This window comes from Lucilia sericata, unplaced genomic scaffold, assembly GCF_015586225.1.
Source record: "Lucilia sericata isolate MDLA Ls3-8-SP2 unplaced genomic scaffold, ASM1558622v1 Contig000837F_arrow, whole genome shotgun sequence".
NCBI lineage: Eukaryota > Metazoa > Arthropoda > Insecta > Diptera > Calliphoridae > Lucilia > Lucilia sericata.
In genome coordinates, this window is record NW_023994829.1 from 54,336 (window position 1) to 198,514 (window position 144,179).

Sequence of the window (144,179 nt, forward strand, 5' to 3'; positions counted from 1 at the left end):
GAACGAGGGTTTGTTTACAAATCTTGGACCGTATTGAATCAAAAAGTCAGCTATAGATACAAATTCCAAATAAATTTTAATAAAAAAATGTTTTGTGAGCAAAAAAATAATAAAAGGAAATATATGCTAATTTTCATTTTGGATTTTAGGTAAAAAAGAAAATGTAATTTATTCGTCATAGTTGCAATAAGTTCATCCCTTTTTTTTCGTCAGATATACAATACCAAATTCTTGTTAATACATAAATAAGAGAAAAAGAAGCTAATTTTTGTTAGACCTTTAAAATAAAAAACATGTACCCTTAAATAATTTAAACATCAATTTGTTCTTTTTTTCTCCTTAACCACAAATGGTTTGAAGCTGGACACAAATTTAAGAGTACATTCATGTACGTGTCCAAAAAATTCGTTCGTTTCGTCACTGCTTATTGATATGGGTAACACAATATGTCTGCAGCTTTTTGTTTTCTCAATTTCTGTCTGCCTGTCTATATGACCATTTATTACAGCCTGACTACTTATATCTTAGTGTCTTTCTATTCATTCGTTTATCATTTATAAGAATTTGTCAATGCCATTGAATCCTTTTTTTCTCCGTACTTCTTTGTGGGTCATAGACATTGACAAAAAATTGCTAAAACTAAAACTTAAAAGCAAGAAAATATAAAGTTATTGTTTATAGCTGTAGGTTTATATTGTTTTTAATAAATAACCATAAGATTCTATTAACATTTTATATATATTTTTTTTTTCTTCCTTTTTTTTCTACTTGCTGGCACTCAGCTGGAAAGATCATTATTTACTGGTTGCTGTTGGCTGAATGTCGATTATATTCATTCACTCACTATCAAGTCACTCAATATTTCGTAAAGGGTTCACTGGGGAGGCATTGAATTTAAAACTTAAAACAATAATAACAACAAGCAATACACAATTGTAAATGATTTAGTTTTCTTTTCGGTTGACAACAGGGTGTTAGAGGGCGAGCTAAATTGTTTTTATTGAAACTCTTGTAATTGATATAAATTTATTTCGTTTCAGTTTTTCTACTTTGCTCTTTATCCTTAAGGCGGAAATGTTGGCACATTATAACAACCTAATAATCTTGTTTTTATTGTAGATTTTTTTTTATACCCTACACCACTTTATTGGGGAGGGTATATTGGGTTTGTGCTGATGTTTGTAACATACAAAAATATTCGTCCTACCACCTTAAAGTATACCAATCGGCTTAGAACCGTATGTCCGTCCGTCCGTCCGTCCGTCTGGCTGTCCATGTAAACCTTGTGCGCAAGGTACAGGTCGCAATTTTCAAGATAATTGGATGAAATTTGGCACACACTCCTTTTTCGGCCCAAGGACGAAGCCTATTGAAAATGGTTAAAATCGGTCCATTATTTCACCTAGCCCCCATATAACAGAACCCCCCGAAAAGGGCTTCTGAGCTCATAATTATGTTAAATATACCTGTATATGTATACAACTAAGTTTTATACAAGCCTTGATGACCTTACCAAATTTCATAGAGATCGGGCCTCATTTGACCCTAGTTCCCATACAAAGTCCCCTTCAGAAAATTACTTAAATGTCCAAAATTAACTTATAAACACAAATATAGCGATGAAATTAAGCACAATAAAATATTATGTAAATATAAATATATCCACAAAATTTTATCAGGCTTGGTCCATATTTGCCCCTAGCCCCCATATAAAGCTTCTTTCAGAAAATTAGTTTTTCATCCATAAATTGCTTAAATGTATCGGAACAAGGTAATTATTATGAAAAATAAATCACATTTAATATTCATAACTGGTGTAGGGTATCATATGGTCGGTCACGCCCGACTATACTTTCTTACTTGTTTTTTTTTTTTTTTTTGAATGAAATAGATGACAATGAATGATGAAGAGAATGTTTTTAAATCGAATTAAAATGAACATTGACAATAATATATTAAGATACAATTTTAAGAACAATATTATTTTTTTAGTTAAAGAAAAATCGTTTAAAAAATTTTAAATTCATATTTCAAAATAATGCTAGAACCTAGAGGAACCGAAAGTTTTTTCCGTAATTAAATTCCAAGCTATTTAAAACAAGTTTATAAATACATTTTAAGAACTTTCATAATAATGAAAACAAGAAAACTTTTGTAATTATTAGTTGTAATTAAAATGGGCGTGGTCATTAAGTGGGCGTTGCATCTCTTATTATGGAATATTTCGATAAATATTGAACTGACAGTATGAAAACATTACAAGAGTTTAATAACTAATTATTAAAAATATAAAAATGGGCGGAATCTTTAGAGAGGGCGTGGCATTTTCTATTAAATTTAAACATTTTAATTAATATCTAGAATAAATCATATACAATCCTTAAATTGTACAAGAGTAATTTTATTTTATGTAATTTATATAAAATATGGGCGGAATTAAAAAAGTGGGCATGGCACTTCCTACAAAAATAAATACTTATTATTGAAAATTTCTAAATGTTTAACTGTTTAATAGAGTTTTTTCAACATTTCAATGTTTTGTCTAAATCTTCAGTAACAGAAATTAAAATGGGCGGAACATAGAGTGGGTGTCGCGTTACACTTGAAAAGTAACTATTTTATTCTCAAAACTGATGAGTCATGTTAAAATAAAGCCCAACACAACAGAATTCATACGTTTTCACTACATCTTCAATAACAGAAATGAAAATGGGCGGAATATATAGTGGGTGTGGCGTTATATTTAAAAAGTAACTATTTTATTCTCAAAACTGACGATTCATGTTAAAAGAAAGCCCAACACAGCCTTACAGGACAGGCCAGTTCAGTGGTTTCGCAATAACAACAAATCCAGTTTGTGAATAAAAAAAATTGGACGATTCCGGTGGAAACGTAAAAGTTACATTCCACGAAACAATAATAAAGGGCTTTTCAAATGGTCTTCAATAGGGGGTACTACCTCTTTCGACTCCATTCGGATGATCCAGTCTGACTTCCGTAGTGTGAAATCGACTAAACCACCTTCTGCATCCAAAATTATGATGCTCCAACGTGATATGTGGATATCTGCGCAACTATGTACTTATATCAAGTTTCGGTCTGATAACTACACACGTGGCGTACAGTAGTTTCTCTACGATCAGACAATGTAATCATTAGTCTGAATCGATTTTGTCGACTCTGAACTCCTTAAATACATAAATTTTTGGGTTTATAACTCAAAATTGTTTTTCTTACGATTCCTAGTACGAAGCAATGCAATTTCGTATAACCAGCTTTAACGTGAGAGCGAAAAGAGAGCGTTCTGCATCGATCGCAAACAAATAATAGTCATACGCACCAGTTATGAGAATAAAATTATATAAATTATTATAAAATTTTCAATAGGCTTCATTCCCGGTACAATAGAATATTATGTAGCAAGTTTCATTGCATTATATTCAAAATTGCGACTTTCAGTTTGAATACAAGAACAGATGGGCGCAAAAATTTTTGGTCGTTTAAGATATTTCTTAAAGACTGTTTGGCTAGGGTCAAACGACGGCCGATCATAATAAAAATTGACATGGTCATTTATGCCTATATAAAACTTAGTTGTGCCAATTTTTGGTGAGATAGTATTATATTTGACGTAGTTATGAGTTAAAAACCCAAAATCGGAAGGTCAGTTTGTATGGGGGCTAGGTGAAATAATGGAGCGATTTCAACCATTTTTAATAGTCCTTATGCCGAAAAACTCGTATTATCCAAATTTTATCAAAATATCTTAAAAATTGTGACCTGTAGCTTGCGCACAAGGTTTACTTGAACAGCCAGCCGGACAGACGGACGGACATGTCTTAATCGACTCAGAAAGTGATTTTGAGTCGATCGGTATAGTTGTAAGGTGTATGAGCAATATTTTTATGCGTTACAAACATCAGCACAAATGTATAATACCCTCCCCACTATAGTGATGTAGGATATAAAAAGTGAAAACCCTGAGACCAAGTTATACTTTTCTAAAGGATTAAGCCGAAGTGAAGTTATCTCGAAGAGGAAAGACGATATGTCAGATGTTAAACATTTATTTTAAAGCTGTTAAAATGGACTTTCAGATGGCATACAACATTTTATAAATAAAGTTGTCTTGTCTTAGAGCATCTCAAAAATTGAGTTTCAAACTTACATTCTATCTCGAATCCCAGATGTGATGGAGAAATTGTGAGTTGTGATCCACCAACCCTCTTTAACCTGAAGAAGCCTAATCAGTGAGTAGCAGTACAGCTGGCAAACAGCAACATATCCGACATTGAGTGATTTTCTCATGTATTTTTCAGACTTTTCATTGAACATCGAATGTGGAAGAAACGATGTATTGTCCGCAAATTCCCAAATTGCCAATCTCTGACAAAGCAGAACCCTATTCCACAGATGCTATTTTTGAAGAGTACGCCCTACTCCCTAAAGCCCCCTTCACACGAGCACATAAGTAATATGATCTGTCAAAATTTTATGTAGAAGAGAACGGATGGGATCGTCTAAACGCAATATGTAATTAAAACATCACACATTGAGAGAAAATTCGGATGGTAAATTTGACAGTCGTAATGCTCTCTTCATTTTTTGAAATGATTAAAAAAACAAGCAAGTCGCATTAGATCAGGGATGTATTTTCATGTAAACACATACAAAAAAAGTGAAACAGCTGTTTTCATATTACTTTTCAAAGGACATCCCTGATGTCGATTAAATCTAAATCATACCTTTGCAAATTTTCAAAAATTCATTAATTTTTTCAGTAAACATTTTGAATATCTGATCGATTGCCTTCGTCTACAAGACGAAGCAATACAAAGCTGTATTGCGTATTTAATAATGAACTAAAGACAAAATCAGTGCATACATATCGGTAGCTTTAAGAAGCCAAAGCTTTTTTACTATATCAACAAATTTTGTTTGAATAATAAATTGAAAATAACAACGAAAATATTTGACGGTGGATATCTAAATAAATTCAGGTATCACTTAAATCACAGCAAAAAAAAAAACAAATCCAGCCAACATAGACAGTTATGACAATTATTTCACTCTAAGAAAATCTTAACAACTTCAATGTTCTTAAGGCTTTCAATCATAATCTAACATGCTGTCAATAATCCAACAATAGATATTCCAAATTCCATCCCCACCTCTTAAAAATCATAAAAAAGTTATATAACCACTCACCTGTTTAATAACAACTTGAGGTTTTGACAGACAACCACAACGAAAAAAGAGACAAACAAATGTCTATCAAATATAATCAAAGTCCAATTTAAGACTTCATCCATCCATCACTAACATGTGACATTTTCCTCAAAGGTTCATAAAAATTTTAGGGATGTTTTTAAGTCTATTAAATAAACAGAAATTTGAACACTTTAAATTTGTAATTTTCTAATTTTCCAGAATAAAAAACAAAAAGTAAAATTTGATAAATATAAATTACTGTTGATGGTTAAATGTCACATAAAATAAGGCTTGAAATAAGGGTATAAGTATAAACTGTAATATGAAATATAATGACACGCATACAGTTAAACACATAATTATTCACACACCCTTAAAAATGGCAAGTAGTCAGCGTGTGCGACAAACAGGGGAAATATGTATGTAAGTATGTGTATATTTTAACATTTTTGATAATAATTACGGAAATGTTTATTTTGTATACATTATATGGAGTTTTAATTGTTAAACGATTATACATTTATTCGTAATGTAGAATTTATTATAAGTTAAGCATGCAATCGTTTGTATGTTTAAGTTTTTTCTTGTGGTCAAACTAGGAACTGTAATAAGCTAATGGTAATTAATTCAAGGGAAATTAAAGAAATAAGTTGGAAAAGCTGAATGCAAACTGTAACCGACTCTAAGTCTGAGTAAGGTTTTTTAGAAAACTTTAAAAAACTTTGAAAATCTTAAATCAGACTGAAGTTTTCTTTGAAAAAGTTTAACTAGTATTAATTTCGACTGAACAGAAGTTTAGTTATGACAATTATTTAGTTAGTTAGTTAGTTAGTTAGTTAGTTAGTTAGTTAGTTAGTTAGTTAGTTAGTTAGTTAGTTAGTTAGTTAGTTAGTTAGTTAGTTAGTTTAGTTAGTTTAGTTAGTTAGTTAGTTAGTTAGTTAGTTATTTTCGTTCGTTCGTTCTTCGTTCTCGTTCTCGTTCGTTCGTTCTTCGTTCGTTCGTTCGTTTCGTTCGTTCGTTTCGTTCGTTCGTTCGTTCGTTCGTTCGTTCGTTTCGTTCGTTCGTTCGTTCGTTCGTTCGTTCTTTCGTTCGTTCGTTTTCGTTCGTTTCGTTCTTCGTTCGTTCGTTCGTTCGTTCGTTCGTTCGTTCGTTCGTTCTCGTTCGTTCGTTCGTTCGTTCGTTCGTTCGTTCTCGTTCTTTCGTTCGTTCGTTCGTTCGTTCGTTCGTTCGTTCGTTCGTTCGTTCGTTCGTTCGTTCGTTCGTTCGTTCGTTCGTTCGTTCGTTCGTTCGTTCTTCGTTTTTCGTTCGTTCGTTCGTTCGTTCGTTCGTTCGTTCGTTCGTTCGTTCGTTCTTCGTTCGTTCGTTCGTTTTCGTTCGTTTCGTTGTCGTTCGTTCGTTCGTTCGTTCGTTTTCGTTTCGTTCGTTCGTTCGTTCGTTCGTTCGTTCGTTCGTTCGTTCGTTCGTTCGTTCGTTCTTTCGTTCGTTCGTTCGTTCGTTCGTTCGTTCGTCGTTTTTCGTTCGTTCGTTCGTTCGTTCGTTCGTTCGTTCGTTCGTTCGTTCGTCGTTCGTTCGTTCGTTCGTTCTTCGTTCGTTCGTTCGTTCGTTCGTTCGTTCGTTCGTTCGTTCGTTTCGTTTCGTTCGTTCGTTCGTTTCGTTCGTTCGTTTTCGTTCGTTCGTTCGTTCGTTCGTTCGTTCGTTCGTTCGTTCGTTCGTTCGTTGTTCGTTCGTTCGTTCGTTCGTTTCGTTCGTTCGTTCGTTCGTTCGTTCGTTCGTTCGTTCGTTTCGTTCGTTCGTTCGTTCGTTCGTTCTTTCGTTCGTTCGTTCTTCGTTTTCGTTCGTCGTTTTCGTTCGTTCTTTCGTTCGTTTCGTTCGTTCGTTCGTTCGTTCGTTCGTTCGTTCGTTCGTTCGTTCGTTCTTTCGTTCGTTTCGTTCGTTCGTTTCGTTCGTTCGTTCGTTCGTTTCGTTTGTTTTTCGTCGTTCGTTCGTTTTCGTTCGTTCGTTCGTTCGTTCGTTCGTTCGTTCGTTCGTTCGTTCTTCGTTCGTTCGTTCGTTCGTTCTTCGTTCGTTCGTTCGTTCGTTGTTCGTTCGTTCGTTCGTTCGTTCGTTTCGTTCGTTCGTTCGTTCGTTCGTTCGTTTCGTTCTTCGTTCGTTCGTTCGTTCGTTTCGTTCGTTCGTTCGTTCGTTCGTTCGTTCGTTCGTTCGTTCGTTCGTTCGTTCGTCGTTCGTTCGTTCGTTCGTTCGTTCGTTAGTTCGTTCGTTCGTTCGTTCGTTCGTTCGTTCGTTCGTTTCGTTCGTTCGTTCGTTCGTTCGTTCGTTCGTTCGTTCGTTCGTTCGTTCGTTTCGTTCGTTCGTTCGTTCGTTTTCGTTCGTTCGTTCGTTCGTTCGTTCGTTCGTTCGTTCGTTCGTTCGTTCGTTCGTTCGTTTCGTTCGTTCGTTCGTTCGTTCGTTCGTTCGTTTCGTTCGTTCGTTCGTTCGTTCTTTTTCGTTCGTTCGTTCGTTTCGTTCGTTTTCGTTTCGTTCTTTTCGTTCGTTCTTTCGTTCGTTCGTTCGTTCGTTCGTTCGTTTTCGTTCGTTCGTTCGTTTTTTCGTTCGTTCGTCGTTTCGTTTTCGTCGTTCGTTCGTTCGTTCTTCGTTCGTTCGTTCGTTTTCGTTCGTTCGTTCGTTCGTTCGTTCGTTTCTTTCGTTGTTGTTCGTTGTTCGTTCGTTCTGTTCGTTCTTCGTTCGTTTCGTTCGTTCTTCGTTTTCGTTCGTTTTCGTTCTTCGTTCGTTCGTTCGTTCGTTCTTCGTTCGTTCGTTCGTTCGTTCGTTCGTTCGTTAGTAGTTAGTTAGTTAGTTAGTTAGTAGTTAGTTAGTTAGTTAGTTAGTTAGTTAGTTAGTTACATTCAACATTCTATTAGACATATCAGAAGAAATACACCTAAACCTCCATCGATCCTGTTCGCTTCCTTACTAGGGAATCGAACTCACGATCTCAGGTCTAACAGACATTTACCACTAACCTACCACAGGCCAGATAAGAAAAGAAAATCCTAATAATCATACTCAAATGTTTTCTTTAGACTCATACTGTGACAAAAGTTTTCTTTCAGATTCCTACTGAAGCTTTCTTCAGAAAACTTAAACAGACTTAAAGTCTTACTGAAAGCTTTTTTTATCTGACTGCAATTTTTGTCCCGCCGCCATAAGTCTTAAAAATGAATAAAACCGTTGGTATTTCAAGTTTAAGACACCATATCTAATGGAAGTTATGGTTCTGATTAAGATTCAGTAGTTTCTTTAGAAAACTTTTAATGATTACCTCAACAGTTTCAAAATCTGAAACTTGAACATATTTCAAGTCTAACTGAAGTTTACATTAAAAAATTTACCCTGAATCTAGATCTCAAAACTTGTTTTTAAAAGAGTTAAAATGTGTTTTTTTATGTTGTTTTTGAAAACATCAACAGACCCATAGTCTGACTAAATAAAGTTTTTTAGAAGTCTTTAACAAAATTTGACATACTCAAATTCTGACTGAAGTTTTCTTTAGAAAACTTTAACCGTTCAGTTTAGAATACATTACTAAATGGCAAAAGCTTTCATTGAAAAACATGACATAAGCTTTCTTTGGAATAAGCACATGACAAAAACTTTCTTTAGAATACATCTCAGAGTCTGATTGAAGTTTTCTCTAAACAAGCTGAAAGTCAGAATGTTATTTTATTTAGAAAACCTAAACAGAGTTCTTCAACATACTTAGAGACTTGCTGAGGATTCCTTTGCCAAACTTCACCAGACTTAGAGAGCATCTAATGTTTTTTTAAAGAAGTTACACTTAGTTAAAGAGTGGCCTAAATAAACTGCAGGGGTTTCGAGTCCTCTGGACTTCATAAAATCTTCTTATAAACGTTCCTACAAAGTTTTCTTTAAAAAAGTTAATGTTAGTTAAAGAACGGCATAAATAGACTGCAGGGTTTCCGAGCCCTCTTGATACCTCAAATTCTTCTTATAAGCCTTACTACACAAAACCTTTAATGTCACTCAATAGTTAGTCTTCACTGTACACAAACATTGCAGTGTCCTTTATTTCCAACATCATAGACCAAATAATTGACAACAAATCCACAACTAAATAGGAAAACATACATACATATCCAAACAAGCATTAAATCTAATGGAAAAGGTTTTAAATTTAATTCCATATAAATTTGAGAAAATACAAAATTCATTTGTCTCTCTTAGTGAGAGTTGTTGGCAAATAAACAATATGTGTATGGATTTTGCACTTGATGTTATTTATATGAATTTTATATTTCTAAGTGTTAGTATAGTAAATGTAGCCAAATATACCTATGTATATACCAGTGATGACACGTGATAATCACCTAAGTCAAAATAAAAACGAATTGAATTATTTGTTGGTATAAATATTGTAAAATTCCTCGTTTACTTGAAATCTTCATTTCTCAAACAAAGTTCTCTGGATACATAACGAGTTAGTCTATTATTGCTTATGACCATAGATATGTATGTAAGAATGTGTGTTTATTTTGTACATAAAATTTCGAAAACAACTTGATTGTTAAACAAAGTTGTAAACCTTTGTCAGCATCAAGTGTCAACCACATTAAAGTATCATTTTTATATACACTCGTACTCGCAACATTGATAATGACAACTACTACAGCAACAACAAACTATATAGAAAAAAATACTATATTTCAAGTGATGAAGGTATATAAAATTGCAACAAAAAAGAGAAATAACATCAATAGCAACGTGTTTTTTTTAGAAAGTACTATGTATTAAACCTTATAGGGTTGAAAGGCGGTATGTTTAAAATGGTACGGACCTCAATGTTAGTACTTTTTTTGGGATTTAAAGTCTACAGACTAGTCCATAGACTAGTCCATCGGCTAGTCCATAGACTAGTCCATAGACTAGTCCATAGACTAGTCCATAGACTAGTCCATAGACTAGTCCATAGACTAGTCCATAGACTAGTCCATAGACTAGTCCATAGGCTAGTCCATAGGCTAGTCCATAGACTAGTCCATAGACTAGTCCATAGGCTAGTCCATAGGCTAGTCCATAGGCTAGTCCATAAGGGAGTCCATAGACTAGTCAATAGAAAAATTGAGTACCATTTCAAAATTTACATTTTCCATGCCTGTTCCGCAGACTTTATGGCTGATAAGTTTTCCAACAAAGACTTCTATTAGACTCTGTTTCTAACTAAAGACGAGATCATTACTAGAGATAATTTAGTTTGACCATCAGTCGAAAGAAAATTATAGTTAACGAAAGCGATTGAAACAATATCATCCTGTGATAATACAAAAGGGTTTCATGGACACTATTCGACAGAATAGCCAATCAATGTTTGCGCCGATCAGTGGACAATGTGCTTTAAAGAGGCTGGATCCTATAATAGTTCAGAGAACATTGCAAACGTTTAATTTTAGAGGCCTATTTATGGACCCAAATTTTATTGGCGACGTAAAAACTAATCCAAAGTCGATAAGTTTATATCGACAGCAAGAACTTGTAGAGCGTGAACATTAGCATGATGTCTGAAACTTATTATCCCGATCCTGAATATGTACAGATTTTTGCATAGAATATAGATAAATAATGATTACCCCAGCCAATGTGGTGGGCAGGTACATCAGCCCTCAAGATATTTGGCATTCTATAGCAGTTTGCGAACTCAATCTGAACTGATTTTTCAAACGTCTGCACCACTGTAACTTTATCAATATAATTAAGAAGAATGAATGCTACTATACAAGATCTTATATTACCAGATCCATTTAGGAAGGTTAATCTGAATTAATCTCACTATTTACGGTTTTAAAATCTGACAAGGATAATAAGCAATAGGCATATGACAAAAGCAGATTATTTAATTCATTCCTAAAAAAAGTACTTTATTTCCCACAGTATTGTACCAGTATTTCTAATAATCACTTAACATCCCCTGATTTGTCCCACCAAACTGACAAACAATAAATAAACTAGAAAAACTGTATATGTATAAGTATCTGTGCTTACTAACTGTAAATCAAATATAAAATGGTGGTAGTGAAGTAATACATGTGTCTGTAATCGTTAGTTGCCATAGCACTACTAGTAATTGTAGTTGCAGTATGTTTATACGAATAAAGTATCTAAAAAGTACGATGATACAATTTTTCAGTTTTTTGTATATTTTCTTTTGTTATTTTTTTGCTGAGCAAAAAATGGGATATAAAACATGTTTTTTCCCCTTCTATAGATACAAGTTTATTGAATCCTGTTGTCATCGGCAATTTGGTTTTTATCAAATAAAATGTAAGAGAGATGTGTGCCCTTTTCTTCCCATTGTTAAAGTAGTTATTTTGTTCAACACTTTAGTTAAAGCTTCGACATTATTTACGGGCATTATACGATGTTTTTTGCACATTCTATTATATGATATGGGGTAATCAATACATTACTTATTACATTATTAAATTAATCTCTACATGACATTTTTACCATTTAGAGGAATCTCCGGAAATTTCTTTAATTCTTTTAATTAAAACCTTTTACTTAAAAATTTAATTATTAAATTTTGACAATATTTATGTAACAACCCATACGATCAACACTTTTCAGGACTCAACTGTGTATGTATATAACTAAACCTACTTATGTGAAAGAAATCTAAAAGTCTTAGAAGCTTTATGAAGAAAACATGCAGTTAGGCAAGCAAGCAAGCACAAACACTAACATTTATTCAATAGACAACAAACAATGAATGTAGTAACACACTTAACGAGAGTATAAACAACTTTAATGCCCGAACAAAACTTTAAGAGGAATGAGCATTTAACCGTAAATTCAAATTCAAAACTAAACACAAGACACTCTTAAGTTCTACATTTATTCACTTATACTTTTCCCATATATTTAATGTAATGCACTCTTTGGAGGCAAATAAAAAGCAATGACATCCTTGTCTTACAAACAAACAAACAATCAAGCATCTAATACAAATATTCATTCAAGCAACCACACAATCCAGCCAACCAACCAACGATGTGGATTAAATAGGGAAATGTCATTTGTTTAACAATGTATGTAAGTTTTTGCATACATGTATACGAATGTAAGTATACATGTATGCAAAAACTTACACAGATACATTTTAAAAGGATCAACATCTTTAAGATTATTTATGGTTGTAAATGTGCTAAAAGTAATATATATGAGAGCAGGATTAAAAGTTCTTAAGTAATATATAAAATAAATATCCTCCTTAAGTATTTCATCATAGTGGAATTTATCCTTTTAGAGGATTAAACTACTTATTGTTTTAATAAGGTATTTCAGAATCTCTTTTACATAGTATGCACCTAATCTGGTCTGGCCTCCGGTAGGTTAGTGGTTAGTGTTCTAGTCTGGTAGGCCGGAGTTAAGGAGCGCACAACAGGCCCGAAAGAGGCCTAGGTGTATTTCTTCGGTGTATTTCTTTTCTCCTTTCAAACTAACTAACTTAATCTGGTCTTGCCCATTGAAAAGTATTATAAACCAATTAATGTCTGTAAGAATCAGCTGAGTCTTGTAATTCCACGACGCAAGTTCCATAGAATTCATGAAGTGTTTCATCATCCTCTTTATAAAAAAACATTGAACATTGTAAAAACCCGATCATATGTAGCTCATATCACCCCCTCCGGGAGCATGCTCCCTTTATAATCTTCCCCATCAAGAAATAGAATAGCTACCAATACCTCTAGTCTTCCAAAACTGTAAATAGGTTGTGTCAAATTTATTATCGGTCTTTGGAATGATATGACCTCGAACCAGGGAGCCCTATAATTTGGTATCATGGGAAACGATAGCCCACAGAACAGAGATTCAGACTTTCTCTTGTCGCCGTTATTGGAGAGGTCCCTTCGGTGTGGTTTAAACACAAACTCGTGGGAAGAGAATGTTGGTTAAAAGTCTATAACTCGGGATAAGTTGAGTTCCGCAGATTATGGATCGCAGAGATGTGACTGTGGGACTAAGCACTGCAAATGAGTTTAGGTCAAGTGTCAATATGATGGATGTAGGCTATGCGGACCTTAATCATCCTTATAAATAGAGTAAGTATGTCGGATAAATGTGTAGAGTGCTAGGTTGAATGTTTATGGGTCTCATACATGTTATATACCATTGAGTTTACTTCCTTGTCCGGGTAAGATCAGGGTTTACTCTTTTAATACCAGATTTACCACAGTATCTTATCTGTAAGTAAAAACAAGCCCTCGGCTTATTTGGTAGATTCGTATATGTCTCTACGTGCTCTTGCCGTATTAACAGATGTCTATTCATCAGCATGGTTGTAAATGGAAGTGATTCCTTTGAAGGAATAATCCTTATTTCTTGAGTGTTTTGTATATGAAGCATTGAGCCAAAAAGCCTTATTGCGAGAGCTCACAAATGGTTTCGTTACATTGCTGATGGAACATATACTGATGCGCTGATGGAACATATACCGATTCGTACGAGCAGAATTGTAAACTTCTCTTGGAAAGTAGATCCACGTTCTAGTTCTCTCACACACAATATACCTTCAACTTTTTCGTTATTAGCTTTCTTCACCAATAGGTATAGGAGTCTGGCATAAAGATGCTTTAGGGAAAAATGAATTACATGAGCACTTTCGACATTTAGCCGGATGACATTTTCTCTTACCTAATTCGTGGCGTGGTAAATCTGAACAATTGCCAAAATCCTATAGTTCGATTAGTCTTTTTCCTGAAGAAGTTGTTAAAACTACTTGATATTTACAATAGGGAAACCTACATATATTTTAACGGGCCAGATTCACCGGTTTCAATTTACATATCAAGCTGGAAAAATATATAACTGAAAAAACTCTGGATTCCAGACAAAGCTTGCGTTACGCAGAAAATGTATTCAAATTATTATCAGATATTGGAGTCTGGAAATGCTACCATCAAGAGTCATAAAGTTTGACCTTTGTAGAATATCGAGAACCATATGGGCCACCTCAAGGAGTCATATTATCGCCAATACTCTGGACATTGGTCGTCGAAAAACTTAATGACTTTGGTTTCCGAACATTTGGTTATGCCGATAACCTTGTTATAGCTATTATAGGATTCGATAATGTAACGATATCGGAAAGGATGCAACAGTTAACATTACAACCAAGTGGCGTGAGAAAGGACAGCTGACAATTAAACCTTCAAAATCTATTATTATACCATTAACTAGGCAAAGATCTCTGAGACTTATTAAACCGACTCTAAACGTGTCTCTTATTAAGTTCTCTGAGGAATGAGGGATCATTATCGACAAATCACTAAATTGAAACTCACATGTATCAAAGGCTTTTTGGAAGTACATTTAGACCCTATGTAGTTCCAAAACGCCTTTGATAAGCCTGAAAATCGATTATAAGTCTGAAAATCGATTACATCTTTAGGTTAACCCTTCTTTGCGCATTTGTGGGGTTTTTAACATCTTAGTATACATAGCAATCAGCTTTACTAAATAAGAATTGAGCAAGAAATACGTGTCAAAATGTTTTTAGATTATGTAGGTTTACGTCGAAATAAGTGACCATAACCTAACCTAAAATAAGACTAAATAAGACTTTTTAAACTACTTTCGTTTTCTAAAAGTTACCACAAAAATACTACCCATTTGCCTATGTATTAAAAGGCAACATAGAAAATAATATATCTATACATTTAGATTGTTCTATTGTCTCTTAGACTTAATGTTAATCAGGCAAATTTGTAGAATAATATGGTGTTAATTTGATTACCCAAAAACTTTGTCTTTACCCACGACTTAAGCATTTTCAGATTTATTGTCTTCCATTACTCCTCCTACAGCAAGTCTTAAACAATTGTTATTGTTGGGCCTGGTCTTACAGCTACTTTTTCTTATCAATGTGTGACCATAATTTCGCAAGAAATAAAATTTAATAATACAGTTATTTGTATTTGTACTTTTTTTGAGGGGGAGCTTTGAATAGATATATTAAAAGTTTTCTCTATATATATGTATATTAATGTCCATCTATTAATGTCTACTTAGAAAATGATGAGGTTTCAAAAACTTTGCACTAACTTTCGTTCTTAGAGAAGTTAAAGAAAAATGAATTAAGTCACAAACATGAACGTAAACATTTAGGAACAGATGTTATAGGATACAGTGGTTTGAATGAGAGATTAATGTGTTAAATTGTTTAAACAAACAAGGCAGTTAGTTTATTTAAAAAATTTAACAATCACTTATATCCAAACTATGTAGAAAACTGCTCTTCAACTGATCAAGCAAAATCCAAATGCATTTGAAACTCCATGCTATAGTATTAGGAATATTTACGGATATTCCAAATTAAAAAATAAATTATTTCATTATAGTCTCCCTCACTATCTTGCCTTTAGCCCACTGTATGCCTGCTTAGTTAATAATTTGACATGTCTCTATAGTTTAAGTAGATATAAAAGGTCTTGAATATCAAAGTTCTTCACCTGTCTAACACTATAATGAAATTTATTTATTATTATAGTCGCATGATATTCAACTTTAACTAAAACTGATTATGTTAAAGTAATAAAAATGATGCTCGTCAAGAACAATATTCCTTAAGTTTTACGTTTATTTTTTTCACTTCAGCATTTTTTTCCTCTTCTTCATTTTTGTCAATGTAAATAAAACTGTGTATGTACGTGCCTAATCGGAAGGCTGAACGATACATTTATATTTGTATGTAACTTTTACGAGAAGACCCAAAAGCACATGGGTTGGTAAATCGTACATATTTACACGCATGAAGAAGATACATGGAGACATGTATAAATAAAATGTGTGTTCGAATTAATACTTGTGGGCTTTCATTGAGTAAAGACTTTTCAATACACATGGAGTATGTAAACAAATACTTTTGTAAATTGATGTACATATGTATGTTTGGAGAACAAGGATATGTTTTTCATATAATACAGTGCGGTTTATAAACGAAAGCTCTGGATACGAAGGAAGTCTGATTTCCACAAATTGAAATTTAAAACTCAATTTAATCTGAACAATTTGCCGTTCTTAGCTTCTTTCTGAGTCCACTTAAGAACCCTTGGGCTATCTATAGGAAGCAAAGAATGTAAAGGGAATATCGGTGGAAACCACATTGACTGAAACCCACTGCAGAGGTGAGTCCATCAATAGTAAACTCTGGCGTGCACACTGTTACTTTTATCCAATCCTCAGACCAGACAAAGACCTCTGATATAAGAAGAATGTAAAGGGAATATCGGTGGAAACCACATTGACTGAAAACCACTGCAGATGTTAGACCACCGATAGTAAACTCTGGCGTGCACACTTCTTACTCATATCCAATCCAATTGACCGTGCGTTTCGATACTGGATCGAACTAGTTATTAGGAACAGATGTGCTGCTGGAAAGATTTGTGATATAGCTATCAGGAAAAGGGTATTTAGCGGTACATCACAAAATGGAAATTTATTCTCTTTATTCTAAATAACCACGCTGAGTAGTCTGCTAAGGACCCTAACAGAGAAAGTACATAGACCTCTTAGCTATTCAGACGATGTCGCAAAACTTCCAAGGGGAAAAAATCCAAATCTCTTTTTTCGAAAAGTTGAAGAGTCATTGGCACGGTCTTTAACTATGTTGAAGGGATAGGGCTGAATATTAACCCATTGAAGAAAGACGAAGTTAATAAGAATCCCTAGCTACACGGAGGGCTCTAAACTGAGGGGCAAAACGGGACTGGGATTCTGCATTGAAACTCCAGAAACAGAAATATACTACCGTCTAACTAATCACAGCACTATCTTCCAAGCAGTAGTCAATGCAATATAGGAATATGAAAAGTGGTTTGGAATAAATATGGCGCCAACAGGAGTTAACATATTTACCGGCAGCCAGAAGGCAATTACGGTGATATCAGGTGAAAAGTTTAAATCTGAGTTCGTATTGTATTGTAAGGTAGCTTTGACCGAATACTCCCCCAGAGGTAAGCCATTCAGAAATAATCGGCAACGGCTAGTACCACAAAGATTATATCCAAAGATAGCAGGACTAGAAGCCTCCTCAGAATGAGAAAATCCGAAGTTATTATTATGGTAAGTAATGTAAGTGGACACACCTGATTACGAGCACAACTATACAAAATTGGAGGTGCAGATTCAGACGAATGTATGAATGTGGAGAGGACAGCAAAACTCTGGACCACTTACTTTGTCATTTCCAGGCTATGACACCGAATGCAAAAGTGCTTTACATGAACACCTGCTCTATTGGCCTTTTTTCACGATGGTACGTTTACAACAACGTGGAGAGCTTATTAGACGACTCATTACCGCCCCTTTGTGTTTCTAACACGCCGGTTAATTTCTGTAGATGGTTCTGAATGTCCATATACTAGCACTTTGCTCAAGTACTCGAGCAATCTAATCTGCCCATTGCTGTCCCGTTGCATAACTTCCGAGATGCAAAAACATGTTGTTTCGGTAACATCACCCATAGACGTAATATGCCGACCGAAATACGAATCCATCAAATAATTCGAGAACTTTTTCTTACTCACGGAGATCTGGCATGAACTAACTCATTTCCAACGCTTGGTCCCACAATAACTCCTCGGCGGGGTATCTGTTGTCTCGTCAACAGCACAGCCAAATTTATAGCCACCAGTTTATAGCCCCGTCAGACTAGCAAAACTTTCCCCCGGTTTACAATAACACCAAGATGGGGAAGATCAGTAAAGTAACATGCCCCGGGGGAGACTATGAGACAGAGATGAGTGTAGTTCTTAGAAGCTATTATATACATAACCTGCTGGTTACGATCAATATTAAACAGACTAGCAGAGTAACCTCACTAGCCTGGATTGCAGTTGCATTTACAGACTGAACGAGAATAGTTATCGCCGAAATCGAATGTATGTTATTAACATTTCAATCTGGAAAAAGACACAGATGGATTCGTATTGATGTTCCTACCCCCTAAAATTTAAGTTAATGCGTGCAACAGCTTCTCAGGGGGGAAGCAGATTCCATCATGCAGATAATGAAGCTACATCTACATCGGGTATATAAAGCTATATATACTTAGACCATTTTTCATAATAGTTTTCCACATCGAAGGAAAAACTGCCGCTATGAGACCAAAGGGGGACAAAGATACAGAACAAAAGATTAAAGTCGGGCCATAACCATATTGTTATCGACTTAAGAGTAAAGAGAATAAAATTGTTCCGCAATCAGTAAGCCTTTAACGAAAATTAAAATGGAAACTACACTTAGAGAATAGAACCAACAAATCATATCGATATTGGGTGCTATGCAGGAGAATTGCGCAATTGTGAAATATTAATTCCATATAAGAGATCATGGATTTCTATGAAAATGAGTGCACCACAATTCCGATAGCGGCATAGGAGTATTTTTTCGGATCAGATGTAATATCGAAACCTCCGTTGTACCTAACCTAACCTAAAAGTCTATAATTATCAGTAATAGTTTCTAATAGTATTAAATATTGCTCGTTTTCAAGAACTTTATGGGTTTCAAGCGAATTAACAAAACATCGTTGAGTAATTCACATTTCATTAATTTTTGCTTTTATGTGTAAATATATATTTAGTACTTGTCACTCACTGTATGATTGTTTAAAATAAGTTTGTGCGTGTGAGTTTCCATTTATTTTTCACTTTTTTGCGTATTTGAGCAAATTTACTCTGTAGAAAGTAAAAATGATGTGTTAAATGTATTTTATGTTTATTTCCAACATCAACATCAAAATAATATATACACTACCGCACCCTTTTCCGACTCCTCAAAAAAAAAAAAAAAACGTTGTGTCATAATTTATTACTGTTCTTGTCAAAATATTGAAATTTAAAGTTAAACAGTAATGAGATGTTTTTCTTCGCAATAAAATTGTTTAGAAAAGTTTTCATCATTTTGTTTCGGCTTTTTTTCATTTTCCTTATTTTCTTATCAATATGGTCTTCATCATACTCATCATCGTCATAATCAACATCAAGGTCATAGAGAATTGAGTTGAATTAAATTAAATTGAAACAAGCAACCAACCAGGATGATAACAAAATATGTTTATTAACAACAATATAAAAGTTTTCCATTTCAATAAATATTTAGACAAAAAATATTGTTGTTCATATGTTTCGTTGTACAATCTCTTCTACTCTTGAGAAAGTACAACATACATACATTGTACAAATATATTTTTCTTTAATATTTTTCTATAATTTAATTTATTTTGTTCATTTTTATTTATTAATTCTTATATGAATTATTATTAAGTAAAACATCAACAAGAAGTTTTATCAACAGAACATTAATTGAAGTATTCTTGTTTATACCCTTCACCTTCATGGGGAGGGTATAACAAGGTTGTCATTCCGTTTGTAATTTTTACAATAAAATTTACCGACCCCATGAGGTATACATATTTTGCATCCTTGTAGATAGTAACCTTAGGTAGGTGAATGTTGTAGTGTCTTAGACGGGAGGTCGTGGGTTTGATTCCCACCTAAGGCACTTGCAAGGAAAACATGACAGGTTTAGGCCTAGGTATATTACTCCGAAATTGACTTAACATACATACTCACCTAACTAACTAACTAACTAACTAACTAACTAACTAACTAACTAACTAACTAACTAACTAACTAACTAACTAACTAACTAACTAACTAACTAACTAACTAACTAACTAACTAACTAACTAACTAACTAACTAACTAACTAACTAACTAACTAACTAACTAACTAACTAACTAACTACTAACTAACTAACTAACTAACTAACTAACTAACTAACTAACTAACTAACTAACTAACTAACTAACTAACTAACTAACTAACTAACTAACTAACTAACTAACTAACTAACTAACTAACTAACTAACTAACTAACTAACTAACTAACTAACTAACTAACTAACTAACTAACTAACTAACTAACTAACTAACTAACTAACTAACTAACTAACTAACTAACTAACTAACTAACTAACTAACTAACTAACTAACTAACTAACTAACTAACTAACTAACTAACTAACTAACTAACTAACTACTAACTAACTAACTAACTAACTAACTAACTAACTAACTAACTAACTAACTAACTAACTAACTAACTAACTAACTAACTAACTAACTAACTAACTAACTAACTAACTAACTAACTAACTAACTAACTAACTAACTAACTAACTAACTAACTAACTAACTAACTAACTAACTAACTAACTAACTAACTAACTAACTAACTAACTAACTAACTAACTAACTAACTAACTAACTAACTAACTAACTAACTAACTAACTAACTAACTAACTACTAACTAACTAACTAACTAACTAACTAACTAACTAACTAACTAACTAACTAACTAACTAACTAACTAACTAACTAACTACTAACTAACTAACTAACTAACTAACTAACTAACTAACTAACTAACTAACTAACTACTACTAACTAACTAACTAACTAACTAACTAACTAACTAACTAACTAACTAACTAACTAACTAACTAACTAACTAACTAACTAACTAACTAACTAACTACTAACTAACTAACTAACTAACTAACTAACTAACTAACTAACTAACTAACTACTAACTAACTACTAACTAACTAACTAACTAACTAACTAACTAACTAACTACTAACTAACTAACTAACTACTAACTAACTAACTAACTAACTAACTAACTAACTAACTACTAACTAACTAACTAACTACTAACTAACTAACTAACTACTACTAACTAACTAACTAACCTGGACGTAGTTCCTAAGAATCTTCCAATCGGTTTTGGTTAAGAATGTTATTTCCGGAATAACATCACTTCCAAGATACTTGGATCTAACTTCGACGAATGCCTGACAATGGCAAAGAAAGTGCTCCAGAGTTTCACTGTCCTCTCCACATGCTCTACATTTGTCTGAATCCGCACGTCCAATTTTGTATAGATGTGCTCGTAATCCTGTGTGTCCACTCAGAATACGTACCATCATACTAACCTCAGACTTGCTCATTTTGAGAAGATTTCTCGTCTTGCTCTCATCAGGGTCACCCCATTGAATCTTTGTGGTTCTACCCACCGTTTCATTATTCCAAGAGACCTTATGGGATTCTCTCATTCATATTTTTAATTCAGCTTTTGTTGCGTCGAATGGTTTTGCGTTTGTCAGGTTAACTACATCGAGCTTCCTTCCCTTTAAAGCTATTACATTCGCCCTTTCGTTGCCGACTACTCCCGAGTGGCCTGGTACCCATATGATGTGAACCTTACCTCTGGGAGAGTATTCAGTTAAAGCTTTTTTACAATCCAATACGGTCTTAGATTTAATTATATTCTATGAACCTAAATACATAAAATTAAGCATGTAGGTCGAAATACATGAAAACCTATAAAAAAGCACATTTTCGTTCTTTAACTGGAACTTTTTGAATTTTTCTATAATATTGAACATAAAGACATAAAATTAGGCATGTAGAGCCGGACTTGGTACTTTTTCATACTTCAAAAGGTACTTTTTGAATTTTCTATAGTATTGAACTTAGAAACATAAAATTTAAAATAGGAAAGTATTTTTGGTACTTTTTCGATCTCTTACTGGTACTTTTTGAGTTTTCTATGAAATTTAATCTAAAAACATAAAATTAAGCATTACGGGGTAAATGAGAACCTACAAAATAGAATTTGGTACATTTTTGATTCTTTTTCATAATTTGATTTTTTTTATTTTTTAAACACACCATGGTGAAGGGTATATAAGATTCACCACAGCCGAATATACACTCTTACTTGTTATTATTTAATATATGTCAAGTGCTTTATTTCGAATTCCGGGAACGAAAGTTTATTACAATTCAAATTGAAATAGACATTTGCTGTAAAGTAGTTAATTTATAAAATTTATTGCTAAGGGAATTACAAAACTATGTATAAGTTAAAATAAATTTGTAAAAGAAATATTGATAAAAGTCTTTTAAAAGTTGAATATACATATGTATAATCAGAAATGTCATAAGCAAGACTAGCAAGTGATATGTAATGAACATGTCACTATTTTCTCAAATAAATAATAATTTGCCACAAAAGAAATTCATTAGATATTTTTTTGCCTTATAATTCATTTTTCTATCAATCATGTTTTATTGTGAATTTTCACATAAAATGTGATTGATTGTGATGTGAGTTAATTTAGTTATTCTAATAAAATCTTATTAATTATGTTACACTTTATTGAACAATTTTGATGAGCTTATTGGAATTGCTAAATACACGTTGTATTAAGTTCTATTATTTAGTCAAAATAATAATCTTATTTCACTTTAATCGAATTTTCTTATGATAAACATTAATCTGATTATGATTTCTAAGTAAATGGTTTTTCGAATTCATAATAATTTTAAAAATATGTTCATATATGTTAACCTATACAACTTAACCTGCACAGTGGGCAGAATCGATTATTTTGAAAATAAAAGGATATATGAATCTTTGTCTACAAAGCATACATACAGTTGTATTAACCATGGATTATCCCCGATATCATGCACAGCTTACCACTGGAACAGTATTCTCTTTTACAGCTCAATGCAGTCTTATACTTAATCTGCCTTTTGACTGTTGGCAAATAATCTTTAGATAATCTTTAGCCCAAAGTTTAACCTTTCAGTTTAAAGAGTGTAACCTCTCCTGATAAGGAACTAGTTATCATATTGCAGAAAAAAAGATGAGAATGACTTTATCGTGATGACGTCAAGTGTAATTCGGGGGGTCCATGAATCTGGAACTATTTTGTTTGATCCCGCTGTGACAAAGTGACAATCCCCTACTCGCTGCTTCCATGATGCCTTAGGCTTATCCCAGATAGATAATCTAATTCATATTGATTGCTGGACAATAACATATTAAGTGAGAAACTATCTATTCTTCCTCTTCAGTATGACAACTTTCGAGATCCTGTCTCCTGGCATGTCAATGATACAGTGTTCAGTAATTACAGATAATATACCTGTTTCATCTATTTGCTTGGAAAATTTATTACAAGAATAATCCTAGAGTAGTCATACAAAGGCCTATGAACATTGAGATTTGAAAAGTGGAATCATTGAAAATCATTGAATCTAACGGTAAAAAAACCATTTCAACAAGCAACTTGCAATTCGTCAACTATACAGCTGCTCCGGATATAGCTACAAAAACATCGCATTTGTTAACAACCACGCAGATGGAATGGCCTGATTGATTCGGTAAAAGCACCTAGAGACCTAATCGGTAGACCTAAATACGAATCCATCAAAGAAGCCGAGAACAGAGAACACACTGTGATAAATCTAGTATGAACAGTGTAAACTTTAAATATACCCAGAAAAATCAATTACTTTTATAAGATACCTTACATTCATTACTATTCAATCCAGTACATTTCTCATTCGTCCGATACACTCACTCTAGGTATACAGATAGTTGCATAGCCCTAAATCTATCCCGTATCGTATACACTTCACACCAATTCATTTTCATTCATTTCATTTCCAACGCTTAGTAACAAGGGCACTCCTCTGCGGGATATCTGTTGTTTCGGCAACAGCACCGAACTTTTCCCGAATTATATGTATGTATATAAACTTCACCGAGCATCAGGACTTCTCCAATAAACGGGATAAGAAAAAGTCCAAAACTCGTCCCTGTGAGTTACCGTTTCCCATGGTACCAGATTATAAGGCTCCCTATTTCGACCTCACGTCAAATTATTTCAAGTAAAGGCCGATTATACATTTGATACCACCAGTTTATAGCCCCTAGAGGCTAGAGGTATTGGTAGCAACTCTTTTTTCCCGCAATAACACAAGATGGGGAAGATCATCAAGGTAATATGCCCCCGGGAGATTAAAGAATATAGGCTCTGTTAAATTGCCATCAAATCAGCTATTAACCAATTGAGTTAAGATGGAAATGTTTTTGCGATGATAAGATAGATCAGATCAAGATCAGTAGTAGTTTGAACATGATTAAACCCATATCTTATATGAAGACAAGATCGATAACGATGGCCAACTTAAAGACCCTCAATACGACAAGAAATAATTGTCACCAGGTTCCAGGATAGTTAACACTGCAATATTACTCCAAGATATTGATCAAAACCAGATCAATAGTATTAACACGATTAAACCCTTAAATCTCGATAATGGATAGATAACGATCACCCGTAGAGGTATTGTTAACAACTCTTTTCCCCTGCAATAACACCAAGATGGGGAAGATCATTAAGGTAACATGTTCCCGGGGGAGGCGGATTAAAGAATAAAGGCACTGTTGCATAGCCATCAAATCAGCTATTAAACACTTGAGTTAGGATAGAAGTACTTTTATGATGAGAATATAGATCAAAACTAGTTTAGTAGTAGTTTGAAAATGATTAAACCCGTGTTTTATATCAAGACAAGATCCATAACGATCACCAACTTAAAGATCCTCAATACGACAAGAAATAATAGTTTAGAAAACCTATTTAGGTTTCAGGATAGTTCACACTGCAAGATTACGCCAAGATATTGATCATTGAGCGATAAACACGTATAATATCTTGAAACTGCATCAATAACAATCACCAGTAGTAGTTTGAGCAGGATTAAACCCATATTTTATATCAAGACAGGATAGCGATGGCCAAATTAAAGACCTTCAACTACCATTTAGGTTCCAGTATAGTTTACACTGCAAGATTACACCATGATATTGATCAAAACCAGATTAACACGATTTAACCTGTATAATATTTCGAAAATGGATCGCTAACGATCGCCAATTTAGAGACTTGATATGTCAAGAAAAAAATGTTAAGATAAATACCAAGTATTTACTGTCATCAATATCCTTCCTATATCGCAGCTATTAAATGTTCTGCATTAATGCAGATGTCTGGTAAATCGCTTGAATACGTCATGTTGTTCATAATCTGTATTTCGAAAATGGATCGCTAACGATCGAGTTGTTGTTATGGACAAAATTTCAGATATATTTCTTCAAATTATTATTTATTCAATTAAAATATTTACAAACTAAATAATTATTTCCTAAAATTTCAAAATACCCACCTTATCCTTTTTAAATGGACATCTTTTAAAACAAATAAATAGTTTCTAGAATATTTCCAGTAAAATGACATAAGAAGGGTTGTTCAGAAAACTATCCCCCACAACTGCAGCATATCAAATCCTTAACGATTTGCATGTTAAACTCAGATCTTCATTACAAGTCCTGCGTGATAATCGGTCACGCTTTATTTATTTTAAAAGGAAATCTACACATTTTCCGCTTCCTTAGATAGAAATAACAAAATACTTTCTATTTAAATATAATTGCTGTATGCGTTAACTTATTATCTATTGTATGCATGAGACTTGGGTCACGCTTCAGTTAAAATTTAACGTTTTGTCACAGATATTTGAGTTTTAGTTGTTTTTTAACATTTAACCACATGATTTTATTTTATAAGATTATTGTAAATATTAAATTTTTTTGTTAAATTTTCTTGGTTTATTTAATATAATTCTTCATCTGTTTGATCTATAAACAAGTTTGAAGTGTCAAATTGTCGTTTGGAGACTCTTTGATATGGTTATACATCATTTTAGTTTTTTTTTTTCAAATTTTTCTATTGATTTAATAAATTTCTTCAAGTTGAGTGATGTAAAAATCTTATAAATATATACATACATATGTAATGTACTTAGACCAGTGATGGGTATTTTAGCAAATACCATGTATTCGTTAAAAAAGATTCTCACTGTGAAACTTTTTGAAAATATGTACAATAAAAAAAGAACTTTCTATTCTGCTAATCTATATATATAAAAGAGTAGCGTTACTGACTGACTGATTCATCATCGCACAGCCCTAACGGCTGAACCTAGAATCATGAAATTTTTACAGTAGATGTGTTTTTGCTTATGTAGATCCACTAAGGAGGGATTTTTGGAAATTTGTACATTTACGAGTAAAAAGGGGGAAAAACGGGTAAAACAGATTTTCTTAATTATCTTACACAATATTAGTGATACAAGAAAAATTTTAAATGCACCTGTATCTACTCTTAAAATGAGCAGATGGGTGTCTGGCACTTTTTTGAAATTCGTACTTTTAAGGGGTAAAAATGTGTAACAAAGGTGATTTTGGTACCTTTTTTGGCCCTTTATAACTTTTGAAATAATTAACATAATCAAATTTTTATAAATATTTTGGATACATCTCCTGTTTCGTACTTTTTTAAAATTCAGTCCTTTTTGGGTGTAAAAGGGAGAAAACTGCATTTATGGTACTTTTTTTTAGCACATTAAGAAAACTTTTGCGGTTTATTGAATAATTCCTCTTAAATTACGGACTTTTGCTATTTCACTGGGGAAAAAGGTACCAAAAAGGGGAAAAACGGGAAAATTAATTTTATTCAAACTCATTGAGCCAATTTTTATAAAATTTCAAAAAGTAGTTTATTTACTCACACAAAATAAGCTATTGATATATTATTTTGGAATTCGAGTACTAAGGCCTATATAGGACCAAATTCGAGTAAATTGTTTGGTACCTTTTTGAAAGCACAATTTTTCTGGAACAAATGAATGCAGATTTGAATCGTTTGAGTTTTATCTGTGATATATAGATTTAAATACGGAACATTTTGTAAACTTTATTCTCGAAAAAGTATATTTCTAAGCGAAAAGGGGAAACATTGTACTCTGTTTATTAGTACTTTCCACTTAGGTAAAATTTATTCCACTTTTGGTACTTTTTCTTCCTTCAAATGATGATATGTTTTTAATATGAACTCAAAACACATGATTATTAAACATACACGGTCCTCATTGAATAAGATTCTTTAAGAGACAACTTTTTAGTACTTTTTATCTCATAAATTGTACTTTTTTAATTTTCTAAAATATTCAACCTAGGAATATTAATTTTAAAATTTTTTTGGTCTTGACTGAATAATATTCTGTAAGTGGGAACTATTTGGTACTTTTGTATTCTTCAAATGGTACCTTTTAGATACTTTATAATGGTTAACCGGAACACACGGTCCTTATTAAATGAGAATTTATTGAGAGAGATTTTTGTACTTTTTCGTTTTTCCGATGGTACTTTTTGATATTTTTACGATATCGATAAAATTTAAAATGTGGGGACCTTAGTGAATGAGTATCTACAGAAAGGGACTTTTGGTACTTTTTCATTGATCTAATTATATTTTTTAATTGTATATAATATTGAACACAGAAACATAAAATTTTTTATTAAATGATGATCTATTAGAGGTATTTTATGGTACTTTTTTTTAAATATTACTTTCAAAATTTTCTATAATGTGGAAACTAAATGAATGAAACTAAAAATACAAGCTTCATACTGAATGCAAATTTAATCAAAAATGTTTAATCAATTTTAATTTTCTATAAAAGTAAACAAAATTTTGAATGTATTTAATTTAAGTTAGGGTAGCGAAGCACCCAGGGTATGCTAGTACATACATAAGCAAGTACATGTTAGTCTATAACTTGCCCATCGCTGACTTAGACTCTGTAATATACCCAAAGATATACAATTTTAAGTACATACTAGAAAATATATGCATTTATATACATACATATGTATGTGGTTACATACTTCGTACATATGTAAAAGTTTCATAAGAATATTGAATTACTTACTTACACTATTCCTTAAACATTTTCTCTGACTGTGCAGTATTTTGTGGACATCCATGTAATTTCTTCATATTCCCTTTGGAATATAGTGTTTTTTCTTCTGTTGTTGTTGTAGTTAAACGGACTAACAACCTTCAAATGTTCTCTCAATATAATAAATAAAGAAACTCCAACAGCTATAACCAAATAAACTTAGACAGACACCATCATCAGGACAAGTGTACAAGTGTCGTACTTTACATAGCTCACACCCAGAGTTTTAAAAGAGGTTTATTGTTCTTTGCAGGAAATTGATTTTCTAAAATAGAAAATAGTCAAACGCCCTTCGATTTATGTAAGTAAAATATGTTTATCTCGAATGATATAATTGAAAAAGTTGTTTGTCATGAAGACATTGTTAAAATTGATTCGTTAAAGTAAAATTAGTTTGGTTTCATACAATATGTTTATAGGAATGCATTCGCAACATCTACCACCAACGGAATACAAAACATCGGGGTATAGAGAATCAGAAGTTTGAATGTGAGCGGTAACAGGAATGTTACATGAAGGTCTGTTAACTACTCATCACAAAACACCATACAATTAGAATTCTTCCGAACAATAACTAACTGAACCTTCGTATATAAGAGTATTAATGCACAGTGTGTCTTAGTACGGTGGCCAGGACACTTAGTACGGTGGCCAGAACAACATGCAAAAGATCCCCTTGCTGCAGGTGGTTGTATATTTTACCCACCTGTAGCAAGGGGATCTTTTGCAAGTTGTTCTTCTTTCCTCATTAATAGACTCTCATTTCGAATATTGAAAAACAAAGAAGAATTAGGACTGGTCACTATGCCCCTAGCTGAATCCGATCAAGGATCTAAATGCTCAAATTATGTGAACAATACCATAATGTTGAGGAATTCATGTCCTAATTCTGCAGAGGTACTTGCCCTAACGGACGAAGAATATGTGTTACGGGAATCTGTTCGTAATACACAAGCCTCTATCACCACCAAATCGGATACCATAGAACCAAAGACACCACCCTCCCCAGAAAGTCCCCAACTCAATGGTACTGCGCATAGACGCTTAAAATATATTGACACCGAGGAGACACGTAAAATATGCCAAAAACCGATGAAGATGGTGGACAATGACTGTGTGAAAACCTCAAGTAAAAGAGGCAGATCGGATGGATCAACTGGAACTGTACTGCAAGTTCTGTCCGAAGATGAATTCTTCAGACTGAGATTTATGTGGCATACTTTCCGGAAAATCGCTAAACGGTAACATCCAGGGTACTATCCCTAGCAGGACAAAATGCTGGCCTGTCAGTAGAGTATTGACTTATTCGGACTTCTGCGCACAAAGTTATAACGGGGGCCATAAGTGGACTATTTTGCAGATTCCACCTTTGAAGATTTCTATTAAAGATGAGAACTGTAAATCGAAAATTCGCCTACCTGACATTGCTAGTCTAAACCAGTAAGAGTGCTATATTCGGCTATGCCGAATCTAATATACCCACCATCAAACCGTATGCCGTAAAAGGAATGCTCTCCTAAAAACATCAGTGTGATAAGTATTACTCATCAAATTTACTGATAGGACCTTATATGAGAGGTAGGGTGAATTATTGACCGTTTTTATAAAATTTTTCATAATTTTTTTAGACCGATTTTGGTTCATATGAAACCTGTTTACATCGAATATCAGTACTCGACACTTTCGGGTAGGAAGATTTACGTTCCTATAAAAGTTTTTTAGCTTTTGGATCGTAGAAAACTTACTTATGTAAAATTTCATCTCTACACTCGTACTTGTAAGCCAGTAATGAGAGTTAAAGTATTTATCTGGTGGGGACCTTATATGGGGGTAGGGTCAATTATGGACCGATCCACATAAATTAAAAAATAGTAATGAGCGTTAAGGTCGTTTTTTGAAGGGTACCTTATAGGGTAGGGACCGATCCACATAAAATTTGATATAGAGATTTTGGCTCGCACGAAACTTATGTGTGGCGAATTTCATTGCTATACTCGTATTTTTAAGACAATAATTAGCGTTAAAGTCATTATCTGAAGGGGAGCTTATATGGGGGTAGGATCAATTATTTACCGATCCACATAAAATTTGGTAGAGAGATTTTGACTCGCATGAAACTTATGTGTGTCCAATTTCATAGCTATATTCGTATTTTTAAGCCAGTAATTATCGTTAAAGTCATTTGTTTAAGGGGGCCTTATATGGGGGGTAGGGGCAATTATGGACCGATCCAAATAAAATTTGATAAACAGATTTTGCCTCACATGGAACTTATGTGTGTCGAATTTCATCGCTATATTCGTATTTTTAAGTCAGTAATGAACATTAAAGTAATTTTTTGAAGGGGACCTTATATGAGGGGTATGGTCAATTATGGACCGATCCGTATAAAATTTGGTAGAGAGATTTTGACTTGCATGAAACTTATTTCATCGCTATATTCTTACTCTCAAGCCAGTAATGTGTGTTATAGTGATTTTCCGAAGGGGATCTTATATGGGGGGTAGGATCAATTATGGACCGATCGCCATAAAATTTGGTAGGGAGATTTTGGATCATATGAAACTTATTTATGTCGAATTTCATTGCTATACTCGTACTTTTAAAACAGATATGCCTGTTAAAGCTGTTTTTCGAGGGTCCCCTTGTATGGGGGCTATCCGAAAACGTAGACCGATATTGCCCATTTTCAATACCAAACAAACCTTATCTATAGAGAATATTTGTGGAAAAATTCAACCCTCTAGCTCATTGCGTTCGGACTCTATCGTGCTTTCAACAGACAGACAGACGGATCGTCTTAAAATTTAATAAGGACACAGAGTATATACATTTATGAGTCTATGACCAATATTTCGATGTGTTATAAACGGAATGACAAAATCAATATACCCCCCATATTGTTTGATGGTGGGCGACATGGAAGGCCATATAAGTATGTTCAAGCTATTCATTAACGATTCATATATTTGCTTTCATGTGCACCAATCTATAATGGTGGGAGCAGGGTGCTAATCAAGTTTGGTTTACTGATAGGTTCAAACAAATATATGGTGAAACCTTATATTTGTGGACCTAACTTCCAGAAGGCAAACTTCATATGAAAATATCTCTCTATTTTTTAGTCGGAAATCAAACGCTATCTTCATCTGTACTTGGAAGTGTGTGATGCGTGGGAGAATGAACAGTATTCTAAGAGTTTATATAATGTTAGATAACCAAATAGCATCGAAGTCCTTACTATAGTATGTTGAGTTGAGTCAGGTGTTGTAATGGACTGTTTTTTTCTGTCTCAATATATGTATATGGGCATTTCCACCGAAAAGTCTACTTTTGTCACATCACGTCACGCACCATTAACTGCCTATATCTAGGGAAAATATTTATATATATATATTTAAATTATTTATATTTTTATGTAGAGCTCTAATAGCTTTATACATAGGAAAAAGTAAGGGCCAATCAAAAGGAATGGTCTTAAGATATTGTCAATTAATGTGCGTGACGTGATGTGACAAAAAATATAGTTTTCGGTGGAAATGCCCATATTTAATTATTTCCTTTATTGAACTGCAAATATCTACATGTGTCTGTAATATACACTAAATAAATTTATTTATGTTTAATATACATATGTAGACATATAGTTACAGATCTAACCAAACTCCCTTAAAGTGCATATGTAAACGATTATATGTTATAGATTGTTTGAACTCTACTTGAATACCTCATTTTGGAAGAGTAAATAATTTGAATTAACATAAATTTAACGGCATAAACTATAGACTTGATTAAGTCAAAATGAATTTAAGAATTTTTTTAATATAACTTTCTTTAAGTAAAGCTGTCTAATCTACATATATGAAAGAGTAGCGTTACTGACTGACTGATTCATCATCGCACAGCCCAAACGGCTGAACATAGAATCACAAAATTTTGACAGTAGATGTGTTTTTGGTTATGTAGATCCACTAAGGAAGGATTTTTGGAAATTTGTACATTTAGGGGTAAAAAAGGGAAAAAACGGGTAAAACAAGTTTTCTTTATTATCTTACACAAAATTAGTGATACAATAAAAATTTTAAATGCACCTATATCTACTCTTAAAATGAGCAGATGGGTGTCTGGTACTTTTTTGAAATTCGTACTTTTAAGGGGTAAAAATGTGTGACAAAGGTGATTTTGGTACCTTTTTTGGCCCTTTATAACTTTTTAACTAAAAAACAAAATAAAATTTTTGTAAATATTTTGAATATATCTCCCAAAATTAGGAGACACCTGTTTCGTACTTTTTTAAAATTCAGTACTTTTTGGGTGTAAAAGGGAGAAAACTGTATTTTAGTACTTTTTTTTTAGCACATTAAGAAAACTTTTTCGATCTATGAAGTATTCCTATTGAATTACGGACTAACTCTATAATATTTATTGAAACAAAATTTTACTGGCGAAAAAAATACCAAAAAGGAGGAAAATGGGAAATTTAATTTTATTAAAACTCATTGAGCCAATTTTTATAAAATTTGAAAAAGTAGTTTATTTACTCACACAAAATAAGCTATTGGTATATTATTTTGGGATTCGAGTACTAAGGCCTATATAAGACCAAATTCGTGTATATTGTTTGGTACTTTTTGAAAGCACAATTTTTCTGGAACAAATGAATGCAGATTTGAATTGTTTGAGTTTTATTTGTGATATATAGATTTAAATACGGAACATTTTGCAAACTTAATACTCAAAAAAGTATATTTCTAACCGAAAAGGGGAAAATTGTACTATTTTTATTAGCACTTCCCACTAAGGTACAATTTATTCCACTTTTGGTACTTTTTCTTATTTCAAATTATACTCTCTGTATGTTATATAATATGAATTGAAAACACATGATTATTAAACATACTCTGTCCTCATTGAATAAGATTCTTTAAGAGAGAACTTTTTAGTACGTTTTATCTCATAAATGGTATTCAACCTAGGAACATAAATTTTAACATACATGGTCTTGACTGAATAATATTCTGTAAGTGGGAACTCTTTGGTACTTTTCCATTCTTCAAATGGTACCTTTTGGTTTCTCTTTAATGGTTAACCGGAGCACATGACACACGGTCCTTATTAAATGAGAATTTAATTGTACTTTTTCGTTTTTCCGATGGCACTTTTTGATATTTTTATGATTTTGAACATAAAAATATAACATTTAAAATGTGGGGACCTTAGTGAATGACAATCTACGGAAAGGGACATTTGGTACTTTTGCATTCATCAAATTATATATTTTGAATTGTATATAATATTGAACACAGAAACACAAAATTTTTTATTAAATGAGAATCTATATACTTCTATCTATAAAGGTATTTTATAGTACTTTTTTCAAATAGTACTTTCAAAATTTTCTATAATATGGAAGCTAAACGAATGAAACTACAAATACAAGCTTCTTACTGAATGCGAATTTATTCACGTGATATTGAACGTAAAAACTGAAACATAAAAAATTTTAATCAATTGTAATTTCCTATAACAGTAAACAAAATTTTGTATGTATTTAATTTTGATTAGGGTAGCGAAGCACCCAGGGTATGCTAGTGTTTATATAAAATAAATATATGTATACATATGTATATAATATTTTTCTAGATTTAGATATCATAGAAATGTCAAAAATCAATTGAATATTATCAATGAAATACTAATGTCTTTTCGTTTTTATATAGAAACAACAAATACATTCAAATAAATAACAAATCCAATGTCAATCAATTTCCATTCAGTAATCTGTCAACCTAAATCTAGTTGTAAATTTATAGTAATTACTACACCAAATAATATCTCTAAAATTGTTTTCTGTTTCATTTAAAGTATTGATGAGTCATTAATTGATTTGTAGCGCAAAGTTAATGTATTGATTATTTCGAAAAAAAAAGAACTTAATGGTGCCTAATAAAAGTTATAAAGTTTACATACTTGTTAGAGTCTTTAAGAACATTTATCAACATTAAATTATTAAAAATTAAAAAAATTCAAAACTTTTCTTAACTTTTCAAATTGCAAGGCGTTTACAAATTTGTCTCAAACTAATACCATTTTTATTATATGATTAATTTACTGCCTAATGCAAGCATAATTAATTACTCAACTGCCTAATTCTCTTCTCTTTTGGCAAATATAAATAATTATGTATATTTTTGCTCTTTTAGAAATATTATTAAAATGTAAATCATAAATAATATAAATAGCTATTTAATTTATAAAATGTATGTTTTCTTAAGATGAAATTTATAAAACGAGTAGGTACACATATAAAAATATGTTTTTGCCTTGTTCGTAACTTGTGCAGAAATTAATAGAATGCAACGAAGCGTATGAGTGATATTTATTAAATATTCATTTCATATTTAATATAAATCATACGCTTCATATGCAAAGAAGCAACATTTTGCTAACAAGTAGAAAGAAAGTAATTTATTAAGAAGCAATATAATTTTATTTTTATTAAGCATGAATGTATTTTATTACCCTACATCAATCATTAAGGGGGGAGGTAAGTGTCGACTTTCTTTTTTGCTATATCGACGCAATACATAATGAACATATCGTATGCGTATTGAAACGTTGTAATTAGAGATTGAATGAAATCTATTTAAATTTATGGAACTATTCTATCCATTTTCAAGATCCAAGCAACTCTCTTACAAAAAAAGCCAATCGTTCATGCTCCAGTGAATCTTCAACAGATGGATAAAAGGTCCTAACAGGATCTTATCTCAGGTTAAATATAGTTAACTGCAGCATGATCGAACATGCCTAACATTTAGTTAGTTAGTTAGTTAGTTAGTTAGTTAGTTAGTTAGTTAGTTAGTTAGTTAGTTAGTTAGTTAGTTAGTTAGTTAGTTAGTTAGTAGTTAGTTAGTTAGTTAGTTAGTTAGTTAGTTAGTTAGTTAGTTAGTTAGTTAGTTAGTTAGTTAGTTAGTTAGTTAGTTAGTTAGTTAGTTAGTTAGTTAGTTAGTTAGTAGTTAGTTAGTTAGTTAGTTAGTTAGTTAGTTAGTTAGTAGTTAGTTAGTTAGTTAGTAGTAGTTAGTTAGTTAGTTAGTAGTTAGTTAGTTAGTTAGTTAGTTAGTTAGTTAGTTAGTTAGTTAGTTAGTTAGTTAGTTAGTGTTAGTTAGTTAGTTAGTTAGTTAGTTAGTTAGTTAGTTAGTTAGTTAGTTAGTTAGTAGTTAGTTAGTTAGTTAGTTAGTTAGTTAGTTAGTTTAGTTAGTTAGTTAGTTAGTTATAGTTAGTTAGTTAGTTAGTTAGTTAGTTAGTTAGTTAGTTAGTTAGTTAGTTAGTTAGTTAGTTAGTTAGTTAGTTAGTTAGTTAGTTAGTTCGTTAGTTAGTTAGTTAGTTAGTTAGTTAGTTAGTTAGTTAGTTAGTTAGTTAGTTAGTTAGTTAGTAGTTAGTTAGTTAGTTAGTAGTTAGTTAGTAGTTAGTTAGTTAGTTAGTTAGTTAGTTAGTTAGTTAGTTAGTTAGTTAGTTAGTTAGTTAGTTAGTTAGTTAGTTAGTTAGTTAGTTAGTTAGTTAGTTAGTTAGTTAGTTAGTTAGTTAGTTAGTTAGTTAGTTAGTTAGTTAGTAGTTAGTTAGTTAGTTAGTTAGTTAGTTAGTTAGTTAGTTAGTTAGTTAGTTAGTAGTTAGTTAGTTAGTTAGTTAGTTAGTAGTTAGTTAGTTAGTTAGTTAGTTAGTTAGTTAGTTAGTTAGTTAGTTAGTTAGTTAGTTAGTTAGTTAGTTAGTTAGTTAGTTAGTTAGTTAGTTAGTTAGTTAGTTAGTTAGTTAGTTAGTTAGTTAGTTAGTTAGTTAGTTAGTTAGTTAGTTAGTTAGTTAGTTAGTTAGTTAGTTAGTTAGTTAGTTAGTTAGTTAGTTAGTTAGTTAGTTAGTTAGTTAGTTAGTTAGTTAGTTAGTTAGTTAGTTAGTTAGTTAGTTAGTTAGTTAGTTAGTTAGTTAGTTAGTTAGTTAGTTAGTTAGTAGTTAGTTAGTTAGTTAGTTAGTAGTTAGTTAGTTAGTTAGTTAGTTAGTTAGTTAGTTAGTTAGTTAGTTAGTAGTTAGTTAGTTAGTTAGTTAGTTAGTTAGTTAGTTAGTTAGTTAGTTAGTTAGTTAGTTAGTTAGTTAGTTAGTTAGTTAGTTAGTAGTTAGTTAGTAGTAGTTAGTTAGTTAGTTAGTTAGTAGTTAGTTAGTTAGTTAGTTAGTAGTTAGTTAGTTAGTTAGTTAGTTAGTTAGTTAGTTAGTTAGTTAGTTAGTTAGTTAGTTAGTTAGTTAGTTAGTAGTTAGTTAGTTAGTTAGTTAGTTAGTTAGTTAGTTAGTTAGTTAGTTAGTTAGTTAGTTAGTTAGTTAGTTAGTTAGTTAGTTAGTAGTTAGTTAGTTAGTAGTTAGTTAGTTAGTTAGTTAGTTAGTTAGTTAGTTAGTAGTTAGTTAGTAGTTAGTTAGTAGTTAGTTAGTTAGTTAGTTAGTTAGTTAGTAGTTAGTAGTTAGTTAGTTAGTTAGTTAGTTAGTTAGTTAGTTAGTTAGTTAGTTAGTTAGTTAGTTAGTTAGTTAGTTAGTTAGTTAGTTAGTTAGTTAGTTAGTTAGTAGTTAGTTAGTTAGTTAGTTAGTTAGTAGTTAGTTAGTTAGTTAGTTAGTAGTTAGTTAGTTAGTAGTTAGTTAGTTAGTTAGTTAGTTAGTTAGTTAGTAGTTAGTTAGTTAGTTAGTAGTTAGTTAGTTAGTTAGTTAGTTAGTTAGTTAGTTAGTTAGTTAGTTAGTTAGTTAGTTAGTTAGTTAGTTAGTTAGTTAGTTAGTTAGTTAGTTAGTTAGTTAGTTAGTTAGTTAGTTAGTTAGTTAGTTAGTTAGTTAGTTAGTTAGTTAGTTAGTTAGTTAGTTAGTTAGTTAGTTAGTTAGTTAGTTAGTTAGTTAGTTAGTTAGTTAGTTAGTTAGTTAGTTAGTTAGTTAGTTAGTTAGTTAGTTAGTTAGTTAGTTAGTTAGTTAGTTAGTTAGTTAGTTAGTTAGTTAGTTAGTTAGTTAGTTAGTTAGTTAGTTAGTTAGTTAGTTAGTTAGTTAGTTAGTTAGTTAGTTAGTTAGTTAGTTAGTTAGTTAGTTAGTAGTTAGTTAGTTAGTTAGTTAGTTAGTTAGTTAGTTAGTTAGTTAGTTAGTTAGTTAGTTAGTTAGTTAGTTAGTTAGTTAGTTAGTTAGTTAGTTAGTTAGTTAGTTAGTTAGTTAGTAGTTAGTTAGTTAGTTAGTTAGTTAGTTAGTTAGTTAGTTAGTTAGTTAGTTAGTTAGTTAGTAGTTAGTTAGTTAGTTAGTTAGTAGTTAGTTAGTTAGTTAGTTAGTTAGTTAGTTAGTTAGTTAGTTAGTTAGTTAGTTAGTTAGTTAGTTAGTTAGTTAGTTAGTTAGTTAGTTAGTTAGTTAGTTAGTGAATTCTTCTCTCCCAGATCAGAATATAAAAATTTAGATGATAGATGAATAATGTTAACCCATAAACCGAGAAAGTCAAACTCAAGCTATGCAATATTTTTTTTACAAACCTAGATTACAATTTTCGTAATATAGTAACGGACAACTGCAAGTCCATTTCGCCTTACTGACCAATAAAATGGCTGTCTTCATAAGCGGGTATAATATTTAATTACTCTCATTTCATTAAAAGTATAATTTGCGGACTTCAGTATCCCTTTTACTCATATTTAGTACAATTTGTGGAAGGAAATTTTTATTTTTATACATTTTTGACCTTTTTAATCATAAACAAAAACAAACATGTTAACTTGTCAAAACTTAATAATTACGCGACACAAAAAAAGGAAATAATTATAATATATTAATAAGCTTAGAAAAGGAGCTGAGTGAAAGTATTTGAAAACTTTATTTGTTATACAGAAATAATTCGTTTAAAATCGATTCGAAAAGTCGAATAATATTGAATATAAAACTTAAAGGACATTTTGAATATCCTACTGAAATAACTATTTCTTAAACGAGTGAATACAGAACCACCTAAAATTCTTAAACAACAACCTAGAACCCATTTCATAGGACTTTATTGTGATTTTGAAGTGCTTATAAATAAACAACCAATTCTTTAGAATATTTCTTTAAGGAACCAATTCTAGAATCATACTTCTAACGAATGTCGAAGATGAAAGATATTTAAAAAATTCCTTTTACTAAAACCCTCGTTTATATAAATATGTCGCATTATTTTTCTCTGGTAACAAGTTTAGTTTGAAATGTAATTTATCACTGTGTACTGTGTATGTAATGCAAACTACAATCACAACCATCAAAACAATTTACACTTCTGGTGATAACAGGAGTAAGGGGCACGTACGCAGAATGTAGGTCATGCAAATAAAGTAACAGTGTTTCATTCTTTTTTTTTTGTGGTTTCTGCTTTATACCATCATTAAGTATTGACACATTCTGTATTATTAGAGAGTTATTTTGGGAAAATGTCTACAGAGCTAATTGCAGTGGTAGTGCCTGACCTACACAGTTGTCCTCTGGTAAAACTACATGGTCAAGTAATATACACTTTTTTTTGGACTTTCATTAAGTATGCATTAAGTAATAAACACAAACATTCCTTCTTTTGTATTCATTCACTTCTTTATATAGACATTCATTTAACATACCCTGTAGTTTGGAGGTGCTATACTGTTTGGGCTAATGAACACCCTTTACTTTGATTGTAAATAAACAATTAACGCTTAAAAAGATATGGTAGTTTAAAATACAATTTCTATTGATTCCATTGGGACACTAAAATGACAATTTACTACTCGCTAGATTACTTGAGGATTGATTTAATGGCAGCAGTACAAACTCATTTGGAATCACAGGCCATAATGGCCAGACAAGAAAAGAATCAAATGAAAAGACGGACAATTTATGGATTTGGGATGACAACAGAAACAAATCAGAGCATATTCAGTATATACAACATTTTGAAATAAAAATACTAAACTGATACATTGGCACCTCATAAAACAGCTGGGTTCATTAATTTATACAAAATTTATGTAAAATAACTTCCTAATACTGTTACGCACAGCTAAATTTTATGACATCAAAAGGTAAAATTTTACTTCGAAAATCAGAAAATACATACATAAGTATATCTTGTATCAGGAATGGAAAATATAAATTTTGAAATAGTACTAACATAACGAGTACTTTTAAAGGTTTTAAAGTACTAAACTAATTTTCCGAAAGTCTATAGTCTAGTCTATAGTCTAGATAGTCTATAGTCTAGTCTATAGTCTAGTCTATAGTCTAGTCTATAGTCTAGTCTATAGTCTAGTCTATAGTCTAGTCTATAGTCTAGTCTATAGTCTAGTTTATAGTCTAGTCTATAGTCTAGTCTATAGTCTAGTCTATAGTCTAGTCTATAGTCTAGTCTATAGTCTAGTCTATAGTCTAGTCTATAGTCTAGTCTATAGTCTAGTCTATAGTCTAGTCTATGGTCTAGTCTATAGTCTAGTCTATAGTCTAGTCTATAGTCTAGTCTATAGTCTAGTCTATAGTCTAGTCTATAGTCTAGTCTATAGTCTAGTCTATAGTCTAGTCTAGTCTATAGTCTAGTCTATAGTCTAGTCTATAGTCTAGTCTATAGTCTAGTCTATAGTCTAGTCTATAGTCTAGTCTATAGTCTAGTCTATAGTCTAGTCTATAGTCTAGTCTATAGTCTAGTCTATAGTCTAGTCTATAGTCTAGTCTATAGTCTAGTCTATAGTCTAGTCTATAGTCTAGTCTATAGTCTAGTCTATAGTCTAGTCTATAGTCTAGTCTATAGTCTAGTCTATAGTCTAGTCTATAGTCTAGTCTATAGTCTAGTCTATAGTCTAGTCTATAGTCTAGTCTATAGTCTAGTCTATAGTCTAGTCTATAGTCTAGTCTATAGTCTAGTCTATAGTCCAGTCTATAGTCAAGTCTATAGTCTAGTCTATAGTCTAGTCTATAGTCTAGTCTATAGTCTAGTCTATAGTCTAGTCTATAGTCTAGTCTATAGTCTAGTCTATAGTCTAGTCTATAGTCTAGTCTATAGTCTAGTCTATAGCCTAGTCTATAGTCTATAGTCTAGTCTATAGTCTAGTCTATAGTCTAGTCTATAGTCTAGTCTATAGTCTAGTCTATAGTCTAGTCTATAGTCTAGTCTATAGTCTAGTCTATAGTCTAGTCTATAGTCTAGTCTATAGTCTAGTCTATAGTCTAGTCTATAGTCTAGTCTATAGTCTAGTCTATAGTCTAGTCTATAGTCTAGTCTATAGTCTAGTCTATAGTCTAGTCTATAGTCTAGTCTATAGTCTAGTCTATAGTCTAGTCTATAGTCTAGTCTATAGTCTAGTCTATAGTCTAGTCTATAGTCTAGTCTATAGTCTAGTCTATAGTCTAGTCTATAGTCTAGTCTATAGTCTAGTCTATAGTCTAGTCTATAGTCTAGTCTATAGTCTAGTCTATAGTCTAGTCTATAGTCTAGTCTATAGTCTAGTCTATAGTCTAGTCTATAGTCTAGTCTATAGTCTAGTCTATAGTCTAGTCTATAGTCTAGTCTATAGTCTAGTCTATAGTCTAGTCTATAGTCTAGTCTATAGTCTAGTCTATAGTCTAGTCTATAGTCTAGTCTATAGTCTAGTCTATAGTCTAGTCTATAGTCTAGTCTATAGTCTAGTCTAGTCTATAGTCTAGCATTCTATAGTCTAGTCTATAGTCTAGTCTATAGTCTAGTCTATAGTCTGTCGATAGTCCTATCTATAGTCTAGGCTATATCGCTATCTAGTCTAGTCTATGTCTAGTCTATAGTCTAGTCTATGTCTCGTCCTATAGTCTAGTCTATAGTCCTAGTCTATAGTCTAGTCTATAGTCTAGTCTATAGTCTAGTCTATAGTCTAGATCTATAGTCTAGTCTATAGTCTAGTCTATAGTCTAGTCTATAGTCTAGTCTATAGTTAGTTCTATAGTCTAGTCTATAGTCTAGTCCTATAGTCTAGTCTTATAGTCTAGTCTATAGTCTAGTCTATAGTCTAGTTATACTAGTCTATAGTCTAGTCTATAGTCTAGTCGATAGTCTAGTTATAGTCCTAGTCTATAGTCTAGTCTATAGTCTAGTCTATAGTCTAGTCTATAGTCTAGTCTATAGTCTAGTCTGTAGTCTAGTCTATAGTCTAGTCTATAATCTAGTCTATAGTCTCATTGGACTAAAAAGTACCGAAAATATAGTGGGGGAATTTTTCGATATGAAAAAGTACCGAAAAAAGTACTAAATTTTCCATGCCTGTCTCGAATATTTGTATATGATTATTAAGAAAAACAACAAAATTTACATAATCATATGTTGGTAAATTATGTTAATGATATTGCATAAATGATTACACTAATGCAAAGAAGTATACGTACATGTTAAACTTAAGAAAAGAATACTATAATTTTTAATCTTTTTCTTAGTTGTTACCTATAGGTATGTATACATACACACATACATATATATAAAATTCTAACTTTACTTACTCAATGTCTGATTTTTGAAAATTTTAATATTCAGGATGTAAAAAATGGTAAAAACGTTATCCTGATATCTCCTAAACTAGAAAAGATACAAAGACAGTTTAAAGCATTGTAAAACCATAAAATTGGACACGCAGCTTCCTGATTGTATGAGAGGAATTTCTGTACATAAAAGCTATATTTCAGTCAAATTTTGTATCTACATCGTAATTTAGTAACAAGTAATGTGTGTTTAAGTGTTTTTCTGAAGGGAACCTTGTATGGGACCTTGGGAGGGGTCCTTGTGTGGGAGCTATGACCAGTTATGGACCGATCGGAATTTCTCAGTAATATTTCTGTGCATATAAGCAATACTTGTACCAAATTTTATATGGATATCTTAATTTAGTAATGAATTATGCGCGTTTAAGTGATTTTCGGGAGGAGACCTTGTATGGGAGCTATGACCAATTATGGACCGACCCAAATAAACATTCATAATAATATTTATTCGGACCAATTATGGACCGATCGAAAAAAACTTTCACAGTTATATTTCTGTGCATATGAGTAATACTTGTACCAAATTTTATATGGATATCTTAATTTAGTAATGAGTTATGCGCGTTTATGTTATTTTCGGGAGGGGACCTTGTATGGGAGCTATGTCCAATTATGGACCGATCCAGAAAATTTTTTTCTCTGAATGAATTCTATTGATATAGGATTTTAATTTGTAAAATTTTCTGAAGATATCGACATTGTGTTTTGTATGGGAGGTATATGAAATTGTGGACTGATTCTGGAAATTTTCAGCAGGGACCAAGCTCTTGTGTAGAAACGAATGTATGGTGATTTTCATGGAATTATCTTGCATAGTTTTCGAGAAAATTACATCAGAATGTGTAAAAAATTTTTATTTTTTTCGAGGTTGTTTTAAATTTTGATTCATAACTTTTCCCAGTGTGAACCAATTTTGCCCATTTTCAATACCAAACAACTTAGGAAAATGAAGAACATTTTTGGTGAATTTGGTCCAATTCTATTGCTTCGTTTTATCGTGAGCGTGTTTTACACAGACAGACGGACATAGCTAAATCGACTCAGAATTTGATAAGGACCCAGAATATATATACTTTGTTGGGTCTCAGATGAATATCACCATATCTATCACCACTGATGGTGTTGGAGGGTATAAAAAACTAATGTTACAATTTCCGGTTTTTAGTGTTTCATCATTTAGTCCATAAAAATCGGTTATCTGCTATTTTTATCAGTATATGTTCAGTATACATACGTCTCATTCCTAAATGAAATGGCATATTTATTGAATGAAATGGCAAGGAACTTAGTAAGCAATTCCTTATGCCATCATACTTCATCTCTAGGACAATACCTTCACAGGTATCCTCTTTTTATATATATTTTGTTTCTATTAGTCATTGTAAAATATTAAGTTTGTCCTTTATTCTCATTCAAAACACTTAAATTTAATTTTAGACAGTATCCAAATGTTTGGTCACGTGCAAATATTATATTTTATACAAATGTTGACATACATACGAATACATACGTTTTATACAAAACTCATTTGAAATTCACATAAGTGTGATAAAAATGTAAAGTATTTTGTCAAACAAATGAGCAAACAAGCAAATATTATGCCAAGTTAACAGAATTTTCCAGTGACTCCCATGTTACTTTAAGGTAAATAAACTTGCCTAGATTTGTTTTGTCCAATCTTTCTCTATAGTTTATCTAATTTTATGTATCTATTTATACATAGAATTTTGTGAATAGGTATGCGAATAACGGTAGAATAGGTACATACATATGTGCGTCATTAACGCTATTATATCTGATGTAATAAAATAAATTTTAGACGAATTTTAATGAAAAGGAGAACCTTATAAAATTGATTTTCGGAAATGGTCCCTTTTAATGAAATTTTGAAGGTTATCTCTCTATTGTGCTCATATCTCCATTATTTATGGACCGACTTAGCTGATTTTAAATAGGAAACATCTCGAAAGCATTTCTGACAGAAGTTATTGAAGATTTGAATCCCAATGATATCTGGGATCTTCAGGAAATTGATTTTACCAAACATACAGACGGACATAGCCTAATCCATTCTGATTTATATTTATAAGGAGCCAGAATATATGTATATTATATATATTTTATGAGTTCAGAAAATAGAAATTACAAACGGAATGTGAAACTTATATATACTTGTGACAAACTTTTTTTAATCGCTGCTTTAGTTTATCAAAAAAAAACTAAACAAGAATTTAACGTAATATTTTGAATTGTTTTTTCGGAATTTTGCTCTTAACTCCATTAATTAATTTATATAGAAACCATGTCGAGAGAATTATTGAATATTTGTCGCCTGAAGATGTCTGGAATTGTCAGAAAATTAAAAATATACAAACAGTCGACTTAGCTTAATATATTCCGACTATGTACAACGTATATAATGTTTGAAAAACAAAGCACAAGAACTGAACTAGAACTGAACTAGAACTGAACTAGAACTGAACTAGAACTGAACTAGAACTGAGCTAGAACTGAACTAGAACTGAACTAGAACTGAACTAGAACTGAACTAGAACTGAACTAGAACTGAACTAGAACTGAACTAGAACAGAACTAGAACTGAACTAGAACAGAACTAGAACTGAACTAGAACTAGAACTAGAACTGAACTAGAACTGAACTAGAACTGAACTAGAACTGAACTAGAACTGAACTGAACTAGAACTGAACTAGAACTAGAACTGAACTAGAACTGAACTAGAACTGAACTAGAACTGAACTAGAACTGAACTAGAACTGAACTAGAACTGAACTAGAACTGAACTAGAACTGAACTAGAACTGAACTAGAACTGAACTAGAACTGAACTAGAACTGAACTAGAATTGAACTAGAACTGAACTAGAACTGAACTAGAACTGAACTAGAACTGAACTAGAACTGAACTAGAACTGAACTAGAAATGAACTGAACTAGAACTGAACTAGAACTGAACTAGAACTGAACTAGAACTGAACTAGAACTGAACTAGAACTGAACTAGAACTGAACTAGAACTGAACTAGAACTGAACTAGAACTGAACTAGAACTGAACTAGAACTGAACTGAACTAAAATTGAACTAGAACTGAACTAAAACCCCTTCAAAAAACAACCTCAACTTTTTCTAATGATTTGGAATTTTAAATTGAATCTACAGAACGTCAATCAAAAACAAGTAAGAAATTATAGTCGGGCGAGGCCGACCATATAATACCCTACACCTTTGACAAAAATATAATGTGATTTAGTTGCCATAATAAAGCATTTAAGTTGAATTGTACCTTGCCTTAGATATACATACTTAAGCCGTTTATTGTTGAATAAAATTGTGGACATTTAAGTGAAATTTTGATGGGGGCTTTTCATAGGGGCTAGGGTCATAAAAGAACCTATTATTATGGAATTCGTGGGGGTCATCAAGTCTTGTATGCAACTTGGTTATTGCAGCTTTTTGTCGAGATATGAGTATATTAAACATAATTATGAACTTAAAAGCCCTATTCGGCGGGTTCAGTTGTATGGGGTCTAGGTGAAATAATGGACCGATGTAAACCATTTTCAACAGGCTTCATCTACGGTACCATAAAAGATCATGTGCCAAATTTCATTGAATTATCTCCAAAATTGCGACCTTTAGTTTGATTACTAGTTTTAAAAGCCCTATTCGGGGGTTCAGTTGTATGGGGGCTAGGTGAAATAATGGACCGATGGTAACCATTTTAAATAGGCTTCGTCTACGGTACCATAAAAGATCATGTGCCAAATTTAATTGAATTATCTCCAAAATTGCGACCTGTAGTTTGATTACAAGTTTTAAAAGCCCTATTCGGGGGTTCAGTTGTATGGGGGCTAGGTGAAATAATGGACCGATGTTAACCATTTTCAATAGGCTTCGTCTACGATACCATAAAAGATCATGTGCCAAATTTCATTGAATTATCTCCAAAATTGCGACCTGTAGTTTGATTACAAATTTTAAAAGCCCTATACGAGGGTTTCAGTTGTATGGGGGCTAGGTGAAATAATGGACCGATGTAAACCATTTTCGACAGGTCTCATCTATGGTACCATAAAAGATCATGCGCCAAATTTCATTGAATTATCTCCAAAATTGAGACCTTTAGTTTGATTACAAGTTTTAAAAGCCCTATTCGGGGGTTCAGTTGTATGGGGGCTAGGTGAAATAATGGACCGATGATAACCATTTTCAATAGGCTTCGTCTACGATACCATAAAAGATCATGTGCCAAATTTCATTGAACTATCTCCAAAATTGCGACCTGTAGTTTGATTACAAGGATTACAAGCCCTTTTGGGGGGTTCAGTTGTATGGGGGCTAGGTGAAATAATGGACCGATCTTAACCATTTTCAATAGGCTTCGTCTACGATACCATAAAAGATCATGTGCCAAATTTCATTGAACTATCTCCAAAATTGCGACCTGTAGTTTGATTACAAGGATTACAAGCCCTTTTGGGGGGTTCAGTTGTATGGGGGCTAGGTGAAATAATGGACCGATCTTAACCATTTTCAATAGGCTTCGTCCCTGGAACAATAGAAGATCACGTACCAAATTTCATTGAATTATCTTCAAAATTGCGACCTGTAGTTTGATTACAAGGTTTACATGGACGGACGGACAGACGGACGGACATAGCTAAATCGACTCAGAAAATGATTCTGAGCCGATTGGTATACTTTAAGGTGGGTATAGGACCAATATTATTGTGCGTTACAAACATCAGCACAAACCCAATATACCCTCCCCACTAAAGTGGTGTAGGGTATAACAAGTAAGTATGGGGGCTAGGGGCAAATATGGACCAAGCCCGATAAAGTTTTGTGAATATATTTATATAATATTTATTTGTGCTGAATTTCATCGCGATATTTGTGTTTATAAGTTAGTTTTGGATATTCAAGTTATTTTCTGAAGGGGACTTTGTATGGGAGCTAGGGTCAAATGAGGCCCGATCTTTATGAAATTTGGTAAGGTCATCAAGGCTTGTATAAAACTTAGTTGTGCCGCTTTTTATCGATATACAGGTATATTTAACATAATTATGAGCTCAGAAGCCCTTTTCGGGGGGTTCTGTTGTATGGGGGCTAGGTGAAATAATGGACCGATTTTATTAATTTTCAATAGGCTTCGTCCTTGGGTCAAAAAAGCGTGTGTGGCAATATTCATCCAATTGTCCTGAAAATTGCGCACAAGGTTTACATGGACAGCCAGCCAGCCGGCCAGACGGACTGTGGTACTTGGCCTCAAACTTAAAGAAAATTAAAGTTTTTATCAACAATGTCATTGCCGACAAAACGATAAATATCTACATATTTTAATTAAAATGTCAGCTTTAATAATATATTTGGTAAATTGCAATAAATTTAAATGGTAAAACGAGAAAATAATTAATTCTTATACTTTTCTAAAGAATAATTGGCATATTGAAAACAATTCGAAGCCTCAAGAAGAAGAAACGATGGCTTCAAGATCTTCTCATCAAGATGAAGAAGGAAGATAAAGTGAAAACCTGATATTTTCAAAATGTCTTTATTTGTTGTCTAGTGTCAATTATGGGAAAATCCTCATAAATTTTAGCTCAAAAGAAAATTTTAATCATATTCAACTTTTATGTGGCCCAATCATTAGGAAAATCAATAGTAGTATTTAGGCCCATATAAAACTAAGTTATACCGATTTAACATAGTTGAGAGCTACATAGCCCCATCCGGTGGTACGTTTTCATGATGCCTTCGTTCTCAAGTCAATAAAGTTTTTTATCTATAATTCAATATACACCTAATTACCACTTACCTTATCGTCTTCGACCTCTTAATAGGTCCGATGATAAGCAAATTACAAAACAACAAAATTCTTTAAAGTATTTTGGAAACGGTTTTTAACAAACCAAATTGATTCTTGAAATTATTTTGACTACAAAACAAAAGTTTGTAAACTAAAATGGAAATATTTAAATGACTAAATTAAAAGAAATCTGACAACTATAGATTAAAATAATTTACTGTTAATCTCTCATTTCGCCTTCCTCGTCCTCATCATCGACACCCTTAATATATAAAACGTTGTTGCAACGTATTAAAACTTCACCCAAGTTGCCTAAAGAAATAAAAGTAAATTCCATTTCGTTATTAAACAATTCCAAATTAATTTTCTTTCATATTAAGAACACTTACCAGTAGGTTGACCATCAATGTGTTCTTCAGCATTTGCCAATTGCATGTTCATATAGCCATCGACCGACACTAGATAACCTTTATATTCATGTCCCCACTTTAGTTTGATGAGCACTGCCTTACCGGTGAGACCATTAAGGAATGGTTTAGGATTAATTGGCATAGCAGCAGACATTTTGATTTAATTTATTTTATTGACTTTTTTTGTAAAGTAAAATAATTTTTGTTATATTTAAAGGCGGTAAACAACTGGCACGCTCACCACAAAACGTTTGCAAAACAAAGCCGACAACTGTCAAAGAAAAATTAAATGTCAAATTTATTTGTGATTTCACCAGAGTTGTATTGTTTTATTTAAGGTTGTAAAAATAAGTAGTAAGGAAATGACCGTTAAATTATAAACAAATTTTAAATTGGAAACAACAATTTTTTGCTTTTAATTGAATTTTTTATTTGAATTGTAAAGATAAAAAGATGACCTCCATTTTATTAACAGATTAGAATATGTTTGCATGCTTTGACAAAAAAAAAACAACAACAACATACCGCTTCATATGGTAAATGTTGCTCTTTTACTTAATTTGCTTACAAAAACTAAGCAGAACAAGAACAACATGTTAAGTATGAGACTCTGTGTTGTTATTGCAAAAATCAGAGATGGGAAATTAAAAAAAAAAATAAAAAATTATATTAAAAAATTTTTAAATTTTTAAATAAAATATTATGTTATAATAGTTATTTATCTTATATTAATAGTTATTTTTCTTATATTAAACTGCTCGAAAGTATGTCTGATAGAATTATACAAGTTTTGAATCGCAAAGAATCTTGTACCTTCTGTAAATAATTTTTTTCTAAGTGTTTATACTTTATTTTACAACTACTCACTCAAATTACAACTCTTTGTTATTGTTTTCATTTTCTCATATGAGAATTTGCGTTGCCAAACATATTTGCAGCAAAAATAAAAGTTTTTCTTGAGTTTTTATTTCTTCGCGGTTAATTTTTGTGGTTTTTATAAAAACGTATTGTTTATTAATTTCGTGTATTGATTGTTCCCGAAAAATGTCAACTTTTTTAAGTTTGATCAATAATTTATGTGCAGAATTGCGTTCGGAAAAAGTTACGACCCGTAATAAAGCAGCCGAGCAGTTGGATGATCATCTCAGTTCCTCGAAAAATGAACTTTTTGCGCAGCTAGATAAGCGCAATGATATGGATGTTTCATGGACTACCATCTTTAATAGTGCTATAGATGCCACCATAAAACATGCCATTAAGGTGGATGAAGCAAAAAATTCGAAAAGTTATCAGACAATGTGTAATAAGAACTATGTTTTTGCGGCCATTGTCCAGAAATTGATCAATTATAATTTGGAAGGTGAGTTGTAGGCTTTTGTTTAAATTATGGATTTTTTTGTAAAATTTTAACGAATTTCAGATCCTGAACATTTGTTTTCCAAATCTACACTATTTAATGCTCTCCAGGAGGGTTTCAAATCTCGTCCGGCACTTGAGTATTTTAGTGATACATTTTTGAAAATTTTAAATGAAGCTCTTTTTAAGTCGCCGGTATATGTGCGTGATATAAAACTGAATGAATTTAGTAGTAAGTTGAGAACTGTTCTGTTCTATAAACCTTTAGATTTTATATTGTTGTTTCGACTTTTGTTGTCCTTTTGTTATTCTTTCAGTTATTTTATCCTATTTGTTTGAAAACAATTTGGAAAGCAATAATCTTTTTCTATTCGCGTCTTTAAAATCTATTAATAAAACGATTGAACTTTCTCATGAATATGTACAAATGAGTGCTGATGTCATTGCCTATTTTCCGGAGGTTAAAGATTTTGCTCGCAAAGCTATTAAGGATTCACAAAAGGCCGATATTATAAAGTTGTATTATTTAATGGTTTCTCAGGTTTGTTGTTTTTTTAATATTAATAATAGTGTTTAAAATAGCTTTTTCGAATTTTTAGCATTCCGTTGATTATCACAATGTCATCTGCAATGGTCTTCAAGAGTTATTGCCCATTATAATAGGGTTTTATCAAATTGACATGAAAGCTGAATCAAAGGTTTGTTATTTTTGTATTGTATAGCCAGCAGCAAAGTATATGGTCTGAACTAGAACTTAACTAAAAATGAACTAAAACTGAACTAGGACCGAACTAGAACTGAACTAGAACTGAACTAGAACTGAACTAGAACTAAACTAGAACTGAACTAGAACTGAACTAGAACTGAACTAGAACTGAACTAGAACTGAACTAGAGCTGAACTAGAACTGAACTAGAACTGAACTAGAACTGAACTAGAACTGAACTAGAACTGAACTAAAACTGAACTAGAACTGAACTAGAACTGAACTAGAACTGAACTAGAACAGAACTAGCACTGAACTAGAACTGAACTAGAACTAGAACTGAACTAGAACTGAACTAGAACTGAACTAGAACTAGAACTGAACTAGAACTGAACTAGAACTGAACTAGAACTGAACTAGAACTGAACTAGAACTGAACTAGAACTGAACTAGAACTGAACTAGAACTGAACTAGAACTGAACTAGAACTGAACTAGAACTGAACTAGAACTGAACTAGAACTGAACTAGAACTGAACTAGAACTGAACTAGAACTGAACTAGAACTGAACTAGAGCTGAACTAGAACTGAACTAGAACTGAACTAGAACAGAACTAGCACTGAACTAGAACTAGAACTGAACTAGAACTGAACTAGAACTGAAATAGAACTGAACTAGAACTGAACTAGAACTGAACTAGAACTGAACTAGAACTGAACTAGAACTGAACTAGAACTGAACTAGAACTGAACTAGAACTGAACTAGAACTGAACTAGAACTGAACTAGAACTGAACTAGAACTGAAATAGATCTGAACTAGAACTGAACTAGAACAGAACTAGCACTGAACTAGAACTGAACAAGAACTAGAACTGAACTAGAACTGAACTAGAACTGAACTAGAACTGAACTAGAACTGAACTAGAACTGAACTAGAACTGAACTAGAACTGAACTAGAACTGAACTAGAACTGAACTAGAACTGAACTAGAACTGAACTAGAACTGAACTAGAACTGAACTAGAACAGAACTAGCACTGAACTAGAACTGAACTAGAACTGAACTAGAACTGTACTAGAACTGAACTAGAACTGAACTAGAACTGAACTAGAACTAGAACTGAACTAGAACTGAACTAGAACTGAACTAGAATTGAACTAGAACTGAACTAGAACTGAACTAGAACTGAACTAGAACTGATCTAGAACTGAACTAGAACTGAACTAGAACTGAACTAGAACTGAACTAGAACTAGAACTGAACTAGAACTGAACTAGAGCTGAACTAGGACTGAACTAAAACTGAACTAGAACTGAACTAGAACTGAACTAGAACTGAACTAGAACTGAACTAGAACAGAACTAGCACTGAACTAGAACTGAAATAGAACTGAACTAGAACTGAACTAGAACAGAACTAGATCAGAACTAGAACTGAACTAGAATTGAACTAGAACTATTTCAACTCTTATAAATTTATCTTAGGATTTAGAATTTAAAATTTAATCTACAAAACGAATAACAAAATTAGCAAAAATGTATTTCCTACTTTATTTTCCAGGAACTTCTTTTTCAATCTGTACTAATATCACTACAAACTCTGTATCCCTATATAAAACAAGGCAATACCAATACCATCAACATAGTACTCTGTGATACTTTGCCAAAAACTTTAAGAAAAATAAGAACTATGGTGGATATGGAAATCAAAGAAAGAAGTAAAAGTTTTTATCAACAAAGTCGTTTCCAACAAAACGATAGATATCTAAAGATTTTTATTAAAATGTCGGCTTTAATAATATATTTGGTAAATTGCAATAAATAGCAAAACGAGAAAAGAATTAATTTTGTCTACTTTTTTAAAGATCAATTGGCATTTTGAAAACAATTCAAAGCCTCAAAATGAAGAAGAAGAAGAAACCATGGCTTCAAGATCTAAAATATCCAAACTGGAAGACCAATTGGAAGTTTTATTAAATTTAGTGCAAAATTCTAAAGGGGAATTTAATGAGATTTGGTAAGTAAATAAAAATCATATTTTTAAAAATAAAGTTTCTATTAAAATTTTCAGGTTATCGATTTTAGCAGAATTGGTCAGAGAAATCCCAGACGTTATAAATATAACCAATTATCAGCCTTTATTATGTTTAAATCTTAATATTTTAAAAAATTATAAAAATAACAAAAATCTTAAAAGTATACGTTTATGTTTAACCGAACTTTTAAGTAAAGAGAAGCAGTTTGTTGCTATAAAATCTATACCGCACAACTATGGTCAAGAGGAATGGATTAAAATAGTTAAAATCCTAATAACCGATACCTCCTCTGACAATGAAATTATAACTGAAAAACAATTAACATTGCAGCAGCTCATTAAACATCATAAACTAACGGCGGAGGATTGTACTCAATTAGTTAATTCCTTTATGACAAATGCAGCCTTAAAACGTACTGAATGTGTGTTAACTATACAAGATATTCTTAAACAGGCCGATGTTATGGGTTTGGATAAAACCTCGCCTCTTATAGGGCAAACCATACAATGGTTGTACGGTGAAAGAGACAAAAATGAAGCTAAAACCATTTTGTTAAATATAGAGCCCGTTAAGCCTGCATTGATAGCAGAAACTTGCGCCATAGCAGTTATAAATTTTCTAGATGAAACAACATTGAAAACCTCTACCTCAACAGTAACACCAAAGGAAAAAAGTCCTACTTTAGAAATGTTGCAATTTAAATATAATCGTAAATTTCTATGCCTCGAAAGACATGGCAAACTTGTTAAAAGTATACAACAAAAACAAAATATCTGCAAAACCAATGAACAGAAAAATTGTTTATTTCAAGCCAACTATGAACTGCTAATGAGAACTTTAAATTTTGAAACTTCCAAAGGCACCACTTGCAAAGATATTATTTTAGATCTACAGTCGTTATTGAAAATTTCCTTACTCATGGAGTCTTTATTAAGGTTTGAGGTTTTTGACGATTCTACGTCTTCTTTTATGCAATGTCCTTTGATAAAACGTATTGGTTTCTTTTTGAGTCATTTAGAGGTAATTTATTTTTGAAATTATAGTTTTTATAGATAAAATTATTTGTTTTTTAATTTAGTTACAATTTAAAAACAATTTACCCAAAAATATGGAGCGTTCCATCTTGTGTGAAGTTTTAAATATTTTAGATAATGTCATTGTTTGTTTTACCAGCAATGAGTGTCTTCTGCAGTATTTGGAGAAACAACCCATTGAGGAAATGGTACAATTTTTGGGAGCTACTTTAAAATTGAGTGGTAAGTTTGAATTTTTTGTTACTTATCGTGGTATTGAAACGTATGAAATCATTAGTCTATAGTCTAGTCCATAGTCTAGTGTATATTCTAGTCTATAGTCTAGTCTATGGTCTAGTTTATAGTCTAGTTTATAGATTAGTCTATAGTCTAGTCTACAGTCTAGTCTATAGTCTTGTCTAGTATATAGTCTTGTCTATAGTCTTGTCTAGTATATAGTCTAGTCTATAGTCTATAGTCTTGTCTATAGTCTAGTCTATAGTCTTGTCTATAGTCTAGTCTATAGTCTAGTCTATAGTCTAGTCTATAGTCTAGTCTATAGTCTAGTCTATAGTCTAGTCTATAGTCTAGTCTATAGTCTAGTCTATAGTCTAGTCTATAGTCTAGTCTATAGTCTAGTCTATAGTCTAGTCTATAGTCTAGTCTATAGTCTAGTCTATAGTCTAGTCTATAGTCTAGTCTATAGTCTAGTCTATAGTCTAGTCTATAGTCTAGTCTATAGTCTAGTATATAGTCTAGTTTATAGTCTAATCTATAGTCTAGTCTATAGTCTAATCTATAGTCTAGTCTATAGTCTAGTCTATAGTCTAGTCTATAGTCTAGTCTATAGTCTAGTCTATCGTCTAGTCTATACCCTTTTATCTAGTCTATAGTCTAGTATATAGTCTAGTTTATAGTCTAATCTATAGTCTATTCTATAGTCTAGTCTATAGTCTAGTCTATAGTCTAGTCTATAGTCTAGTCTATCGTCTAGTCTATACCCTTTTATCGTCAAGTCTATAGTATAGTTTATTGTCTAGTCTATAGTACAGGTTTAAGTCTAGGCTATAGTCTAGTCCATAGTCTAGTCTAGGGTTTATAATCTGAGAAAGAAATCATAACCTTTCATAAATATTTTCTTTTAGCTAAAAAACAAACTCAACAAAGAGAATTTGATGACTGGACCATTGTTACCGAAACTTGTTTAAGACTCTTAGCTACATTATGTGCTAGTACCTCACATTGGAATGAAGCATTCGAACATATTACATCATTTTGTTTTAATATTAAAATACATAAAATAATTATACTTAGACTAACTAAGGTATGAATTAAAAAAACACATACATTTTTAGTTTAATTATTATTTTACAAACACTTTAGATCTTTTGTTTACAAAAATCTCACTACAAAGAAATTGGTCATTGGTTTGTGGAACATTTGAAAACTATATTTAAGCTATATCATACAAATATCGAAATAATGAATGATATAGTTGAAATGTTGCCAGGTGAGTTTGAAAAAAAAAATCAAATTAATAAAAACGAATTTAAAGAACAACCTTCTTCATTCAAGCTATTTTCGTTTATATCCAACAATATGATGACTGTCTCGATAACATGCTGGTGGCCATGTTTGGTTTATTCAAAATCTCTTTTCGTAAATCATATTCTGTTCAATTGACTACAAAAATCATTAATAGTGTTTGTTATATTGTTCGTGATTGTCGTGATATTTATATACAGGATAATTTTCGTAATATATGTTTATCTGTTGTTAAGTTTTTACCCTTTACCTCGTTGGAAGTACAATATGCCGCCATTAATACGCTAACTTCTTTAATGGATATTAATTGGTTGAAAAATTCTAAATGTGATATAGAAATTTATTATGATTTTTGTGAAAATATTTATGAAACAATAGAATGGAAAAAACTACAAGTGCCCGCAGCACAAGCTGAAGGTCCTGATCAATTACAAAATAGTATTGCCTTAAATGTACAATTACTGGTGTCACTATTGGCATTTAGTTGTTATCATAGAGAGAATGCTTTACAGGAATTGTCATTTGTATGTGCTCTGTACAAGTTAACAGAGGGTGAGTGAGAGTCAATGAAGTGGTTATAGGTGTGCAATAATTTATGAAATTTTTTCAGCTGATCTTAATGAATTCCATGGCATTGCCACTTTTTATAATACCTCTTTGAGGGATGTGATAAAACCCTGTATTTCAAGCGCCATACATACATGGATTTCAAAATCCTATCCGATTTTGAAGTAAGTATTTTGTTAAGAAGTAGTTAAGAGAAGTAGATCAGAGTAAGTAAGTAAGTATGTAAGTAAGTAAGTAAGTAAGTAAGTAAGTAAGTAAGTAAGTAAGTAAGTAAGAAAGTAAGAAAGTAAAGAAAGTAAGTAAGTAAGTAAGTGAGTGAGTAAATAAGTGAGTAAGTAAGTGAGTGAGTAAATAATGAGTAAGTAAGTGAGTAAGTAAGTGAGTAAGTAAGTAATAAAGTAAGTAAGTAAGTAAGTAAGTAAGTAAGTAAGTAAGTAAGTAAGTAAGTAAGTAAGTAAGTAAGTAAGTAAGAAAGTAAGAAAGTAAGAAGTAAGTAAGTAAATAAGTAAGTTAGTAAGTAAGTAAGTAAGTATTTGAGTAATGAGTAATTTAAAACATTTTTGTTCCTTTTTACAGATTTCCTTTTTATCTGTGCTATAAAAGCAAACACGACTTTGTAGCAGACAATTTAGAAGAAATTATTACTTGTTTGTTGATATATGGCAAATCTGCAGATTTAACAAAACTCAAGGACTATGGATCCCAAGCAGATCTTTTGAAGGTATTTAATACATAAACAGCACGAAACAATATGGTTTTGATCTGAGAAAATGTTATTATAAAAAACTTTTCTACTTAGATTGCTATACCCATTTTACGTGCATTTATCTTAAGCTCTCAATGCCCAGCCAATACCAATTCCGAATTTAAAAATAATATTAAAAATGTATTAAGTTTTGATTTGCAAAAAATTAAAAATGAAGCAAATACATGGAAAATAATGTTCACCCTAGTCGATATTTTAAAAGATGATAAACATTCACGTAGTATGGCAGGATTTCCTATATTTTTTCAAACAACTAAATGGTATAATATTGATTATAAGTGCCTGCAATCGGTGTTAAATTTGTATATAGTAAGTGTTAATTTTTGCAACATTTTATAAAAATGAATGATGATGAAGTTATTATTTTTCTCAGAACAACAGCACCAATGAACCAAAACCTGATATTCTTAAGTATTTCATTTCGAAATACCCCCTACGTTTGGTAAAAACTTTTGGAGCTTTAAAGAAAAGCTGTAGTGAATGTATTTTTCCCATTGATTCTTTAAAACAATTTTACAAGTTTTATAGCTTAGCAGACATGGTCTTGGACACTTTGCAGCACGCCTCCATAGCAGTAAATCTTGCAAATTATTTTACTCGTGATATAATATACTATTGCCTACATTGTATGGAAACGGCTGCCTTAAAAGATCTCCAGATATTAGCATTTAAAGCCTTGGAAAAGTTTCTAGACAAAGTGAAACATTTCAAGGATATTGAGCAGTTAATGGATAAACATTTAACTGCTATAAGCAAAACTATAGTACAATTATATAAAAATACCTCTTGTTTAGAGACTAAAGAGAAAGCTGCTGAAGTTTGTGAGCATTTAATACAAAATTATAAAAACTCCATAAAAGATAAGGAAATTTTAAAAAATGAGTTTTCCGTGGACGAAAAATTTGCTAATATAATTGCTATTTTGGAAACATTGCCAGATATAGGTGAAAATTCGAATGATTGGCAGAATTTCTTTAAAATATTTTTGGAAAATAAAAATTATACAGTGGATAATTTGAAAATGTTGCAGCAACAGGTAGAAATATGTTTAACCCTTATTAAATAAAGCAAAAGTAATTAATTTATATTTTAGATTTCAAAATCTAAACGTCTTCTAGCCAATGACAGTGCTTTACTTTATCGTTTAATAAGACATCTTTTGCAAATTGTGCGAGAAACTCAAGTTAATGCAATTAGTTTAGAGGCTCTTAAGTGTTTGGGTGAAATAGGTCCTTTAAATTTAAACCAAATTTCTTATTACTTTGAAGCTGACTTTTGTACAGAGGAGGTGAGTATTATTTTAAAAGGACTTTATAATTTATACAAACATTTATTTTTCTTTTCAGCAAACTGATGATATTTTACAAATCCAGCATTTTTACAAAGCTATTTATTTAATATTAGAGAAACTTTTAGATACATTCCACTATACTACCCACTCTTATGTAGTTGAAGTTGCTCAATATTTGGTAAATTCGAAACATGGTCAGGATCTATTAGGTAAGAAAAATATTGAAATTGTATTTGTTAAATTTTAAGTTTCAAGTGTTATTAAAGTTGTGAATGCGTCACTGCGTGAGATGGTTTGTCTAAAAGTACAAACTCGTGGGAAAAACTTTGAGGGACTTAATAAAAAGCAGATACCTCTTCTGCTTTAAGGAATAGGACAGGGCAAAAGATAGGTACAATCCATGGGAGTTAGATATTCCGACAATCCGACCCTTTAAGATATTCATGTCTGAATTGTTGATCATGAATAGCAGAAACTGTTGATGATCTTCTTAAGGTAACAAGTGACAACATGAGTTAGATAGCTGAGATGTCCTCTCTTACTGATGAGGGTAATGGAAATCAATGTGGACACTAGCGAGAAGACTGCCCACAACTTCTGCAGGTAACTGTGTAACAGGTGCAGGTAACACGGGCCGAACAAAATAGGAGGAAACTAAGAACGGGTCGTAGAAGTTGCTTGTGTTTTTAGAAAAGTTGGCAAAGAGAGATTCTTGAATGTTAATGACTAAGTCGCTCAAGTCCAGGAAGATCCAAATGACGAAAACTCCAGGTGTAGTAAAGAAGAAGATCAGGGAAATGCGGATACAAGACAATCATACAGGCCGATATTCCTCCTATCAATATTCGCGAAGACTCTCGAGGCGCTTATCTTCTCCCAGCTGTCCAGCCACCCAGCTCGTCACAAGCATGGTTTCTGCAAAATGTACAGCACCACCACAGCATTAACCGCCATTGCCACTCAGATCTCAAAGGAAAGGTCCTAGTGGCTCTTGACCTGTCGAATCCTGCAATCCACAATGCCCAACAACACGAAGAGATGGATAGTGAGTGGCCATCAGTCGTTCGTAGAGTTTAGAGGCAGACGCTCCAAACCCCGTAGAGTTAAACAAGGCGTACTTCAAGGTGAAGTACTATCGCCACTTTTGTTACACTTATACCTCTCTAAGCTCCCCGCACCTCCGCAAGGCGTGGACGTGATTTCATATGCGGACGACTGTACAATCGACGGGCCACAACATTGATGAAATATGCGTTCAGGTGAATGTTTATCTCGATGAAATACATCAGTTCTTCATTGCGCGTAACCTGCAATTATCACCAGCGAAGTCGTCAATATCCTCTCACATTTGATAGCCTCTTTACTTCCTCAGCTCACGCCACTGCAATCACGCACAAATTGCGAAGTAGAAAAAAGGTCCTCAAAGCGCTAGCCGGCAGCACTTGGGGTATGGATAAAGAAACCTTGTTAGCTACATATAAAACGATTGGTCGGTCAATGGTTAATTATGCAGCTCCAGTGTGGTCACCTTCGCTCAGTGATACCCAGTGGACAAACTTTCAAAGCTGCCAAAATGCCGACCTAAGGACTGTAACGGGCTGCTTACAAATTACGTCGGAACACAATGTCATGTTGACTAAACAGTTCCTCCAGGGATGTCATCGGAGGAGTCATCCCAACTTTAACATCACACAGTTGGATGCTCCCCCGAGGCATGTCAGGAAGGATCTTCGTAGATACGAGGAAAACGTTTGCAGATATGTGCAGGATCCATTGGATCAGTCCTCGTATGCGGCAGCTTTGAACGACATTCATAGAAACGCCATAAATTCCGCGGTCTCAGGATACCGCATGAATGTCGTACTTGGAGGTCGCCCATAGCAGACACGGAAGAAAGCCTGCCGCGGAGAACAAGAGTAGTTCTGGCACAACTACAATCGTGATGGAGCAACAGTATCAATGCCTACTGGTCATGTATAGACCGTGCTGTCCCCAACGAATGTCCTGCATGTAGTCAGGATCCCCATGACACCCACCACATATTCAACTGCCCAGCCAACCCTACTTCACTCCGTCCAATGGATTTATGGACGCATCGAGTTAAAGTAGCCCAATTTTTAGGCCTGGACATTGATTATTGTATAGTTTTAGCTGTTACAAGAACAACAACAATTGTAGGTTGGCTTATAGGTTAAATCTCCGTCTTCAGTAGCAAGTTGCAAGTTAAAAACGTAAAAGGTGCCAATTGTGGAAAATAGAATTTTAACAATGATTTATATCCTATTTTTTATAAATTTGCCAAATCAAATTCCTCTTTTTTTCATTCATAATTCTTTCCAGAAAACTTTCCCTACTTTTCGGTATTTCAATCTGATCTCAGTCTCAACTATTTGGATAACTATGACAGTATACCCGCATTAGATTGGCTAAGTACTCTCAAAACAACAGAATCTTATGATTATGAACAATGGATTTGTAAATTTATTTCTCAAATCTATCAACAATGTAATTGGTTACAATTTCAAGAATTAGCAGCCAAAGATACATATTTTGCAGAACATTCTTTAATACCATTTATACGATTATTGCTGCAGTGTTCGGAACAGCCACATATGAATACGATTTTAAATATGTTGGAATATTTCTTTGAAGAATTTCTACAGCATCATACTGCAACAAATGTTAGTGAATTGAAAAAAGTCTTCAAAGATAAACGTGTTATAAATATGATATTAAATATATGTGAATGTATACGTGTTAATAATAATTGGTAAATTTTGAAAATTGATTAATTTTGAATGTTAATCTAAAATTCTACTTTTTTTAGGAACTTACCTTTGAAACTGCTTAACGTGGCCCTGGCCTGTAATTATTGCCAAGCTTATTTCTTATCAATTATCTATTTAGAATTATGGGCTATAGAGGAACAGGAGCAAAAACCACAGCCAGGCGCAATTGGTAAAACAAGGGTAGAGATTATGTCAAATCTTCACTTTCAGCAGATAGCCAGAAAGGTAAGGTACCCTAAAATAATATAAATTCAAGTTTAATTGCATAATTATATTTCAGGCTTATGATTCCATTGGTTGTAATGATGCCATTTCTGGTTTTATTAATCCTTTAAATTCTCGTTTGGATTATTTAAATCTCACCAATAATTGGTCTGATATACTCATCGAATCGAATGATATTGCCACCAATAGTAATGCCAACTATCTTTGCAATACGATCTTAAAACGTAATGGCATGTTTAATCTGGTCAATGGAGATGTAGATAAATCTTCGGTAGATTATGAAATCTGTTGGCGTTTATGTCGTTGGGATACCGTAGTCGAGGGTCATTCCAAAGTTGATACTTTAAATGATATGAAATATGAATTTGAAAAACATCATTTTAATGCTTTAAAATGTCTCTATAATAAAGAAGAAAATAATGCATTGGCCGCTATAACAAAGTCTAGACATTGTGTTTTGAATATCTTGAAAGAAATCAGTGTGGAATGTTTGCAAAGTGTTTATAAATATATGACCTGGTTACAATTGTTGCAGCAATCTGAAGATTTTTGTTTGGTAAATACATTTAACATTGTTAATTAAACCTTTTTGTATTCTTTAAAATGTCTTGTTTTCAGATTCAATTTTCAAAATCCGTGCCTGTGGAACAAATATTCGAAAAATGGCAATTGGAAGCGAATGATTTACTTTATGGTAACTTTTCTTGTAAAGAACTGATATTATCGCATCAAATCTCATTGTTTCAAACTGCTGGTATAAGAGCTAACCGGAAAATTAATGAGTTTTATAAGGTAAGTTTGAAGATATTGATTAATATTAACTGTTAAGTTAAAAATAGAATGAAATGGGAACCACTACTGGTTAGTAAAGAATTTAACTGGAAGTGAGGAATTTTCTTTAGAAAACTTTTTGAGCTTCCTTATTAGGAATTAATCCTGTCACTCAAAGAGAATCATACAACCCATCTCTGCGGTGCCGGCAATAGTAGCAGTGGTGTATCTCTTTCAATTTAATCCTTTTGTAGGATGAATAAACATGTATTTAGGGGGTAAACTAATATTGCCGCATACCCTATTAAAGAGTTTCCAAATACGGACATGTGACTTAAATCTGAAAAACTATTTGAGTGGAATATAGTTTCAACTGATCTAAAACTATAACAAATAATGACGAATTAAACCAAAACATTACAGGGAACTAAGAATATTTCACGTAATCTTAACGCCTGTCCTTCTCTCCTATGACTTTGAGAATTTTGTCTCTTGAAAAACTCAACATCCCGACGTTCTGAAAGGTCTCAATCTCGATATGCCAATTTGTGATTGTACAACCAGACAAACCTGCAACATAAGGAGAATAATACCGCAACATCTCTGCATTCTCCACAATAATAGAACTGTTATATCACTTTCAATTTCACCCTTTTGTAGGATGAATGAACTTGTAATTAGGTGGCAAACTAGCGATTGATTTCAGTTTTCGATTTACCAAAATCTCCCAGTAAACCGACATCTGTTGATTATGAAGATGTTCTTTAATTAAAGAAAACGAAAGATATTGATTACAACCCTTCGATGCCTTCATTATTTTCTGATTTAACAGAATCTATAGGCAAACCGGAGACACCAAAATCTCCTCTAGTTTCGAAAAAATTCTTCAATCTCTTGATGATTTTGAATTTGAGAAATTAACTCAAAGACTTCGATGTCTCCACAGTTTTCTAAACAAATCGGATAACCAAAAACTCCTCCCGACAGAGAATTACCAAAATCAACTGATGTAGCAGATGAACCAAAATCTTCTCTAGATTCGATAAAATTTTTCACTAAACCGCCATCAATAGATGGTTCCAATGATGACTTTGAATTAAAAAACCAACAGATCTTGACCTGAGTCTTTCGATGCATCCACAAAACGTTAAATAAATTGGACAAACCAAAAGCTCCTCTAGACACATAATGGCCAAAATCAACATCTCATCCCGACACAGAATAATCAAAAACCAGTGAGTAGACAAACCAAAATCTCCTTTAGATTTAAAAAACTCCCACTAAACGGACATCTATTCTGATTCGGAAATTTGCAATAATCGTTGAGTCAAAGGTGGAAGGAAGTTGTAAAGTCGGTATTGCGGAGTAGACAATCGTTTTGCGTTAAACTTCAAGTCAACCTGTGCAGTTATTATAGTGCTTTCGCTCGCTGCTTTCCATGTAACTACCAACAGATTTTTTGTTTGTTGGTTGTTTGAAGTCTACCAATTTTGGTTGATAGACCCCAGCTGCCTTTTCCATTTGTTTCTGTTTATTTTGTGTTTTTATTGTTATTCATGTGATTCCCACCAATTTAAGGAACTGATTTAAATACCGACCTCTATCTGGCTTTGGAAATAATTTGATGGCGATTTGGGTTCTCGTTAAAGCTCCCACCACCTTAACAATGGATATAAAAGAAGGGATGTTCTGTTGCCATTTCTCAAAAATGTATAAGAAAAATAAGAGAGTTAAGGGACAGCTTTTGCTCCCCGGTCACACAATAAAGAAAATATTGTATAGCCGCAGCTGATCATAAAATTTGTTACATTACATTAACAATTTCCATATCAGTGTGACCATTAGACAAAATTGTATGCAAGATGTCATAATCTGTTACAAAATGCATTACAGGTCAACAAATGCACCAAAAGTCTGCTAATTGGGAAGCATCCAAAGTAGTATTTTTATAATAATTAAAAATTACATTTATTTTTAGGAAAATCCCATTGAGAAATGTCTGCTAAAATGTGTACGGGATTGTAAAGCTGCTGGAGAAATTAATTTAGCTAAACGTTATATAGCGATATTGAAAAATATGCCCATAGATAATGTACAGTTAAAGGTAAACTTAACTCCTAATCGTCCATATATTTCAATCTGAAAAATCTTTTTTTTTTTTTTTTTGGTATAAACAGGTCTGTGCTTTATTAGAAAATGTTGATATTTGTATGAAAACCGATAAACCTGAAATTACCAAAGCTATTCTTCACCATATTTTCAAAAATAAAGAGTTTCAATTCTGCCTACAACGTGTCACCGCCATGCAAATGAACGGAGAATATTTAATGGAAACTAATACCGAAACTTTTGATATTGTTTTAAATAAATATTTTCTGGGCTCTTTGGAGGCTTTAAAGAAATTTGATAGTACCAAAGAGGCGATATTACAAAGATATCCCAAACTTTTTGAATTGAGTGAATTTGCCGAATTTGAAGAGAAAAGTAAAAAGAGTGCTTATGAAATTATAGCCAAATATGCAGATAGAGAATATACACAGGTATTGATTTATAGTGATATTAACTTTGTTAGTACAATTTTGTTGAATTTTTTATAATACAGTTAAATACCTATATAAATTCCGATGAATTCAACATGAAACGTCAAATTATGGAACTCAATCGTCAAACGGCCAGTACGGTGGGTAGACAGGTGCGAGATCGTGACAAGCAAATAAGTGCCAATTTTATGAAGAGAACTTCTAATATCGATGAACAAGAAATACAATTAATGGAACAAAAACTAACCACTTATTTATGTGTAGCGGTGGAGAATTATATTAAATACACCTGTCTTGATGCAGCCATAACAAGTCCAGTTATTTATCGCATTATAGGTTTATGGTTTGCCAATAAACAAAACGAAACTTTACGTACAAAAATCCAGGAAAATATTTCCTCTGTACCCAGTTATAAATTCATTTGTGCTTTAAATCAAATGACTGCACGTTTGAATTCTAAAAATTCCGAATTTATTACTCTACTCAAGGATATTATGATACGTTGTGTCCAAGAACATCCTCATCAAACTCTATATCAATTATATCCCATTGTTTATGGTTATATTGATGGTACGGAAAATAAAACCGATTATCGTTCAAAAATTGCTCAGGATATTATAGCAAAAGCTAAAAATAAAACAAATGCAAATATAATTAAACAATTGGAAAGTGTTATACCAGGTAATGGGTTTAGTTTATCTTCAATATCCTTTAAAATAATAACAACATTTCTACCTTTTATTTTAGCTCTTATTGATTTTGCCAATACGGAAATATCTGCCGACAACAAAACCAGTGCTACAACTTTAAGTGATAAATTAAGAAAGCATAAAAACTTAGATGCCATTCATTGTCCCACTATTGATTTGCCCGTACGAAATGATTTGAAATATACGATTACCAGTGAGTTAACGATGAAAGACAAAAACAAATTGAACTTTAATTGTTTTTTTTTTTTTTAGGTATTATCAAATGGGATCATCAGGTTTCTTTAGTGGGTGGTATAAATGCTCCTAAAAAATTACTATGCCTTTGTGCGGATGGCCGAACAAGACCTCAATTGTTAAAAGGCAAAGATGATTTGCGTCAAGATGCTGTTATGCAACAAGTATTTTGCATGATTAATAATCTTTTAAAACAAGAACCGGCCGCAGTGGAACGTAAACTATTAATTAGAACATATAAAGTTGTACCATTATCAACCAGAAGTGGCCTCTTAGAATGGTGTGAAAATACTGTACCTATTGGTATCTATTTAACAGCTGCACGTAAAAAATATCGCCCCTCCGAGTACAGTGTTAGCAGATGTCGTCAGTTGGCTCATGTAAGTTATGAGTTTTAATAAAGCAATAATTAATTTCTTTTATAAAAGTATGATTTTTTAAAAAAATTAATTGTCAATATTAAAACTTTATAGTAATCAACCTTTGTTGAAGTAATCTATATTTGATAAAGACATTAATAACATTTTGTATTGATTTTTTTATTTTTATCTTTATTTATTTTATCTTTTAGACACATCTAAAAGCCGCTCCAGAAAGACGTTTTGAAGTACACACTCACATTTGCCAAAGTATTAATCCAGTATTTCATTATTTTTTCTTTGAGAAGTTTTCAAGACCTGGCATATGGTTTGAACGTCGATTGGCTTATATAAACAGGTATGTAAACGTGTTTATTTTCATTATTACATATGAATGTGTATATATTTGGAGTTTGATCATTCATATATTGCTGAATAGTTTCATAATTTAGCAACTTAATTGTCATTTCATTTAAAAAGGTATTTTTTTTAAAAAAGAATTATGAATTTTGAATAATTTTAATTTTAATTTGACTATTTTCGATAGATTTTTCAATTTGTTTTTAATCATAAATTGGATTCAAATAACAAATAGTCCAGATTTTTATAGAAAAGTTTCCTCCCAATTTTCTTTTAAAAATGTTATGCACTTTTTTCCGTAATAAAAAGTTTAAATTTAATGCAAATGTTTATAAGAATGCATTCTGAACAGATACATTTTCGTATGTATCCTCAAGTGCAAAAAATGGGCCTAATAACGTTAGTTTAGAAGGATTATGTTTCACTCGAAGACTACTGGTCCATAGTGTGATTCCTTTCTGCAGAAAGTATGGAAAGCAAAGCAAATAGTAAGGCATTTGGAAAAAACTTGTGATCCAATAGACCAAGCCTAATTCTGGACCATCAAAGATTCACAGATTTGAAACAGAAGAAAATGAAGAAATCAGATACATCATCTTGTAATTTGGATTTTTTTCGAAAAAAAACCTTAAACTACTTCGATTCGTTAGTTAGTTGTTGAAATTTACAGCTAACTGGGGAATCGTATTAATGATTGACAAGTGATATCTTTGCTTTGGCTTTGGAGTGATTTGAATAATTATATAATTAATGATTGTGATACGATTGATTGGTTTTAAGAAAGAATTTTCTAAAAAAGAATTTTTCTGTCAAAACATTTCTGTTATCGTTCCTAGATGCAAGGTGCGGTACAAATTACAGAGCATGACTGTGGATTAATAAAAAGTTGGAATTGAGCTGATAATGCGAAGAATTGGTAAACGAGGATGAACGATGTTTCTGATGTCTACTTTGATTCTATAAAGAGTATGGAGTGATTGATGGATTTGACGGATGTGTGATAATGGTGTAACGATGTAAGATGAACGATGTGTTAGACTACTGTCTAGCAAGCCAATGGGGTGCAAGGTCGTCACTGCCCTTTCTTTAATTTATTAGCGATTTTCCAACATGGTTGAGTGCATGCTCAACTTATCACAGTGGGTCTTTGTAGCCACTGAAATAAAGTCTTGTCAATTAATATGATCTGTGTTTTTCGGACTACCAATTACGTCCCCTAGGTGCTGTTGCCGAATCAACAGAGCCATAGTAGTGTGGTTGGGCGACATTATGTCGGGGTAGATTGAGCTTGCTCATGACACCTGTGTTTCCCCAACGTGACTACTTTGGCAAGATATTAGATAGCTCGAGTACTTGAGCAAAGTGCTTGTACATGGACCGGCATATCCATGTACAAAAATTGCGACCTGCGTGTAAGATACACAAAGGGGCAGTGGTGAGTTATTTACATGAAATAGGGCTCCACGCCAGGTACTCACGTAAAGCACTTCGTCTTCATGTCAAAACAATCTAGCTAAACTGCAATGAAATCCAGACGACTTTGGGAGCGCTTGATCTCGGCTATTAAAACAAATGCAATGCAGAGCAAGTTGTCATTTTGTTTGTGTTCTTTCCAAGTTTTGGCGTTGGACACTCTGCAATCAAGCATACATTTTCAGGATTCTGTTACGGAATCTGCCGAAGACCATATAATAGTGACATATGTAGATCGTTACACTCATGATCCTTGTATTAGGTCTAGATCCGAACCAAGCCAATAAACTTAACGAAACGTGAAAGTCTCATGTATCTACGCGAAAAATGGTTGGATAGTAAATAAACGAGAACGAATAAGGTGGTCGACTTGTTTGTGCTCTTGTCTGAATTACAAGTTTTAAGCAAAATTTAGTCAAAACGATATGTGTTCCTTTGCAATTTTGATATGTACTTGTCACTTGTTGTAAATCGTTATCATATTTAAACATTCATCCAAAATTTACTAACACATTTGATCATTTATCGTTGTCTTTATTGCAAACATATTGAACATTTTGACGCAGTAGAATAAATTTGAATTGAAAAATTTCATTTCTTCAACTACAATTATTAAAACTATTGTTTCACTATTTAAAAAAAAAAATAAATCTGAGTATGTTCGGACTGAAATTGGCTGAAAGAAAATTTAATAAAACAATTTTAGATTTTGAACTCAAAATTAAGACGGTATATAACAGATATATAGTTCGGTTTGCATTTTAGATAACGATGTAAAAAAGTTCAACTGATTAAAAATGAATCCCAACTTTGTTTTTTAATAAAATGTATAATTTTCCTTTAAAAACTTAAGTGTGGCCACCACCTCTATGGTGGGCTTTATTTTGGGCCTAGGTGATCGACATTTACAAAATATACTTATTGATGAAAAAACTGCTGAAGTAATACACATCGATTTTGGTAAGTATTGGATATGATTTTTAATAAATCATTAACTTGAAGTTATCACTAACCGAAAAAAAACTTAATAATCTAAATTATAAACCATTAGTTACTTTAATTAGGACTAATAGCACAGGCCAACAAGGGTTTAACCCAGAGAACAAGGTATACTTTTCTGAATCCTAATCTGACCTCAAAATGTATCTATCTATCTATCTATCTATCTATCTATCTATCTATCTATCTATCTATCTATCTATCTATCTATCTATCTATCTATCTATCTATCTACTCCTATCTATCTATCTATCTATATACTATCTATCTATCTATCTATCTATCTATCTATCTATCTATCTATCTATCTATCTATCTATCTATATCTATCTATCTATCTATCTATCTATCTATCTATCTATCTATCTATCTATCTATCTATCTATCTATCTATCTATCTATCTATCTATCTATATATCTATATATCTATCTATCTATCTATCTATCTATCTATCTATCTATCTATCTATCTATCTATCTATCTATCTATCTATCTATCTATCTATCTATCTATCTACTATCTATCTATCACCTATCTATCTATCTATCTATCTATCTATCTATCTATCTATCTATCTATCTATCTATCTATCTATCTATCTATCTATCTATCTATCTATCTATCTATCTATCTATCTATCTATCTATCTATCTATCTATCTATCTATCTATCTATCTATCTATCTATCTATCTATCTATCTATCTATCTATCTATCTATCTATCTATCTATTATATCTATCTGATCTATCTATCTATCTATCTATCTATCTATCTATCTATCTATCTATCTATCTATCTCTAGCTATCTATCTATCTATCTATCTATTCTATCTATCTATCTATCTATCTATCTATTATCTATCTATCTATCTAGCTATCTATCTATCTATCTATCTATCTATCTATCTATCTATCTATCTATCTATCTAGCTATCTATCTATCTATCTATCTATCTATCTATCTATCTATCTACTATCTATCTATCTATCTATCTTATCTATCTATCTCTATCGATCTATCTGTATATCTATCTGTATATCTATCTGTATAGCTATCTTCTATCTAGCTATCTATCTATCTATCTATCTTATCTATCTATCTATCTATCTATCTATCTATCTATCTATCTATCTATCTATCTATCTATCTATCTATCTATCTATCTATCTATCTATCTATCTATCTATCTATCTCTATCTATCTATCTATCTATCTATCTATCTATCTACCTATCTGTATATCTATCTGTATATCTATCTGTATATCTATCTATCTATCTATCTATCTATCTATCTATCTATCTATCTATCTATCTATCTATCTATCTATCTATCTATCTATCTATCTATCTATCTATCTACTATCTATCTATCTATCTATCTATCTCTATCTATCTATCTATCTATCTATCTATCTATCTATCTATCTATCTATCTATCTATATCTATCTATCTATCTATCTATCTATCTATCTATCTATCTATCTATCTATCTATCTATCTATCTATCTATCTATCTATCTATCTATCTATCTATCTATCTATCTATATATCTATATATCTATCTATCTATCTATCTATCTCTATCTATCTATCTATCTATCTATCTATCTATCTATCTATCTATCTATCTATCTATCTATCTATCTATCTATCTATCTATCTATCTATCTATCTATCTATCTATCTATCTATCTATCTATCTATCTATCTATCTATCTATCTATCCTCAAAATTCTTTAAAAAAATATACTCTAATCTCTAGATTTCGATTTATTTTTAAGTTTGTTGTTCTGTATAGTTAGTGATAACTTCAAGTTAAACTGAGACCAATTCTTTATATGAATCCACAACTAAACAAATACTTTCTTAAACTCCAAAATACAGGTGTAGTTTTTGAACAGGGTAAACTACTGCCAACACCAGAAATTGTACCATTCCGTTTAACACGTGAAATAATAGCACCCATGGGTATATGTGGCGTTAATGGAGTTTTTAAACTATCTTGTGAAACTACTATGGCCGTTTTACGCAAACATCAAGATGTTATAAACACTATATTGGAAGTTTTACTTTACGATCCATTGTATCTATGGAAAGTTGTACCACAGATTGATGATGATAAACAAAATTTTAATAAATTAAGTAAGTTACTCGCTAAAATTATGTCAAACTTTGATTTAATATATAAATTATAATATTTAATAGAGGAAGGCACAAATTATATGGCTCAACGGGCATTATTGGCGGTACAAAATAAACTTGAAGGCAAGCAGAGAGGAATTTTTGGTTCAACCAGTGTTGCTGTACAAGTAGAATGTCTAATCAATGAAGCTATGAATGATCGTAATTTAGCCATGATGTTTGATGGCTGGGATCCATATTTATAAAGATAAACAATGACTTTTTTAATAGCATTTTGTACTTTTTTTATTCTTAATAAAGAAAAATGCAGTTTTGAGTTGTTTGATTTGAATAAAAGTTTCAGGAGAGTGTTGGGAACTTTCCAAGAAAACTTAACTACTATTCATATAAAAACGATAATAAGATCATGATATTGGTCATCTAATTATCTCTTTAAAGCTTTAAATTTAGTATTGCAATCGAAAAATCATATCTTAAAACTATTAACTACATTATTCTAATTTGTATTGCTTTTTACTGACATATAGAACACATTTCCCCCTATTAACACTTATAATTTCTGTTTTAAAACCCAAGTGTGGCCACCACTTCTATGGTAGGCTTTATATTGGGTCTAGGTGATCGTCATTTACAAAATATACTTATCGATGAAAAAACCGCCGAAGTAATACACATCGATTTCGGTAAGTAGCACTTAGATATCCACCAATCACATTGAACAATTACAACTAAAAAAGAAAAACCTATTCTTAACTTTAGGCATAGCATTTGAACAGGGTAAAATAATGCCAACACCAGAAACTGTACCATTTCGCTTAACACGTGAAATTGTAGCGCCCATGGGTATTTGTGGTGCCAATGGTGTTTTTAAGAAATCTTGCGAAACTACCATGACCATTTTGCGTAAACATCAAGATGTTATCACCACTATTTTGGAAGTTTTACTCTATGATCCATTATATATATGGAAAGTTATACCACAAGTTGATGATGAAAATCAAAATGTTAATAAATTGAGTAAGTATATTAAAATATATCTTCCGATTTTTCACAAGAAAAACTATAATTTTTAGTAATTTCCGGTATATTTCCGACCTATGTCTTTGTAGTAAAACTAATAACATTAAAATATTTTCCATTTATAGACGAAGGCACAAATTATATAGCTCAACGTGCTTTACTAGCGGTTCAGAATAAACTTGAAGGTAAACAGAAGGGTATTTTCGGTACATCCAGTGTTGCTGTACAGGTGGAACGTTTAATCAATGAAGCTATGAGTAATCGTAATCTAGCTATGTTGTTTCCGGGCTGGGACCCATATTTATAAATGTTTGTTGTCGTTTAAAAGCTGTTTTTTATAATCCTTTTTTATTATTTATAATAAAATCTATAAAATGAAACAAAATGTTAATTAAGGGCATGATTTTAGTACAAATAAGTGTACATACTTTTAAGTATGGTTACTGAATTTTTACTATTTCCTCTAAAAGTATATGTATATTCTTATTATCAATCGGTTTTCCTAACAAATTATCTTTCTGTAACTAATAAGCATTTTAAAAAGAATCAGGATATAAGCAGGATGGCATACGAAACGATCTATCTCTCTCTAAGCTGATGAAGAAGATTGACAAAGTCGCAATTGAATTTGTAGACACCAACATATCACTGTTTATATAGCACCGCAACGGGAGATAAAGTAAAACGCCCGACTTTAAGTTATAGAAGCCACTAACACCACTAAATCTTATATATAACAACCATCACCTTGGCGAATAAGAAGTTGAATAGCTGACAATGGTTTTTCAGCAAAAGGAGAATGGGGACATCATTGTCCCAACATTTCAACTTCCCAACTTCAACTCATTACCCCACAAGCGTTATACCAACTGAATACTCGTAAAAGGACGGTCATTGTCGTTGAAAATTGCGTAGAATCTAAGAAAATGTTACTCTAGTTCGACCCCTATCGGCCCTTTTGCTCTCTATTTAGCTCTCTATATATACCTCAACAATGAGTGAATGTGACTATAATGTCGGCATCTGTACGTGATGACCTGTGCAGTTTTGAATTATTCAAGACATACATCACCACCAAGATCTTCAGCAACACCTCAATATTGCAGTTGTAGTCGATTAAACCAACTGAGAACCCAGCTCATAACACTGCACGGTCACCAAGACAAACACCACCACATATTTAATCGACCAACCAACTCTACTAGTCCGGGACGTTCCCACGATAATTTGATCTTAGCTCCGGTACGACCCGAGTCATACTCGGCCAAAGATTGTCAACCCAGCGACAGCTGTATCAACCCAAAGTTTTTTCCCCAGAAAAGAACCATCGGCTACAGTCGAACTGTTACAAGAACAACAACTTGTCCGGGAAAGTACTACTACTATTAGATTTGGAACACGATTCAAAATCCTGGATTAAAAAGTAGCAAGATTCAAAATCCGTATTAAAATGAATTCGTTGGCGTTTCTTCTAAATCTTCCGTTACCTTGAAGTCTGAAATTATGAGAGCTTACATTTCTTAAGCCTAAATGAAGTTGTCTTAAAAGTACAGAGTAAGTTTTTTATGTTTGTATTTCAAAATTTTCAAAAAAATGTCTTTTCTAAAGTTAAAATTATTCACGAATCACAAGATCGTTCAATACAAAACGAATGTTATTTCTTAACAAGTTTTGCATTCGAAAAAATGTCTTCCGTTTACGAAAAATATCGGGAAACGATCAATAGGGATCAATAACTCGAAAATTTATATCAAGAAGTACCTTGAAGGGTTCTTAAACATTTTTCGTAAATAATACTGTGAATCTGAGTTGAGTTGATCAAATTTAATGCTATGTCACTATCCAGCTGTTCGACAAAGAATTAATGCATCAGAAAATTACAGTCATTTAAACTAACCTCTAACCACCTGGTTGTCTGAAATTCGTTTTTCCTCTCAAATGTCACTTTAATAACCCTTTTGTAAGCAAGAGCGCAGACTGTCGGGGACTAGACACTTAAAGAACTAAAGCGGAAAGGTTCATTGCTATGTACTGACTCCAGATTGTCTCTTTGTAATCTATGGAATGACGATTGACTTCCACCTGGGTGTCGGGTGGCTAGGGGTTATCCTAAGTGGTAGCTAGTTCGGAACTGTCCCTAGAAAGTCCCAGAAAATAAACTACAAAATCATATTTTCTTAATTTAATTATTAATTTCTTTAAGTACATTATCTACATAAGTACATACATACAGACATACATATACACAATTTAAATTCTGATTAAGTACAATTTGTTTTTCTTATATAATTCTCTGCTTCTAGCGCCATAGAATAAATGCTTAAATTATAAAAATTATAAAAAAATGCCTCTATATCCTATTCTTGTATTAATGTTTAACAAAAAACATTTTTTAATTTCTGTGAAAATTGTGAGTATTTCTCTTCGGAATATTGAGCTTTACGCTGTTCTTGCATTTCCTGTTTATAAAGCAGCCATTGTTTACGTATAACCGGATCACTAGGGCCCCATTCTTCACTGGGTGAACAGGCTTTTTTAATACTCTGAAAGAAAAGCAGTATAAACATTATTCACTTTTAAGTTTAGAAACATTTTAAATAAAACTTACATTCCATATAGAACCATTACTATTACTAGCTGTGCTCCATATAAACCATAAAGGAAATTGTACAAAACCTATGGCCAATAATATCCAACCCGCAACTGTAATTTAGTTATTTTCAAATTGTGCTTATTTAATTTTAGAATATTTTGTATATATGTTTAATTACTTACTATTAGCTGCTTCTGGATAATCCATGCCAGCATATTTTAATGTTTTCAATTCTGCCATGGAATAGACAAAAATAAATAGCAACAATAGTGGTGTTACCACCGCCCAACATATGCGCCAATAGAATGATACATGTTGTTTGGTCATAAATTCAATATCATCACAGAAATTGTTTAAACCTGAAATAAAAAAAGGAGAATCAAATCAAACAGACTTCTTCTGAAAATGCCTGCTTTAAAATAAAAATTGGACACAGTGGGAAATTTCAGTTATAGTCCAGTTCCAGTTCATATTTAGTTCAGTTCTAGTTCAGTTCAGTTTTAGTTCAGTTCTAGTTCAGTTCTGGTTCAGTTCTAGTTCAGTTCTAGTTCAGTTCTAGTTCAGTTCTAGTTCAGTTTTAGTTCAGTTCTAGTTCAGTTCTAGTTCAGTTCTAGTTCAATTCTAAGTCAGTTCTAGTTCAGTTCTAGTTTAGTTCTAGTTCATATCTAGTTCAGTTCTAGTTCAGTTCTAGTTCAGTTCTAGTTCATTTCTAGTTCAGTTCTAGTTCAGTTCTAGTTCAGTTCTAGTTCAGTTCTAGTTCAGTTCTAGTTCAGTTCTAGTTCAGTTCTAGTTCAGTTCTAGTTCAGTTCTAGTTCAGTTCTAGTTCAGTTCTAGTTCAGTTCTAGTTCAGTTCTAGTTCAGTTCTAGTTCAGTTCTAGTTCAGTTCTAGTTCAGTTCTAGTTCAGTTCTAGTTCAGTTCTAGTTCAGATCTAGTTCAGTTCTAGTTCAGATCTAGTTCAGTTCTAGTTCAGTTCTAGTTCAGTTCTAGTTCAGTTCTAGTTCAGTTCTAGTTCAGTTCTAGTTCAGATCTAGTTCAGTTCTAGTTATAGTTCTGGTTCCGTTATAGTTCTAGTTCAGATCTAGTTCAGTTCTAGTTCAGTTCTAGTTCAGTTCTAGTTCAGTTCTAGTTCAGTTCTAGTTCAGTTCTAGTTCAGTTCTAGTTCAGTTCTAGTTCAGTTCTAGTTCAGTTCTAGTTCAGTTCTACTTCAGTTCTAGTTCAGTTCTAGTTATATTTCTGGTTCAGTTCTAGCTCTGTTTCAGTTCAGTTCTCCGAATCCTACAGATCAGATTTTCTCCATATCATCTGGAATTTGAGATATCGTGTCCTGATGTTTGAAAAAATGGCATTTTTGACCATCATAAGGGAAAAGAACTTTCAACATGATGGAAAAAGTTGTTGAATCTCTTAATCAATAATCTTGAATATTCTATATAATCTGGGTTTTTATAGAATGTCGAAAGTTGATCATCAAAATGACCCTCACAGTCTTGATAAATAACTTGAATGATTTGGTTGCATTGATGGTATCTGCAACTTCGGAAGAAGAGTATTTCCTTGATAAGTCCAAAATAAAAATGTTGCAAAGTATTCTTTTTTTTCGCAACTGGGTAACGAACAGGATAAGGATCAATGTGTCAACGTAATCTGCTACGTTGTCTAGAGTTTGGAACTTTAAGGTTGAAAGGATTGGCTGAGTTAATGGCGAACTACTAGTCATTCTTTATACAGTTGAAAGGACTTCCGATTCGAGTTGTAGTTTTTTACATTTTAACTACTCCTGATTTTGCAACGAACTTTTTCTAACACACTATAGTTACCATAACCGAAGTGTTAAATCTGTTGATAACATTATTGAAGTCCACACAGAAGTATTTAACATAGGTTTAGAAGGGATATACACCATAAAAACGGTGCATATCCACTCGGAGACCATAAGGACCATTATGATTCCCTTCAAAGAGTGGAGATTAAAAAACAGAGAAACAAAAACACAAGTCAGAATAAAGAATAAAGAGATGAGAGAGAAAATCTTTGTGCCCCTATAAAGCCCAGTCGAAGAAGTGACTAGCTCCCTTGATAAAAACTACGGGGGTCAAGACCCGCAAGGAACCTATTCCCTAGCCATTTCAGCCTGAGATTTTGTATCCAAGGACAGTAACAAATTATATGCTCGATTAACTCTATTTCCTCCTCATCCTCGCATAACCTATAATAGTCCGGTATACTGTTGTCCCACTTACTGACTAAGGCCCTAACTTAGCAATGCCCCGTTAGCATCCCTATCAGAATTCTTAGACTGTGTCTGTCCAGTCCTATAAGTATTTTGGTAGCCCCTATATCAATTTTTGTCCATAGAGTATTTGATACTCTGCGATACAATCCTTTCTCTGTCATCTATATCAAGGTATATAACATACTTACCGAAAATATTGAATTAAATTACTGCTATTAAAAATGTTGCGAGAAAGCTGAGTAAAATTCCCAAGTGCCAACTACTTAAATAGACTGAACATAAAAACAACAATAATTTAACTTACCATAGACCCATGCAATGCCAATAATTTGAAACAACGCTAAACCGAATATAACAAATGTAGCACCATAATAATCAACTAAACTGAGGATCCATTGACCGGCCTTGAATTAATTAAATTAAATGTTTTTTTATATAAATATTTAACAATTTCTGGAATTTTTTGTAGCATCAATAATGCGCTACATTTGAAACCATGTGAGTCATTTGAATGAGTAGCATAAAAACAATTAATTGTCAACAAACAGTTTTTTTTGGATTGATCGTTATTAATCAAACAGTATTTGAAAACAATTATTGTTTTTTATGATGATCATTGACAGTGAAATGGAAAGAGAGAAAATATGTAAAAGATTTTTTAAAATATGAATGAAGTTCAATATGAATAATATGAAAAGCACACATAAGTACCGGTGTAACGTATATGATGCTACAAAGAAATCCACAAACTGTTGTTATCAAGGCCACCACAGAAGCTTTCATCCATTTGTAGTGATCACATAATATGGCCACCAATGTATTGGCCTGAGCCACTAAAGTGCCTATGCCCAAAACAAATAACATAATAAAAAATAAAACGGCAAATAGCTAAAAGGAAAAAATAAATTAAATTAAACAGTTTAATATAAATCGAATCAGTTATTTACCTGTGGTACCGCCTTAAATTTGGCTATAGCATCTGGATAGGAAATGAAAGCTAAACCAGTACCACTACGCACCACCTCATCAATATTGCTGACATTAAGATTGTGTGCTAAATTTCCTAATATTCCGAAAATTGTTATACCAGCTATTAAACTAGTTACTGTATCCAGACTAGTTACGATAATGGCATCCCTGTAATTGAAAATCAAAACTTGTCATATTTTATTGCAGTTACTATTAATTTGTTCACTAACCTGTTGGCATTATGATAGAATTTATTGTAGGAAGAGAACATAACAATTGGTCCCAGACCCACAGCCAATGAAAAGAAACACTGTACAACAGCCTCTTTCCAGACCTTTAAAGATATAATGTATATGATATTAGGTTACGTTAGGAGAATAAATCTACATCAAATCCGAAGAAATACACCTAGGCCACTATCGGGCCTGTTGTGCTCAGTTTTCTGGACGTAATTCCTAAGAATATTTTTATCAGTGTTTTTGAGGGATGTTATGTACGGATGTATACCAAGAAGTTGGAAACTAATTTCGGAGAAAGGCTCTCTACATTCATCTGAGTCCACGAGTCCAGTTTTGTATAACTGTGTCCGTAATCCTGTGTGTCCACTGCGAATACGTACTATCGTACTAACCTCAAACTTTCTGATTTTGAGGAGGGTTCTCGTCTTGCTCTCGTTATGATCATCCCATAGGATCTTTGTGGCTCATTATTCCAAGACACCTTATGGGATTCTCTCAGCCATTCTCTCAGTTCTGCCCTCGTTAAATGGTTTTGCATTGGTCAGGTTAACTACCTTCCCTAAGCTTTTACATACTCTCGTTCGTTGCCGAATACTCCCGAGTGGCCTGATATCCATAAACTTTTCCACTGGTAGAGTATTCTGTTAAAACTTCCTTAGAATCCAATACTGTCTTATCTCTTCAGATATCGTCCTACTTGCCTTTTGGCTGACGGTGAATATGTAAACTCGTTTTTCAGTACTCGTTAGATTGCATTGTATTCTATCGCGTTAAGATTTCTCTCGCAAATGACAAATCATTCGAGACAATGAGAGCGGTTTAAAAGCTTAGGCAAGATATTCCCACTTGCCCAGTTGGAATAGGTGTATACCTTCATGATATGATGTTTATAGTATCCCCCATTTTAAGTTATCTTAAAATTATTTTTTATCTTTCTATCTATCTATCTATCTATCTATCTATCTGCTATCTATCTATCTATCTATCTATCTATCTATCTAGCTATCTATCTATCTATCTACTATCTATCTATCTATCTATCTACTATCTACCTCTAGCTATCTATCTATCTATCTATCTATCTATCTATCTATCTAATCTACATCTATCTATCTATCTATCTATCTATCTATCTATCTATCTATCTATCTAATCTATCTATCTCTTCTATCTATCTATCTATCTATCTTCTGTCTGTCTATCTATCTATCTATCTATCTATCTATCTATCTATCTATCTATCTATCTATCTATCTATCGATCTATCTATCTATCTGTCTATCTATCATCGATCTATCTATCTATCTATCTATCTATCTATCTATCTATCTATCTATCTATCTATCGATTTATCCATCTATCTATCTATCTATCTATCTATCTATCTATCTATCTATCTATCTATCTATCTATCTATCTATCTATCTATCTATCTATCCTATCTATCAGCGAGCGAGCGAGCGAGCGAGCGAGCGAGCGAGAGAGCGAGCGAGCGAGCGAGCGAGCGAGCAGCGAGCGAGCGAGCGCGAGCGAGCGAGCGAGCGAGCGAGCGAGCGAGAGCGAGCGAGCGAGCGAGCGAGCGAGCGAGCGCGAGCGAGAGAGCGAGCGAGCGAGCGAGCGAGAGAGCGAGCGAGCGAGCGAGCGAGCGAGCGAGCGAGCAGGAGCGAGCGAGCGAGGAGCGAGCGAGCGAGCGAGCGAGCGAGCGAGCGAGGAGCGAGCGAGAGAGCGAGCGAGCGAGCGAGGAGCGAGCGAGCGAGCGAGCGAGAGAGCGAGCGAGCGAGCGAGCGCGAGCGAGCGAGGAGCGAGCGAGCGAGCGAGCGAGCGAGCGAGCGAGCGAGCGAGCGAGCGAGCGAGCGAGCGAGCGAGCGAGCGAGCGAGCGAGCGAGCGAGAGCGAGCGAGGCGAGCGAGCGAGAGAGCGAGCGAGAGAGCGAGCGAGCGAGCGAGCGAGCGAGCGAGCGAGCGAGCGAGCGAGCGAGCGAGCGAGCGAGAGAGCGAGCGAGCGAGCGAGCGAAGCGAGCGAGCGAGCGAGGAGCGAGCGAGCGAGCGAGCGAGCGAGCGAGCGAGCGAGCGAGCGAGCGAGCGAGCGAGCGAGCGAGCGAGCGAGCGAGCGAGCGAGCGAGCGAGCGAGCGAGCGAGCGAGCGAGCGAGCGAGACGAGCGAGCGAGCGAGCGAGCGAGCGAGCGAGCGAGCGAGCGAGCGAGCGCGAAGGAGCGAGCGAGCGAGCGAGCGAAGCGAGCGAGCGAGCGAGCGAGCGAGCGAGAGCGAGGAGCAGCACGAGCGAGCGAGCGAGCGAGCGAGCGAGAGCGATCGATCGAGCGAGCGAGCGAGCGAGCGAGCGAGCTATCGAGCGATCTAGCTATCTATCTAGATAGATCGATCTATCTCATCTATCGATCTATCTAGCTATCTATCGAGCTATCTATCTATCTATCTATCTATCTATCTATCTATCTATCTATCTATCTATCTATCTATATATCTAATGATAGATTCCTCAAAGTTCATTTGAGTTTGTTTGAACTTAAACAAAGTTTCTGATTAAGTACAAATTCTCCGTTATAAAAATCAACCCCTGTTCTAAGGAATTTATTTCAAAACGTTGTGGAGGTCTAATGTATTTTATGAAAATATCTATATAAATTTAAATTATTTTGTAAAAATCAATTTAAATTTATTAAAAATGCTAAGGTTGCTAAGGTTTCCAACAATACTGTAATAACTTACCTTTAAATTTAACAACTCACTCCAATTGGGTTTCAAAAAGAAAATAATACCATCAATAGCACCATCCAAAGTCACCGCTCTAATAAGCAATGTTATGAGTATTACATAGGGAAATATAGCTAAAAAGTAAGCGGCTTTTCCGGCCGTCTTGACACCTCTTACAATAACCAAAAATGTCGTTAGCCACGCAACAAACAGTGCCAACGTCAGTTGCCAACTAGGCATGCCAATGCCTTCAGAAATATCATCATATTCACGTATCACTTCTCTCCTAGATAATAAAAAATCAAATTAAAAAAATCTTTTCAAAACCAATTAATCTCATACTTACAAAAAGAATAATTCGGAACTACTTTGTAACTTATAACTAGCTCTGGCATCATCACTATAATTGCTATTAGGATTTCCTATAGGATTGGAATCAACGCAATTAGGTCCCCATTCCTCACGACAGTAGGACCAGGGTAAAATTTTATTAAATGATGATACAAAATAATACAGTGTTAGTGCCAGCAGGGAAGAGTAATAGGTAAGAACACATATACCAGCATAAGCTTGACCAATGCCCACTCCTGCAAAAGAGAAAATTTGGTTATTAATATGATCTAATGGAGTTAAATATGTGTATAGCAATTTACCAACAAATGAGGGACATACGGACCAAATTTTTATGGAACTTTGACTGGTGAATTGACCTAGTAAAACCTCTAAGTAGTACATAGGTTTACCTAAAATAAACAAGACATTTAACGAAAAAATAATTAATTTAAGAAGTTATTATGGTGGTAGAAACAATCGCAGCAAGTTTCATTCATTTCATGATCTCAACTAAAATATCGGATAGTATTTTAGTAAGCATTAAATTTAGTTTTTTTACCATTGTGAGGCTTAACAAAGTTTCTATGTAATCGTGTATAATTTGAATAAACATCTAAAATGATTCAGAATATATATGTATATTTATATACTTACATATATTTATTCATATATTATCACATACTGAATATATTGTCAAACTATCAGTGATAACGTAATTTGTTTATTACTCATCATTTAGTATATTTCTCAAAAACGTTCGTTTTGCCAAGAAATCATACTCTCTTATATTACAGAAAAAGCGAAAAAAACCTTTAAAATTAAGGCCTACCGAATCTTATAATCTCTCTATCAAAATGTGTATTTGTCGAAAATTTCTGCTATCTAGCTCATCCCGTTTGGGCTCTATTGTACTTTCAACAGACTAACATAGAAGTTTCTTGGAAATAAATCTGACATTACTAAATCGCCAAAGCTGTAGGGGTTCAAGGTAAGGTACCTTCGACATTCTAAGATTTCTAAGATTTTTATATTTTCCGAAAGCGTCTTGCTTTCAGCATTTGAAAATTTAACAAGTAAAAGTATTATCAGGCCTGTCACAGAATTCCATTCCGATCGAAAATGGAATTATCTTTCCTAATTTTCTTCTTCAAAAAAGGAAAATGACAACTTTTTCAGGTTTTTAACGTGGAATTGACAATAGTTTAAAGTTGTTATTTTTTTAAGTTTTCATCGATTTATTTACAAGTTATAATTCCACTTTCGATCGGAATGGAATACTGTGACAGGCCTGTATATTCGGCTATGACGAATCTTTTATACTCACCGTCAAATCATCGATATTAATATGAATATGAGGATAATATTTAATGAGGTTTTAATTACACTAAAGAGTTAAATAGTGCTATTCCGAATTAAGAAAATAAATCAGTTTTTATAACCATAAATTGTTTATTTTTTAAGAAGAGTGGTAGGGTAAATTATGGACCTATTCCTAACTGTTTAGACAACAATTATTTGTTTTGAATTTTATCGCTGAAGCGATTCTTATTTCGTATTTTTAAGTAATTAATGAGAGTAAAAGTAATTCTCTGAAGGGGACCTTATATGGGGAACAGGGTTATATATGGACCAACACTCATAAAAATCGGTAGGAAGATTTCAGTTCCTTGTTTCTGTAAAATTTCATAGATCTACTCGTATTTTTAAGCCTGTAAAGCATTAAAGTCATTTTTAATGGGACCTTATTCGAGTTTATGGTTAATTATGAACCGAGTGAGATTTTACTTTATACAAAGAGAGTGAGAGATTTTAGCTTATAGAAAACTAGTTTATGTCGAAATTCATCGCGGTACTTGTATTTTCCAGCCAGCAATGAGCGTTAAAGACATTTTCTGATGAGGAATATGATCAATTATGAACCGCTCATCTTGAAATCCTGTACAACGATTTTGTTTCATCGCTGTAATCGCATTTTATGCCAGTAATGAGCGTTAAAGTCATTTTCTGAAGGGCATTTTATATGGGGTGATGTCAATTATGGACTGATCCTGATAAAATTTTGAAGAGAGATTTAGAGTCGTACAAAACTTGTTTATGTCGAATTTTGTCCCCATAAAGTTATTTTTAAGCCAGTAATGAGCATTGTAGTCATTTCTAGAGGGTACCTTATATGGGGGTAGGGTCAATTATAGACCGATCCTATTAGAATTTGGTACAAAAATTGTGGTACCTATAAAACTTGTTTATATCTAATTATAATACTGTACAGGTACGATTTTGAATCGAACCTTATATGTGGGGTAGGGTCAATTATGGTCCTATTTCTGTCATAATTCTGAATTTAGTTTATGACTGTTTGAACCCTTTTACACAATATTCCTGGGGGCACTTTTGTATGTGGGCTATGTGAAATCGTTGACCGATTTTGCCCATTTTCAATACCAAAATATTCTGATCAATAAAGAATATTTTCAGAAAATTCCATCTCTCTATCTCTTTTTTGTGGACGTTATTGTGCCAACAATAGACAGACGGACGGACGCACATAGCTAGAATCTTGCGAGGTCCCAGAATATAAGTATATACTTTATGGGGTCTATGAACAATATTTCGATGTGTTACACAGAGAATGGCAAAATCAATATACCCCCATCTTTTTTGATGGTGAATATTATTTTCAATATAGGGAGTCATTTTGGAGCGAATGGACATGTTCTAAAATTCTAAAGCTGAGATCAGAATATGATAATCAGTTTTATAAACCTTAATTTATTCCCTATTTATCCCCAAAGTTTTTTTCCCAGCCCCGAGAAATGTGGACCCTATGTGATTTTCAACCAATTGGGGTTTGTGGGGTCTGGAAATAATAGGAAACAAATCAGGGTTCCAAAATTTTTTTTCGTTTTCTGATTCTGAATTTTAGAACATTCAAGAATTTCTGGAGCCTGCACAGCTCAATCTTTCACATCAGTGTAAGTCCCTATGCCCATTCTATCTTAAAGCTTAGAGCAATCCTTGAAGCAGCAAATCGAAGCGTAAGTAAGACTTGTTATAATTATATGTCATAGTTGGGCTAAAACCCATTTCGGGTTCTTTACTCTATGTGGTATTTCTATATCAATTGCCGATCAAGTATTACGTTTAGATATTTAACGCTGCCAATCACTGATTTGTATCTTTCTGTAAATGAACTAAAGTTCAGTGTAATCGGGAATTTTCATATTTTTATAAACAAAAACATACAATTTTCGTCCTTGGGTGATCCTATAGGCTAGTTGGTTAGCCTGTCAGTCTGAGGGTTGTGGATTCGATTCCCACCAGAAATTCTGGTCTGCTTCACTAAAACGACGTTAGAATATAATTTGTAATTGTATTGTAAATAAATATGTTTGTCCTAGTTGGTCTTCAGCTTTTCTGCGCCTAGTCTTAAATATGATAGTACTCTCCATGTTGTTATCTAAATACCCCTCAATTAATCGGTTCATCAGTTTAGATGTAATTGACTAAAATTTCAAACTATATAACACGATCTGTTGGACAAATTTAAAACTTTATAGGCACACTACTCATGACGCCTAAAATCTGTTCTTGCATTTTGCCCCATTGGGTATAGTAATTCTCTAGATTAGCAATTACCAGCAAGCATTACTTTTTTTTATTTATTCAGATTTATTAAAATATTGTGCAAATAACTTGTTTTATGACAAAAAACGTTTTAAATATTTCTTAATAATTTTAATTAGTTTATTATACTAAAGAAGTAAAGATTAGCATACTTTGTATGTTTTTTTTTTATTTTTCTCAATTATCATTTATGAAATTCATTTTAGTAGAGGAATTTCACTTTTTCACATGGCTTAATCTTTTAGTAAATATTTATTATAATGTGTTAATTAGCTTAATTACTTTATTATATTAGAAAATATTGTTTTCTTTTTTTTTTGTGATTAGCAAATGTCTGGATATTTATAACATCACTGATATGATTACCTTGTTTAATGTGCAATAGACACATTAACTCAAGAGCAGTTTGTCCGATTACGAAAACGACGTCATAAATTAATATTCATAAAACGAAAAATAATATTAAAATGATTTATCTTGGTTTCATAGTGCAAATCATTAGCATTATTAAATAAATAAGAACTACCTGATATCATCACACCATGTTGAGGGTATTTTTTCGTCTAAATCAGATAAGGGGTTTCTATAATGACTATGTTTAAATTTAAACTATTTATAGCATTACTAATATTAGCATTATTGTATTCCATTAATAAAATACTTGATAATTAAAAGTTAATACTAATATATAGTACTTATTGGGAGGGAATGAAAGTGCAGATTTTTTATTTTTGAACATTCCCAATTTTTGTTCGGAGCCACTTTGGTATTAATATGAATAATTAGGAAACTGTTAGTGCTAGTTTTGCACGGACAACTTTCACATCCTTGTGAACATTTTGAAAAAATTGGCGGACTAGCAATGGGAGATATCTGGGAAACTATTAGGACTGGAATCCTTAAATTTTTTCCTCGAAGAACTTTTTATCAACATTTGAAGATGAATGTGAACTGACTAACAAAACAAGGGGTTTATAAAATAAAAGTTCTATAAAAACTTTCCCCGAGACCGACAAAACCTTTCGAAACAAAAGATGTCCGTTGTATAAGTCCCCTTAATGGTAATCAATGGGTTAATTATACCCCACACCTTGGAATAATAAAACGGTGGGTAGAACCACAAAGATACTATGGAGCAACACTGACGAGAGCAGAACTAGAAGCCTCTCAAATCAGCCAGTCTGAGGTTAGTATGACGTAGACGTGCGAATTGAGACAAATGTAGAGCATGCACAGATGGCAGTGAAACTTTGAAGCAATTTCTTTGCCATAGACAGGCTTTCGCCAAAATTAGATCAAATTATTTTGGGAGTGATATTATTCCGGTTAAAACATTCCTTACGAACACTGATTGGAGCTTCTAAACATCGGACGATAATACAGGCTGATAAAATTTCAAAAATTTTGAAACCCTGAGACCTAGTTAAATGTTTCTAAAGAATTGAGCTGCACTGAATTCGAATCGGACTTTCTCCATCACATCTGGGATTTAAGATATAGAGTCCTGAAATTTGAAAAAATCGCCATTTTTGCGTTTGTGCTGATGTTTATAATGCACTAAAATATTGGTCCTACAGCCATACTTAAAGTATACCGATCGACTCAGAATCGTTTAATGCTCATGCTCGTCCTTGCGTCTAGCTAGCTGTCCATGTAAACCTTGTTCGCAAGATACAGTCCGCAATTTTCAAGATATTTTGACGATAGTTGGACCACACGTGTTTTTCGGTCCAAAGACGAAAGGTAGTCCATTATTTCACCCAGCCCCCATTTTTAGCTCAGAACTACAAAAATTATAATAGAGTCCCTTCAAAAATTGGCACAACTAAGTTTTATATAAGCATAAATCTCATTACCGATTTTTGTAACAACTGGGCCCATCATCCGATGACCCTAGCCACCGATACAAACTCCCGTTTAGAAAATTATTAAAACTCAATAATTAACTTATAAACGATAGAATCGCGATTAAATTCAACATAAATAACTTTAATATACAAATAAATCCCTCCAATATTTGACCCTAACTCCCATGTAAACCCGATTTTAAAAATTCTTCGTTCTTCGAACAAATGACGTGACAAAATATGAGAAATTTTAACAAATTTTGTTGGCAATTTGAATTGGGTTAGATGAACACCTAAATCTAAACTCTTTGTAGTACAAATAAAGACACTATTTTAGATCATAAAAATAATCATAAATGTTTATTTCAAAAGCCAAGTAATGCAAATATAAGTTATCTTTATGCCATTGTGCAATTGAAAACTATTAAGGAAAACAAAAAAATACAAACAATTAAAAAAAGTAATAGATAAATGAATAAAGAGAGAAATAGATTAAGAGAGCTTAAAATGGACAAATTAAAAATAATTAAACTTACCAATTAAAAAAAGCACTACTATATAAGGTATCAAAAAAGCTCCGCCACCATTCTCATAAGCGGTAAAGGGAAAACGCCAAATATTACCCAAACCCACAGAAACCGATATACATGACATCAGGAACTCCAAACTACTGCCCCAATTCTCACGTTGATTCTCCTGACTGGCAGCAATGCCCGCATTGCTGTTACCATCCGATTCAGCATTTGTAGTTGAGCTTTTTTTACCTTCCTCAACAGAAATCATTTTTAACACAAAATTTATTTATTTATATTTTGTTTTTAGTATTTATTTAATTAGTATTTGTTTTATTATTTTTTTCACACTATTTTTAAACTATAAAATATTATTTATAGTTTAAGCACGTCACACTAATTACTATATTACAAGTATCACTACATCAATACTATGCAGGAATAAGCACCAATTGCTGCCGCATCAGCACCACCTTCAATTTTCAACAATAATGATTGAATGAATGGGGAACTGACTGACTGACTGTCTGACCACTGACGGTACTTGTAGTATGTTAAATGTTTACACGCGATCAATTTTATGCTTTTTTTTTGTGATGATCTTTTTCAATTGTTTATTTTTTTGCTTTTTGTTTTATTTTGTTCTGTTAATTCTTTTGTCGCCTTATGTAAAAAATTATTTATTTATGTATATTCCTCAATGACGTTAAAGATCTCTTGTCCAACGAAGCAGCTAAGTACCAAGCCACGCAATAAACACTTTCAATTTTGATTTATGTATATGATTTTCTAGATTTATTTTCTTCTATTTAAATGATTTTTTTTTTGTCTTAATTTGGCGCCACTATGCAGATGTTTAAAATCAAACAACCAATTTGCAGAAAAGGTTCTTTTCGGCCCGTTCCTATTCCGTCGGTTACCAATTGAATACTGAGGACAAAGCAAAAGAAATTTAAAATCTTGCTCACTTGATTTTACATCTGAATACTACATTCTATTTACAAAATTATTATCATATATAGAAACCGAAACGAAAAAAAAAAAACACAATCACATCATACTAATATTATAATAATAACAATAATAATAAAAAGGGAACTAAAAACTTTTACTCTTCAGTGTTCCTTTTAAATATTCTTTGTTCTGTTTAGGTTGTCGTGATACTGTTTAGATTTTATTCGTTTACACTCATTTTGAATGGGTTTTAGTTGTTGTTGTTGCTCGACTTGGTTGTTAATTGTCAGTCAGTCCGTCTCTTGCGATAAATTTGTTTTAATTGAATTCTAACTGTTCTGTCAATAAACTTAATGCATTTACTGCTAGTGATGTTAATAAAACGATATACATATGTATACATATTGTTATCGATAACAACATTTTTCTCCTTAAAAAGGATTTTCAAAAAAATATCTATCCTTTTAAAGATTTTTCTATAAATTTTACTTTTTTAAGAAATTTTCCGTAAATTTTATTTTTTTAGAAAATTTTCGATAAATTTTCTTTTTATAGAACATTTTTGATAAATTGTCTTTTTAAAGAAAATTTTAGATAAATTTTCTTTTTATACAACATTTTCGATAAATTTTCTTTTTATACAAAATTTTCAATAAATTTCTTTTTTATAGAAAATTTTCAATAAATTTTCTTTTTATAAAAAATTTTCTTTTTTACAAAATTTTCCTTTTATAGAACATTTTCGATAAATTTTCTTTTTATAGAACAATTTCGATTAACTTTCTCCTTATAGAAAATTTTCGAGAAATATTCTTTTTAAACAGAATTCTCTTTTTATAGAACATTTTTGATAAATTTTTCTATTATAGAACATGTTCCATAAATTTTCTTTTTATAGAACATTTTCGATAAATTTTCTTTTTATAGAACATTTTCGATAAATTTTCTTTTTATAGAACATTTTCGATAAATTTTCTTTTTATAGAACATTTTCGATAAATTTTCTTCTTATAGAATATGTTCGATGAATTTTGTTTTTATAGAACATGTTCGATAAATTTTCTTTTTATAGAACATGTTCCATAAACTTTCTTTTTATAGAACATTTTGGACAAATTTTCTTTTTATAGCACATTTTCGATAAATTTTCCTTTTATAAATTTTTTTTTTTCTATCAATTTTCTTTTTACAGCACATTTTCGATAAATTTTCTTTTTATAGCACATTTTCGATTTCGATAAATTTTCTTTTTATAGAACACTTTCGATAAATTTTCTTTTTATAGAACAACTTCGATAAATTTTCTTTTTATAGAACAATTTTGATAATTTTTTTTTTTATGTTTGATAAATTTTCTTTTTATAGAAAATGTTCGATAAATTTTCTTTTTATAGAAAATGTTCGATAAATTTTCTTTTTATAGAAAATTTTCGATGAATTTTCTTTTTATAGAAAATTTTCGATGAATTTTCTTTTTATAGAAAATTTTCGATGAATTTTCTTTTTATAGAAAATTTTCGATGAATTTTCTTTTTATAGAAAATTTTCGATGAATTTTCTTTTTATAGAAAATTTTCGATGAGTTTTCTTTTTATAGAAAATTTTCGATGAATTTTCTTTTTATAGAAAATTTTCGATGAATTTTCTTTTTATAGAAAATTTTCGATGAATTTTCTTTTTATAGAAAATTTTCGATGAATTTTCTTTTTATAGAAAATTTTCGATGAATTTTCTTTTTATAGAAAATTTTCGATGAATTTTCTTTTTATAGAAAATTTTCGATGAATTTTCTTTTTATAGAAAATTTTCGATGAATTTTCTTTTTATAGAAAATTTTCGATGAATTTTCTTTTTATAGAAAATTTTCGATGAATTTTCTTTTTATAGAAAATTTTCGATGAATTTTCTTTTTATAGAAAATTTTCGATGAATTTTCTTTTTATAGAAAATTTTCGATGAATTTTCTTTTTATAGAAAATTTTCTTTTCGATGAATTTTCTTTTTATAGAAAATTTTCGATGAATTTTCTTTTTATAGAAAATTTTCGATGAATTTTCTTTTTATAGAAAATTTTCGATGAATTTTCTTTTTATAGAAAATTTTCGATGAATTTTCTTTTTATAGAAAATTTTCGATGAATTTTCTTTTTATAGAAAATTTTCGATGAATTTTCTTTTTATAGAAAATTTTCGATGAATTTTCTTTTTATAGAAAATTTTCGATGAATTTTCTTTTTATAGAAAATTTTCGATGAATTTTCTTTTTGTAGAAAATTTTCGATGAATTTTCTTTTTGTAGAAAGTTTTCGATAAATTTTCATTTTATAGAAAGTTTTCGATAAATTTTCATTTTATAGAAAGTTTTCAATAAATTTTCATTTTATAGAAAGTTTTCAATAAATGTTCTTTTTATAGAAAATTTTCAATAAATGTTCTTTTTATAGAAAATTTTCAATAAATTTTCTTTTTATAGAAAATTTTCAATAAATTTTCTTTTTATAGAAAATTTTCAATAAATTTTCTTTTTATAGAAAATTTTCAATAAATTTTCTTTTTATAGAAAATTTTCAATAAATTTTCTTTTTATAGAAAATTTTCAATAAATTTTCTTTTTATAGAAAATTTTCAATAAATTTTCTTTTTATAGAAAATTTTCAATAAATTTTCTTTTTATAGAAAATTTTCAATAAATTTTCTTTTTATAGAAAATTTTCAATAAATTTTCTTTTTATAGAAAATTTTCAATAAATTTTCTTTTTATAGAAAATTTTCAATAAATTTTCTTTTTATAGAAAATTTTCAATAAATTTTCTTTATATAGAAAATTTTCAATAAATTTTCTTTATATAGAAAATTTTCAATAAATTTTCTTTTTATAGAAAATTTTCAATAAATTTTCTTTATATAGAAAATTTTCAATAAATTTTCTTTTTATAGAAAATTTTCAATAAATTTTCTTTTTATAGAAAATTTTCAATAAATTTTCTTTTTATAGAAAATTTTCAATAAATTTTCTTTTTATAGAAAATTTTCAATAAATTTTCTTTTTATAGAAAGTTTTCAATAAATTTTCTTTTTATAGAAAATTTTCAATAAATTTTCTTTTTATAGAAAATTTTCAATAAATTTTCTTTTTATAGAACATTTACGATAAATTTTCTTTTTATAGAACATTTTCGATAAATTTTTTTTTTTTATAGAACATTTTCGATAATTTTTTTTTTTTATAGAACATTTTCGATAAATTTTTTTTTTATAGAAAATTTTCGATAAATTTTCTTTTTATACAAAATTTTCTTTTTTTTACAAAATTTTCCTTTTGTAGAACATTTTCAATAAATTTTCTTTTTATAGCAAATTTTTGATACATTTCTTTTTTATAGCAAATTTTCGATAAATTTTCTTTTTACATAAAATTTCCGATAAATTTTCTTTTTATAAAACATTTTCGATAAATTTTCTTCTTATAGAACATTTTCAATAAACTGTCTTTTTATACAAAATTTTCGATAAATTTTTTTTTATAGAAAATTTTTAATAAATTTTCTTTTTATAAAAAATTTTCGATAAATTTTCTTTTTATAGAACATTTTCGATAAATTTTCTCTTTATAGAACATGTTCCATAAATTTTCTTTTTATAGAACATGTTCGATAAATTTTCTTTTTGTAGAACATGTTCGATAAATTTTCTTTTTGTAGAACATGTTCGATAAACTTTCTTTTTATAGAACATTTTGGACAAATTTTATTTTTATAGAACATTTTCGATAAATGTTCTTTTTATGGAACATTTTCGATAAATAATGTTCTTTTTCTTAGAAAATTTTCGATAAATGTTCATTTTTTAGTAAATTTTTGATAAATGTTCTTTTTTTAGAAAATTTTCGATAAATTTTCTTTTTGTAGAACATTTTCGATAAATTTTCTTTTTATATAGCATTTTCGATAAGTTTTCTTTTTATAGAACATTTTCGATATTTTTTTTTTTTTTTTTTTTTGTAGACAATTTTCGAGAAAAATGCTTTTTAAACAAAATTTTCGATAAATTTTCTTTTTGTGGAAAATTTTTGATTAATTTTTCTCTTATAGAAAATATTCCATAAATTTTCTTTTTATATAAAATTGTCGATAAATTTTCTTTTCATACTTAATTTTCTATTTTAGAAAATATTTCTAAAAAATCTGTCTTCTAAAAAAGCTGTCATCGTTTTTCTCCAATCTCGAATTAAAGGAAATTATATCTTTAATATTTGTTAAATAATAGTTGCATGTGTGGGGAAATCTTTTTATATTTTTATGGTGTTTATTAGTATATGACCCCTCTTCAGTTAGATAAAAAGAATTTTGTACTTTTTAAGTACAGTCTAGCGAAACGTCTACTATATAATCTTATTAATCTCCGGGTACAATTTCGCTTGTCTATAAAGAAATTAGCTGAATAATAAAAGTGAATTGTTTCTAATGTGGAATATATTTTACCAAATAACAGGTTACCAACATTATGATCATTCATAAATTTGTGATCTGTGTTTTAATTTTGCTTGAAAATATCATTAAAATGTTTTTTATAATTATTTTATTCGTTTGTGGTACAAAGTTTTCCACACGCAACATTGGTAAATAGGCTGATTATTATGTACGAGGGTGGATTGGGAGTTTAAATCTTCTTTTCGATTTAAATTAGATAAATTTTTATGGAACCGTGAATAAGTTTGTTTCAAAATATAATTCAATAAGTAGTTTATTTTATTTATAAACATTTGTTTTTAGTATATATATTTAGTAATACTAAACAATTTGAATTGACATGTGAAGAGCTATACGCTGTCAATGTCGCGTAAAATTTAAATAATACTTAAACTCAAACTTTATACATAGTAAGGAAATAGTAAAATATCTTAAATCAATATATAAAATTAATAAAAATCGACTAATAATAAATAGTAATTATTTAGAATAATTAAGGTATTCACAGGTTTTTTAAAGAGGCTTCTTTACAATTAAAAAAAAATATTTTTAAATACATAATTACAAAAATCCTGCTAACGTTACTTCAAAATTGCACCATTTTCGGCAAATGTTTATATGAACTTACTACATATATTATATAAGAAACAATTGTTCAATTCACAATCGATGTTGTAGCGTTGTATGCGTTGTATGTCAGCAGCTGCTACAATAGTCATAACAATGTTGTTGGTATTTTCTATGCAAAAGCTCTATACAACTCCTACGACAATTTTTCATATGTTTTTCGAATGTTGTAAGAAAGTTTAGTGTTGCCAATTGTTTATTTCAACATATAAACAATAAATTCAAACGATTTTAGCATAAAAAAACGATAAAGTGGTAACACTGAAATCAAAACCAAACAGCTGTTTACCAAAACAAAAAAAAACTAAAATTTTATTAAAAATAGTTTATTTATTAGTTTAAAATGTGGAATAAAAAAAATAAAAGAATTGAAAATTCAAAGAAATTAATTTGGTTTATTTCGCAAGTTTAATTAATTTAATATTTTTTGATTTTTTTATACTTTCACATTGTTATGTTAATAATCAAAACAAATGATTATTTTTTTTTCCATTGAGAACATAAACTTATGACTTTCTGCAAAGATCTGTTCACAATCACTGTTACTACACTTTAGTAGGTACAATATACAACTTGATTGTGAATTGAACAAATATAATAATCTTAGGAAATAGCTATTCTTTAAATTCCTGATATATGTATATTTAATAATACTTTTTAACAATTCCTACGTTGTTCTTCCTATCACATTATTTAGTTTTTGCTTAAAGAAACTAATTTTATTACTACTATTTTGTCTAAGACGCTCTTCCGCCAAATTTGTTTTATAAGCATACCATTTGGCTCTTGTTTCGGGATTTGATGGTCCCCAATATTCAGTGGATTTTAGGGAAACGACAAACGACTGTAATTATATCAAGAAATTGATTGTATAAAATCTGGAAATTGGATATAAATTAAAACTTACTGTTAGAAATGATTCCTTATAATGACTTTTAATGTACCAGAGGCCCCACAGGGGGAATTGGAGAATACCAATGATAAATATTATCCAACCGGCAGCTGAAAAAGGAATAATACTTGTTAAATGTACATGCGGTATATGAATTACAAAGACATTAACAGTTTGAGCTTTTTATCATAAAAAGTTGTGAGAAAATTGTTCCCTTATTAGGTATAACATCGAATTGCAAATTTCTGGAATATCGGGAGAGTTTACCATTTTTCAAATGGGCTCCAAAAAGAGTAAGTAAGTAAGTAAGTAAGTAAGTAAGTAAGTAAGTAAGTAAGTAAGTAAGTAAGTAAGTAAGTAAGTAAGTAAGTAAGTAAGTAAGTAAGTAAGTAAGTAAGTAGTAAGTAAGTAAGTAAGTAAGTAAGTAAGTAAGTAAGTAAGTAAGTAAGTAAGTAAGTAAGTAAGTAAGTAAGTAAGTAAGTAAGTAAGTAAGTAAGTAAGTAAGTAAGTAAGTAAGTAAGTAAGTAAGTAAGTAAGTAAGTAAGTAAGTAAGTAAGTAAGTAAGTAAGTAAGTAAGTAAGTAAGTAAGTAAGTAAGTAAGTAAGTAAGTAAGTAAGTAAGTAAGTAAGTAAGTAAGTAAGTAAGTAAGTAAGTAAGTAAGTAAGTAAGTAAGTAAGTAAGTAAGTAAGTAAAGTAAGTAAGTAAGTAAGAAGTAAGTAAGTAAGTAAGAAGTAAGTAAGAAAGTAAGTAAGTAAGTATATAAGTAAGTAAGTACATAAGTTAGTAAGTAAGTAAGTAAGTATGTAAGTAAGTATCTAAATAAGTAAAAAAAACATGAAACCCTATATCAGTTGTGAATATTCTATGTGATAATTTTATGAAAGAAGATTTATATGGGCAAATATTAACCGATCCCGGTATAATTAATATTCATTTGCGTGAATTTCATCGCGATATTACTGTTTACAAGTAAATTGTGGAAGTATAGAATTCTTGGATCAGCACTCAGGGGATGACCCCTGGATTGTGGGAAGGAGGATAGAGAGAGTAGTGTTTGTGGATATTTGATTTAAATCCTCTTACATTGAAAGTGGCAGGAAATACTTCTGCAGGAAGTTTATTCCACATACGAACAGTGCGGTTAAAAAATGAATTTTCCCTGTAGTGTGTTGTGTCGTCCACTGGCCAATACCACAAATAAGTGTGTTCGTGAAGAAAGACGTGTGTTACCCAAGAATATACGGGTTTCGGGAACAAGTTCCCTAATTTCAGAAGAACACGTTCCATTGTAGTATCGATAGAACAGTGAAATACACCCCACCTTACCCTACTATCACCGATAAGTACCTTCGCCCTTGTACTTCCAAAATAGACTTCGAAGTTCCTGCATATATATGAGTTGTATTCTATTTTCGGTCGTATATAAGTGGTGTAAATAGTAAGAAGATTAGATCCCCACTAAAGTGGTATAGGTTATATAAAAAATTCTACACAAATCGACCACGAAGGTTTAAAATTCAATTTCAAAATTACGACCTGTACTTTTGAAAGTTTTTCAACCGAAATCGTATAGTGTTTTGCGATAACCTTTATGTATTATTTTATATGTATATTATTTACCATTTGCTGAATCCGGATAATCAATACCCTTATATGTTAAAGGTTCTATCGTAATTACTGAATATATAAATATAATTGTCATCATAACGGGAGTCAAAAACGACCAGCAGATACGCCAATACATGGAAACCTTTCTGTGGGTCATAAATTCTACATCATCACAGAAATTTTGTAAGCCTATAAAAAGAAAACATATATAAATAACCACTTAATATTTTACAACAAATACTTACCATAAATCCAGATAACACCAACAATTTCAAATATCGCCAAGGCAAATATCACATAAGTACCACCATAGAAATCCACTAAATTTAAGATCCATTGACCGCCCTAAAATTTAAAAAAGTCAAAAATTGTTTAATATATACATCAATATTGAAAACCACTTACCGGTGTCACATAAACCACACCCAATAGAAAACCGCATATGGAAGTTATCAAGGCTACCACCCAATATTTCAAAGATTTATATTGATCACATATTATGGTAACAATTGTACTTTGAAGAGCCACTATTGAGCCCACACCCAAGACAAATAACATAAAAAAGAAAAGTACAGCAAACAATTGCGGTATTGCCTGAAATTTAGCTATAGCATCCGGATAAGAAATAAAAGCTAAAGCGGTGCCACTTTTAACCACCTCCTTTATATTGGTTATATTAAGATTATGAGCTAAATTTCCCAAAATACCGAATATGGTAATACCAGCCAACATACTGGTAACGGTATCCAAACTAGTGACAATCATGGCATCTCTGCAATCAGAATTGGATTAGGAATTTAGATGACTTTTTTAAAAGATGTTTATAAGTAAGAGAACGTTTACCTATAAATCGGATGGTTGAAACGATTGTAAGATGAGAACATTATAATTGGACCACAACCTACAGCTAACGAAAAGAAACATTGCACTACAGCTTCTTTCCAAACCTGTAAAAAGAGGTTATAAATATTTTAGAAATCCAAACTAATTTAAATTTTATTTCAGATATAGGGGCCTGAGACTGTTTAAAGTTTTTTTTCCGATCGAAAGTGGAATAATTGCACTTTCCATCGGAATGGAATTCTGCAACAGGCCCCATAGGGAAATATTCCATTTACCTTCAAATTAAGTAGCTCATTCCATTGGGGATTTAAGAAGAATATAATACCATCAACGGCACCGTCTAATGTAACACTGCGTATTAGCAGGGCAATCAGCACTAAATAGGGAAATATGGCCAGAAAATATGCCGCCTTGCCGGAACTTTTAACGCCCCTACGTATGACCAAGAATATAACTATCCATGAAACAAACAAGGTTAGAGTTAAATATAAATTCGGCATTCCCAAACCATCTGCTATTTGCAATTTTTCTTTGGCAACGATTTCACTGAAAAGAGAGAATTATGTATAAAAGAGTTCTAAATAAAAATTTCAGAGAAATGTTAACATCATAAGTCCAAACGGCCGAAAACAACATTCGTTATCGAAATTCTATCAAAATTAAGTTCAATCTATAATCTCAAAAATTTGATTAACATTAATCGATAACGAATGTGTTGATTCGACCCCAGATCTTAGATTTATTTGGCAAACATACGTAAAATACAACTCTGAACTACTGGTTAATTTATGCGAAGCATTATGATGTTGTATTGCATCTGGTTTTGGTAATGAATCCAAACAATCTAGACCCCATTCTTCTCGGCAATAAGTCCAGGGCAATATTGCTTGGCAAGAGACCACCATATAATACAGCGTAAGAGCAATAAGAGAGGAGTAATAGGTAATAACACACACTGTGCCAAAGGCTTGACCATAGCCAACACCTAAAGAAAAGATGGGTTAAAAAAAGATCTTAAAAAGATTTTATAAAAAATTAAATCACACTCACCCAAAAACGATGGACATATAGACCACACTTTCACCGAACCTTTACTAGAAAATTGTCCCAATATCATTTCCAAATAATACATGGGTTTACCTGTAAATTTATTAATACATTAATAACTTTATAATATTTTAATTGTTTTTTAACTTACCAATAAAGAATAATACCACTAAATAGGGTATAAGAAATGCTCCACCACCATTTTCATAGGCTGTAAAGGGAAAACGCCAGACATTGCCCAAACCCACTGACATCGATATGCAGGACATAAGAAACTCTAGACCATTACCCCAATTGGCTCTTTCTTTACCACCACCTTCTGCATCACCACCGCTATCGACTTTGTCTTCAGACTTTTTTTCATCATTATTAGTGAGCTGTAACAAAGAGCGATTTGAATCAAGTGTAAAACCAATGCTTCTAAATCATAATATATTCTACTTTAATTGTTATGATCCCTTTTATTTTATAGATCCAAATATTTCATAAATTTACCAGACATACATTCGAGTATTCTAATATTAAAAGTAATTAAAATCGGTTCATAAATATACATATGTATATCCCTCGATTTTTGAAAATGTATCTAAATATATATTTCGATCTAAAAAAAAAGAACAATTAATAGTCCAAATCTTATACATCTACCAACACAATCTCCGACTTTTATACAAAATGTTCAAATCTCTGAGATTGTGTTGTGCTTTTTTATTCAATAACTTGATCGGTTCCTACCCTATCTTGGTGTTTTTGCAATCCTGAGTAAAAGAAGTGCTACCAGTACCTTTAGTCTGCGGTCTTTTACTTAGAATGATCTGAGATGTGGCCAGAGAACCACATAACCACGCAAGCCAAAGTTTCGGGTTTTGTCTTATCATGGTTATTGGAGAGGTCCCTTCGGGGTTCACCTGATGGCTGCAGTTTAAACCCAAATTTGCGAGAAGAGAATGTTGGTTAAAAGACTGATACGCGGTAAAGTCTATAATTCGGGATAAATTCTTCAATATCAGACATGCTTTCGAGATGTTTGCTACATCAAAAAATCCGAGACAACCTCTAAAAATTTCATCAAAAAAAGAAAATTTTTTGCATGCTTTGATAAAAAAGCAACAACAACATTGTTTATTGAAAAAAAAACGTATGTTTGGATGTGTGTTGGTTGCATTGCTTTGTGTTTTGTTTCGTTTAGCTTTCTTGTTGTTTGTTTTGTTATTGGGAAAGTCGGGAATGTCGGGAAAAATTAAATAAATTGAAATTTTATAAATTTAATCTTTTTTTAACACACACTATGGTAAAGGGTATGTACATATAAATAAGATTCGGCAAAGGCGAATATAGCCTTCTCACTTGTTACAATATTAACTGGTGTAGGATATCATATGATCGGCCAAGACCAACAATACATTCTTACTTGTTATACTCCCCCTGGTCGTAAACCATAAAAATCTCTTTAAAAGCAAATTTTCCAAGATGCTGCAGTAATCAAAAACTTGTCAGCTTATTGAATTAAATTAATATTCTTTAATAATAAAACATTATTTATAAATGTTTTTCCAATTTAAATTTATTGTAATATTCATAATAAATTTAATTTTTTTTTATTATAATTGGGATTTTTCTTAATAAACGTTTGATATTTATGATTATCCCAGTTGAAAAAGAACATACAAGTTTTAACAATTTATAATAATATACGAGTAAATCAATTAACTCATATGATTCATCTGATATTAAAACTAATTTTCAATATGTAAATAGACACGTTTTGCAACATGTGATATTTAACTATAAGAATAAAAAAGGGAATTTTATTTTCTACTATCTTAAAGAAATAAAATAGCCATATGGAACTTACAGTTAATCTCAAAAATAAGTATACAGAAATACTAACAATTGGTTTTATTTAAAAAAGGATATTATTTTTTCAAAAATCAAAAAAGTAACATATATTTATTTATTTATTAAAAACAATTATGATAATTATTATTCACTACTTTTTTCCGGGTTATTTTGGTTACTTGAGTTCTCATTTAAGGTGTAGTTAAATAGGTACAAAATTTACGTCACAAAAGTAAGTATACAGATAATTTCAATGTGTATTTGGCTTAATGATATTAACAAAATTCATGAAAATTTTACCTGTTTGAATGTAATTATTTTATAATAAAATATTCTGTACACTATAACATGGAAAAAATTCACTTTTTGTTCCGAAAAATTGAAATTTTTGGTAATTGATCTGAATATTATTTATGGGAGCATTTTTTCCTATTTAAGAACATTAAACCCCCGGAGTTTTGGATCGGGTATTCAATAATATCCCTCGTTTGTTCATTATGATGCATTGGAAGACGATATTTTAACTTTTAAATTAATTGTTTCTTTACAATAATTACAATCCATTGCGGAACATTGCCGTTTTTAACATAGTATAGAGTTCATATTCGATATTTAACGGCGATTTCCTAAAATTTATATCTTAAAATGCGATATTAATAATATTTGCACTAGTATCCATTAATTAAAACAAGTTTTTTTGTTCCAATCATCCACACTCCTAAATACTACCAATAATCGTCAAATGGTGACCATGTCAATAACTTACACTACATATCGGTTCTGAAATTGATTATTGTCCAAAATAGTAAGATTTTTATATTAAATCAGGCTCAATTGGTGGTATGAATACCAATTGAACAATTTTGAACACGGATAATTCTTAATTTGTTGCTAGAACAAATAAAATGTCCGATCCATAAAACATGGTTATTGTATCGAGTATATCAAGATATGATTGGTAGCATTATTGTATGCTTTGGAAATTAAATTAAATTAAAGAAAACATATAGAATTATCCAAATTTTAAAGTTTATGTTGTAAGTCTTAAGAAATCGGAGTTAAATTTCGGGTTTTTAAGAACGTACTGTGTTCAAAATGGCCAAATCCATGCATATAACATTAATTTCGAAATAACAACTCTTTTCAAAAGTTAAAAATTATATTTCCAATGCATCATTTGGAGGGTTCAATGACCACCAGATCCACAATCCGGGGTCTAAAGTGGAAAAAAATCGTAGAAATGAGAAAAAACTGTTCTACTAATTAATTCCGGAGCTAATCGGCCCAAATTTCAAGATTTCGGAACTAAAAGTAGATTTTTTCCAAGTTATTGTGTAAAAAATATTTTATTAAAAAGTAATTATATTAATACAAGTAAAATTTTCATAAATTTTGTTAATATCATTAAACCAAATATATACTGAAATGATCTGTATACTTACTTTTGTGACGTAAATTTTTTTTTATCATAATTGTTTTTAATAAATAAATGTGTTACTTTCTTGTTTTTTGAAAAAATAATATGTTTTTTTAAATAAAACCAATCGTCAGTATTTCTGTATACTTATTTTTGTGATTAACTGTATATCAACAGTTATAAAGATCTAGCTAAATGCTCAATATTTTACTTTAATTAATTATTATGTAGTAAAAATTAGTAATAATTTTGTATGTTAAAATTACACAGAAAATTCATTTTTGTTTTGGCGGGAAAAATCATGTTTAACCCTTTCAGGGTCAAAAATAATTTATGTCTAGAAAAAAACTTGAAAACTTATATTTAAGATAATTTGAGTATGCTGAATCCGGGAAAAATAATATTTTTTGAATTTGAGTTTTCCCTAGTGAGTTATAGAAGGTCAAAGTTATATGTCGAATATATTAGACATTCGAAAAACAGTCTCCAAAAAGTACCACCAATATTTTTTATGAATTTTTTTTTGTAAAATGTCTTCTTAAACTTCCTTCAATACAATACAATTTAAATCTGCATAGTCCGATCTCCTTAAATACTATTTTTTTTTTTGTCATTAAATGAAGCTGTTTTTTAAACGTTGTTAAAAAGCACTTTTTAAAAAGTAGTCATAAGTGACAATTTCTTAAAAACTGATTTTTAAATACTTTTGAAATACGGAAGATCTTTCAAAATCTCAATTATAAATATAATAAAGTCTTCATTTTCATCTAAAAGAAAAAAATTAAAACTAAAGTTAAATATTAACCCAAAAAATGCTTAAAAACAGAGTCTATTGTAATGTCGAATATATTCGACACAACCACGGAAAGGGTTAAAACAGATGTCAAATTTATATAGCGATGAAATTTTCTTTTAAAGAATTTAGAAACAAAATATATAGGAATTTGGTGCCTTTATTTATACACACCTTAATTTATTAATTTCGAAATGTACTTTAACGGCGTATAAATTTATATAAATACTTCGATTTTATCAAAAATATTATCTGGAAAATGTTATGATTCAAGCTAACAAAATATTTTTATTATCAAATTAATATAATAATTACAATATGTACTATACTATAAATGTTAAAAAAAATGATTTAAAATAATTGCATGTTACATGTCGTTAACTGATAGGAATTGAAATTAAATTATTTGGTAGAAAATATTAATTAAATAATCAAGGTCATTTTTATTCTCAATTTTATAAAATTTGTACAAAAGTCGAGCAGCTACATATTTCAAAAACTTTTGTCACAAGTCTTTTCTTTCCTCCAGAGATTAACAAGATTGAAAAATAATAGAATCGGTTCAATATTTAATATAGCACCCATAAAAATTAACATACTGCCAGATATGGATTTATTATTAATAACGCCTCCATAATATCGGTATTACCAACAAATTTTGATAAATCTAATACCGAATAAAACCTGGATCGGTCCATAATTGACCATAGCTCCCATATAAGTCTCACTAGGTAGACAGCTTAAGGTTGGCAACGTTAAACAGCGCAAAACTAAGTTTATCTAGAGGAGCTAAGTATTTAGGGACTTTCATTGATAGCAAACTTTTATGGAAAGAAGATACTACTACACATGAAAGACTTCTATAGGAAAAAAGTGGGGTCGGCATCCAGACATGGTAAATTGGATTTATACATCGGTTTTTAGGCCTATTCTAACTTATTGTTATTGTTACTACAGTTCTACTATGGCCAATAGTTCAATTCTGAAATTAGTAATTGAAGTAATTGAAAATGATTTGAATTAGTGTTAGTGGGTAAAGAGGTGGCTGAAGAAAATGTGCCACCACAGTCGATCTTAATCATAGGTCTTTGGGTTGCAAATTTATAAAGTGCCAGGAACGATTTGTTGACGTAAGCAGTTGAGGAAATTGCACCAACCGGATCTCAATTGTGCTAGGATTGTTCTTGAATGACTGGGTAATTGTCTCTCACAATCCGAGATCGCAGGGTAGTGTTCATTTAGGACTATGTTGCATCTGTAGCCGTTAATGGCTTCAATGACTGCCATTTGATACAACATTTCCAGGGCGCTTGCAATTCTGTCTGTCGACATCAGATGGGTGTCGCTGCGAAAGAGTCGGTAGTCCATTCAGATGTGACTGTGACCAACAGGAACTAGTCTAGTCAACAACACATTGAGTTGTTTGGCTGACAGTAATCTGGTCTCCACATATAAATGATCAACACATCTGGTTGCGATTCAGAGTGCATTATTCTGGGCCGTTTTGTAAACCTCACCATTGGGTAACACTGAATGTAGTCCCTACTGGGGCAATATAATTGAGAAGAGAGCGACTAATTGCCATGTATTTCGGTACAATCGTCTTCTTATCCATACCATAAAATGGGGTATAGCAAGAGCTTTAAGGATCTTATTTCTATTTCAAATATTTTGGTTTATGTTTCCCGACAATTGAATCTTCACTCTGGAACGACTCGAGTCATAATAAACCAAAGATTGTCAACCCAGCGATAGCTGTATAAACTATTGTCTTGTGGGATGCCTTGAGAAAGGACTGTTATCGGAAGATGATTAATAAATCAAGAGCTTTAAGGAGCTTATTTCTATTACGAACCTTTTGGTTTATATTTCCCGACAATTCTATCTTCGCTCCAGAACGACCCGAGTCGTAATAAACCAAAGATTGCCAAACCAGCGATAGCAAGAGCTTTAAGCATCTTATTTCTATTTCCAACCTTTTGACTTATATTTCCCGGCAATTGGATTTTCGCTCCGGAACGACTCGAGTCATGATAGGCCAAAGATTGTCATCCTAGCGATGGCTGTATCAACTAACTTATGGTTGTATTGTCTGGTGGGAAGCCTAGAGAAAGAATTGTTATCGGAAGATCCTCAATAAGCTCAAAGTTGTGCTTCTTTTGACATTACTAGTAGTTGAATTCCACAAGCCTTGGGCATCATTCTTTACCTGTCACCTATAGACAATTTTGTAGCGGGTGTGGCGCCTAGAAATCTACTATGACTCTATGAATCGTCGTTAGCCAAATTTCGTGCGACAATCTAACAAATGGCAACACCCCTTGGGGAATTACAGAACATTGAATTACAACTATAGACGTCGAGGAGATAATTTTCAACTAGGGAAGATTGGCTTGTATCCGATAGACCGATTGATGGGTGTGCAGTTTTTACCGACGTATCTCAAGATTTGGGAGGTGTTTGAAAAATTTCTAAAAAAAAGTTTTGTTATACTTGTTAATACAAATAGCATCACTTCCCAGGTATTTCTATTTTAGTTTATTTTGTCCCACTGTTTTAATTATAAGCTCCACTTAAAATCCCCAAAACAGACTCTGACAAACTTGAGACAAAAAATTATATCATATCACATTTACACGTAATGAGACACATTACACGCTTGACACACGTGGTCAGAGAAATTTTTAAGAACACAAAAATTTCCAGACTGATTTTAGACTTTTATAAGTATATAGAAAAAAACTACAGTTTAAGATGACACTTTGATTTAATGTGAAAGTTAATATTAAAAAAATCACTTATAAAAAAATATATTAAGTTAAAAATACCAAGAAAATCGAATTTTACTAACTTTTACTACTTCTAGAAATCGGAATAATAAGTGATCTCAAAACAGTCATTTATTTTTATCGCTTAGTCTTTTATTGTTTTTTATTCGAATGTTTCATTAACATAAATTATTTACTATTAATTAGTGTTTATCTTGAACAAGTGTTAGAATAATTCATCGTTTGTAAATAATAAATTATTATTTAGTCAAGATATTAAGTAAGCAAAATTGAATTTAATTGCGTGGGAGCTAAAATATATCAGTTAAATAAATTGTTGTCATATTTATATCAATAATACTGTAGGGTGTTTGTAAAAAACATTCATTATAGTAGCTAAATCAATTACACGGGAGAACGGACATAAACTATACATGTTAGTTGCACTTTCATACTATATTTTTATACCCTACACCACTATAGTGGGAAGGGTATTATGCGTTTGTGCTGATGTTTGTAACGCGTTAAAATATTGGTACTATACCCACCTTAAAGTATACCGATCGACTCAGAATCACTTTCTGAGTCGATTTAACGATGACCGTCCGTGTGTCCATGTAAACGTTGTTATCAAAGTACAGGTCGCAATTTTCAAGATAATTTGATGAAATTTGGAATACACGTTTGACCCAAGGACGAAGCCTATTGAAAATGGTTAAAATCGGATCATTATTTGCTCCTATCTCCCATATAAAGCCTCTTTTAGAAAATAAGTTTTTCGCCAATAAATTGCTTTTTTTAGTCATTTATGGACTGATCCTCGTTAAATTTTCTAGATCGATTTTAATTTAGGCAGTAATGAGCGTCACGGCTATTTTCTGAAGGGGTCTTTATATGGGGGGTAGGATCAATTATGAACCGATCCTTATAAAATTTTACAAAGCGATTTAGGTTCTTGTAAAATATGTTCATGTCGAATTACATCGCTGTAGATGCTTCTTTTAGACAGTCATCGCTATAGAAGTTTTTTTTTAGACATCTGAGCGTTAAAGTCTTTTTCTGGAGGGGACCTTATATGGGGGGTAGGGTCAATTATGAACCGATCCTTATAAAATTATACAAAGCGATTTAGGTTCCTGTAAGAAATGTTCACGTCGAATTACATCGCTATAGATGCTTCTTTTGGACAGTTATAAGCGTTAAAGTCATTTTCTGAAGGGGACCTTATATGGGGGATAAGGTCAATTATGAACCGATCCTTATAAAATTTTACAATGATATTTAGGTTCCTGTAAAATATGTTCATGTCGAATTTCATCGCTATTGATGCTTCTTTAAAGCAGTTATTAACTTTAAAGTTATTTTCTGAAGGGGACCTTATATGGGGGCTAGGGTCCATTATGGGCCGATCCTTATAAAATTTGACAATGATATTAAGGTTCATATAAAATATGCTCATGTCGAATTTCATCGCTATAGATGCTTCTTTAAGGCAGTTATGAGCGTTATAGTCTTTTTCTGAAGGGAACCTTATATGGGGGTAGGGTCAATTATGGACCAATCCTTATAAAATTTTACAGAGCGATTTAGGTTTCTATAAGATATATTCATGTCGAATTTCATCGCTATAGATGCTTCTTTTGGTCAGTTATGAGCGTTAAGTTCATTTTCTGAAGGGGACCTTAATGGGGGATTGGGTCAATTATGGACCGATCCTTATAAAATTTTACAATGATATTAAGGTTCCTATAAAATATGCTCATGTCGAATTTCATCGCTATAGATGCTTCTTTTAGTCAGTTATGAGCGTTAAAGTCATTTTCTGAAGGGAAGCTTATATGGGGGCTAGGCGAAATTGTGGACCGATATTGCCCATTTTCAATACCGAACAAACTGCATCAATATAAAATGACTGTCCAAAATTTTAGCCCGCTAGCTACTTCCATTTGGACTCTATCGTGTTTTCAAAAGACAGACGAACGGACGGACGGACATAGCTTGATCGTCTTATATTTAATAAGGATCCAGAATATATATACTTTTATCGGTCTTAGATGAATATTTCGATGTGTTACAAACGGAATGACAAAAACAATATACCCCCATTAATAACTGGTGTAGGGTATCATATAGTCGGCCAAGCCCGATTATACTTTCTTACTTGTTTGTCATAAAGTTTGAATAACGACAAGACACATTTATTTTAAAAATTTATTGTATCTGCTGAAAGTCTAAACCAAAGAATAAACGTCTAAACCCTAAAATATAGGGTTTAACATCTATAATAGTTGTTTCAAACTTGAAGTTTAGATATATCATTTTATACCCACCATCAAAAAAGATGGGGGGCGAAACATTGGTTATAGACCTGAAATATACGAATATAGCAACGAAATTCGACTTAAATAAGTTTCATATGACCCAAAATCTTTCTACAAAATTTTATGACGATCGGTCCATAATTAACCTCCTCATATAAGGCCTCCTTCCGAAAATGACGTTAACGCTTATTACAGATTTAAAAATTCAAGATGAAATTCGACATAAAAAAAGTTTCATATGACCCAAAATCTCTCTACTAATTTTATGAGGATCGGTCCATAATTGACCCTGCCGCCCTTATAAGGTCCCCTTCAGAAAATTACTTTAACGCTCAATAAAAATAAGTTTCTTACGAGCCAAAAACTTTCTACTAAATATAATGAAGATCGATCTCAGAAAATGAAGGCCACCTTCAGAAAATTACATTAATGCTAATTATTGTCTTATATGAACAAAAACCGCTCTATAAAATTGTATGAGAATCGGTCCATAATTGAGCATACCTATCATATATAAAACCACTTTCATAAAGTTAGGAGTATAGAGAATTTCGAATTTAATTAGGATAGATCTATAACTGACAATATCCCATAGATAAGGTTCCCTTCAGGAAATGGTTTTACTTATTTAAATCTATAACTGACAATAGCCCATATATATGGATCCCATCAGGAAAGGGTTTTACTTATTCAAAATACGAGTATTCCTTATTTAAAAATACCAAAATAGCGATGAAATCTTTCAGCCGAATGTTTATAAGGGATTATTAATTTTATGGTATACGGTTTGATGGTGGGTATATAAGATTTGGCATAGCCGAATATTACACACTTGTTTTAAGTTTAGGTAACCTTTATTTTAATTCCTTGACCAGAAATAGAAATGGTGATACCACATAAGGATAGGATTAACAAGGAACATAGCTGCTGGGCGCTATGTAGGAACCATAGGCAAGAAATGAGGCCTTAGACCTACTATAAAACGTTGACTTAGTAAAAGCTTGATTAGACCAATTCTAACTTACGTTTCAATAATCTGGTGGTCTGCTTTTGACAAAAAATTTAATATCAAACTACTATAGGGAGTTCAGTGAACATACTGCTTGGGTATAAGGCTCTTTGAACACAAACATCAGACGTGTCCGATCGCATACCAGACACAAATAATGTCGAGAACTGTGAAACACTGATTCCAGATAGAATGTTATTTGTGCCGCTTTTTATCGAGATACAGGTATATTTAACATAACTATGAGCTCAAAGGGGTGTTCTGGGGGCTAGGTCAAATAATGGACCGATTTTAACCATTTTCAATAGGCTTCCTCCTTGATGTACCAAATTTCATCCAATTATCTTAAAAATTGCGACATGTACCTTGCGCACAAGGTTTACGTGGACATAGCTTAATAGGATGGATATTTTTCTTACAAACATCAGCACAAACCCAATATACCCTCCCCACTAAAGTGGTGTAGGGTATAATGAGCGCACAACAGAAGTGATAGTGGCCTAGGTGTATTCAGAGTTGATGTGTATACTTCCTCCTATCAAACAAAGTTAACCTATTTACAGTTACTTATTCGATTTTAATTATAATATATCCCTGCAAAATTTGAGACTACCCCAAAACTAATCCAATATATGGAAAAAACATACTCCATTTAACATTGTGATGTCCTAGGTGAGGAGGACGTAATCCATCCATGCATTTTATGAGAATTATCCCAAAGCAATTCCTTTTCTAAAATTATAAAATAGAAAATAAACATGGTCCATGCCTCCTGCATTACGTAGGACTACTAAACAGATCATGTTCTCTAATAACTTTTGCATGGATATACATATCATCATTTATTAAAAATATACAGTTAATCACAAAAATAAGTATACAGAAATACTGACGATTGGTTTTATTTAAAAAAACATATTATTTTTTCAAAAAACAAGAATGTAACACATTTATTTATTAAAAACAATTATGATAATTATTATTCACTACTTTTCTTCTTCATATTTTGGTTCTTTGAGTTCTCATTTAAGCTAAAGTTAAAAAGGTGCAAAATTTACGTCACAAAAGTAAGTATACAGATCATTTTAGTATATATTTGGTTTAATGATATTAACAAAATTTATGAAAATTTTACTTGTATTAATATAATTACTTTTTAATAAAATATTTTTTACACAATAACTTGGAAAAAATCTACTTTTAGTTCCGAAATCTTGAAATTTGGGCCGATTGGCTCCGGAATTAATTAGTAGAACAGTTTTTTTCTCATTTCTACGTTTTTTTTCCACTTCAAACCCCGGATTGTGGATCTGGTGGTCATTGAACCCTCCAAATGATGCATTGGAAATAGAATTTTTAACTTTTGAAAAGAGTTGTTATTTCGAAATTAATGTTATATGCATGGATTTGGCCATTTTGAACACAGTACGTTCTTAAAAACCCGAAATTTAACTCCGATTTCTTAAGACTTACAACATAAACTTTAAAATTTGGATAATTCTATATATTTTCTTTAATTTAAACAGGTTTTCCAAATACTCCGATTTCCAAAGCATACAATAATGCTACCAATCATATCTTGATATACTCGATACAATAACCATGTTTTATGGATCGGACATTTTATTTGTTCTAGCAACAAATTAAGATGTATCCGTGTTCAAAATTGTTCAATTCGTATTCATACCACCAATTGAGCCTGATTTAATATAAAAATCTTACTATTTTGGACAATAATCAATTTCAGAACCGATATGTAGTGTAAGTTATTGACATGGTCACCATTTGACGATTATTGGTAGTATTTAGGAATGTGTAATGGATGATTGGAACCAAAAAACTTGTATTATTAAGTATTATTAATATCGCATTTTAAGATATAAATTTTAGGAAATCGCCGTTAAATATCGAATATGAACGCTATACTATGTTAAAAACGGCAATGTTCCGCAATGGATTGTAATTATTGTAAAGAAACAATTAATTTAAAAGTTAAAATATCGTCTTCCAATGCATCATAGTGAACAAACAAGGGATATTATTGAATACCCGATCCAAAACTCCGGGGGTTTAATGTTCTTAAATAGGCAAAAATGCTCCTATAAATAGTATTCAGATCAATTACCAAAAATTTCAATTTTTCGGAACAAAAAGTGAATTTTTTCCATGTTATAGTGTACAGAATATTTTATTATAAAATAATTACATTCAAACAGGTAAAATTGTCATGAATTTTGTTAATATCATTAAGCCAAATACACATTGAAATTATCTGTATACTTACTTTTGTGACGTAAATTTTGTACCTATTTAACTACACCTTAAATGAGAACTCAAGTAACCAAAATAACCCGGAAAAAAGTAGTGAATAATAATTATCATAATTGTTTTTAATAAATAAATATGTTACTTTTTTGATCTTTGAAAAAATAATATCCTTTTTTAAATAAAACCAATTGTCAGTATTTCTGTATACTTATTTTTGAGATTAACTGTATTTTAACAAAATCTATTAAAAATATATTTTAACAAAATTCTTGTAAACAAATATAAAATTAATTGTGTGGGAGCTAAAATATATTAATAACTTAATAGGTTTTAATATTTACACCAATTGTAAACAAATGCTAGACTATTAAATATATACTCCCAGTTGTCTATAGAAATTACTCTCATGCATTTTGGTGACAGCACTTATGACTAAGAATAATTTTGTGAAATTCAGCTCGTGTTTTTGAAATAATTTTTGTGTAAATTGAAATGAAATATATATCCCCTTTATTTTGTAAATCACTTTTCGCAACACCTTTGAATAACGCCTATACCATTATAAATTCGAGACATATTCAACAAATTAGCGCATAAAATTATTTAAAGCTTTATAAAATTTGCTTTCAAAGTAAAAAGAATTGTCTTAAATTTTAACCACATCGGACATGACGGAACAAACATTTATCAAACAGCAAATTAAAATATATATGAGTACTTGTTTTTGGGAATTACATGTTTACTTTGCATTTCCTAATAAAAAAACAAGTAAGAAATTATAGTCGGGCGAGGCCGACTATAAATACCCTACACCTTTGACAAAAATATAATGTGATTTAGTTGCCATAATAAAGCATTTAAGTTGAATTGTACCTTGCATTAGATATACATACTTAAGCCGTTTATTGTTGAATAAAATTGTGGACATTTAAGTGAAATTTTGATGGGGGCTTTTCATAGGGGCTAGGGTCATATGAGAACCTATTATTATGGAATTCGTGGGGGTCATCAAGTCTTGTATACAACTTGGTTATTGCAGCTTTTTGTCGAGATATTAGTATATTAAACATAATTATGAACTTAAAAGCCCTATTCGGCGGGTTCAGTTGTATGGGGGCTAGGTGAAATAATGGACCGATGTAAACCATTTTCAACAGACTTCATCTACGGTACCAAAAGATCAAATTTCATTGAATTATCTCCAAAATTGCGACCTGTAGTTTGATTACAACTTTTAAAAGCCCTATTCGGGGGTTCAGTTGTATGGGGGCTAGGTGAAATAATGGACCGATGGTAACCATTTTCAATAGGCTTCGTTTACGGTACCATAAAAGATCATGTGCAAAATTTCATTGAATTATCTCCAAAATTGCGACCTGTAGTTTGATTACAACTTTTAAAAGCCCTATTCGGGGGTTTCAGTTGTATGGGGGCTAGGTGAAATAATGGACCGATGTTAACCATTTTCAATAGGCTTCGTCTACGATACCATAAAAGATCATGTGCCAAATTTCATTGAATTATCTCCAAAATTGCGACCTGTAGTTTGATTACAAGTTTTAAAAGCCCTATTCGGGGGTTCAGTTGTATGGGGGCTAGGTGAAATAATGGACCGATGGTAACCATTTTCAATAGGCTTCGTCTACGGTACCATAAAAGATCATGTGCCAAATTTCATTGAATTATCTCCAAAATTGCGACCTGTAGTTTGATTACAAGTTTTAAAAGCCCTATTCGGGGGTTCAGTTGTATGGGGGCTAGGTGAAATAATGGACCGATGTTAACCATTTTCAATAGGCTTCGTCTACGGTACCATAAAAGATCATGTGCCAAATTTCATTGAATTATCTCCAAAATTGCGACCTGTAGTTTGATTACAAGTTTTAAAAGCCCTATTCGGGGGTTCAGTTGTATGGGGGCTAGGTGAAATAATGGACCGATGTTAACCATTTTCAATAGGCTTCGTCTACGGTACCATAAAAGATCATGTGCCAAATTTCATTGAATTATCTCCAAAATTGCGACCTGTAGTTTGATTACAAGTTTTAAAAGCCCTATTCGGGTGTTCAGTTGTATGGGGGCTAGGTGAAATAATGGACCGATGTTAACCATTTTCAATAAGCTTCGTCTACGATACCATAAAAGATCATGTGCCAAATTTCATTGAATTATCTCCAAAATTGCGACCTGTAGTTTGATTACAAGGATTACAAGCCCTTTTGGGGGGTTCAGTTGTATGGGAGCTAGGTGAAATAATGGACCGATGTTAACCATTTTCAATAGGCTTCGTCCCTGGGACAATAGAAGATCATGTACCAAATTTCATTGAATTATCTTCAAAATTGCGACCTGTAGTTTGATTACAAGGTTTACATGGACGGACGGACAGACGGACGGACATAGCTAAATCGACTCAGAAAATGATTCTGAGCCGATTGGTATACTTTAAGGTGGGTATAGGACCAATATTATTGTGCGTTACAAACATCAGCACAAACCCAATATACCCTCCCCACTAAAGTGGGGTACCATAAAAGATCATGTGCCAAATTTCATTGAATTATCTCCAAAATTGCGACCTGTAGTTTGATTACAAGTTTTAAAAGCCCTATTCGGGGGTTCAGTTGTATGGGGGCTAGGTGAAATAATGGACCGATGTTAACCATTTTCAATAGGCTTCGTCTACGGTACCATAAAAGATCATGTGCCAAATTTCATTGAATTATCTCCAAAATTGCGACCTGTAGTTTGATTACAAGTTTTAAAAGCCCTATTCGGGTGTTCAGTTGTATGGGGGCTAGGTGAAATAATGGACCGATGTTAACCATTTTCAATAAGCTTCGTCTACGATACCATAAAAGATCATGTGCCAAATTTCATTGAATTATCTCCAAAATTGCGACCTGTAGTTTGATTACAAGGATTACAAGCCCTTTTTTTGGGGTTCAGTTGTATGGGAGCTAGGTGAAATAATGGACCGATGTTAACCATTTTCAATAGGCTTCGTCCCTGGGACAATAGAAGATCATGTACCAAATTTCATTGAATTATCTTCAAAATTGCGACCTGTAGTTTGATTACAAGGTTTACATGGACGGACGGACAGACGGACGGACATAGCTAAATCGACTCAGAAAATGATTCTGAGCCGATTGGTATACTTTAAGGTGGGTATAGGACCAATATTATTGTGCGTTACAAACATCAGCACAAACCCAATATACCCTCCCCACTAAAGTGGTGTAGGGTATAATAAATAACTGAAAATGGGTATTTTTATGCAGTTATTCCCATTCATTATTCTGTGAGTTTTTTAAACTCATTGTGTCTAATAGTAAATTAAAACCGGCTTTAGATCATGACGTTTTATTACTACACTATACTCACCGTTTGACTTGTTTAAGTTCAGATTTAACTTTTTATATTGAGCATTGTAATTATTTTACATCTATATATGTAATTGTAAAATAAAATAATTACATAGACAAACAAGTAAGAAAGTATAGTCGGGCGTGACCGACCATATGATACCCTACACCAGTTATGAATATTAAATGTGATTTATTTTTCATAATAAAGCATTTATCTTCTATTACCTTGTTCCGACACATTTATGGATGAAAAACTAATTTTCTGAAAGAGGCTTTATATGGGGGCTAGGGGCAAATATGGACCAAGTCTGATGAAATTTTGTGAATATATTTATATTTACATAATATTTTATTGTGCTTAATTTCATCGCTATATTTGTGTTTTTAAGTTATTTTGTACATTCAAGTAATTTTCTGAAGGGGACTTTGTATGGGAGCTAGGGTCAACGTATGGTCTAAATTTCATCAAAATATTTTGAAAATTGCGCACAAGGTTTACATGGACAGCCAGCCGGACAGACGGACGGACATGGCTTAATCGACTCAGAAAGTGATTCTCAGTCGATCGGTATACTTGGTGGTGGGTGTAGGACCAATATTTTTGTGCGTTACAAACATCAGTACAAACGTATAATACCCTCCCCACTATGGTGGCGTAGGGTATAAAAATACTACTGTAGGTTTGTAAATTTAACATGATATACCACAAGTTGGCTTTAGAATAGCTATAAACTAGTATTTCTAATTAAAATTCTAATTATTTAAATCGAAAGGGGGAATATAAAAACAGACCACTCTAGTTTTTTTATAAGGGGGTTTTAGAAAAAAAATTATAAATATAATCGCCATTTATTGTAATAAATTCCGTTTAGTATTAAAGAGTTGCAATTTTAGTTATTAAATTTATTTTAAAAAATCTTGTAAATCCGGTAAAGCTAATACGATTATCATAATATTGTCCCATATATTTTATGAAAACTGGAATTTAACTTCAAAACTTTTAATGAAATTGTGTGTTCTTTTGTGAAAACAAATGTATTAGTGATCCTTTTTCTTTTATAATCCAAATTTTATGAGGATCCTTTATTTCACATAGTCCACAATGAACTATCCCAAAAAGATCCCCTTCACAAAATAACTTGAATGTCAATAATAAACCGATGCTTCCAAATTACAACGTGTATTTAGAATGTTTTCTTGTTAAATTTTTAAATTCTACGTTATCAGGTCCGGTGATCCCTTCATAAGTTTGAAGAAAAAATGTATATATTTAGCATACACATACAGATATAAAACAATTTTGAACTTAGACAGCTTCTCTCGGAAAACTATGTTCTTATTATGCGTTTGTGCTGAATGTTTGTAACACTCAAAGATATTGGTCCTATACCCACCTTAAAGTATCGGCTCAGAATCGCTAGCTGAGTTGATTTAGCCATGTCCGTCCGTCTGTGTATCCATGTAAACCTTGTGCAACCAGGTCGCAAAAGATAATTTGATAACATTTTGCAGCACATACTCTTCTTTAAACCCAAAGACTAAGCCTATTGAAAATGGTTAAAATTGGTTCATTATTTCGTAGAACCTCTATACACCGTACCGTCCGAATAGGGCTTATTATTATTCTTGTATCACTTCAAAAATCGGCAAAACTTTTATATAAGTCTTAAGGATACTGCTGATTTTCGTAATGATCAGGCCTCATTTGACCCTATTCCACCATAACTGATGTAGTTTGGAGGCATCGAAAGGCATAGTTCCACTATTCTTTTTAAAAAACCTAAATCTTCCCACTATAAACTGATGATGAACAAATGTATCCTCGGCCTTTCCATAGAATGATAATCTGGTACCACGCTAACCGGTAGCCCGCAGGTCAGAGTTTCGAACTTTGTCTTGTTCCGGTTATTGAAGAGGTCCCTTTGGGGTGCACGTGATGGCAGTAGTTTAAACCCAAATTCGTGGGAAGAGATTCGGCATATGTTCGTTGCTGTTGCCGAAGTCAACAGATGCCCCACAGTGTGGGACTAAGCGTTGTAAATGAGTTGATGTTAAGTGTATATGATTCAGGATGAATGTAGGGGTACACGGAACCGTATACCTAAGATGTTGTTCTCTATGAGTGTGTCGAAAGTGTCCTGGGTTAAATGGTGATGAATGAAAGTTATCTTATACAAGTGATACCATTAAATTTCCTTTCCTTTTCCAGGTATGTTCAGAGTTTACTTTGTTCATACCAGATTTACCACAGTGTGTTTTCTTTGAGTAAGAAGAAAGTCCTCGGCTTATTTGATTGATTCGTGTTTCGGTCTACCGAATACAAGCCGCTTTCGACTCAACAGAGACCATCTGTTGAGCTCATAATTATGTTAAATATACCTGTATATCGATAAAAAGCGGCACAACTAAGTTTTATACAAGCCTTGATGACCTAGCCAAATTTAATAAAGATCGGGCCTCATTTGACCCTAGCTCCCATACAAAGTCCTCTTCAGAAAATTACTTGAATGCCCAAAATTAACTTATAAACACAAATATCGCGATGAAATTCAGCACAAATAGATATTATATAAATATAAATATATTCACAAAACTTTATCGGGCTTGGTCCATATTTGCCCCTAGCCCCCATATAAAGTCTCTTTCAGAGAATTAGTTTTTCATCCATAAATTGCTTAAAATATATATTCAACCGATTTTTACCACTTTTAGTTTAGACATTTTTAACAACAATCATTAAAAGTAATACATATGAACTTCTTTTTAGCATACCCTGTTAATATTTACAATATTTTCATTAAGTTTTAAGAAATGTAAACATTTAGTTTTTTTATTTAATTCATTAAACTCATTTATCAAATAAACAAAAAACTGCAGTCCTAATACGAGTCAATTAGAGGTAGTAAATTAAGAATACAAATTTTCATATTTTTTTAGTATGTAATATGTATTGGCTAATTAAGTTTTTTTTTGTTTAAAACAACAAGTTAAAACATTTTTGTTTTGCTGTTTTTAAAAAAATAAGGAAGTAAAAATAAATTTGTTTAATGTACTAAACAAATTTTTTAATATAGATCTGTTTTAACATTTAATATGTGCGATATAAATGAATTTTTAATGTTTGTTAAGATTTTTATTTTCGTTTAAGTATAAGTTTATAATTTTGTACAGAATTCCGTTATAACACAAATGCGATATTTAAAAGAAATATTTATACATATTAAAAAAAATTTACATTTAAAAACGCATGAGCTCATTTAAAAGTCAATAAGAGAGCAAAGAAATGTTTTATTTATTCAAAAATAATAAAAAAAAAGACAGTCAGTCAGACAGTTGGTTTACCCACAAAAGTGTGTATTTAAAATTGAATAAAGTAAATAAATAAAAATTGTTTTAAAGTATGTTGTTATTGGGGGAAAAAAACAAAAATATTTTATAAAAAATTTTCTTAAGAAAATTTCGTCTAGATAATAAAAGCAGTTAAAACATTGGTATTTATTTGTTCTGATATCAATCGTTTAAATATTACAACTTTTTAATTATTAAAGAAACAATAAAATGATAATTTTATATTTTAATCACACATAAATAGGTTAATTTGTTAATTATTTTTTTTTTAATTCCCGCCAAGAGTTGTAAATATGCGCAACGAACATAACGGGAGTTTATTCAAGTTCCTTCATATCTAAATTAATGTTTTTAAATAAATATTAATTGAAATCTTTGGATTTAATCCACAACTACTTTGACACATTAACAACATTGTACTATATCTAACTTGAATTTTAAATTTTCAGAATTAGAAAATTCAATTCGAAATTAATAGAAATGCAAAATTGTGCAAATATTGCAAAAGTACTATAGACTAGACTATAGACAAGACTATAGACTAGACTATAGACTAGACTATAGACTAGACTATAGACTAGACTATAGACTAGACTATAGACTACACTATAGACTACACTATAGACTACACTATAGACTAGACTATAGACTAGACTATAGACTAGACTATAGACTAGACTATAGACTAGACTATAGACTAGACTATAGACTAGACTATAGACTAGACTATAGACTAGACTATAGACTAGCCTATAGACTAAACTATAGACTAGACAATAGACTAGACTATAGACTAGACTATAGACTAGACTATAGACTAGACTATAGACTAGACTATAGACTAGACTATATACTAGACTATAGACTAGACTATAGACTAGACTATAGACTAGACTATATACTAGACTATAGACTAGACTATAGACTAGACTATAGACTAGACTATAGACTAGACTATAGACTAGATTATAGACTAGACTATAGACTAGACTATAGACTAGACTATAGACTAGACTATAGACTAGATTATAGACTAGACTATAGACTAGACTATAGACTAGACTATAGACTAGACTATAGACTAGACTATAGACTAGACTATAGACTAGACTATAGACTAGACTATAGACTAGACTAGACTATAGACTAGACTATAGACTAGACTATAGACTAGACTAGACTATAGACTAGACTATAGACTAGACATATACTAGACTATAGACTAGACTATAGACTAGACTATAGACTAGACTATAGACTAGACTATAGACTAGACTATAGACTAGACTATAGACTAGACTATAGACTAGACTATAGACTAGACTATAGACTAGACTATAGACTAGACTATAGACTAGACTATAGACTAGACTATAGACTAGACTATAGACTAGACTATAGACTAGACTATAGACTAGACTATAGACTAGACTATAGACTAGACTATAGACTAGACTATAGACTAGACTATAGACTAGACTATAGACTAGACTATAGACTAGACTATAGACTAGACTATAGACTAGACTATAGACTAGACTATAGACTAGACTATAGACTAGACTATAGACTAGACTATAGACTAGACTATAGACTAGACTATAGACTAGACTATAGACTAGACTATAGACTAGACTAGACTAGACTTGACTATAGACTAGACTATAGACTAGACTATAGACTAGACTAGACTATAGACTAGACTATAGACTAGACTATAGACTAGACTATAGACTAGACTATAGACTAGACTATAGACTAGACTATAGACTAGACTATAGACTAGACTATAGACTAGACTATAGACTAGACTATAGACTAGACTATAGACTAGACTATAGACTAGACTATAGACTAGACTATAGACTAGACTATAGACTAGACTATAGACTAGACTATAGACTAGACTTTAGACTAGACTATAGACTATATAGACTAGACTATAGAGTAGACTATAGACTAGACTATAGACTAGACTATAGACTAGACTATAGACTAGACTATAGACTAGACTATAGACTAGACTATAGACTAGACTATAGACTAGACTATAGACTAGACTATAGACTAGACTATAGACTAGACTATAGACTAGACTATAGACTAGACTATAGACTAGACTATAGACTAGACTATAGACTAGACTATAGACTAGACTATAGACTAGACTATAGACTAGACTATAGACTAGACTATAGACTAGACTATAGACTAGACTATAGACTAGACTATAGACTAGACTATAGACTAGACTATAGACTAGACTATAGACTAGACTATAGACCAGACTATAGAATAGACTGTAGACATTTGAATTACTCCATTTTATACGTGAAAAACGTCAAAAATCTCCAAATGCTGGTTAAAATTCGCCAAATTTCCCGCTATATATAGATTATACTATAGAATAGACTGTAGACATTTGTAATTACTATATTTTATACGTGAAAAAAACGTCAAAAATCTCCAATTGCAGGTCAAAATTCGCCAAATTTCCCGCTAACTGCTAAAATGCATTTTTTCCACAATTGCTCTTTCAAAAACGTCAGATTTGACGGTAAAAACGTCAGATTTGACGGTAAAAACGTCAGATTTGACGATAAAAATGAAACGTTAAAACAATGCAAAGACACCCTTATTTTAAAAAGTTAGCAAATGACATAGGTCTACAAAATTTATAAAAAGTCGAAACCTAGAAACTAGAGAATAGTTTTGTAAAGGATTAAGCTTCACTAACAACGTAACATTGAAAAATTTGTACAATAAGGGTGGTACAAATTTTTCAATGTTATCTGAAATTCTTCCCTATAAAACCAGCCCTAAGTATGCAAATAATAAAGGCCGCCAAATTTAAAAAAAAGTCGAAACCCACTGAACTTGAATTAGAGAATGACTCCACCTTAAATAAATGAAATAACCGGGTTTTCGCGAAGTCACACTTATTTTAAAAAATGTTGCTATGTTATCTGAAATTCTTCCCTATAAAACCGGCTCTAAGTATGCAAATAACATAGGATTGTTAAGAGCTTCACTAACAACATGAAGTCACCTTTATTTTAAAAATTATGCAATGTTATCTGAAACTATTCCTTATAAAAGTATGCAAATAACATAGGCCGACAAAATTTAAAAAAAAAGTCGAAACCCGCTGAACTTGAATTTCAGAATGTCTCCAGCCTTAAGTATGAAATAACCCAATTTTCCCGAAGTCATTATTATTTAAAAACTGTTGCTGTTATCTGAAAGCCCTAAGTATGCAAAAAAACCCAGAAACTAGAGTAGGCTTTTGTAAAGGATTGAACTTCACTAACAGTGGTATAAAAGTACAGTGTTTTATTATATCAAATATTTCGCAATTTTGAAACACCCTTTACAATATGCAGTAATGGTTTATTAATCACGGTCTTTGAATGATATTTTTAGAACAAAGAATTTCAAATTTTGTTTGAATAAAGACATTACTGATTGAGCTTTGCAAACTGTACTGATTTGTTTTTATATCCTTTGCCTAAGTTAAAAGGGTATACAATAGGGTTAAAAATTAACAATAGGCGCAATCACTAGGTGGTACCCAGTAGTGTTCTAATAATGAAATATAATGGGTCAAACAGTTACACTTGTTTATATAAACAATTTCCGATTTTGTTTTAAAAAATTTGAACTTTTTTAACGCTGGAGAATATACTTTGACATACTTTTACGATGTACATTTTTATACTCTTTTTAGAATGGATAGGGCCAATTTGAAATGTTCAATAATTGTATAAAAGTAATGACCCTAATGTACATAAGTTTGTCCTTCCTTTTATAATCTTTACAATATAATTAAAATTTTGGCAAACATGATTTTCCCCTTTCAGAGCCTGGATCCATTAGTTAACCGCTGTCCTATCGCCCTAAATTTTCCCAGAATGCATTTTTATAACTTAGTATATAAGTCTAGAGGTCTGTAAAAAGGAATTGAATATTTGGGACACAAGCATACAGTCACAAGGACTAAAATATCAAAATGGGAAAAATAGGTGGGTAATACGACTTTTTTATTTCCATTTTCGGAATCCACACACCAAATAATACTGGAATTAATAAAAATTATTTAAAATGCATCTTCATTATTGTCCTGTGTAATTGAATTGTTTTTCAATCAAAAATCGCGGAAATGTTCTAAAAAAGTGTTTCTAATCTGACAAATTCGACCAAAAAACAGTGTCCAAACCATAACGCTTCTGAAGGTGACAAATTTCAAACAAAAATCATTGGTCTCAAATCCCAACTATTAAAAATTTTATACTTTTTTTGGTAAAATTGTTTTAGCTTTAACAAAATATTTAAAAATGTGTTTAACCTGTTTTTAAGTTTAAAACTATTAAGATTAAGTAATTATATATTTTTTATAACAATGAACAATTTTACTGACTATAACTAAAATTAAATAAATTTTAAATTGAAATTTTGTAATAATAAATTATAATGCAAAACATTTAAGTCAATAATATTTACTTCTATTGAAACCGTAGTTGTGACTCTTCCATTAATTTCATTTGTTTTAACCTCCATTTTTTTTTGTTAATAATATTTAAGTTTTAATAATTTTATTATTTTACACAAATAAAACAATTTAATGGTTGGTTGCAATTAAAATTTTTTTAATACTTTTTTTCTTCTTTATTTTGCATTTAAGTTAAACTTTAATTTATGTGGCACACAAAAAAAAAAACTTTAACAATTTATTAAGTTTATTAACAAAATTCTCATTTTATTAAAATATTTATAATTGTTTTAATAATAATATTTTTTTCCAACACTTGTAATTTAACACGAAAACACGCATTTAAATTTCAATTTGAAAAAAAAATAACGTTTCAATTAGTTTTCAAACAGGCGATTGTAGTGAATTGTTAAAAGGTTTAAACCGTACTACCGATTGTTTTAACTTAACATCAATAATTAAAGTAACAATATAACATTTATTAACAATAATATTATTAAATAATAATAATATATTTAAGTATAATGTTAATTATTTGCTTTTGTGGCAGAAAATAAGCTGAATTTGAAACAAAACACACAGAAAATACAGCTGCAAATATTGTATAACTCTCGAAACGATCAGAACGGAACAGAATCGAACAAAGAGTTCAACTCAATATTTCACTGTCAATGTTAAAGTAAAAGTTCCAAACTGTCTGTAGTTGATCGTATATGAAGTAAATTCTTATTGGTATTGGTATTGGTATTGGTATTCGTTATTTACACGAATGTTTATTTAGTTGTCCGTTAACATTGAGCTGCATTCAATTACAATGTTTTTAACAATTTTACACCTGTTCGAGAATGTATCTTATCTATGTGGTAGTACAACGTTTAACAGTATTTTGTAAAACAAACAATCATATATGTACATTGTTTAATGTGTAGTTAGTTACTAATGTACTTTCCATTTATTAATTATTTAAAATTAATATTTAACAAAATACTGTACAACATTTGAAAATTATTTAAACAACTTATAGGATTGCCCTCCGTTATCTATCTGATCAGTAAAGAATGGGAAATAAACAAATGTTCTTCTTCTTCTGAACGATTTTATAAGCCTTAGAGCAGCATACGATTTGACTCAAATTAACACCATATACCAAGTTATACTATTCTAAAGGAATGAGCTCATCACATCTAGTATTTGAGATATTGTGAAGTTATCTTGAAGAAGAAAGAAGATGTGTCTGATATTAAGAATGGACTTTTTTAAACAAAGTTATGTGTTATAACGTCTCAAAAAGGCGCGAAAATTGCGATTTTTTCAAACTTTCGGACACGATATTTCGAATCCCAGATGTGATGGTGAATCGTACTCAGCACAGCTCTATCCTGCCCTATCTATAACTGACCAAAGGTAATCACATCTCATCAATGTATACTGAACACATTGAAAGGCTATACACAAACATCGAACGTGTCCAATCGCATACCAGAAACAGAATATGTCGAGAACTTTGAAACAATGATCCAATATAGAATGTCATAATCCAGCAGAATATAGAATATAGCAAATGCCAGCAGGAATACGTTGCTAAACGGATGGCTCTAAACTGGGGGGACAAAACGATTCTGGTGTTCTATATTAAAGACCCAGAAACAGAAATATACTACCGTTTACCTAATCGCAACACTAGCTTCCAGACAGAAGTCCAAACAATAACGAAGTGCATAAATTGGATTAGAAAAAATGTGGTGCCAACAGGGGTTAACATATTTACCGACTACCAGAAGGTAATTAGGGCGACTAGCTTTAAAAGGAAGGAAGCTCGCTGTAGTTAACCTAACGAAGGCAACGAGGGGTGACTAAAAATATGGGCGAGAGAATCCCAGATTATAGAAAAACAAAGATCCTATTAGATGACCCTAACAAGAGTAAGACCAGCATGAGATAGGCAATTCTAAGGTTAGTATGATGGTACGTAGATACTTTGAGTCGACACAAGGGATTACGGGCACAGCTATACATATTCAGACTAATGTACAGCGTTTAGAGAGAACAATGAAACTCTGGAGCACTTTCTCTACCCTGACAACTTTCGTCGAAATAAGATCCGAATATCTTAGGTGTTATTTTATTCTGGATATAACATCCCTCACGAAAACTGATTGGAAAATTCGTAAGAACCATGGACTCTTATTAGAACCAATAGAAATTAAAATACGTAATAAGGGGCCCATTAAGCAAAAAGTAAAGTCGGCCAACTCGTTTATATATTGCCCTATTCCCTGGAAAAATTGTATTAATTTCACAATTAGATCTAGAACGCATGATTATATTCTCTCCTCAAGGATTTTGTTGTTGAGACCTATTTTTATCGAAGTTGTCATTATCGGAACTGTGGAAGCGAATATTTTCAGACTACTGAACATAAAAAATTCCTCCTCTATTCCTTTTTCTAATACAGAAATTGATAGGCTTCTTCTGGAAAAGAGAAGATGTAGAAGAAATTGGCAACATGACAAATCTTCTACAGCTAAGCAGAAGCTCTTCACTTTTAGTAAGAAACAAAATAGATCCTTTCTTTCAGGAGAGTATCGCAGAAATGGAAACTTTATATACATATATATAAGAAAATCCAATGACACCTGGGTGGAAGAATAAGAGTTTGGACCAAAGGTCTAATACCTATCTATTCGATTCTAGTGTACTTCAAGTTCTAAAGTCGTATCTATCAGATAGATTATACAGAATAAAGTGCGGCGATTTGTGATAAGTGAAATGTTATCGGAACACTATTCTTAGATCTCATGTGGACTCAAATGTATCATCTAAGGATCTAGATAATTGTCTTAGATGTGTGCTGCCCCCTTTTCAGAATATAAAATTTCAGATAATAGGGAACATATACATATCTGAAGTTTTAATAAAACCGTTAAATGTTAACCCATAAACTGTGAAGGTCAAAGCAAAATTATGCATTATCGGGAAATTAACGAAACCGTAGTGAAATTTTTTTTTTAGTTTTCAACCGATTTAAATAACCGATGTCATATTTTAATAACATCGAAAATGTCTATATTAACCCTAAAACGTAAATATATTTTTATAATTTTAAATTATACAGGAAATCGAACCAAATTGGTTTTAAAATTTTGCCAAAATCTTTATTTCAAGTGCGAGGTTCTAGAACTAGTAAATTTAGGGAAAATGCTTCAAAGTTTAATGGGTTATTACAGGCATTTTTGGCTAATGGGCTAAGTATTTCATTTATTTTGACATTTTAGAAAATCTACTATTAAAGCACCCTTTCTATTTGATAAACTACTTAATTATGGTTTGACATTTGAATCAGTGAATAGTATTTCATTTAATAGTGATAATTTACGATAATTTCATTATAAATGATTTAATTTGATTTGTTTAAATAATTTAAGGTGACAAATTTTTATTCCTATTAAATATGATGAAATACATGATTATTCCTAAAATTATCGTTTCATATTACAATGAAAATAACAAGATTTGTAAAACGTCTGGATGATTTTCGTTATCGGCTAGAAATTTCTAAACTAAATAAAGAATAATTTAATCAGTTTTCAGTATATTTGATTAAAATGACAATAATTTAAAACATAATACTGAGGACCAAACCCGATGGGAACCTCATTCTTATAACATGCATTTCTAAGTATATGAAGTGGATTTTTTTTAAATACAATAAATTATGATTTGTCATTTAACACCAATTTTTTAATAATCACTGAATTGTAAATAATTGCCAAATTTTTATTTTATTATTAAAACGTAAAATAAATCCAAATAGCAATTATTTGTATTTTTAAGTTCAAATACTTGTATTTTTGTTAATTATATTTATACAAATGCTTACATATATACTTACATATGTACATTGTACATATGATTTTTGTCTTTATTACTGATAAATAAAATTCACACACGTCTGAGTCCGTAAACTTGCAGAAGTTTGTTTGATAAGAAAGAGTTCTTACATTTTCATGTGGTTAATGCAAACTGGTTATTACTTTTTAATTAAAAGATAATTTTGATGGTGTTTTTACATTGCAACTCCACTTTCTAGTGTATAATCTAGTCCATAGTCTAGTCCATAGTCTAGTCTATAGTCTAGTCTATAGTCTAGTCTATAGTCTAGTCTATAGTCTAGTCTATAGTCTAGTCTATAGTCTAGTCTATAGTCTAGTCTATAGTCTAGTCTAGTCTAGTCTATAGTCTAGTCTAGTCTATAGTCTAGTCTAGTCTATAGTCTAGTCTATAGTCTAGTCTAGTCTATAGTCTAGTCTAGTCTATAGTCTAGTCTAGTCTAGTCTATAGTCTAGTCTATAGTCTAGTCTATAGTCTAGTCTATAATCTAGTCTATAGTCTAGTCTATAGTCTAGTCTATAGTCTAGTCTATAGTCCAGTCTATAGTCTAGTCTATATTCTAGTCTATAGTCTAGTCTATAGTCTAGTCTATAGTCTAGTCTATAGTCTAGTCTATAGTCTAGTCTATAGTCTAGTCTATAGTCTAGTCTATAGTCTAGTCTATAGTCTAGTCTATAGTCTAGTCTATAGTCTAGTCTATAGTCTAGTCTATAGTCTAGTCTATAGTCTAGTCTATAGTCTAGTCTATAGTCTAGTCTATAGTCTAGTCTATAGTCTAGTCTATAGTCTAGTCTATAGTCTAGTCTATAGTCTAGTCTATAGTCTAGTCTTAATTAGAGGGCGGCATCCTCTCGCCCTGACACAGGACTTCACAGAGTTCTTGTAATCACTTTGGCACACTCTCCATGCCTGCCAAAACTAGGGTCCGCGGGGCCGTTACACCCGTTATTCTCAGTTGAGAATACCCTTGCGGGGTTTGTCTATAGTCTAGTCTATAGTCTAGTCTATAGTCTAGTCTATAGTCTAGTTTATAGTCTAGTCTATAGTCTAGTCTATAGTCTAGTCTATAGTCTAGTCTATAGTCTAGTCTATAGTCTAGTCTATAGTCTAGTCTATAGTCTAGTCTATAGTCTAGTCTATAGTCTAGTCTATAGTCTAGTCTATAGTCTAGTCTATAGTCTAGTCTATAGTCTAGTCTATAGTCTAGTCTATAGTCTAGTCTATAGTCTAGTCTATAGTCTAGTCTATAGTCTAGTCTATAGTCTAGTCTATAGTCTAGTCTATAGTCTAGTCTATAGTCTAGTCTATAGTCTAGTCTATAGTCTAGTCTATAGTCTAGTCTATAGTCTAGTCTATAGTCTAGTCTATAGTCTAGTCTATAGTCTAGTCTATAGTCTAGTCTATAGTCTAGTCTATAGTCTAGTCTATAGTCTAGTCTATAGTCTAGTCTATAGTCTAGTCTATAGTCTAGTCTATAGTCTAGTCTATAGTCTAGTCTATAATCTAGTCTATATCTAGTCTATAGTCTAGTCTATAGTCTAGTCTATAGTCTAGTCTATAGTCTAGTCTATAGTCTAGTCCATAGTCTAGTCTATAGTCTAGTCTATAGTCTAGTCTATAGTCTAGTCTATAGTCTAGTCTAGTCTAGTCTAGTCTAGTCTAGTCTATAGTCTAGTCTAGTCTAGTCTATAGTCTAGTCTAGTCTATAGTCTAGTCTAGTCTAGTCTAGTCTATAGTCTAGTCTAGTCTATAGTCTAGTCTATAGTCTAGTCTATAGTCTAGTCTATAATCTAGTCTATAGTCTAGTCTATAGTCTAGTCTATAGTCTAGTCTATAGTCTAGTCTATAGTCTAGTCTATAGTCTAGTCTATAGTCTAGTCTATAGTCTAGTCTATAGTCTAGTCTATAGTCTAGTCTATAGTCTAGTCTATAGTCTAGTCTATAGTCTAGTCTATAGTCTAGTCTATAGTCTAGTCTATAGTCTAGTCTAGTCTATAGTCTAGTCTAGTCTAGTCTATAGTCTAGTCTAGTCTATAGTCTATAGTCTATAGTCTAGTCTATAGTCTAGTCTATAGTCTAGTCTATAGTCTAGTCTATAGTCTAGTCTATAGTCTAGTCTATAGTCTAGTCTATAGTCTAGTCTATAGTCTAGTCTATAGTCTAGTCCTATAGTCTAGTCTATAGTTATCTAATATCTAGTCTATAGTCTAGTCTATAGTCTAGTCTATAGTCTAGTCTATAGTCTAGTCTATAGTCTAGTCTATAGTCTAGTCTATAGTCTAGTCTATAGTCTAGTCTATAGTCTAGTCTATAGTCTAGTCTATAGTCTAGTCTATAGTCTAGTCTATAGTCTAGTCTATAGTCTAGTCTATAGTCTAGTCTATAGTCTAGTCTATAGTCTAGTCTATAGTCCAGTCTATAGTCTAGTCTATAGTCTAGTCTATAGTCTAGTCTATAGTCTAGTCTATAGTCTAGTCTAGTCTAGTCTATAGTCTAGTCCTATAGTCTAGTCTAGTCTAGTCAGTCTAGTCTATAGTCTATAGTCTAGTCTATAGTCTAGTCTAGTCTAGCTATAGTCTAGTCTATAGTCTAGTCTAGTCTATAGTCGTCTAGTCTATAGTCTAGTCCTATAGTCTAGTCTATAGTCTAGTCTATAGTCTAGTCTATAGTCTAGTCTATAGTCTAGTCTATAGTCTAGTCTATAGTCTAGTCTATAGTCTAGTCTATAGTATAGTCTTAGTCTAGTCTATAGTCTAGTCTATAGTCTAGTCTATAGTCTAGTCTATAGTCTAGTCTATAGTCTAGTCTATAGTCTAGTCTATAGTCTAGTCTATAGTCTAGTCTATAGTCTAGTCTATAGTCTAGTCTATAGTCTAGTCTATAGTCTAGTCTATAGTCTAGTCTATAGTCTAGTCTATAGTCTAGTCTATAGTCTAGTCTATAGTCTAGTCTATAGTCTAGTCTATAGTCTAGTCTATAGTCTAGTCTATAGTCTAGTCTATAGTCTAGTCTATAGTCTAGTCTATCTAGTCTATAGTCTAGTCTATAGTCTAGTCTATAGTCTAGTCTATAGTCTAGTCTATAGTCTAGTCTATAGTCTAGTCTATAGTCTAGTCTATAGTCTAGTCTATAGTCTAGTCTATAGTCTAGTCTATAGTCTAGTCTATAGTCTAGTCTATAGTCTAGTCTATAGTCTAGTCTATAGTCTAGTCTAGTCTATAGTCTAGTCTAGTCTATAGTCTAGTCTAGTCTATAGTCTAGTCTAGTCTATAGTCTAGTCTAGTCTATAGTCTAGTCTAGTCTATAGTCTAGTCTAGTCTATAGTCTAGTCTATAGTCTAGTCTATAGTCTAGTCTATAATCTAGTCTATAGTCTAGTCTATAGTCTAGTCTATAGTCTAGTCTATAGTCTAGTCTATAGTCTAGTCTATAGTCTAGTCTATAGTCTAGTCTATAGTCTAGTCTATAGTCTAGTCTATAGTCTAGTCTATAGTCTAGTCTATAGTCTAGTCTATAGTCTAGTCTATAGTCTAGTCTAGTCTATAGTCTAGTCTAGTCTATAGTCTAGTCTATAGTCTAGTCTATAGTCTAGTCTAGTCTATAGTCTAGTCTAGTCTAGTCTATAGTCTAGTCTAGTCTATAGTCTAGTCTAGTCTATAGTCTAGTCTAGTCTAGTCTATAGTCTAGTCTAGTCTAGTCTATAGTCTAGTCTATAGTCTAGTCTATAGTCTAGTCTATAATCTAGTCTATAGTCTAGTCTATAGTCTAGTCTATAGTCTAGTCTATAGTCTAGTCTATAGTCTAGTCTATAGTCTAGTCTATAGTCTAGTCTATATTCTAGTCTATAGTCTAGTCTATAGTCTAGTCTATAGTCTAGTCTATAGTCTAGTCTATAGTCTAGTCTAGTCTATAGTCTAGTCTATAGTCTATCTAGTCTATAGTCTAGTCTATAGTCTAGTCTATAGTCTAGTCTATAGTCTAGTCTATAGTCTAGTCTATAGTCTAGTCTATAGTCTAGTCTATAGTCTAGTCTATAGTCTAGTCTATAGTCTAGTCTATAGTCTAGTCTATAGTCTAGTCTATAGTCTAGTCTATAGTCTAGTCTATAGTCTAGTCTATAGTCTAGTCTATAGTCTAGTCTATAGTCTAGTCTATAGTCTAGTCTATAGTCTAGTCTATAGTCTAGTCTATAGTCTAGTCTATAGTCTAGTCTATAGTCTAGTCTATAGTCTAGTCTATAGTCTAGTCTATAGTCTAGTCTATAGTCTAGTCTATAGTCTAGTCTATAGTCTAGTCTATAGTCTAGTCTATAGTCTAGTCTATAGTCTAGTCTATAGTCTAGTCTATAGTCTAGTCTATAGTCTAGTCTATAGTCTAGTCTATAGTCTAGTCTATAGTCTAGTCTATAGTCTAGTCTATAGTCTAGTCTATAGTCTAGTCTATAGTCTAGTCTAGTCTAGTCTAGTCTATAGTCTAGTCTAGTCTATAGTCTAGTCTAGTCTATAGTCTAGTCTAGTCTAGTCTATAGTCTAGTCTAGTCTAGTCTATAGTCTAGTCTATAGTCTAGTCTATAGTCTAGTCTATAGTCTAGTCTATAATCTAGTCTATAGTCTAGTCTATAGTCTAGTCTATAGTCTAGTCTATAGTCTAGTCTATAGTCTAGTCTATAGTCTAGTCTATATTCTAGTCTATAGTCTAGTCTATAGTCTAGTCTATAGTCTAGTCTATAGTCTAGTCTATAGTCTAGTCTATAGTCTAGTCTATAGTCTAGTCTATAGTCTAGTCTATAGTCTAGTCTATAGTCTAGTCTATAGTCTAGTCTATAGTCTAGTCTATAGTCTAGTCTATAGTCTAGTCTATAGTCTAGTCTATAGTCTAGTCTATAGTCTAGTCTATAGTCTAGTCTATAAACTAGTCTATAGTCTAGTCTATAGTCTAGTCTATAGTCTAGTCTATAGTCTAGTCTATAGTCTAGTCTATAGTCTAGTCTATAGTCTAGTCTATAGTCTAGTCTATAGTCTAGTCTATAGTCTAGTCTATAGTCTAGTCTATAGTCTAGTCTATAGTCTAGTCTATAGTCTAGTCTATAGTCTAGTCTATAGTCTAGTCTATAGTCTAGTCTATAGTCTAGTCTATAGTGTAGTCTATAGTCTAGTCTATAGTCTAGTCTATAGTCTAGTCTATAGTCTAGTCTATAGTCTAGTCTATAGTCTAGTCTATAGTCTAGTCTATAGTCTAGTCTATAGTCTAGTCTATAGTCTAGTCTATAGTCTAGTCTATAGTCTAGTCTATAGTCTAGTCTATAGTCTAGTCTATAGTTTAGTCTATAGTTTAGTCTATAGTCTAGTCTATAGTCTAGTCTATAGTCTAGTCTATAGTCTAGTCTATAGTCTAGTCTATAGTCTAGTCTATAGTCTAGTCTATAGTCTAGTCTATAGTCTAGTCTATAGTCTAGTCTATAGTCTAGTCTATAGTCTAGTCTATAGTCTAGTCTATAGTCTAGTCTATAGTCTAGTCTATAGTCTAGTCTATAGTCTAGTCTATAGTCTAGTCTATAGTCTAGTCTATAGTCTAGTCTATAGTCTAGTCTATAGTCTAGTCTATAGTCTAGTCTATAGTCTAGTCTATAGTCTAGTCTATAGTCTAGTCTATAGTCTAGTCTACAGTGTAGTCTATAGTCTAGTCTACAGTCTAGTCTATAGTCTAGTCTATAGTCTAGTCTATAGTCTATAGTCTAGTCGATAGTCTAGTCTATAGTCTAGTCGATAGTCTAGTCTATAGTCTAGTCGATAGTCTAGTCTATAGTCTAGTCTATAGTCAAGTCTATAGTCTAGACTATAGACAAGTCTACACTATATAGTATAGTCTTTAGTCTAGTCTTAAGTCTAGTCTATAGTATAGGATAGTCAATAGCCTAATCTATAGTATATAATCTAGGCTAATCTATAGTCTCATCTAAAATCTACAGTAATTGTGTACCTTTCTCGCAAATGGATTCGAAATGGTTTCGTAATTTTATTGCGAAAAAATATTTTGGCTTTAAAGCCAGTTCGAGCAATTTAATGCACTTGATACCGATACCTTAAAAAACTGCAAATCCATTATAATGAAAACACAAATTGTAATTATTTTTTAACGAATTTTAATAATTTTTTTTATTGATTTTTTATTAATTTATTTGTTGCTGTTGTTGTATTTTTTGTTTTATTGTTAATATTATTATTTAAATCTCTATCTCTGCTCAATTTACTGAGTAATATTTGTTTTTTTTTTGCATTTTGTTGTATTTGTTTTTAATTTGTTTGTTTGTGTTTTATACTTTTTTTTATTTTTAAACTATTGCTTTTTATTATTTTTTTTTCTTTTTATATATAAAATAATATTGAATAAAGTCAGTTGTTGTCTGTTGGTTTGTTTAAAAAATAAACTAAAAATATTTTCTTTAACATTTTAATTTTTAAATATTTTAAAAATTATATTCCTGCATTATTATATTGTTTTATTTAATTTATTTTATGGGGTTTTATTATTATTAATAATTTAGCTTATTTTATTTATGTATTTTATGTTTTCTTTAATTAATTGTTGTATATTATTTGTTGTGGTAATTCTAAAATAACTTAGTTTTTTAGCAAAAAATATATGCAATATTTTTGTATATAAAAAAGAATATATATTTTTTTTATTTTTTTATCATTTAGAGTTGATAGTATATTTTACACGTTTTATTTTTTTATTTTTTTTTTTGTTTTAATTTTTTTTTTTTTTATTAGAGGAAATGGATTTTTTTAGACAACCAATTAAGAGGGGTGGTTTATTTTTTAACAAAATATTTTACATTTTAGAAATTTTGAATTATTTTATTAATTAAAATAAAAAAGAACGAGGCATTTAAATGTTTTAAATTATAAATTTATGAAAAATTTTGTTAATTGTGTGTTTATTATGTTTAACTAATTTATATAATAAAATCATTACAAACTTATTACAGTAATTATTTAACTTAAAACAATTAACACTAAGCCTACAATAATAATAACATAAAAAATAATAATAGTAATAAAATAATATATTAAGAATTATAACAAAAAGCCATGGTGTGTTATTTTCCAAAAAAAAAATTATTGTAATTTCATAAAATTAATTATTTGTTATGTAAATATAACGAATTTTTAAGAAATGAAAGTAAATAATGAAAGTAATAAGTCAAAATTTATAAATATTTTGTTTAAAATTAAAAAAAACAGACTTGATTTACATATTTCATAAATATAATGGCAAAAGCAACTTTTTTAAATAAACAGTTTTGATATTTTTATTATAAATAAACTAAATTCAATGGAAACTTTAACTGTAATTTATACCGGGAATATATTCGCCCCTATTCTGTCTTTCAATTCGAACCGAAAGTTTCACTTTTGTGATATTCTGATTTCGATTTGACTCTCCGTCATTATAAAATGACAAATTTCTAAATCTTAATTCCGATCTTATGCAGAATACACACAATCGTAAATCATTTAAACGTTATGACATTCATTTCTGCATTTCAATTCGAATTGAAATTTTCTCCGTTTGGGAACTTTGGTATTCTGCATTTCCAATCGAAGCTCTGTTACTAAAATAACAACTTACAAAAACGTAATTACGATCGTAATGCAGAATACACACAATCGTAAAGCATTGAAATAAAATGCAATTGCTTCTTCTTTTTCTTACGATTCCGTTTATAGTTGGAATACCATTTTCGATCGTTACCTAACTGAATGCGGAAATGTTATCGAAATATAGTATAGGGGTGATTACACACACAGGCCGATAGATTTTTAAACCAGAGACCAAAGTATACTTTTTCTAAAGGATTGAATCAGAATTTCTCCATCACAACTCGGATTTGAGATATCTTGTCCTGAAATTTGAAAAAACTTCATTTTCGGAACTTTTTGAGACGTTACATATAAAACTTAGTATTGTGTCTGAAAGTCCACTCTGTCAGACATCGTTAAGTCGAAACAGACCTCATTCTGTTCAAGTCGTTTGGAACAACTTCAGATCCAATATTTTTGCTCGTTATAAACAATATTTAACAAAGCATAGTACACTCCGCACTATAGTTCTATAGGGTATAAATACCATAAATTTACCGAAAACTACCGAGTTTTCAAGGATTATTTGAAAATATCTTGAAAATACTTTTTGAATTGTTTAAAAATCTGTTGTAATTGTTGAGATATCATCCGTTGATTTTGTCGTAAAGACATCGTTAAGTCGAAACAGAATGAGATCTCAAGTCGTTTGGAACATCTTCAGATAGCTGTGGACTCATTGTTTTTGCTCGTTATACACAATATTTACAAAGCAAAATACCCTCCGGACTATAGTTCTATAGGGTATAAATACCATTATCATCCGTCGAAGTTGACGGACGGACAGACATCGTTAAGTCGAAACAGAATGAGATTTCAGTCGATTGGAATATCTTCAGTTAGTTGTGAATTCATCGTTTTTGCTCGTTATAAACAATATTTACTACGATATCTCGTAGAAAAAAGATGTCTTAGACGTTAAGCCTTTATTTTAAAGTTGACAGAACGGACTTTCAGATGATATAAAACATTTTATAAATAAATTTGTCTTTGATGTATAAACATCTCAAAATTTTTCAAATTGTAGAACACGATATCTCAAATACCATTCAAAATATAAGCCAAAATTTGTCTGCTTTTAACCTGTTAATAGATTCTCTGAAACTTTTTCTAAAAATTTTCCACAATTTTCTTTTAAAATCGAATAATAGAATAAATAGCCCAGGACTGCTGCTCTCCTGCTTTATAGAGATTTTATCCCTTATAAATTACAGTTAAAGTTAACTAATGTTATTAACGTAAAAAAAAATATATAACAAAATTTGTTTCTTATTGTTTTGTTTCTCAAAATTGTTTTAAAGTTTTACATAATTTAACTATGTTTTTAATTTTTTGTTTTTTTTCTTTAATAAAGCTTTAAAAATATTTTATAATCGTGTATTTTGTTTTTTTTTTTTTTTTTTCTTAAATTCCAGGCATTTAAACGTTTTACAGTTCAAGTTTTACAGTCTATTTAATTATTTAAGTTTTATTTTCGTTTTGTTATCTTTAACAACAGTTTGATTTTGTTCTGAAATATTCAGTTTTTTTTTTAATTTAAATAAAAAATACATTTTTATAACAGTTTCTTATTTTTCTATTAAGAGTGTGTTTGTGTGTGTGTGTTGTATGGCATTTATTTTATTTTTTTTTTAACCAATTTTATTGATTTGAGTTCTAAGAATTGTTTATTTTGTAATAAAGTTTTTGGGAGGAAATAAAAGGAAAATTATAAAGGTTTCTTTATGGAAATAATATTGGAAGATCTTTTTGTTACTTTCCTGCTCTCTCTTTTATAGGGCAGATGAGTAGCAAACTTTTTAATAAATCCCCTAAGAGTTATGCTGTAATGAAAAATTGTTTTCTCTTTTGTAGGGCAGATGAGTGTAGCAAACTTTTTAGCCAGTTTCCCGGAGGGTTATTTTGTAGTTAATTTAGCAAGTAAAAGTTCAAATTCGAATGATTTTTATCTTTGCAATGAATTACACTACGAAGTTTAACGATTTAGGTAATACCAGAGAAATAGGGGGAGGGGGATATTTCATCATTCATTTCATTAAAAATCCTATGTTTTATACATTCACTTTCAAATCGAAGTTTACAATAACACTCCTAATTCAAAATATAAAGTTTTTCGAAATAGTTTGTTAAATACTTTGGGCAGGCAGCCTAACTAAAACCGCTCGATTTGTAACATTTAAACATTGCAAATCGCAAATATTCTTTATTCTAGAAATTCTCTTTTATCATAGATTTCCATTTCATCTCATTTTTCATAAATAGTTTTTTATTTATACCCTTACTTGATCAAGTTGGTTGTTTTTTTAATAAAAATAAAATGCTTTTTGTTTTTTTTTTTGTAATTTTTCAAAAATATGTAATTTTTTTTGTTATCTTTGTAATTTTTCATAACAATTAAAAACTTTTTTGAAATTACAAGAGTTTTTTTTTAATGGAGAAAATTAATAATAATAAAAAGAATTAAGAAAATAAAATAATAATAATATTATGTAATATATAAATGTTTTTTTTTATGTACATGTATGTATTTTTTGTTACTTTCTTTTCAATATATCTATATATAAATATTTGTTGTTGTTGTTTAAATCATCAATTAAATTAAAACACACCACAATAAAAACTTGTGGTTGTTTAAATTAAAATAAAAAAATAATAATATTAATTAATAATTATAATTGTATTAAATATTTGTTTATAGTTGTAATTAAAAACAAAAGGAAAGAAAACGTATGTATGTGTAAATAATGACTGTTTTATTTTGTCACTTAAATGTAAATAAAAAAAGGATATAAAACAGTATTGAAAAGTAAAAGTGAGTGGGGAGGATAGATAGGATGTTGGGTGGTACAAGAGGATGTGTTTTTGAGTACTGATGTATGAGTTAAGTTGAAATGATAATTTTTGTGTAATGTTTAATTTTCTTTAATTTAAGTTATTCTTCATTTTTTTTGTTTAAATCCTAGACCTAAGTTTATATATATTTACAAAAAGATGCCTACATAAAAGCTTTATTATTATTATTTTTTTGTTTGTGTTTTTCTTTAAGTTTAAAGATTTGACTGTTTGATCTGACTGATTTTTTTTAGCACATTTTTGTTTGTTTTTTTGTATAACAATTAATTTGCTTTCTAAAAGCAAATTTTTTTAATTCATTGTTCTATTATTTTATTACTTTTATTGCGCCTGTGCTCTCATCAATGTTGTTCTGTGAAAACATATTGCTGACAACTTTCTTTTCTCACATTCACTTTAAGTTTTTGTTTTTCTTTTGTTGCTTGATCTGTTTGTTTTTCATCTATATGGCTTTCACAATTCTTAAGTGCATTGTTTAAATAATTGTTCATTAGCATTTTGTTTTTTTCTAGTTTTGTGTAAAAGTTATTTTAAGTTTTTGACAGTGAGTTGATAAATATAGGATTCAAAGGAAAATATAGGTAAGGAAGGGAAAAGAAAAGAAAAGTGTTTGTTAAGAGGAAGGCGGCAATGATGTAGGAGGAGTTTGTTAAAATTTCTGTTTCTTTGTGTATATGTTATATATTACTTTGAGAACTTATTTAGTTAAGGTTGCTACTATTTGTTTTAGTTTGACTGCTAATATGGCAATTGTTATTATTGCTGTCGGCAGCCTCTGTTGTTGTTTCTTCATCTTCTATAGGCATTTCCATAGGGAATAATCAGTCTCTTATATCTACCCATTTTGCAAGATTTCTGGCAACAAGTTCCTTATTAATAAATATAACATTCTGTAAATAAAAATTGTAAAGATATAAAAAATTATCAAAATTAAATTTCTTTTGTAAAAATTGTGCATTTATAAATAGTACTGAAATGGTGCAAAGCTCGCTTTTTATAGGACAAAGAAAATGTATAGAAATTTTTTAGAAAGTTATTATTATCATTCCATCATTGTACTATATAGGGTCCATAGTCTGGATTGGTGTATAATCTAGTCTATAGTCCAAATTATAGACTAGGTTATAGTCCTAGCTAAAGCCTAGTATATATTCTGCATCATAGCCTTGCCCATAGTCTAAACTACATTCTAGTCTATAGTCTAAACTAAAGCCAAATCTATGGTCCCAACTAAAGTTCAGTAAACCGAGCCTGTAGTCTGAAATAGTGTAGCCTTTAGTCACACTACAGCCTGAACTATAGGCTATTCTATAGTCTGAAGTATAACTTAGTCCACATTCTAAATTATTGCCAAGTCTTAACTAAAGCCTATTCTAAAGACTTTGGACCTTAGGTTAGCCTGTAGTGTGCGCCACATTCTTGTCTACAGTTTGATTGATAGATATCCTATAGTCTGGACTACAACCTTGTCTATAATTTGGACAATAGTTTTGACTATAGTCTTGTTTATGGTCTGGACTATAGCCTTGTTAATGGACTGGACTATAGCCTTGTTTATAGTCTGTACTATAGCCTTGTCTATAGTCTGGATTATAGCCTTGTCTAGTCTGGACTATAGCCTTGTCTATAGTCTGCACTATAGCCTTGTGTATAATCTGGACTATAGCCTTGTCTATAGTCTGGACTAGAGCCTTGTCTATAGTCTAGACTATAGCCTTGTCTATAGTCTAGAATATAGCCTTGTCTACAGTCTAGACTATAGCCTTGTCTATAGTCTAGACTATAGCCTTGTCTATAGTCTGGACTATAGCCTTGTCTATAGTCTGGACTATAGCCTTGTCTATAGTCTGGACTATAGCCTTGTCTATAGTCTGGACTATAGCCTTGTTTATAGTCTGGACTATAGCCTTGTTTATATTGTGGACTATAGCCTTGTCTATAGTCTGGACTATAGCCTTGTCTATAGTCTGGACTATAGCCTTGTTTATAGTCTGGACTATAGCCTTGTTTATATTGTGGACTATAGCCTTGTCTATAGTCTGGACTATAGCCTTGTCTATAGTCTGGACTATAGCCTTGTCTATAGTCTGGACTATAGCCTTGTCTATAGTCTGGACTATAGCCTTGTTTATAGTCTGGACTATAGCCTTATCTATAGTCTGGACTATAGCCTTATCTATAGTCTGGACTATAGCCTTATCTATAGTCTGGACTATATAGCCTTGTTTATAGTCTGTACTATAGCCTTGTCTATAGTCTGTCTAGTCTGGACTATAGCCTTGTCTATAGCCTGGACTATAGCCTTGTCTATAGTCTAGACTATAGCCTTGTCTATAGTCTGGACTTTAGCCTTGTCTATAGTCTAGTTTAAAGTCTGACCTATGCTCTTGTCTTTAGTCTGAACAGTAGCCTTATCTTCAGTCTGAAGTATACCCTATTATGGGCAACAATAAAAAACCTGATCTATAGTCTTGACAAAAGCCTTGTCTAATCCGCAAATGGCCAATTATTTGCAGCATATTATAAATTTAAATTTAAGCATAACATTAAATAAAAATCATTTATCATACCGCTAACGCATCAACTCATATATGGCTTACAATATCTGTCCTTCCAATAGCTTAAATTATGTTTAACTATTCAGACAAATTTTTCCTTTTATCTAAACAAATTTCCTATAAACTTGAAAAGAAGTGCATTAAAAGTACTTTATTTCAAAGAAACTTGTTATAAATAAGTTATTTTTTTTAAGCCATACAATAAACAAGTTTGTAGACAAGCCAAAGAGTTATCTTCAAAATATACTTTTGTGTAGTAAAAAGTATCTTCTCCGATTTATTGGCTTTCTGGTGGAAAAATATATATTTTTATACATAAATATTTTATTGTATACATTACCAGCACACAAGCTAGCACAAGTCTTCAATCTTACGTTCACCACACCCACATCTTAGTTATTAATGTTCTTCATCCTTAAGCAGTCTATAACATTTAAACCATTTGCAGGTTTAAATGTTTGCTATAAGAATTTCAAATATTGTTCATTTGAGGATGAATGGATGGGCCCTTATAATGGTTTTTGTTAAACCAAAAAACTTTGCCTATTTCAAAGGCTTTTAGTTTAAAACTTGGGATTCTTTTCAAATTTTTATCCGTTTTTGGATAATTATTTCAATACATCATCATGCAAAATTCAAATCCTTATATACGAAAAAGGATTTTGTCCACATTGTAGGAATTTTGCATTTCAGTATTTTATTTTTCAACTCTTTTTAAAAATAAAAAAGAGTAGAATACTCACATTAGGGCCTAGACAAGCAAACAAATAGATTTCTGGTAAATTTTGGGAATTGTATCCAGCTACTTGTGCTTGTAAAACAATGCCTTTGGTTAATTTTGATAAAATATCAGCTGATTCCGCTGACCAACAGGTATCTGTAAGACAAATAAATATATGTTATAAGAAATAACTAACGAAATTATATAAAATATTTAAACTCACCTATTGGCTCAACATTCGAGAGTATACATTCGGTAGCTTGGAATGGCACACTCATGAAATCTGAACGTATTTGTCTTAATTCATTGAAATGTACATTCATATAACCACCAAAATCTAAAAATTTAACTATGCATCTATCTGACTCCTCTGGATCTTGATCAACAATTTGCACACGATACCAAACACCATTGACGGGCATCACGCATACAGCACTCAACTCAATGCCGGGCAGCAAGGGCGCCTCTGATGTGGTGTAAGAATCATAAAGACATTTTTGTAAAACAGCTAAGGAAGGATGTGTTGGATGTAAGGGATGTTGTACGAATATGTGACCACCCGAAATAATAGCACTAACAACTATATCATTATTGATACCTTCAATTAAATTTAACTGGAAATAAAAAGAAATTGTTACAGAAATATTTCTTTGAATTAAAACTAAAAATAGTTTCACTCTCACCTGAAGATTAAGCAGACTTTCTGTTGATAAAGGAACTACGGATTGTGGAAGTGCAAAATGTATTCTTTGCATTGTTAAATTTGGATAACGCTTGGCCGGCAAACGCTGGCGTATCATAGCCAATGCAGCTTGTATTTCACTTTCAGTACCTTCAATAGCGCACACACGCAATTTGCCAGTGTATACTTTTTGACGCAATACGACTGTGGCATTTGTTTTTGTTTTAATGAAATTAATATAAGAGCGTTTGCGACCATACAACTGACCCACCAAGCTGTTAGGTAGGAAAAATTCGTAGGTGGTTTTAGCTCTTGCTGCCTCTGAACGTGGTAGACTGGATCCCTTGCCAGAATCACCCGATTGGACACTGCATAAACTTAACGAAGGACTAGCTGCATCAACGTTACGCTTTTCATTAACATCTGTTGTCTCTATTTGAGTGTCATTAACAATTTGTGGCTTTTTGGTGTCTTCAACATTATCCTTAACAGTCTTGGCTGTTTCCTCTGATTTAACACTAACAGTGGTGGTTTTGGGTGATTTTCCGGCTTCACATTTATCATTTCCATTTTCCGATATTTTACTATTATCAAAGTTGTTATTTTGTTCACATTCTTTGGTATATTTACTTTCCAAAAATGAATTTTCTGGCGATATTTTAGGAGTTGTAGTGGCCATTATAACTACAGGCTTATCCTTTTTAATATCAACATTACGGGAATAGAATGACATACGGTTATTAACAGAGTCGGGCAAATCAACGGGCGAAGATAGATTTTCAAAGTCTTCATCAATAGATCTCAACAACTTGTGTTCAGCATCTTGTATCTTGGATTTCAAAACTTCAGAATCTACTTGCTGTTGGGGTTGCTTTGCTGGAGAGTTAGGGCCACGTCCATTTTGTACAATTTTTATAGGTGCCGATTTGCCAAATAAACGATTTTCGTCATCATTGGGTAACGTTCCATTTATATTAATTGACTTTGTTGGTGTTTTTGGAGGAGCAGCATTTGTTTTGACACTACCATTTGCTACGGTTTTTGTGATTACGTCTTCTTTAACTTCTTTTTTATTATTAGATGAAAGATGTTCCTTCTCGCCGCCGCCGCCACTTGCCTTTTTCGTATCATTATCTAAACTATTTTTATTTCGACGCCGAAACCAAAATACCCCAAGTATAAATGCTACACCAGGCAGTGACAAATATAAAAGTGGGCGACCAGATACCATTTTCGCTGAATGTTGAAGAATCTAAAATGACAAGAAGCCATGAAGAATAATAAAAATGAAGTGGATAAAATAGAAAAAAGTAAAACATAGGAAAGCAAAATAAATAGGAAATAAAAAAACATACTCTCTTACACATAGTTTCATATGAATAAACAAAACTTCCATAAAAACTTAAAACCAAAAGTATGCCTAGTTTACCATGACTCATCAATAACCACTTTACAAAAAAATAGGCAAAATCAGACACACATGATTGTAAATTTGTACATATAACTACAGAAAAAAATACAAAATCTATTTAATAACTTATTTAACAAAGCTAATTGTAAACAAATATGTTTTAAAAAATAGGCTCATTGTATGTCTGAAAATACGTGGAAAGTCACATACTAAAACATATCAACATTTATAATGACCTTTTTTTTTGAATTTGTATAATAATATGCCTATCAGCATGGTAACCTATTTATCACTATCAAAATTTATTAACAAATTCTATATTATTTTCACTTGTTTCTACTGATAACAGGCATAAAACTAAACAGAAGCAAACAATTATAATCTATAAAAAAGCAAATTCCATAAGGTTTCGTAAACAGGTTGAGAAAGGTGTGTTAGAATCTGCGAGAGTATACATACATATTTTATAAATGTCCGGTTTATTGTATATAATCTCAAGAAAATTATCACTTTTTTAGTAATAGAGATCATTTAATTTAACACTGCTGAACTTTTCCGCAGCAATAAAAGAATAATTTATTAACTTTTCATGTTCTGCAAAGACTATATTACAGAAGATTACTACATGTAGAAATCACATAAGAAATATTCAGTAAAATCTTTTGTCTGGGTGATAACCAAGTGATAACTTAAACAAAAAACAATACAGAAGCTTTTAGTAAGGGATGTTATTATATTTTAATAAAGGATAGCTAGAGCTAAGCTACAATATTTGTTAAATATTTATCTTTTAAAATTTTTTCGAATCCACTGAACTAGAACGGAACTAGAACTGTACTAGAACGGAACTAGAACTGTACTAGAACTGAACTAGAACGGAACTAGAGCGGAACTAGAACGGAACTAGAACTGAACTAAAACTGAACTAGAACTGAACTAGAACGGAACTAGAGCGGAACTAGAACGGAACTAGAACTGAACTAGAACTGAACTAGAACGGAACTAGAACTGAACTAGAACTGAACTAGAACTGAACTAGAACTGAACTAGAACTGAACTAGAACTGAACTAGAACTGAACTAGAACTGAACTAGAACTGAACTAGAACTGAACTAGAACTGAACTAGAACTGAACTAGAACTGAACTAGAACTGAACTAGAACTGAACTAGAACTGAACTAGAACTGAACTAGAACTGAACTAGAACTGAACTAGAACTGAACTAGAACTGAACTAGAACTGAACTAGAACTGAACTAGAACTGAACTAGAACTGAGCTAGAACTGAACTAGAACTGAACTAGAACTGAAGTAGAACTGAACTAGAACTGAAGTAGAACTGAACTAGAACTGAACTAGAACTAGAACTGAACTAGAACTGAACTAGAACTGAACTAGAACTGAACTAGAACTGAACTAGAACTGAACTAGACCTGAACTAGAACTGAACTAGAACTGAACTAGAACTGAACTAGAACTAGAACTGAACTAGAACTAGAACTGAACTAGAACCGAACTAGAACTGAACTAGAACTGAACTAGAACTGAACTAGAACTGAACTAGAACTGAACTAGAACTGAACTAGAACTGAACTAGAACTGAACTAGAGCTGAACAAGAACTGAACAAGAACTGAACTAGGACTGAACTAGAACTTACCTAGAACTTACCTAGAACTGAACTAGAACTGAACTAGAACTGAACTAGAACTGAACTAGAACTGAACTAGAACTGAACTAGAACTGAACTAGAACTGAACTAGAACTGAACTAGAACTGAACTAGAACTGAACTAGACTGAACTAGAACTGAACTAGAAACTGAACTAGAACTGAACTAGAACTGAACTAGAACTGAACTAGAACTGAACTAGAACTGAACTAGAACTGAACTAGAACTGAACTAGAACTGAACTAGAACTGAACTAGAAACTGAACTAGACTGAACTAGAACTGAACTAGAACTGAACTAGAACTGAACTAGGAACTGAAACTAGAACTGAACTAGAACTGAACTAGAACTGAACTAGACTGACTAGAACTACTAGAACTGAACTAGAACTGAACTAGAACTGAACTAGAACTGAACTAGAACTGAACTAGAACTGAACTAGAACTGAACTAGAACTGAACTAGAACTGAACTAGAACTGAACTAGAACTGAACTAGAACTGAACTAGAACTGAACTAGAACTGAACTAGAACTGAACTAGAAACTGAACTAGAACTGACTAACTAGAACTGAACTAGAACTGAACTAGAACTGAACTAGAACTGAACTAGAACTGAACTAGAACTGAACTAGAACTGAACTAGAACTGAACTAGAACTGAACTAGAACTGAACTAGAACTGAACTAGAACTGAACTAGAACTGACTAACTGAACTAGAACTGAACTAGAACTGAACTAGAACTGAACTAGAACTGAACTAGAACTGAACTAGAACTGAACTAGAACTGAACTAGAACTGAACTAGAACTGAACTAGAACTGAACTAGAACTGAACTAGAACTGAACTAGAACTGAACTAGAACTGAAGTAGAACTGAACTAGAACTGAAGTAGAACTGAACTAGAACTGAACTAGAACTAGAACTGAACTAGAACTGAACTAGAACTGAACTAGAACTGAACTAGAACTGAACTAAACTAGAACTGAACTAGAACTAGAACTGAACTAGAACTAGAACTGAACTAGAACCGAACTAGAACTGAACTAGAACTGAACTAGAACTGAACTAGAACTGAACTAGAGCTGAACAAGAACTGAACAAGAACTGAACTAGGACTGAACTAGAACTTACCTAGAACTGAACTAGAACTGAACTAGAACTGAACTAGAACTGAACTAGAACTGAACTAGAACTGAACTAGAACTGAACTAGAACTGAACTAGAACTGAACTAGAACTGAACTAGAACTGAACTAGAACTGAACTGGAACTGAACTAGAACTGAACTAGAACTGAACTAGAACTGAACTAGAACTGAACTAGAACTGAACTAGAACTGAACTAGAACTGAACTAGAACTGAACTAGAACTGAACTAGAACTGAACTAGATCTGAACTAGAATTGAACTAGCACTAAGCTAGAACTGAACTATTTGCATATAATTTTGAATATAGTAGGACAAGGTCGGCATATTTCCTTTATTTATACAAATATATTCATATAAATTTATCTTCTTTTTTTTGCTATTTCCTTAATCAACACTGTTTATATACATTTTAATTTTATATAATTTGTACGAAAAAGAAAAACAAAAATAAACATATTCCATTTTTTAGCTAAAAATAAAATATAAATTTGAAAAACGTGAAGAAAACATTTTATTTTAACAGGAATGAATCACACATACATACTTAATTTCCGCATATTTTCATTAAATAGGCATATAATGTTTAAAAGCCCTCCAAAATTTGAAATAAATTCAATAAATTTACCTATACACAAAATATTTAAATATGATTCACAATAAATTAAATAAAAGCAACAAATTGTAATCACCTTCAAATCTACGATAAAAAAAGAATCACGTGCTATAAGTCTTATACAAAATATATGATCATTAGCATTAATCTACATTTTCCCTTATGACCAAAATGGAACACATCCAAAAAGAAAATATTATAACTGAAATTCACACGGCAACATAAATTGTGTGTTTAAATGCTTAAATAACGAATCGGTACATAATTAGTAAATATTTTAAGATAAATAATTACTATTTCTATCTGTCAACAAATTGATTTTTTCTTTGCAAATAGCAGAGCTTTAGTATCTCTTCTTATTTAAATCTGAAATAATTTTTTAAGCATTTAATTTTGTATTATTTTTGCTTATAACACATACATATTAAGGTATTTTTAGATATTTAAAAAAGTTTTTAGGAAAAAAGATTTACGCAGTTTTTTATTAGAGAAATAAGCGATAATGAAAAAATTTTGCAAACTAAACTAACAAAATATAAAAGCAACACATCTGTTGCTTCTTAATACTACAGATTAATGAGATAAGGTAATAAACTAAAAACACAATAGGTAAAACCTTGGTATAAGAGAGGGAGTACTTAAACTTTTTTAACACAAAAGTGGAAACATAAACAGATATAGATATGTGTAGCTTCAAGTTAACTTTTAAATAAATATTACAAAAATAAAAAGATACATTTGGTCTTTATTCAAATGATGTGTTATGTATTTGAATATGCACTAACCAATAGGCAAACAAATTTATTACAAAATACTTATAAATTAATACTATTAACATTTAAATAAATTAATAAAAGTAAAACATATTTAAATTTCACTTACAATAATAAACTTTATTATTTTGAAACAGATAAATGTTTATTTTCTTCTCTTCTCTATTGAAGAAAAAATAATAGAAAATACACAACACACAGCGGAAAATTTTTCAAATAAAAATCAAGTTAAAAATAAACTTTTCTTTTTTTAATTATATATATCAATGTATAAGTATGTTGAACGAATGTATAAAATTTTATTTAAAAAAATAAAACACTTTGACGACGTATTATGAAATCGTTACAAAATACTTGTGGCTATAATATTATTTTCGTTAAAATAGTTTTAAATGGGT

The 144,179-nt window shown here is 31.5% G+C and overlaps 5 protein-coding genes across 8 annotated transcripts in view; 1 reads left to right on the plus strand and 4 right to left on the minus strand.

Annotated features, from left to right (window-relative positions):
• Nucleotides 1-47,444: 47,444 nt before the first annotated feature.
• On the minus strand, nucleotides 47,445-48,058 carry LOC119608449 (small nuclear ribonucleoprotein F). The gene is made up of 2 exons (XM_037962875.1): nucleotides 47,764-48,058; nucleotides 47,445-47,686 (listed from the first exon to the last, which is right to left on the minus strand). The coding sequence occupies exons 1-2, from the start codon at nucleotides 47,936-47,938 to the stop codon at nucleotides 47,595-47,597; spliced, it is 267 nt and encodes an 88-aa protein (XP_037818803.1). The 5' UTR covers nucleotides 47,939-48,058; the 3' UTR covers nucleotides 47,445-47,594.
• A 651-nt stretch (nucleotides 48,059-48,709) lies between these two features.
• Nucleotides 48,710-71,071, plus strand: LOC119608445 (serine/threonine-protein kinase ATM). 2 transcript variants are annotated; one of them, XM_037962870.1, is made up of 30 exons: nucleotides 48,710-49,144; nucleotides 49,205-49,372; nucleotides 49,458-49,681; nucleotides 49,740-49,838; nucleotides 51,410-51,655; nucleotides 51,714-51,865; nucleotides 51,920-52,904; nucleotides 52,963-53,140; nucleotides 54,043-54,221; nucleotides 54,281-54,407; nucleotides 54,473-54,994; nucleotides 55,053-55,173; nucleotides 55,586-55,730; nucleotides 55,809-56,084; nucleotides 56,149-56,811; nucleotides 56,869-57,063; nucleotides 57,122-57,275; nucleotides 59,407-59,836; nucleotides 59,894-60,080; nucleotides 60,136-60,636; nucleotides 60,699-60,872; nucleotides 62,830-62,955; nucleotides 63,029-63,391; nucleotides 63,454-64,072; nucleotides 64,139-64,294; nucleotides 64,354-64,715; nucleotides 64,907-65,052; nucleotides 70,250-70,356; nucleotides 70,433-70,690; nucleotides 70,819-71,071. In XM_037962870.1, the coding sequence occupies exons 1-30, from the start codon at nucleotides 48,829-48,831 to the stop codon at nucleotides 70,998-71,000; spliced, it is 8,361 nt and encodes a 2,786-aa protein (XP_037818798.1). In that variant the 5' UTR covers nucleotides 48,710-48,828; the 3' UTR covers nucleotides 71,001-71,071. The 2 variants fall into 2 exon arrangements, with proteins under 2 accessions (XP_037818798.1, XP_037818799.1); XM_037962871.1 differs by lacking the exons at nucleotides 70,250-70,356; nucleotides 70,433-70,690; nucleotides 70,819-71,071 and adding exons at nucleotides 67,381-67,487; nucleotides 69,416-69,673; nucleotides 69,737-69,960 and having other exon boundaries at nucleotides 48,829-49,144.
• Nucleotides 71,072-72,870: 1,799 nt separating this feature from the next.
• LOC119608448 (sodium-dependent nutrient amino acid transporter 1-like) lies at nucleotides 72,871-86,983 on the minus strand. Of its 2 annotated transcripts, XM_037962874.1 has the most exons (12): nucleotides 86,867-86,983; nucleotides 85,779-86,684; nucleotides 80,092-80,181; nucleotides 79,785-80,025; nucleotides 79,454-79,724; nucleotides 76,720-76,823; nucleotides 76,468-76,657; nucleotides 76,232-76,408; nucleotides 75,825-75,924; nucleotides 73,469-73,645; nucleotides 73,302-73,396; nucleotides 72,871-73,236 (listed from the first exon to the last, which is right to left on the minus strand). In XM_037962874.1, exons 2-12 carry the CDS (start codon nucleotides 86,023-86,025, stop codon nucleotides 73,069-73,071), a joined length of 1,860 nt encoding a protein of 619 aa, XP_037818802.1. In that variant the 5' UTR covers nucleotides 86,026-86,684; nucleotides 86,867-86,983; the 3' UTR covers nucleotides 72,871-73,068. The 2 variants fall into 2 exon arrangements, with proteins under 2 accessions (XP_037818802.1, XP_037818801.1); XM_037962873.1 differs by having other exon boundaries at nucleotides 85,779-86,909.
• A 5,290-nt stretch (nucleotides 86,984-92,273) lies between these two features.
• Nucleotides 92,274-120,248, minus strand: LOC119608446 (sodium-dependent nutrient amino acid transporter 1-like). Its single transcript, XM_037962872.1, has 11 exons — nucleotides 119,828-120,248; nucleotides 96,345-96,570; nucleotides 96,197-96,286; nucleotides 95,903-96,131; nucleotides 95,422-95,692; nucleotides 95,147-95,250; nucleotides 94,709-95,075; nucleotides 94,549-94,648; nucleotides 94,316-94,492; nucleotides 92,711-92,805; nucleotides 92,274-92,647 (listed from the first exon to the last, which is right to left on the minus strand). The coding sequence occupies exons 1-11, from the start codon at nucleotides 119,882-119,884 to the stop codon at nucleotides 92,471-92,473; spliced, it is 1,893 nt and encodes a 630-aa protein (XP_037818800.1). The 5' UTR covers nucleotides 119,885-120,248; the 3' UTR covers nucleotides 92,274-92,470.
• Nucleotides 120,249-134,084: 13,836 nt separating this feature from the next.
• Nucleotides 134,085-144,179, minus strand: part of LOC119608444 (A-kinase anchor protein 1, mitochondrial-like) — a 14,580-nt gene continuing 4,485 nt past the window's right edge. The window contains exons 1-5 of one of the 2 annotated variants that reach the window (XM_037962869.1): nucleotides 143,891-144,179; nucleotides 138,168-139,418; nucleotides 137,708-138,098; nucleotides 137,507-137,640; nucleotides 134,085-135,095 (exon numbers count right to left, since the gene is read on the minus strand). The exon at nucleotides 143,891-144,179 is cut by the window's right edge and continues 223 nt beyond it. In XM_037962869.1, the coding sequence (XP_037818797.1) occupies nucleotides 135,027-135,095; nucleotides 137,507-137,640; nucleotides 137,708-138,098; nucleotides 138,168-139,397 (1,824 nt within the window). In that variant the 5' untranslated portion in view covers nucleotides 139,398-139,418; nucleotides 143,891-144,179 and the 3' untranslated portion in view covers nucleotides 134,085-135,026. The remainder of the gene's footprint in view (nucleotides 135,096-137,506; nucleotides 137,641-137,707; nucleotides 138,099-138,167; nucleotides 139,419-143,890) is intronic. The other variant, XM_037962868.1, reaches the window with a different exon arrangement.

Bases quoted from the DNA above. Each gene is read 5' to 3' on its own strand.
- LOC119608448 (XM_037962874.1), bottom strand. From the start codon at position 86,025: ATGATTTCTGTTGAGGAAGGTAAAAAAAGCTCAACTACAAATGCTGAA. The intron at 80,182-85,778 runs GTAAGTTTAATT...TGTTTATTTTAG, and splicing joins AGTAGTGCTTTTTTTAATTG to GTAAACCTATGTACTACTTA. The intron at 73,397-73,468 runs GTAAGTAATTAA...ACTAAATTACAG, and splicing joins TTATCCAGAAGCAGCTAATA to TTGCGGGTTGGATATTATTG.
- LOC119608446 (XM_037962872.1), bottom strand. From the start codon at position 119,884: ATGGAGGTTAAAACAAATGAAATTAATGGAAGAGTCACAACTACGGTT. The intron at 96,571-119,827 runs GTAAATATTATT...TCTTTGTTACAG, and splicing joins CAACTACGGTTTCAATAGAA to CTCACTAATAATGATGAAAA. The intron at 95,693-95,902 runs GTATGTTTGCCA...CTCTCTTTTCAG, and splicing joins AGTTCAGAGTTGTATTTTAC to TGAAATCGTTGCCAAAGAAA.
- LOC119608445 (XM_037962870.1), top strand. From the start codon at position 48,829: ATGTCAACTTTTTTAAGTTTGATCAATAATTTATGTGCAGAATTGCGT. The intron at 55,174-55,585 runs GTAAGTATTTTG...TCCTTTTTACAG, and splicing joins AAATCCTATCCGATTTTGAA to ATTTCCTTTTTATCTGTGCT. The intron at 62,956-63,028 runs GTAAACTTAACT...TGGTATAAACAG, and splicing joins TAGATAATGTACAGTTAAAG to GTCTGTGCTTTATTAGAAAA.
- LOC119608449 (XM_037962875.1), bottom strand. From the start codon at position 47,938: ATGTCTGCTGCTATGCCAATTAATCCTAAACCATTCCTTAATGGTCTC. The intron at 47,687-47,763 runs GTAAGTGTTCTT...TTATTTCTTTAG, and splicing joins CATTGATGGTCAACCTACTG to GCAACTTGGGTGAAGTTTTA.